Genomic DNA, 144179 nt, shown 5'->3' with positions numbered 1-144179 from the left:
TTGGCTCTGCCCCGGAAACTAACTAGGGGGAATCTACAAACTGGCTCTATCCTCATTTTCCAGATCCCACTGGCGTAAATGAATTCTCTTCTTACCTCTGAATCTCAGATTCATCAGCTTCCATTAAGGATCAACTTGGTTGCCACTTCCTAGGAGAAACTCTTCCAGATCCCCTATATTTAGTCCTCACTTAGAAAAGTATGTTGTATTTGTTTTTTATTGTTGTTATTCAGGCATTTTTCAGTCCTGTTCTACTCTTCATGACACTATTTGAGGTTTTCTTGGCAAAGATACTGTAGTGGTTTGCCAGTTCCTCCTCCATTTCATTTTGCAGCAGATGAAACAGAGGCAAAAAGGCTGAAGTGCCCAGGGCCACACAGCGAATAAGTGTCTGGGAGACTAGATTTGAACTCAGGAAGATTTATCGCACTGACTCCATATTTGGAACCCTATTCACTGGGCCACCCAGTTTTTCCATCTTGTTTTTACTCATGTTATATCCTGTAGTAAAGTCTAAGTTTCTGGAAGGAAGCTTTATATTTATATTTAAATTCCCACCTTTATATTTATATACCCAGCCCAAGCACACAGTAGTTACTTAATAAATGACAGCAATATTTAATTGAAACAAATATTCCTATGTTTTCTCTTTCATTAGATGTACGTGAAAATCGCTAACTGTGAAAGCAATACAGCTTTTAATAACAACTCATAATATGCCCAAGGCATCTTAGCTATAAACATTCCAGCTTCTTTACAATCTTGCAATACATACACTATGCAGGCTTTGTCAGCAAGACTCTATTCTCATTGTAGCATTTAAATGTAAAGAGTCCCAGTAGTTAACATAAATAGAAAAACAGCAACAAAGGAAACTCCATGTAATCTTTGATCCTAATATCACCTAGGAGGAAATATCCACAGAGAACTGTCAAGATGGGAGTATCTATTTACTACAGTTGCAATATACATTTTTTTGCTTGATCTACAATTCACAAACTTGGTACTAAAACTTTATTTGATAATAAGAAAATTCTTATTTTTTATGTTTTAATTTTAGGATTTAAAAAAAATAAGAATGAAATCAAAAAATTAAACATCTGGGAATATGTGAATTACAGTGTTGTTTTTTGTCCCCTCCTTTGAGATATTTTCATACAAAATCATATATATCCAGAATCACACAATGAGAATTAAAAGGAGCCTAGACATCAGACGAGTAATCAAAAATTTGACTAGAGCCCAGTTGTGGATGTAAAATGAGTTTACTCACTGGAGATGCTCAAGTGCTCATCAGATGCCTACCTGTCCAGGATGTCCTAAAAGGGATTCACTATTCATTTCTGGTTAGACTAGACCAGGGCCACAACTAGGGATTTTTACAGCTGGGGCAAGCATTTGAAGCCAAGGCCTCAAGGCAAACAGCATCAAAGGCAGCACTCTTCTAGGGAGAGACAGAGCCTCAGTATACCACAAGGCCAATTTGGTAGCTTCCTAAATAAAATAATTCCACTTAATTGCTATATGCTGAGGTCAGTTATTTCTCAATAAATGGCATCAAAGAAGCTAGCTAAATAGTAAATAGAAATGTTTCTGAGGAAGAACTTTAAACAGGGTTACAGACAAGTCCTGTTCTTCTCAAACTCCTAATGTATCTCAGTAGAGTTAGAAGAGATTCTAAGGACCCTCTAGGCTGAAATCTTGTTTTTGTGAGAACTAAAGTCCTAGAGAGTAATGTGACCAAGTTCAAATCTTACTATAAATGAGGATTAGTTGATGTATTATGATCCAATGTGAATCTAAATCTCATAGATTAAGATTGTTGGAGCTAGTGAAGACCCTGAGAGAACACTGCGGGGGCAGCTATGTAGATCAATGGATTGAGAGCCATACCTGGAGACAGGAGTCCAAATCTGACCTCAGACCCTTCCTAACTGTGTGACCATGGGCAACGCACTTAACTCCAATTGCCTAACCCTTACCACTCTTCTGCCTTGAAACCAATATATGGTATTGATTGTTAAACAGAAGGTAAGGGTGGGGGTGGGAGGAAGGGAGAAAGGGAGAATGGGAGAGGGGAAAATAAGGGGGTAGGAGGGGGAGAGAGAGAGAGAGAGAGAGAGAGAGAGAGAGAGAGAGAGAGAGAGAGAGAGAGAGAGAGAGAGAGAGAGAGAATGGAAAGAGGAAAGGAGGGAGAAAAGGAGAGGGAAGGATGGAAGGACAGTGGAAAAGACAGTGGCAGAGGGAGAGAAAGTGAGAGTGAAGAGACACAGAGAGAGGCAGAGAAAAAGAAACTGAGAGGGCAAGAGAGAGGGAAGGAGAAGATACAGAAACAGAATGAGAGAGAAGAGAGAGAGAGAGAGAGAGACAGAGACAGAGAGACAGAGAGACAGAGAGAGAGAGAGACAGAGACAGAGAGAGAGAGAGAGAGAGAGAGAGAGAGAGACAGAGACAGAGAGAGAGAGAGAGAGAGAGAGAGAGACAACAGTGTGTTAACTGTTGTATCCTTTTACATTGGAAAAAAAAAAGAAACCTAAAGTTAGCCCTAAGTTAGCCTCGCAACACAGTATCTTTCATGTGGGCCACTCTCAGAGGCATGGATGGTTCAGAGGTGCACAGAAATCTTCAGTCCTTGTCCTGTGACTCATGGATGAGCAGCAAAGGGTGACTTCAGTACATTCTTATTTATTCTGATTCCCAAATTTATCCACTTCCTCCATCCAGACTCTGGGGAAAATTTAAGCAACATGAGATCCCAAAAGTTTTGAAAGGAAGAAAGAGGCAATAAGGACATTTCTCAATTTCCTCTGCCTGACCTATCTCAAGTGCCACCATCCCCTCCCTCCTCCTAGTGGTAGGAAGTGTGGATGTTTCAGACCATCTAGGCCAATGATAGCAAACCTTTTAGAGACAGAGTGCCAGATCCTGTCCCCACCCCATCCCCTAGATTGAGTACCATGCCCCACCCCTCTCTTATCCCAGACAGGGGAGGGAGGAAGTACTCCCATGGGGCTGCTGGCAAGAGGGGAAGGGGATGTGAAAAAATATTCTCAATCATGGTGAAGAGGAGGAGGGGGGCAGCTCCCCGTGAGTCTCTGCCTTTCTAGTAACAAATTGTGAGGGTAGGTTAGGAGGGTGGCCTGCATGTTCACAGAGCACTCTGTGTGTCATCTTTGGCCCCTGTGCCATAGGTTCACCATACCTAACCTAGGCCAGGGTGGGACATTTCTCCATCCCAAGGTCAGCCTAGTTTCTTGTTTAAGCACCCCTGCTCCCTCTTATCCAGGACCATCACACTTTCCATGTGACCTTCCTTTCTAGCTCTCAGATCTTTGTGGCTCAGAAGGATATGAAAGGCAAGTGGGGACAATGCTTAAGAAAAAGACAATGTTACTAGAATTGAGGAGGCAGAAGAATTCCTGGGAAAGGTCAGTCCTGCAAAGGGGGCAGAAGCACTTAGGGAAGGGCTCTTTCCAGCATGGTCCTCTGTTCACCCCTGACTTCCATCTCTCCTAGGTGGTTAAGTACTTTAAAGAGGTCTTTAAAGAGGTCCTTGGTATACTTCTGGAGGCAATGATAGTCTTTTAGATCAAGGCAAGGCCAAAGCTGATGTCTCCCTTGTTTCAATCTCTCCCTGAGCAAACAAGCAAACAAGACAGACTTTTCCCTCTTCCTCTTTCATCATACTATATAGGACTCTTCTGTAACTCCACCTAAGCATCACTGGACCAACCACAAAATCCATTGCCATCCAGACACACACACACACACACACACTGATCTTCCTTAGTGGCTAAATTCAAACCTGCCACCCTGAAACAAATTTCCTATCCTATCCTTGGTCAATGGTCCATCCATCCTATTCCTACCTTAGTTCAGATCAGAGAACCACTGAGATTCTGTCATACTGAAATTCTGTGATTACATTATCAAATAATTCTATGATCTTATAATTTTGCTATATGAAATACTCCCCCATTTTATAGGTAAGAAAACTAGGTACAAGAGAAGTTAAGTGGCCCAATAATCTCAAATAGGCAGACAGTGGCAAAACCAGGACAATATGATCTCCTAATGCCTAATTCAGTAGGCAGGCAGGTGTCCCAGTTAGACAGAACATTAGATCTAGAATCAGGAAGATATGACTTCAAATCCAGCCAAATACATACTGGCTGTGTGGTTCTGGTCAAGTTACTTTACCTCTCTCTGCCTTGGTTTCCTCCACCATAAAACAGGAATGATAAGAATAACATCCACCTTACAAAACTACATGAGATATTTAAAGCCCTTAGCCCAGTTCCTAACACAGGAGGCACTGAATAAATGTTTGTTCATTGTTTTTTTAAGTACTGCATGACACGTAGTGTTCCTGTGATCCAAATGTCCCCCCAAACCAAAGTAGGAGCAGTCTAATAAAGTGAAAAAGACAAAATGGTACAATAAGGCTTGAATTCAAATCCTATTTCTGTGACCCTGGCCACCCTGCTTTACCTCTCTGGGCTTCTGGCCAAATGAGTTTGTAGTAGGTCCTCATCATTAAATCTACCCTAAATCCTGCAGCACCTAGATTACACATCTAATTAGATGCTCTGTGGGTGATGTATATGTCCAGATAGCTAGAGAGCAGCCTCTCCATTTTCCTGAAGGAATGAAGCTCCTTCCAATCCAATGGTTCTCATGTTAAATCTCCAGTCCTTTAGAGTGGGTCCCCTCATCCCACAGTTTATCTAAATGCCTCTTCTTCATCAGTGTTGCCTCCCCTCCCCCCATGTTTGCTGACATTCCATGTAAATACTGCATTTCCCACTGATTTGTTTGTAGTGTTTTCAAATAATGTCATGTTTATGTGTAAATGCAAGAATATACCCAGGGAAGGGAAAGATACTCTGTTGGATGGGCCTGCATTTCAGTTGCATGATTTCATGTCTGTAAATAATTAATTGCTTTATCTGTAAGAAGGGGGAATAGATCTTATTGGATCTTCTCCATTTGTTAATAAATAATGTAACTTGACGTTAATGAACTACAATTGTGTAGGAGTAAAAAGTGTCTTCTTATTGCCACTGGTTACTTTGGGGAAAGTTAATATCCTGTGAGTTAGGGCCAATAAAGTCATGAATTCTAGCCCCAACTCTGCCACCATGTGACTTTGGGCAGGAGACTTCCTCTCTTGGGCATCAGTAACTCCCTAATTAAAAGGAGGGAGTTGGATTAGACAGTGGCTAAAATCTGTCCAAGTTCTATGTTTCAAGTCCTATTTTCTAGTAGTCCTTGATCCAAGAGGCAGCTAGAGCACTGAACTTGGAGTCAGGACACTCATTTTCCCAAACTCAAATCCGGCCTCAGACACCGGCCATGTGATCCTGGGTGAGTGACTTAGCCCTGCTGCCCCCTTCCCCTCACCCCCCCCCCCACCCTGTTTACTCCTTTGTAAAATGAGCTGGAGAAGGAAGGAGCAAACCACTCTGGTGCATTGGCCAAGAAAACCCCAAATGGGGTCACAGAGTCAGACACAACTGAAACAACTCAACAGTAACCAATATTCTAAGGTCCCCTCAAGCACCAACAGGTCTGTGGTGAAACATGCTTTGTTCCATGGTTCTTTGTATCTCTAAATATTCCAAAAGACGGACAAGGAATTTTTTTTTTTACCTCAATATGGAGTTCCTTCCACCAGGACAGTCATTTCTTTTTTTTCTTTTTCTTTTTTTTTTAAACCCATACCTTCTGCCTTGGAATCAATACGCTTTGTATTGATTCCAAGGCAGAAGAGAAGGCCTAAGCAATGGGGGTTAAGTGACTTGCCCAGAGTCACACAACTAGGACTGTGTCAAAGGTCACATTGGAACCCAGGACCTCCTGTCTTTGAGCCTGACTCTTGTCAACTTGGAAAAACACAGAATCACTAAAGTAGTCAGCAAAACCAAATCTTTAATCAGGAAAGAGATAGGTCCATAATAACCAATCACTACACAGTGTATGGGGTGTATGGGGTGCTCAGAGAGGGGTAGTATCTCTGGTATGGAGGGATTGTCGTGCCCTTCTAGGGCAGCTCTCCAGCCTCTGACCCTCACCTGACACCCAGCTCTCACTTGAGGCTCCCAGTAGCTGCTAGCATGGGGCAGCGGTCACACCCCGGGCAACACCTTCGACAGGCTAAACCTTGTGAGGGTAGCCATCGGGTCGACGTCGACCCCTGGTGAACTAGGGCTTTGCTCACCCAGCATGTGAAGACTGCTTTGGAGGAACAGGCGGAAGAAACCAACAAGAAGGTTCAACGGCTGAGATGGCGACGCAGCAAGGCACTGTGGAGTGCTTAGGGCGTGATGGAGCACAAAGAACAACACGGCCATCCAATGCAGCTGAGGAAGTCTCCAGGTGTAACGACTTTTCGTGCCACTGGACCCAGGCTTCCAATGCCGAGAGAGTGGGACTGTCTCTGTGCATCGACTTTTCCACTTAAATCTTCAGGCACAGGTGTCTTTGTGCACAAAAACACACAGAGACAATCGTCATCCTCGGTTTGAGAGACAACCACCAACAACAACACAGTGTCTAAACCCTGGGGCTCTGGGGACAATATCTCTGAGAGGATCACTGTGCTCGATGACTCTCCAAAGAGTAATAGCACATAGGGATCTCATATACATTTTGGGGAAGTAAGCACAGCAAACCTACTTTGACAGGTTGTAAGCAGGCTTGGGAAAGAGGCTGTAGGCAGAGACTAGAGCATCACAGTGTGGTCTACTACAATGGATAGGAAAGAAAAGAGTCCAGCCATGGGCTGGGCTTCCTGGGAAAGGACTCTGGTACAATGAGAGAAGCTTCTAAGACATAAAGGGCACTTAACATTTAATTCTATCTACTAGTCCCATCTAAACTGGGATACTTAAATCCTTGAAGGTCTATTATTCAGTCTGAAATGGGTCAGTCTGGGAATTCCCTCTCAGGTGAGTTCAGGGAGGGGGGAAGGGAAGAAAGAGGGGGACAGAGGCAAACTTGGGATTTCCCAAAACCCAGTTGACACTCAATCCACTGAGCCACCCAGCTGCCCCAAGAACAGTCATTTCTTAGAACCCAGCCACATCTAAGAAGAAGCTTTAATGAGCTCTTGTTACCACAAAAAAGTTCCTTTCATGTTGACCCAGCTCTTTTTACTCACTGAGCCTGGTCTTTGGACAAAAAGCAAATGAATGATGTGTGGCTGGACCTATGCTTCCTAACTGCTTAAAAACTTTCAGGGATTATGATCTAATTAAATGGACTTCATGAAGCTGGCATCAAAAAAAAAAAAAGATTTTTAAAGCAGTTTAGTCTACATATTGCAACAGAGAAGGCATATCCACTGGAGAGGAAGGACTACTGATGCTTTAGGGTTATTTTAATATTTGTTATGGTTCAGTTGTTCTCAGTTGTGTCTGATTCTCCATGACCCCATGCAGGGTTTTCTTGGCAAAAATATCAGTACGGTTTGCTATTCTTCTCCAGATCACTTTACAGAAGAGGAAGGGAGACAAACAAGGTTACTTGCTCAGGGTCACACTGCTAGTAAGTATCTGAGGCCAGAATTGAACTTGTAAAGAGAAGTCTTCCTGCTTCCAAGCTCAATGTTTATATGCTGTGCCACCTAGCTGCCCATTTTAATGTTAACTTATCTAATTCCACAATTATTTATGGAACGCACAAAAGCTCTGTAGTCCTCTGTACTAAGAGTGATAGAGGTATAAATAAAATATGATTGCTGGCCTCTAAATGTTTATGGAAAAGATAGCACACATACACATAATTACAATATAGTAAATGCTTAGGAGAAGTAGAAAGTGTTCAAGAGATCCAAGATGAACTCAGGCAAGCACACAATAAAGCCGCTTCTTTCCTCCCATTGGCATGGCTAGTTGATTAAAAAAAAAAAAAGACTATTTCTTATGTCTTCTGTGGCTCCAATTCTACATTTTTTGATCAAAATTAAAGAGATGGACATGCTCCATTTCCCACCTCCATGCCATGCATTGGCCCTCTTCTATTCCTAAAATGTACTCCCTCTTTAATAACCCTAAAGAAAGTCTCTGTCTTTCTTAAAGTTTAAAACTTAAACTTTCTTAAAGTTGTTTCTCAAAAAACAAAGCCTTCTGTTATCATCTAAATGGCTGGTGCTCTCCCTCTCAAACAAGCTTGGGTTTTATCAATTTGCACTTATTTTGTAATTATTCTCTTTCTATTCATTCTGTATATATTAGTATATGTTCTTTTCTTCCCTTTTAGAATGTACGCCCCCCCCCAACCCCCCCACCCAGCAGATTCTCCATTCATGCCATTTTCATCTGCATGGTGCCTGGCACATAGTAGGGTAAATATTGTTTGGAGACTGGTATATTTCAGCATTGTGGGAGAAATTTTCTTTGATATTCTCTTAAATGATTACTGTTTGTATGCATACACTATGAGTCATCCTTTCTAAAATTGACCAAATTGGTATCCCCAGAATTCCCAATAGAGGATACATAGTCAACTAGGTTACAAAAGAATGGCATCACCACACAATGCAGAATTTCTAGGGGGCTTAGATGTCATCCAATTCAACTGACAACTCACTGAGAATCGCCTCTACAGCATGACCCAAACAAGATCTTTCCACAAAGATGTGAAGGAACTCGATAACCTCCTGAACTGACATACTGTCAGGAAGCTTTTCCTTTTTTCAGGCATTTCTCTTTGTGATCTCCTTGGAATTTGGGGGGGAAAGATATCAAGAGTGGTTGGCTATTTCCTTCTCCAGTTCATTTTATATATAAGGAAATTCTGGAAAATAAGACTAAGTGACTTGCCCAGGTTCCCACAGGTAATAAGTATCTGAAGTCAGATTTGAACTCAGGAAGAGTCATCTTCCTCACTCCAGGCCAGGTGCTCTATCCCCTATGCCACCTAGCCACCCATTTTTTTTCCCCCTATGAATCCTAAATATGTCTGTCTGTCTCTGTCTCACTCATTACTCCTAGTTCTGTCCTTTGGGGTAAAGAAAAATCTATCTAATTCTTCTCTCTGGTGATAAACCTTGAAGTAAATAAAAACAAAGACCACTGCCATCTTCCTAGCCGCATATCTTCAACCTGTATTCTCTCTGCCAATGAGTTCAGCGAATTCTCACAAGCTCCTCACCTTCCTGTTCATGTTCCTTTAGATGCACCAAGATGGTCAGCACCCCTTGAAAAATGTGGTACCCAAAATTGAATACACTATTCCAGTTGCTGTCTGAACAGGGCAAAGAGCAGTCAGTGGGATTAACACATTCCTCATTCCAGACAATATTCTTATCTTAATGGAGTCCAAGATCAAATTAGCTTATTCACTCACTCTATAAAGCTGCTAATTCTTGTTGACACTTTGTCTAACTTCCCTCTATCCATTCATGTATCAATGTCCTCTTATCAGCTCTCAGTACTACCCTCAGCCTGGCCAACAGGACAATCACTACCAAACCAGTCTGGCCATACAGATGTAACATATGATTAATTAACTGAGATTTAGATGGCATTTTACAGCTACAAGTACAGATTTACATAAAAATTTTCTTACAATAAGAGCTGTCCAAAAGTGGAGTGAGTTGTCTTAAGTCTTAGTGAGTCACTGAGGATAAAGGGAACATAGGATCTTCGAATCACTGGGTATAGAGTTGCAAGGAGGAACAAAAATCACCTAGTTTTAAACCCACTTACTTTGCAGAGGAGGAAGCTATTTTCAAGCAAAGGTGGGATGACTTTGGACTCCAAATCATTTTTTTGTTTGTTTTCTCTGCCCCATATTGCCTCAGAATTGCTAACACTATAAATTGAATGGATAAAATCAGTATCAGGAAAATCCAGGCTGCTTTAAGCCCCCCCAGCTCCCCCACACACACACACACACAAAAAGACATAGGATTTGAATGATCAAACTGACTACACTGTACTTGGAACTTGAAGCGATAATTTATTCTGTTCCTAAACTTTGGTCATAAACTGTTAGAATTAAAATTCTCTGGAGCCTATATATTAATTTATAATTATTTATTAGATAGTAAAATTTGGAGTTGGAGAGAAAGATGAACATATACAACCATGGCTAGCTAATCTGAATTTGCAGCTCACCTCCAATTTCCACTCACTAGCCAAGAGAGGCTGGGCCAGGAAACATCAAAAGGACCAGGCACTGCTTCCTAGCCAAAGCTGGTGCCTGAGCTGCCCTTCCAGGCAAGTCTCCAGAGCAAGAGTCACTGCTTCCTCGAGCCCCTTCCTTATGACCCCACTGAGTTACTTCTTGTTCTCTCTTTGGTTGGACAAACAACCTCAGTCTGGATCACAGATCAGTCCTCCAGCCACCAGGTGTCAGAACATCTACCAGTGTCTCTGGTGTCCTCCCTTAGTATACATGTGCTGAGAATGACCAAAATGGGTTTTCCCAACTTTCCTTTCTAAAAGGAAAAAAGGACTGTAACTTATATTGAATTCATACAAAGCACAGACTAAAGATTCATAAATTCTCTTTTCCTTTGGATGTACATGCTTCCATGATCACTGCATTGGAATCTTTAGGACATCCATAGTTTATTCACATCTCATATCGAACCAGACTGGGAATCAGTACTGAGAGGTTCTAGTCTCCCTTCTACTCCTGACTTGGCTGAGTGATTCTGAATAAGTCTCTCTACTTCCTTTCGCTTTGATATTTAAAAACTGAAGACGATGTGTTAGTTAGTACCTTTTAGCTATCACACTCCATGAATCAATGATTCTATGCCATTGGCAATATTATCCCAACTATACCTGTATAGCAAATCCAAATAGGCATTATATTCAACATATTTTAGTAAGTTGGTCTTTAGTAGAAGGTCCACATAATCAGTAGATCCAAATTCTAGGATTGGTTCTGATATTAACCCATTTGGAACCTTGGATACAATATGGCCTAGTGGAAAGTTAGAAAAACCATGTTTGATTCATATCTCAAGTTTTTAAAAATGTTTACATAATCATAGTCATGTTCCTTTACATCTCTTGGCATAAATTTCCCATCTATATAATGGAAATAACAATATTTGCAGTTTAAGGGTTGCTGGGAAGAAGGTATCTTTTCAACTATTAAACACACTGGAAATCAAAGCTATATTATTACGTTGTTTCTCTTTTCTAGTCCTAATTTTACTCCTTTGCAAGATGAAAGAAAGAGTTGGACTAGGATGAGTTCACAGTCTCCTCTGGCTATAAATTTGTATGTCTCCATGCCCCTAGAAGACCATCAATTAGAAGAGTATGAGGTAGGTCATACTAGCTAGCTAGCTAAAATTTTTTCATTCCTTTTAATAAAGAAGGCAAATACATAAAACATGCTCAAAGACAGGCTTTTAGTCCAGTGGAAATGAAGAGATGATCACTTCCAACCAGCCACATAGTGAAAATAAACTTATATTGACTTTTTGCTACCTTTCCTCTCATATTCTTGAAGCCAGATCATCTTTAAAATTTGGATTGCAGTCCTGAAGAAACATGACTAACTCTGCACTCACAAATCAAATACATAGAAAGATCAATTCATTTAACACCAAAAATTGTATAAACAAGTAATCTTAATAGCATTTTCCGTGCAAACTTACTATCAACATATTGTGAGCTGAAATGAAAATGGATTACAGTATCTCAAAAATTAAAAATGGATCTGTATACATATTTCCCAAGATATTCTCCTGCCAGAGAGTATTTAATCAATCCTCACCCTTCTTTTATTACTATTGATGGAACAGAAAATTATCTAGAAATAACTGATCAATATAGAATTCGTCTGCAATGTGTGACCCCTACCATGGCAACCACTGGCATTTGGAATCCCTTATCTCAGGTGGGTTTTGTTTATCATTACATTTTCCTGATGATTTGGCACTTTTAAAATTAATAATGCATATTTCAGGAGAAAACTGCATTCCCATTATTGCTCCTTGAAATACATCATCCATCAGATTCTCTGGCACCAGAAATGCTTTTGTATCTATTTGCTGTGGTCCCATGTTTATGGAGTGGGATTCCCCAAGCCTTCAGGAACTTTTTATCTTGTGCCTCACATCTCAGTGGATGTAATTAAAAGCACTCCATTACTGACCTGAAGAATGTGTCTGAAGGACTCCTTGGAACACAGCCCATTTATCATGCAGGGTATAAATGCATTTTGCTGGGGCAAAGTCATTCTGGAAATTTTTTTCCAAATGGGCAAGAAAGAGATACCTTGATAACCTCAGAAGCCACAGTGGGCTTCCTTACCTATTTCATTGTGGAAGTTCCCCTTTTTGGGTCTGGAGACATAGCTGACATCTCTGACAACTCATCAACCCACTGAATAGCTCATATTGAAACTAACAGGAGGGCATTGAGGAATACCATTAGTGTTGTGGCCCATTTGCAAAAGCTAATCCATATGCAGATACATTTAGAGATGTTTCTCTACATTTGGGAGGGCTGAAAAAAAATTATCTCTCATAAGCCTTAGAAACAGAAACTAGACAATTTCAAGCATTGCTTTTAAATGATAATTTAACCAAAATAATAATATCTAGTACCCAAATGAGGAGGAACAAAAAATGGGCTATTCTATAGCCAGTAAGAGTTATTGTTATTACTATTATTATAATAACTAGCATTTGCTTAATGATTCAATGTTTCCAAAGTGCTTTATACAGATATAAATAATATTCCTCTTGAGGTTGGTGCCCTTATTAACCCTATTTTATAGATGAGTAAACTGAGGCTGAGAATGATGTCACATGACACCCCCAGAATAGCACAACTATTAAGTTTTTAAGATAAAATATGAATTCAGTTCTTCTTGATTCCAGGATCAGACCTCTGATCTATTGTGCCATCTAACTGCCATACTAGTGAAGATTCTATCTCCTCTGTGACTCTTCTGTCTGCACTTCAGCAAGTCCTTTAAGCAGGATGCTCAGATTCAGAGGCTTTGCTCCAGATCTTTGGATATCTGGTAGGTGCCAGTACTGCACCTTCGCTGTCTTTGTGGCTCTTGCTATACAGATGGATTACTTTCATTTCTGGGTCTATGTGGCTTTGATGATATCTTTTTGTACCACTTTTCATAACCAACTCATATGCTGAAGCTTATTTATATCCTCCAACCTTTCCTCTGTTGTGCTTTGGGTCTCTTGTCATTTTGATTCTTCTGAGATTTTGTCATGCCATGACTCAGAACAAATATGGAATCTGGGGGACAATCCTGGCATAAAAAGAAAAGGCAGTCTATGATCATGGAAAAGGCTTCTCAAACACCATCCAGCCCATCAGCTTATCGCTGGTCAAATCTTATCCTAGCTCACTGCCCATAGACAATGTTTGCCTATTATGTACGTACCAAGGAACTTACTCAATAGACTGACTGACCATTAAACAGCATGTCATGATCTGGGAAACATGCATTCTTTACCCACCTGTTGTTTTTTTCCCCATACAGATTGCTGTGCTGATCTTTCTTTAAGTGTCATGGACATCAGTGAAGAGACCCTGTAGTATTCTGGAGCCTGATATCATCAACCCACTGTTATCCACAAACAGGAGCATTTAGGTCTGCCAAATCTAATATAAATGGCATTCTCTCCCTATGACCACTGAGCCAGAATGTTGCCATACTGACTCTGGCAGCCCACAAACTTTTACTGCTTTTTAAAGTACATCAACATACAGAAACTGAAACTGGCAAAAAACAGTGGGGAAACTGATGTTTCCAATTCAAAACCATTCATTCATTTGGGATTTCCAGGCTCTATTTCAAACATATTTCCCCTTAAGTCTCTTTACTCTAATGAAGGAAATAAAAGAAAATTATAGGAAAAATTAGCTTTTTAGTCTAAATTGGCAAAAACATTCATTTCCCTTTTTTCTTTCTTGCTTTCTTTTTCTTTTTTTTCTTTTCAAATTCTTTCTTCCTTTTTTCCTTTCTTTTTCTCATCTTTCTTCTTTTCAAATTCTCCCTCCCTCCCTTTCTTTTTCCTTCTCTCTTTCCAGGAAGATTTTATGGATAATTAGAAAACTTCTTTCTCACTTTGCCTGGAAATATAAAGAATATACTCTGCGTAAAGCATAGACAATAAAGATACACCTACCTAACCCATTCAGTAATGCACATTAAAATAAATTTAGAATGGGCAGGTCACTTAGAGGTCATTATTTTATCAATGAGGGAAATAAAGATTCTGAGAGTTTGAGACTAACTCAAGGTCACATGAGTAGTTAAGTGGATTTTCAAGTATAGTCCTTTTGTTGCTCTGGAAATAAGCTAATTTTAGCACATAGTTGTCTCTCAGTTTATTAAGTAAATGCATTCCAATAAATCCTATAGAAAATTTTGCCAAATAAATTCTATTCTCACCCTACTTTCCACTATAAAATTAGAAATGCAGTACTACATCTTCCTGAGGGCAGGTGAAAGGATATGGGGTGGCAGAATAGTCAGTAGTCTAAGGCATTATATACACCAGAGAATCAATAGCTACAATTTTTGTTATTACAAAGAATTAGAAACAAAGTAAAGGTTCAATGATTAGGGAAAGGATAAATAAATTGGAGTATATCAGTAAAATGGAACATGACTACACTGAGAGAAATGATCATTTCAAGAGATCAGAGAAGTATCCAGGAAAATGATATACACAATGATTACAACAATGTAAAAGAAAAGATTAAAAAAATTAAAAGATTGATCTTTAATTATAATGACCAAATGGACCTGCAATAGACAGAAATGAGGAACACAAGTACTCAGCCCAGGGCCTGGCAGATAATAAGCCCTATATAATGTTAGCTATTGTGTGAAAATTTATATAAATTGTACCCTTCTTTTCTCTCTTAAAAGGAATGTTTTGAAAACCCATTTTGTCAGGCATTGGCCCAGCCCTTTGATTGGATGGGTACCACAGGAGGATGCCCCCCTGGCTCTGTGGATGATGTTTGTGCTTCTTGTCCCCTGTGACTCCTGGAGTCAGGAAAATAGGCCTTTGACCCGGCCTGAAGTCAAGTCGATCCGAACAGAGACTGGGAAGGAGTGACATCACTGGAGGTTTTAAGATAAGGATTTAAGGAAGGAGAATTCCCTTAGTCTGGAGACTTTTCCTGGCACAGAAGTTTTAGGCTAGCAAATGGAGATGAGAGCAGCAAATTTAGGTTAGTGCATCCAGGTGATTATGTGATAACATTTCTCTTTCTTACCCCAACTTTTACTATCTAATAAATAATTATAAATGCATATACAGTCTCCAGAGAATTTTAATCATAACTATTATTATGGGTATAGAACACTACACATACTATAACACATATAGTTTCTAGGATAGGTTTGTTTAATGGACTGTTTTTATTTTTCTTTATTTTTTAATCTTGGCTATAATGGATGGCTCCCTGGGAATAAAAGGGAAGCATAGATTCAGGAAATTAAGGTGTTGTCCAAACAAAAGATAATGATAAAAGAAAATAAAAGGTGCTGGATTTGGAATCAGGAGATTTTGTTTTGAGTCCGGATTCAATTAAAAACCATATGACTTTGGGCAAGTCACTTCCCAGGTGCAAAATAAAGATAACAATACTTCTGATATCCCAAAGGCCTAGTGAGAAGAAAGGACTTTATAAACCTTAAAATGTCTTCAAAATGTGAGGTTGTCGTGGATTAAGTCCTTTGGCCAGCCTCCATCCACTTTTTCTCGTATATGTCTTTTTGCACACAATTTAGGTGTTGAAAAATGTCTTATTAATGGACATAATCCCAAACTGCCTTGTTCATAAAGATCTCTGCCTCCCTCCACCAAAGCCCACCTGCTTGGTGAGGGCCATCAGTAATTTTCTTATTAATGCTTTTATGAGATTGGCGCTTGGAGCAGGGTGGAGTACAACAATATGCTCATCACCTCTACAGAATCCCTGCAGGATAAAGTTTCAGGCAAAGGAGAAATGAACGTGTCCTGTAAGAGGACAAAGGCAGTAGCTTTCTGTCATTAATAGCATTTGATCCCTCATCCAAAAATTGACTCTTCCCTTCGAAAGGGAAAGCATCACCAGACAAGGAATACAGACACAATTTAGTCTTCACTTTCTAGAAGCAGTGAAACCTGCTAAAAACCCAAGCAAGAAGATAAAAGATAATTACACACGGCCTAATTAGACACAAATTCTTCCAAGAATTTCTTTTTCCCTCAGCTCTCCCTTATTCTTTGGCAAGCAGAGCAGTAGCTGAGGGCAGAATGAGTTCTTCCTTAGAACCTTTTTGTTTGTTCTTTTTTGGTGGGACACAGAGCAGGCAATGGCTGTTTTCCCCTCCCCATCTGCTCCTTTATGGAAAATGACAGTGTCCCTGGCCTTTTTTCTGTTAAGTCTCGAGCGGGGTAGCTTATATCACCCTCACATCCAGACTCTCAGCTCTGTCTGCCTAGGGAGATGCTCTTGTCGTTCAGTCGTTTCCAGTAGCATCCCACTCTTTGTGACCCCATTTGGAATCTTCTTGACAAAGAAACTGGAGTGATTTTCTATTTTCTTCTCCAGCTCATTTTACAGATGAGGAAACTAAGGCAAATAGGGATTAAATGACTTGGCTAAGGTCACCTAGCTACTAAATGTTTGAGGCTGGGATGTCCTCCTGACTCCAGAGCTGGCTAGAACTCTAACCACCATGACTTATTTACAGGAATGCTTGGATTTCTGTCTTTTAAGAACTGTGCTCTAGACATACATATAGGGTGTTCCTGCAATGGATCTGCTAGCTTTTACTGAGCCTGAAATTCCCTCAGTCTTTATTAAATATTTCTCTCCCACTTCCTATAACAAAACACTCTCTGTTGATTGATTGTTCACCATCCTGTTGGCTTATCGTCTATTTGCTTGTGGCAAGGCGATTATAGTGAGACGAACTCTGAACTCGACTTCAGTAAACTCAGCTTCAAATCCCCCATCCTTTATTTCCTGCTCATATGGTTGTGGACAAGTCTCTGAGACTCAGTTTCCTAATCTGAAAAATAAGGGGTTTGGACTAAGTGGTCTATTGCTCCTCTAAACCATCCCTGGTTCCAGGAAAACAGGAATTAAGGTTTTTTTTTGTTTTTTCCAGCCAGTTCCCTAATTTGAGAAAAGACAAAATAAACTAAATACTATCCTACCCTTGCCAGCATGATATAGTGAAAACAAGAGGGTAGGTAGGTGTCATAGTGGACTGAATGTTGGGCTTAAAGTCAGGAAGACCCAGGTTCAAATCTGGCCTCAAACACTTACTAGTTCTGTGACCCTAGGCAAACTACTTTACCTTTCAGTCTCAGTTTCCTCATTTATAAAATGTGTATAATGAGAGCACTTGTCAGAATAAAAGAATATTTATAAAGTACTTTGCAAATCTAAAAGTCTTTTGTAAATACCAATCATTTTGTTATTTTTATTTTGCTAAAAGAAACTCTAGATTAAAGTCATAGGTCTGCCATGAGCTTGCCGTATGACCTTGGGCAAGTCCCTTGCCCTTTCTTGCCATCTCAGTTTCTTTAAATTGAGGAGGCTAGACTGGAGGATCTGCAAGTTTCCTGCTGGCTGTAAAATTCTATGATTAATGTGCTGCATTATTCTAATAGGATTGAAGATAATATAGAGCCTACAGCAATTTAAGCTGATTCTATCAATCTCTTATAGGAGGCCATTATAAGGAAAAGGGACTTTGACACTTTCCTGATTTGTGCAGAGGATGCTTCCTTTGGGTTTCTCAGGTGTCCAAATTAGATTAATTATCCCCCATCTTCCCCTATTTTCCCACCTGGCATCCCCCCAGCTCTGAAGAGCTAACCCCCTGCTTAGTGCATTAGTATTCTAAGATCTTACAGACAAAACTGTAGATAAAGTTTTTAACCTCACTCATGACACCAGGAATACAATCATAGTATTATGAGTATGATAGCCTCTGTGCCTCCGGGAGAAAATACAATTTCTGCCTCATCAAGTTTTATTGATAAAACACAGATGTAGTTATATTATTCAGATGACTTTCTGAATCTGTTTCTTGCCTTTTCCACCATTTTTACATAATCTTTATGTTCTTCTTATTGGATAAGTAATCATTTGAGATATGTTAAAAGGATCTAAGATTAGAATTTTTTTTCATTTGTCCACACCTGTGACTTGCAAACACACACACACACACACACACACACACGTGCGTGTGCGTGCACAAATGGACATCCATGGATCTTAAAATCTCACATTATTTTGGTTTTAGTAACCAATGTGTCACCACCTTCATTTAAGCAGTGACTTGGAAACTCCTGTAAGAAATCCTTTCCATCTTGCTTCCCTACATAGCAATGAGGTAAAAGATGGTTCACATAACTACATTTTTGTAGCTGACTGTTTTGTATAATTTTAATAAAACACATGTAGGAGGAATAAAATTAGCATTTTCTCCCTTCTCTCTCTTGCCATTTCTACCATCCTAGTCTAGGCCCTCATTACAACCCACTTAACTCTTCTTGTCTCTTAACTAGCTTTTCCTTGTCTAGTCTCTCCCCCGTCCAACCCACCCTTCACACAGCTTCCAAATGAATTTTCCATATGTACAGATCTGATCATTTCATTTCTATGCTCAAAAGTTTTAATGGTTCCCTTATATTGTTCTCTTGGATTTTCATCCCTAGCTTTTAGGTTAGTTGCTGGTAAATAGCAAGTCCTTGATAAATGCTCTCTTTGGGGCAACTAGGTGGCTCAGTGGACAGAGCTAGGTCTGGAGATGGGAGATCCTGAGTTCAAATGTAGCTTCAGACTCTTCCTAGGTGTGTGACTCTAAGCAAGTCACTTAGTTCCCATTGCCTAGCCTTTATCACTCTTCTGCCTTGGACCCAATACTTAGAATCAATTCTAAGACAGAATGATAAGGGTTTAAACAAACAAAAGGACAAATTCTCTAACTCTCTGTCTGCCTAGCTTTTCACTGCCTATTAAAAAATTCTAAATTCCTTAATTCAGCATTTGAGGCCCTCCAAAAGTCTGGACCATTGTAGTTTTCTTACTGTATCCCCCACTTAACCTATTCGATATTGGAAGTTAACTCTCAATATCTCCTATGTGAATCCTGTACATTTCAACCTGTATTTCCTTTTCCCAGGCCTTGTAGTCAGAATGTAGTCTTCTCCCTTAGCCTCCATTAGTAAAATATACTCTACTTTTCATATAAATATCAAAAATAACCCTCTCAATGAAGTGCTCTGTGAATCCATCCCTCCCTAAAAATAATCTTTGTCATGTTTAGTTGTCCTAGTAGATTTATTTGATCTCTGGATTCACTTAGTATAATTAGCATAATATATGTAGCTGATAAAATTAATAATCATTTGAAAAGAGGAGAATTCTTGAAATTAAGTCCATGTACAGATATTATACGATAAGGTGAGTAAAGTCAAAAGGGATATGAGCAGACCATTTGCAATTGCAGAATTGTAAAAGAACCTGGCTACTTAGTCTAAATCAAACCTTTTTCAATAATCTCCAGTGGAGGGAGTTGGAAAAATTGGGACACTAATACATTGTTAGTGGAGCTGTAAAATGACATAATCATGGTAATGTTGTGGAAAGGAAACTAGAACAAGTTCTGGAACTTTCTGCCACTGTGTTGGAACAAACAACAGTGGGAATATTAGAGAGAGAGGAAATTGCCAAGATTGACAGTTGGTGGGGGAAGGGGCAATTGGGAGTGGCAGTGGTTCTTGTGAGGAGCCCTCCCTTCCTGGTGTGGGAAGTGGGAAGAGTCTCTGGAGAGTGATGCCTCTATTTTTGTGTCCTATGATAGCTTTACATCACATGAGCATGCCAGTGTGGGTCAGGACAGTGACTCAGGCACATTGACCTAGAAAGGAAAGGTTATGGATCTGGGGTCAAAGGAAAAGACATAAAAGAAGGGGTCCAGGAAGTGAGGGGTACTCTCTTCCCTTGGACATGGCAATAAAAGGATGGTGACCAAGATAAAGAGCCATGAGGTAGAGACACATGGTGAGATTAGAATAGACTTAAATAGCTCTATATCTATCTGCTTTTTTTTAGTCAAGCAAATATTAATAAACTCTATGGGAACTAAGAACCAGTGTTAATTTAATTTAGCTTCTATTGTAGAGAACAGGAATGTTGCCCAAAGGGCCATCAAACTGACCCAGCAACACCACTATTAGTTTTTAATCACAGAATAATTAAATATAGGGGGAAAAGGACCTATATGTACAAAAATATTTATAGAAGATCTTTTTGTGGTGGCAAAGAACTGGAACCTGAAGGCATATCTGTCCTTTGGGGAATGGCTGAACAGTCTGGAATGGAGTTCTGTCATGTCCTAAGAAAAGGACCATCACAAACAAGACCAGGAAAGACTTCTATGAAGTGATGAAAAGTGAATTGAGCAGAACCGAACAAAGGCTGGACACAGTAACAGCCATGCTATCCAAGGACCAGCTGTGAATGACTTCGCTGTTATCAGCAATGCAGGGATCCAGGATGAAAGGAGACATCTACCAGCCCAGGAGGAACAGATGGAGTCTGAATGCAGACTGTATCTTGAGTGTAAGTGCTTTGTGTTGTTAAATTTTTATGGTTGGACTCCAAATATTTAATTGGTGGTCACCAGGGATTTAATTTCTAAATCCCAAAATGAATTATTCAAGTAAATGGAATTTAGTAATAGTTTATTTTACAATAGAGGAAGATATTAAGAAAGAGAGAAAAAGGGAGAGATAGAGGCAGGGCTCCAGCTTCCTCTGAGCCAGGTAGAAATTAAATACTCAGGCCCCAGCCAGGGGAAAGGAGTCTCAGGACTATGGGCCTTTCTTAGAGGTTCACACCTCCAGAAAGGGCAGGGAAGTAAGTCAGCCTTTCACTCACCACTGTGACCATCTAAAAGGAAAGCAGTCTGAGGTCTCCTACATGAGCTCTTCCAGGGGTCCAGTTCCACAGCCAAATGTCTTCACTCCAAGTCCGAGTGTCTACCTTCCAGTCTCTTCTCAAGTGTCTCTCTTCACTCTAACACCGATTGATCTTTCTTCCAGTCCAACTCCAAGTGACTGAATGATCTTGATCCTCTGATCGTGCCTCTGTTTCCTCTATTTAAAGACCTTTTTCTCTTGTGTCACCTCCCCAGAAATTTTATGTCTACCAATCACAGCAGATGTTCCTCTCCAGGACTGCCCACTCAATTTATGAAATGGGTGTTCACACCTTTTTTTAGTTAGTTATACCTTCTGTGGTTAGTTAACACCTTTTTTGGTTAGTTCACCTTTTGTAGTTAGTTAACACCTTTTTGTAGTTAAAATGGGTAGATCTACTTTAAATACTGAGTTAACATTTTGGGGATTACAATTTTTTCTTCACTATCAAGGAAGAGCTAAGTACCTTCATTGTTACAATGAGGAGATAGCCAAATCCAATCTTCACAGTGTCTTCATTCACAATATCACAAACATGGAAATAGATACTGCACAATAACACACATATAGCCTGCCATCTTGGGAAATGGAAAGGAGGAAGAGAACACAGATCTCAAAATATTTATGATCATTATAGAAGAAAATGATTACTCTAATTATATCTATTTGAAATCTGTTTAAAAAAACAAACAGTAGAACCCCCAGTACAATGTAGTATCCCAGAATGCCATGGAGCATCGTAGCCACTGCCTCTTACCCAGTATCTCTTCTGTAAATTATCTAACATTTGGACATCAAACCTTTTTCTGAAGGCTTCCAGGGAGAAGCAATGTACTATCTGCCTCCCAAAATAGCTCTATTCCATTGTGAGGCAAGGGGAACAGTGACCAAGTTTCTTAAGTCAAGGGGAACTCTCCCTTTTAAGCAACTTTCTCACTCAATTGCTCTAGTTTTTCCAAATGGGAGCAAGACCGACAAGGCTACCGAGCAAGAGGGTTTCTGCACAATAACAGCCTTTCAAATCCTGAGAGCATCTCAGTCCCATCAGGTCTTCCCTTCTCCACCCTAGACATTCCTGGTCTTCAAACAGCTCCCCAAATGGTCTGATTTGGGGTCCCTTTTTCCATTCTCCTAGTGGATTCTCTTTAGTGCTAAACATTCTCCTAAAAGATGGGGATGAGTGGCTAGGTGGTACAATGGATAGCACAGGGCCAAAAGTCAGGAACACTCATCCTTCTGAGTTCAAATCCAGTCCCAGATACTTATGAACTATCTGATACCAGAATAGGCAGATGAAAACAATGTGTTCCATGAGCCCTGAAGGTGGCTAAGGTGGGCACTGGGGTGCAAAGTGGAGTGACAATCTGGAGAAGCAGGGAAAGAAACATTTATGAAGCATGCCATATGTGCCAGGCTCATATGGCATACAAAGAATACCTCATTTGATCTTCATAACAACCTGAGAAGAAGATATTATTATTATCTTCATTTTGCAATTAGGTAAACTGAGGCAGACGAGGGAAGTGACTTTACCAGGATCACACACCTAGTTTCTATGGCCAGCTCCAAAGTCAGATATTCCTAACTCCAACTTCCCACTCCACATCCCAGGGAGGTTGGCAGTGAAAGCAGTGTCATTCCCACTCAGAAAGGTTAAATTATAGCCACAAAGCTAGTAAATGGGAAAGAGGGAATAGAATTCAGGCCATTAAGCTCATCTCCCATCTTTCATTTTTCCAAAGAGGAAAGCAAGGGCAAGGAAAAACAAGTGAATTACCTGATGTGACACATACAATAAACCCTGGAGGTAGATTGGAAGCCAGGTCCTCAAGGTACAGAATTAGTGCATTTCTATTGTCATCTGCCCATCATTTTCTAAAAGGGCAAATGACCATGATGGGTGAGGTCTCAACTTTAGGGCTGATGCTGGGCTTCAGTGGCTGGGATTTAAAGAGGTAGAGATGTCCTCATCAACCTCACTCTCCCACGCACAGAAGCCCAGCGGCAGAACACGAGGGATAACCCTGGCCCTTTCCACTTTGCACCCCAGTGCCCACCTCAGCCACCTTCAGGGCCCATGGAACACATTGTTCTCATCTGCCCATTCTTTTTTTTTTTAACCCTTACCTTCCATCTTAGAAATCAATACTGTGTGTTGGTTCCAAGTCAGAAGAGTAGTAAGAGCTAGGCAATGAGGGTAAAGTGACTTGGCCAGGGTCACATGGCTGGGAAGTGTCTGAGGCCAAATTTGAACCCAGGACCTCCTGTCTCTGGGCCTGGTTCTCACTGAGCTACCCAGGTGCCCCTTCATCTGCCCATTCTGCAGGGGAAAGTCCTCAGGGCTTGGAGTGGCCATCCCCAAACCCACCAGTGGACATGTGGCCCAGGGTCAGCCTGGTTTGGCCCCTCTGCCACAGGGTGGCTGCTGAGCAGGTGACAGCTGCTCGGAGCCTGGGGGAGAGCTGAGTGAAAGGCAGGCACCAAAGGAAGAAAAGTGTTCCAAAAGTCCCCACATCAGCTTTGTGCCTTCCCCCAAGCTCTCACAGGTTACAGAGGAGTCCACCAAGGGCCACAGAGAACGACATCTGCAAGGAATCCCAGGGCTTTGTCCTGAACTCAAGTCTCTGCTCCCGGGCCAGGGATCTTTCCACTCATACCTCAGTCTGGTCGCTTTAACATTTCCAGCAATTAAAAAAAAATAAAAGCCCATTCACAGACAGTTAGAATGGCAGGAGCCTTAGAGATCACAAAGCCCAGAGGGGAAGGGACTTGGCCAAGATCACCAGACAGGGTGCATGAGAGGTAGTGCTGAGACTTGATTGAAGGGGTCATCACCCTCAATCAATACTGTCTGTGCTTTTTTACCTCATGATGTTGCAGATGGTTAACTTTAGGAAAAGGCTCCTTTTAAGTGTGTAATCTTGTTACCTTGGAAAGGGGTATCTTTCCAGCCTCCTTCCACTTAGTCCTGCTCTGTGGGTCTGAAGACACAGTGGGAGACGTTGCTTTTAATGATAATAACTTTGGAAATGGAAGAAGGGATGATTTTCCCAATTCCCTTGTTGCTGCTGCATTTGAATATGATGAATGCAAGAAGAGCTTTTTCTCTGGAACCCAAGAAGATTTCAGCGGGCTACCCACCGCGCCTAAGCACTCCGTCAATATCTTCCCCACTTTGTTCTTCAGAATGTCAAGTGGAACACAGGAATTTGATTTTAAGATAATTCAAATGTTCCAAGAGTGAATGATTTGATATTTTGACAAACTTTCCTAACCAGTCAGCCTGATAGTTTTTTCACATTTCCAACAGAACTTTTTTTTTTCCAGAAGGGAAATAAATACAAAACTCATTTAAAAAAACACAAATATAAGATTGTAAGATGAAATTTACATTCTTTAGTGCTTTAAGGTTCCCACACTATTATCTATAGATCATCTCCTTTGATTCTCACAATGACTTGGGAGGTAGATGCTGTTATTATCCTCAATTTTGTAAATAATGAAATTGAGGAAGGAAGATAAGTGACTTACTCAACATCACACAGCAAATAAGTGACTGAAGCAGGATTTGAATTCAATGACTCTTAACAAACAGCAGCACTCTCCAACTACCTAGCACCCTTGCATGTGAGGATAGACACATCTGTGTATATCTGTAGATTCCATGTATGTGGATATATATAAATTTATGCATGTATTCCTTTTTCCACAAAAGCCCTATTCTAAAAGTCCCACCATGATGCGATCCTGGTTCTCTGACACCAACCGATCTGGTAAAGCTCTACCAAGCTAGAAGAGCTTCAGTCCAGAGACAGTATAGACTTATGGTTCAAAGATTCATGTGATATGCAGCGTTCGGACATGAAGTTGGTGTGACCAATAGCTCTTTAGAGACTACTTTAAGTCTGAGCCCACATTCCCAAGAGGCAGGCTGTATAGGGGAGGGGAATGCCTGAGGTGTTAGGGAAAACAATTTTTACTCAGGTTCTTTCTAGAGCTTTCAAGTAATTACCCTTTTGTTAAGGTTAATTAATGTTAATTGGTTCAATGGAACTGGGATGCTCATCACTAGAGGCTGAAGGGAAATAAACTGGAATTAGCCAAAAGCATTAGATCTCCCCAACCACTCAAGAGACCCCCAGAACACTAAGAAAGAGATGTAGCCCAGCTCACTTTGGGAGAGAGAGGTGGAACGAAGCAACATTATCAATTATCAAAAAGCAACATTATCATTAAAGACCTTTAGAGCTCCAAATCCCAAATGAGGGTTACTTTTCATGAAAAAAACACCCATTTTCCTAAAATGGATTTTGCTTTGACACACCGACCTTTTTTACAATAGCATTCCTTCATCATCCCTCACTGTGCCATACCGCAAGATTCCAGACACCCTGCTAGCAGAATACCAGCTCTTACAAATTCTACCATGCTGAGAAGACGGAAGCCTGAGAAGAAGAAAGGGCTCCATGATGGACTGTGTGTCTATCATCTAAGAACCAGTCATGGTTCTTAAAAGAAATGGAGCAGAGGAGGTCATCACCAGGATGCTGGTGGCCACCAGTGGGTGCATATTTTCAGCTACAGCCAATAGAGAGGATCTATTACCTAAGGTATGAAGGGGTCCTGCTCAGGACATGTCCACATTAACAGAACCGTTGCTCCTTTAAATTATAAGTACTGAATTGTATAAATAAGATTTTCAATAATAAAGAAAAAACTTGAGGCTCCATAGCAAGTCCTTCTCCTCCTCTATCATTCATAAAACCAAAGGGTAGGAAAAGAGATGCCAGTAGAGCCCTAAGAACTGGGGATTCACATTACTTACAGTTGTGCCTATGGGCAATGAACAATTTCTCTAAACCTATATTTCTTCATCTCTTAAACATATTAGAGGGGAGGAGGGGAGATTGGAGATGGGGAACATCTGTAAGAATCCATCCAGCTAAAACTAATATTCTAGGACAGAACAGTTAGAATTCTTATTCGTAGAACTTGAGGTCAAATCTTAGTTTTTAACTGATTAGTTATCGGCCTTGAGGAAGTCAACTTTCCTCTCTGGGTCTCAATTTGCTCATTTGTAAAATAAGAGGATCCAGGGGACCATTCAGATGCCATTTAGTCCAATTCCTTCATTTAACAAGTCAGGAAACTGAGGCCGGTTGGAGAGAGGGAGAGATGGAGAGACAGAGGCAGAGGAGATCAAACAGAATGATGAGCATGCTTGGAATAGTATCATGTGAGAACAGTTTAAAAGAACTGGGGATTTTCAGTCCAAGCAATAAATTACTTGGATGGGACATAATTTCTGTCTTCAAATATCTGAATGGCTGTCATAAGGCAGATGGATTAGACTTAGAGTAAGTACTCTTGCTATGACCTAGAGGGCAGAACCAGAACCAAGTAAAGGGAGTTATAGGAATGCAGATTTCAGCTCCACAGGAAGATGTATCCTTCCAATTTAGAAGGGAAAGGATACATACCTCTGAAGGCAGGAAGTTTGCTATTCCAGGACAATACTACAAAAAAGGATTTTGTGCCTGATTACCTCTTAGGTCTTTCCCAACTCTGTGTTCCAAAACCCTCCAACTAGATGACTGTGAAAAGCCCTCCCACCCTTCTCATTGTGTGTCCAAAGGTCCCTTCCAGCTCTAACATTCTATGGCTCTGAGAACTGCTTTGATATTTCCCCAAAATTAATTTCCTGTTTCCCTGTTCCTTGTTTACATGGCCAAATAACACAAAGCAAAGGCAGGTGTCAAAGAGAGATAGATATGTGTATTTGGCTTTATGGGAAAATCAGTTTTATCAAATCCATTAGCAATAATGACACCTCAGATAAATGGCTTTCAAACCTTGGAGAAGAGATGATGAGTCACATCTTCTATTTCTATATGGTTTAAAGGTTAAAAAGCACTTTTTTATAGCAACCCCAGAGGCAGAACCATGTGTTACTGTCCTCATTTTAAAGAGGAGGAAGCCAAAGCAGAAGTGAGGTGGTGTGCTCAATCACACACCCAGAAGCTGTCAGAGCCAGGGTTCAAACTCTGTTCTCACTCCCACGTTCAATGCTCTCTTTCATACCCCACACAGACCGAGTACTAACTAACTCAAGGATTCACCTAGGAGACTGGCATGTGGCAACTGGAGTACACTGGGAAGGGGGAGCTCAATCCAGCCCAGTAAGGCCTGGCATATACTAGCTGTGTGACCCTGGGCAAATCACTTAACCTCTGTCTGCCTCAGTTTTTTAATCTGTAAAATGGAAATAATAATAGCACTCAACTCCCAAGTATATTGTGAGGATCAGATGTAACATTTGTAATAGCATTTTGCAAACTTTAGAGCACTGTGATAAATACTAGTTATTATTATAACTTGTTATATGTGTATATATAATACATGTATGTTATATAATTACATATAACTTATAATAATATAATAAAATTATACAATATATTTAACTTCCTCTCCCTCCCACTCATCTCATAGTCATTATTATTCTGATCATCATTACAGTATTTATCCTACCACTCAACTTGTAGGCCTCTGCCAGGCTCCCTGGGGAAAAAGGAGCCTCTCCATACCCCAGGTATACCTCCCTGGGACTCTTATTCTACTTTGGAACAGTTAATTGCAAGAAATTAGATTAAGACTAAATCTGTCTCTTTCAGCTCTATCCATTGCTAGTGGGTTGCTCTCTGAGACCACTCTGAAGATGGTTATATTATCCTTTAAACCATCCACACACCTGTCCAATGATGACTCCAAAACACCCACATTTTACTTCTTCATAGGATGTTAGATCTAGAGCTGGAAGGGACTTCAGAGACTATTCAGTTGTCCCCAACCTCATTTTACAGATGAACAATCTGAGGCCAAAGATTATTTAAGTGACGTGTCCAATACCACACAGGCAGTCATTATGACAGATGAGACTGAACCTATGTTTTCTGACTTGAATCCATATTCCTTCTACTATTTTAGATGGCAGTAGGGACCTAGAGTTCCCTAAGTTGGTGCTTGAATATTATTAATAACTAACAGATATCAACTCGAAATTTTTCAAATACAACCTTGTATGTGTGTGTGTGTGTGTGTGTGTGTGAGAGAGAGAGAGAGAGAGAGAGAGAGAGAGAGAGAGAGAGAGAGAGAGAGAGAGAGAGAGAAGAGAGAGACAGAGAGAGAGAGAGAGAGAGAGACAGAGAGAGAGAGAGAGAAAGAGAGAGACAGAGAGAGAGAGAGAGAATCAGAGACAGAGAGAGAGTATGGGTATGGTTTTGAAAACCATTCAAATTAACGAAATCATAATTTTCTTGAAGTATGTAACCTCTGAATATTTCACAGAAAAGCGACCTCAAGTTTAAAAGAGGCTTCTGTGGTCACCTCATCCAACCCAAAACAGAACAGCAATTTTCTCTACAACAGCCTCAGTGGATGGTTACATAGCTTCCAGGAGACTATTTCCATTGACAAGGACCTCACTACCTCCCAAAACACCCCATTTGTGATTCTTTAGGGCAACTCTAATTGTTAAAAGTGTTGCCCTTGTTGTTTCCCCTTATATCCAGAAGAAATGTGTTTCTCTGTAACTTCTATTCATTGGCAGCACAGTTAGGAGAGACCCTAGGGGGCATCTGGTTCAAGCTGGTCTACACAAGAATTCACTCTGATGCATCTCCAACAAGGGTGTCCTCCAGGCTTTCTTTCCATGAACACTTCAACTCAGCAGGAACTCATTGCCTCCCTGGGATTCTTATTCTACTTCTGAACAGTTAATTGCAAGGAATTATATTAAGACTAAATCTGTCTCTTTCAGCTCTATCCATTGCTAGTGGGTTGCTCTCTGAAACCACTCAGAAATGTAGAATTTGCTTTCTATACAAGAGTCCTCCAAATACTAGAAGAGAGCTATTCAGTTCCCAACTAAATCTGTCATGTCCCCGCCAGGTTAAATATCTCCATGGTTCTTTCTAGAGATTCTCATATAATATGGTCTTGAACCATCTCACCAACCTGAATACTATCAGTCCAACACTGAATTGCTTCCCTTTCCCCACAAATGCTGCTCTTTTCCTATCTTTTCTGTTAATACGGAGGGTACCACCACTCTCTCCATCCTCCAGGCTCACAGCCTGGGGGTCATCCTCAATTCCTCACTCCTCCTCACCCCATAAAACCGCTCCCTTCTCTTCTTTGACACTGTAAATGCCATGTTGCAGGCTCTTATCCCCTCCTGCTTGCCCTACTGCAATAGCTTGTTGGTTGGTCTCCTGATCTCTCCTTCATTCCACCCCTAAAGTAGTCCAGCTTCCATTCAGCTCCCAAACTGATTTTTCTAAGGTAAAGGTCTGATCATTCTGATCATATCACCACCCTCCATTCAGTAAAGTCTATGGTTCTGTTATCTCCAGAATCAAATGACTCTTCCTGACTTCCAAGTCCTTTATACTCTAACCTCATATTACATCTCCAATCTTCTTACAGCTTACTCCTCTCTATAGAGGGAGAAACCTCCTCACCCCACCACCCTACTCAGGGATACTGGCATCCTTATTCTTCCTTGCATCAGACCCTCTACCTTCCATCTAAGCATTTTCACTGGCTCACCTCCATCTTGGAACACCTCCTAGCTTACTTGTCTCCCAACAAATCAGCTGAAATCCTACCTTGTACAGGTAGTCTTTCCTGGTCCTCCTTATTTCTAGTGAGGGGACCAGAGCAGAGTACAGAGTGCTATTACCCTCTCTGTATCTAGTAATACAGCCCAGCATCTAATTATTTTAGAAGCTGTCATATTTAGTTTATTGTCCACAATTACTCTTTCAGTTCTTTTTTTCCCCACATTAATTCTTATAGAGTTTCATCCAGAAATGTCATCTTCATGATCAAGTGTTCATAACCTGAGAGGGCTTTACAAATATGATCTAATGACTATCTGTATAAAGGTGTTATCTATTATTGGTGAGGCAAATTAGAAGCCAAGTGATTTACTCTTCTGAACTTTAGTTGAATGGGAGAGCTATGGGGAGCCTTGCTGCGCCCAAAAGCTCTGCAACAGATGCTCTTGGACCTTCATTCTTACCAACTCTACCTCCATCTTTAAAATTCTCGCTGTGAATGACAGGATTCTTTGGCAGTTCCCTCTTTTCCATGTTCTACTGAGGTTTTAGGTAGAAAAATGCTGATAGTGAAGGAAGAAGGACTAGAATGATTATAACTTCCCCACTGATTTTCAAAAACAGGAAACAAAACAAGTCTAAAGAGATAACCAGCTTTGTTTTTAAAAGTCATGGAGGGGGCAGGTAGTTGGCTCTGTGGCCTAGAGATGGAAGTCCTGTGTTCAAATCTGTACTCAAACAACTCCTAGCTGTGTCACCCTGGGCAAGTCACTTAAACACAATTGCCAAGCCCTTACCACTCTTCTGCATTGGAACTAACACACCATATTGATTCTAAGAGGTAAAGTAAGGGTTTTTTAAAATTTTAAATAAAATAAAGGCTATGGAATCAATTTCTAGATGATGGCATGAGGTCCAGGGCTAAATCAAGGGAATGGTAAACTGAATGCTATCTCTAGTGGGTAAAAGCTAGACCTGGGTTGGTGAGTCCAGTGGTATCTTAAGTGGTTATGGGGTCCAGCCCTATCTCTATGGGATATTTGGGGCCAAAAGGCTTTGCAATCTAAAGTCTCCCTAAGGCAGATCTCCTTAAACTAGGGTCTATCACTATATCTACCATTGTAATATTATATATATATATATATGTATATATATAATTGTGATAACTGAATTTCAATATAAATTGTTTCCTTTTTAAACCTACATATTTTATTTCATGCATTTAAAAATATTATTGAGAAATATTCTGTAGGTTTCACTAGCCAGGCAAAGGGGTCTTTGACATGTAAAAATGTTAAGAACCTGTGCCCTAAGGGTATAGGGCTTGGAATAATTAAGGCTCTTGGAAAAAAAAATTAATAATCATAGTGTGTGCTTCCCCAAGCAGAAGCTGAATGCTATAGACAGAGAATAAAAAGATACACAGAAGCCGTTGAACTAAATGACCCTGAGGTCCCTGAGAGTCTGCTATTCTATGAAATTATAGAACAGGAATATAGTCAGCCTTTACAGTAAATCGTTTCCTCAGTGCTAACTTATTTTAAAAGAAGATGAAATCTGCAAGGTGAATGGAATTGTCAGTATCATTCACAGCCAAGTACTCTATTTCCTCAAGGGGGGAGGGAGGAAGGGGAAGGAAAGAATACAGTATACAAATTAAAAAAAAAGAAGAAATAAAGAAAACAACTCTTTAGTAAGCCTGGAATTAAGAATCTGATACTTATTCCAACTGCTGCCCTTCATCTCCAACAACGTAATGGACCTTAATTCCCTCCAGGCAGAAATATCCATGATAATTTAATGCTGAAACTTCCAAAGGAGATTTAAATTGAAAACTTAAATTGGGTAGAATCTGCTAAGGACATCTGGTTTCTCAAAGCCATGATTTTATGATCAGAATATTCATGGAAATTGTCAGAGTCCAATGTAGGGGCCTCTGCCAAAGAGGATATGGATGTGTACAGCAAAAATACAAAGATTTGCACCCACCTACATTCCTCGTTTTCTTGCATCTCTGCTATCTGACATTCAAAACTAAAGCTTGGTCTCCTGAAACCTGAACCCATGCACATTTCCTCCAAGTAATTCTTCCATTTCTCATGACCGTTGCAACCCTCGACTTTAGCTGTCACTTCCAAAGTGGGGACTAGCAAGAACAAAGGTTGGGATGAAGCTCCGTAGTTCTTAAAAGCATTCTAACCCACTGGCACAGGCATTTTTCCCATTCTGGGGAGGTGAGGGGGGAGGACAGCACCGGGGCCAGATTTACAGTGGAAACTGTCAGTTTATCAGGCTAGAGCAGGTGTCAGGGGCTGTAAGAAATCAACTTCAGAAGGAGTAAAAGCAAAAGGCGAGAAGAGAGTAAACATGGTAAGTAATGGCTGGGACTAAGGGTCCTCAGAGAATACTGAGCAAAATAGCACCATGAAGATGCAATCCAGACCCTGTCTGGGAGAAAGGGCATAAATATCTCCAGCTTGACCGCAGCTTTGGTATTGATATAAAAATGGAAATTGATTTTCAAAAACAGGCAGTATCTCCAGGTTCTGTAAATGAGGCAGCTAGACATTCTTGTAAATAACCTTTAGAGGACTTGAGCAAAGCATCTCAGACAGATTATTGTTTATCTTATAAATGATGATAACCAAGCCTTAAGATTGCAGGGCCTCTATAGGGAATTTGGCCCAATATAAAAATCATGGAAATCTCAAAGCCGAAGGGGACTTGAGAAACCTTTTGCCTCCAACCCCCACTTTATAAATGAGAAAAGTCACACTCCAGAGAAGGTACATGAATTTCTCAATACTTAGTACACTGTCTGGCACAGAGTGGGTTCTTTTTTAATTTAATTTTTGTTTTTAATTTTAATTTTTAAATTTAATTTAGCTTATTTTTTATTTAAAAAATAAATTATTTACATTGATATTTGTTGGTCCATTGACTCACTTGACCACTGTCAAAGAGTTGGCAAGGAGTCAAACAGTGACCAGGATACAGTTTTCCTAGTTTTCTAGATTTTTAATGTAGTGGTTTAGACTTTGCAGAAACAGGAGAGAAAGGGCCAGAATACAGATCCTGGAGTCATTAAGATTTATGTATGCATCCAGCCTCAGATACCTAACTAGCTATATAATAATTAAAATCATGGTTGAATGACCTCCTACTAATTGACAGCTCAGTCAGCCAATAAGCACCTGATCTTCTTCCCTTCATTTTGATGTTAATGTTATAGTCCCATTAGTGGAAGGGCCCTTGGAGACCATCTAGTCCAATATTTTATTTTACAAATGAAGAAATAGAAACCCAGAGAGAAACAGGTGACTTTTCCAAGGTCATACAGCTTGGAAGCAGCAGAGCTATTTCTATTCAGAATAGAAACAAGAGGAATACAATGTAAAATGTTGGAATGGAGGACACTAGCACCTGGCCAGGCAGTGAGATTTCAATGGTGCAGGGACAAGTATCTAGCTAAAATTTCTTCCAGAAACCTTGGGGGGGGGGGGTTTGGGGGGGGGGTTGGGGGAGAAAGGGGGCTTCTATTTTCTAAAGGTAAAAGTCCACACTAATAATTAAGTAAAGGGTCTGAAGCTAATTCTGCATCAGACTTGTGACTTAAATGGCAGACAGAATACACAATAAAAAAATTAAATGTCTCTCCTGGTGCACATTAGTCCCATGGTTCCCAATCTTGGACAGTTGCCCAGGGTGACAGAGCCAGGACATTTCTAAAGGAGGGAATGAAGCCCACACTGAAGCAATGTCAATAACTAGTTCTCTGGTTTATAAAGCACTTTTTACCTAGTGCTTATCCTTATCCAATTTGATCCTTATGGAAATAAAGTATGAGGTTCTGCAAAAATGAGAAGGCAATAAGGCCTTCTAAGATAAAGAGATAGAAACTGAACCTCTCTGTTTGGGAAATTACCCTTACACGTTAATTTGCAACCTGAATCCAGATCTTCCTGACCCCTAGACCAGCTCTCCAAACACTAACCCATAATGTCTCTTTTAGACCTAGAAAAAATCAATCAGTCATGTTTTAAGCGTCTGCTGTGTGGCAAAGCACTATGGATAGAAGTGTAAAGAATGAAAAAAAAAGTAATCTAGAGATCCAGATCCATCATCTATGAATGACCCAACCCACAAGATTACAGCTATTTAGAACTAAAAGGGCATTTAGGAGTCATCTAGTCTGGCCCCATATTTTACTGTCCAGGAAAACTGGGGCCCGAAAAAGTTAACTTATTTGCCCAAGTTCTAAGGGATCCGCGCTTAAGTCCTCTGACGCCAGAGTCAACTTAGACTCTTCACTATGTCCACAAGAGATGCATCCAAAAGCCAGAAATAGCAACCCTGCAGGAGAGGCTTAGAGGTCACTACGCCATGTGGAAACAACTTGCTCCAGTAAGAAATTACCCACATCCCCAGATTCAAAACTCAAATACTTACAAGGTGGATGAGGAGACCCAAAGAGTGTGTGGCTGCCCTCTCTCGGACATGCTCTCAACTTGCACCGGAAGTGGAAATGGAGGAGCCAGTGGCAGGAAGAGGGAAGTGCACATTGTCCCGCCTCTCTTTGTCAGTGGCTAGATGTGTTGTCAAATACTATCAAACTAGCCAGTCACTGCATAATAACCCAGATATAGTAGTAACCTATGACTGGATGGCCTAATGCTATCTGATAGCACTAATCAGACAATAAACAAGGGATCGCCTCTCCTCCATTTTAACATCTGGAGAGCCCAAAGGGGCTTTAGAGCCAGCCAATTAAGTTTAATTGTGCAGTTAAGGAAACTGAAACTGAGAGGTTACTGATTTTCCCAAGGTTATGCAGTTAATAAATATCAGAGCTGGGATTCCAACTCAGGCCCTAGAACAGTGATCCCATTAAACCACAGCACTCCCATAATGCATCTCTTCGCTTATTGTTCAATTGTACCTTACTCTTCCTGACTCCATTTGAGGTTTTCTTATCAAAGATGCTGGAGTAGTTTGCCATTTTGCAAATGAGAAAACTGAGGCAAACAGGGTTAAGTGGCAAGTCCAGGGTCATACAGCTAGTAAGTGACTAAAGACAAATTCAAACTTGGAATGATTAGTCTTCCTCATTCCAGGCACAGCACTCTACAGCCATTGCAACCAACTAGCTGCCTATCGACTATTTCTGTTCCAAAATGCTGATAGATTAGATAGATAGATAGATAGATAGATAGATAGATAGATAGATAGATAGATAGATATTGGGGTGAGGGTGGAGAGTAATAGAGATAGGAAGGGAGAGAGGGAGACATGTTTAACACATACATACTAGACTGTCATTTCTCAACAGCATTGAATCTGTATTCCTGCTTAATTTGGATGTTTAAGATATTTTTTAATCAGTGGAAACTGCAGCACTTTTAGAAGATTGAAAATCTTTTTAAAAGAACAACATGCTTTTAAAAAATAAGTTAATTGAATTTGGAAGGAAATAAGAAAAACAAACTTGAGTTCTTCCATAGGAATTCCAATGTGAATTTGGAATGAAATCCATTGACAATGTTACATATGATTGATAATGTTCATTGTGGATTGTCATACACTTAATTTCTAAAATCTGAAAATGGAACTAGAAAGCTAAAGGCTTCACCCTGCTGAGCATATTGGTTTCAGGGATTGAGGGGTTTTGAATCTATGGATTAGTCCAGCAAAATCTCTTCTCCAGCAGTACCTCCCAAATGTGCTCCCAGTTCATTACATTCCCTTAGATTTGTGTGGAAAAGAGAAATCAAATTGCAAGCATATTTCAGGAACTTTCTGGACTCTCTTAGCTATTCCTCTTGTCCCTTACATTTGCAAGTGAATCTTCAGTAAATCATTGGTTAAAAAAAAAAAGAAAGAAAGATAGGTTAGCTAATTGGTTAAATGATAGTTTACATAGACTTTCTGATCAATCCTCTAAAATATATTTGATGACTTTTCATAAGCTATATGGTCAGTCAATTCCCTAGAATGCAATCACAAATTCATTATATTTTAAGTCACAGTTTATTGTCAGTACCAAAAATTTATATGAGCATATTGGAATGAGAAACATCACAGAAGGAATAGTTTCAAGAATTCTTTTTATAAAAAATTGTGCCATGCTATTTTCCTGAGACCCTAAATTTCAGAATCTCAGAGATGAAAGGAACATCCGAGGTCATCCCATTAGATAGGCGCATCCTTCATTCCATCCCTCACCAACAAATTGGTCTGCTTGAGGATGTTCAGCGAGTGAGAACCTTGCTACCTTTCAAAGCAGTCCATTTCATTGTTAAACAACTCTAATTGTTATGACATTTTTCATTTTCTGGAGCTAAAATGTGCTTCACTATAGCTTCCATTCATTACTCCTGGTTTTGTCCTCTGGGGCTGTAATAGTCCAGAAAATGTCTGCTTTGGAGAGGAGTTTTTGACCTCTCCAAAATCTATAAGGCTCAAGTAAGCTTCTTTTATTCTTGACATGCCCCCTCCTTCTGTAGAATGCCCTCTATTTTTACTTTTTCCATTAATTTCCTTTTTCTGTTTGAGTCACCAGCCCATCCTTAGTATCTCTTTGCTGTGATATCAGAGAATGAGACACAAGCAAATTCATCTGAATAAGATGAGTCCCCTTCATTCAAAACCCATGACCTTCAGTCTTCCCCAGTTGTCCTGTGGAGTTGATTAAGGACCCATCAGCCTCATAAATTGACTAGGAGAGGCAGGGAACCTAGTGAAACCTGGATGTGTCCAGTCCAAGAGCAGCGGCTCCAAAGGACCTTTACTGACTCCCATCATTCTTTCTGTCATATTCCAAACATCTCTGTATGCCAGAATTCCTGTGGCCTCCATGATTGTCTTCTTTCCTTCCCAGAAACTCAATATGGCAAATAAAGCATGCTGGGACTTGAGTCAGGGAACATGGATTAAAATCTCACCTCTGACATTTATTAGATGTTACCACAGACATGTCACCTAGCTTCTCCCGAATCCCAATTTACTCAGATAAAATGAAAATTAAAAAATCAGTTCTTCCAAGTTTTCATTTTGGACATCAGGACTTCAACCATGTGAGTTAAAAAATATAATAATAATAAAAAAGCCTTTCTGACTTTTCTAAAAACCTTTGTTAAGTCCTCAGCTTTTAGGGACAGACTGGGACAGAATTCAGAGAAGAAGAAGACGAATTATTTTTCCATACAACACTTTTTCAAATACTTGAAGATATAACATCTCACTTAAAGCCTTCTTTTCTTGAAGCTCAACATCCCCAGTTATTTTATTCAACCTCTATATGGCAATCCTTTCTCTATCCTAGTTGCCATTTTCTGAATATATTCTAGTTTAGCAATGTCATCCTAAAAATGTTGACCCCATAACGGGAAACAATGCCTCAGATGGGGGCTGACAAAAGCAGTGGAAAGGGCGGTAATGCTGTCAACTATCTTGAAAATATAGTATTTGGAAAGTACTTAGTACAATTCTAGACACCTAGTAAGTGCTTAATAAATGCCTATTTCCCCCCTCTCTCTCAAGCCCTTCCTCTAAATATTATTATGCCTCTAATAATTTAGCCTAAGATAACAGAAAATAAATTAGAATATTTATTTATTTTGGGGGGGGGGATAAGATCCCATTACACAATCCTTTTCAATGATAAACCTAGAATATTGTAACAAGGAAAGTGTGGCCCTTTAAAATATAATTTGTAATAATAATCCTAGAATTGAGCTATACCTACAAAAGTATAAAAGGTCATTCACACAGGTGGTTTTTCAAATATTATATACGATATATTTAACAAGCTAACAGATGGCAGTACATAGGTGGCATCATCACTGAAATCCACTTTTGTCTATTGCTGAAGAAAGACCCCTGAAATGGGAGCAAAAATGACCATATATATTGTGTGGATGCTAGACCAGGGGTACTTTGTGACGTCTCACATTGGAAAATAAACTCCATGTTTTAGCAACATTACAATGACAATATCACATTACATTTTCTTCATACTTTAAGATTTATAATGCATTTTTCTCATGACAATTCTATGAGCTGAGTAGTAGAGCAAGAATTATTATCTCGATTTTACATTGAGGAAGCTAAGGTTCAGAAAGGTTGAACACCTTGCCTTTGGCTTCATAGATAGGAGGGCCTGGAACAGGGAAATAAAAACAGACCTTTCGAGTTTAACTCCAGCACTTATTTCAATATACAGATTGAATCAACTGTCACTGATAGAGGTGGCAATGATTTGCATTTTGGCAGATTTTTCTAGTAATAAATACACTAATCTGATTTCTTAACACCCAAGAATGAAGAAATATATGATGATACAGTGCCAAAAGATAAAAAGAATGGAAGACTCATCAATAGCCATCAAGTCCAATATATAACTGACCAAGAATTCCTTCTACAACATCCCAATTTGGTATTTTTTTAATCTCTGCAACAGCTTCCGTACAAGTCACCCCCTTTCACATTTGTATATTTCTAATTAGATAGCATGTTAAATAGAGCATTTAACCTGGAGTCAAGAAGATATGAGTTCAAATCTAGACTCAGATGCTTCTTTATTGTATGACCATGAGCAAAGCATTGCTCTGTCTGTCTCAGTTATTTCAGCCTCAAAATGGAGATAATTATAATTTAGGAACGCCTTCAATCACTTTTAATAGTGTAAAAAGAACCTGAGACAAAAAAGCTTGGGAATCATTGTCTATACTGTCAAGATTTTTTATCTTTGCTCTGTTAACTATTCTTGCAAATTTCATGTAAATTATAAATTTGACAAACATTCCTTTGGAGTCTTCATCCAAGTTGCTGAAAATAATATTTAAGAGCATAGGGCCAAATATAGATCCCTGAGGAATTACAATAAAGACTAGTAACTCCATTGTCACTGAACTGTTAATGACTACTCTGATGGTCCAGTTATTCAACCAGATCTTAATCAACCCCAACTATGCTATCATGAAGAAAGCAACTGTCCGTCTTGTCCACAGGGTTCATATGAAAGACATTCTGAAACCCTTTGTTGAAATCTAAGTCTACTTTGCCTTCAGGATTCCACTTCTGTAGTAATCTAATGACCCTGTCAAAAAAGAAATGAGGTTTGTCTGGCATGACCTGTTCTTGACAATGCCATCCTGGTTTTTAATAGCCACTGCTTCACTTCCTTTTATAAATGCTCAAGACCCGGCACTTTCATAATGCTCTCTAAAATTCTGATAGAAAGAGAAGTCAATCTCCCTTTTTGAAAACTGAAACTTTTTTCTAGTCCTACCGGACTTCTGAAATTCTCCAAAAGCTTTTAAAGATCATTAGCAGTGGCTTAGCAATCATTCAGTCAGTCAATAGGCATTTATAAAGCATTGAGTGTCAGGTACATATTAAGTGCTAGAAATATAATGAAAGGCAATCATAACTGCCATTTCTTTCTTTAAATAAAGCTTATGGGTTAGATAATACAAAAATTACTATTCCCAATTCATAGATAGGAATTCTGAGGAATGGAGATGAAAGGATTATTCCCTAATTATTCTCCTGGTACACATAAAAGACCCCTAGTGAGAATGGGCTCAAACACAAAGTATATAGGTAGTGATACATATATGAAGGGAATTTTTTCTAATTTCTCATTTTCTCAGTCATGTCCAATTCTTCATGACCCCATTTAGGGTTTTCTTGGCGAAGAAAAAATAAACTGGACAAGGCAATAAAAAAACCACTCTACTATCTTTGCCAAGAAAACCTGAACTGGGGACATGAAGATATTCCTGAGCTTGAACTCCTCTCTCTCTTGCTTGACTGCTTCACAACTAAACTGCTCTTTGACTCCTCCAGAAGTATGGCTAACCTGTCAATTCTTTATACTCTTTTACCTTTAAGAGAAATTCACAGTGTTTGACATATCATGTTTAATCACCTTCATTCTGTAATAACTAAAAATATAATAATATTAATAATTCTTTCTTCCCAGAGATATATATTTTATAAAGTTTATTAGGAAGGGTAGACAATCATTCCTAAGTAACCTGACCACATCCTCCCTAGCCTGCCAGTTTCTTCCTCATTCCCTCTCACCTGCCTGCTCTCTCTCTTCTCCTCAGTCTCTCTCCCTGATCTCTCCCCAAACCTTAACTTTTATTCATGTACAGAACGAATACCAAGGCAACCCTGGCACAACTGTGGTATGTCAGGGATGTTTGATAGACAGGTAAAGTGATTCAGGAAGGGGAAGGGGATGAGCTTCCTTGACACAATACTGACATTACACTAATGTGGAGGTATAAGATACAGTCCCCCTTTACATTTAGCTATATTTGGGGAAAGAGTCATATCAGAGAAGAAATATACATTTTTGCTCTTGGTGGACAAGATAATGGTAACTGGATTCCAGAACATGAATTCATTTTACCCTTCCTGTTTTATCTGCTCAGGAGAAGGATCTTTGATGGTGAAGAGGGTGTCTACCATAATAAAGGGGTGTATAGGGTGCTCAGGGAGGAGTAATATCTTTGGTATGGAAGGCTTGTCGTGCCCTCCTAGGGCAGCTCTCCAGCCTCTGACCCTCACCTGACACCCAGCTCTCACTTGTGGCTCCCAGTAGCTGTTAGCATGTGGCAGCGGCCACACCCTGGGCAACAGCTTAGACAGGCTAAACCTTGTGAGGGTAGCCATCGGGTCGTCGACCCCTGGTGAACCAGGGCTTTGCTCACCCAGCATGTGAAGACTGCATCGGCGGAACAGGCGGAAGAAACCAATAAGAAGGTTCAACGGCTGAGAGGGCGACACAGCAAAGCACTGTGAAGTGTTTAGGGCGTGTTGGAGCATAAAAGACAACACGGCCATCCAATGCAGCTGAGGAAGTCTCCAGATGTAACGACTTTTCGTGCCAATGGACCCAGGCTTCCAATGCCGAAAGAGTGGGACTGTCTCTGTGCATCGACTTTTCCACTTAAATCTTCATGCACAAGTGTCTTTGTGCACAAAAACACACAAAGACAATCGTCATCCTCGATTACCAAGAGACTACTACCACTACTACCATAATAAATGAGATAGTTAGAGAATACCTACTTGCTCTTTGTGAGTTCAAATCACCTAAGTCAGATTAATTTACACTGGAAGGTCCTGAAAGAATTGTTAGATACAAAATTACTGAAAATGAAAAATTAGCCAAAGAAAAAGTAACCCAAGTATTGTTATTATTATTATTATTATTATTATTATTATTATTATTTTAAATCCCAACTTTCAATCAAAACTATATATTGTTTCCAAGGCAAAGAACTAAGCAATGAGGAGTAAGTAACTTTCTCAGGGTCACACAGCTAGTCACATTATTTAATAGAGGATGGAAGGAAGAATGAAATTTTCAGAATATAATCCAGCAAATTTGACTTTGAGTTCTAGAATAATTATAAAATTTTATAAGCTGCAAAATTCTAAAAGTGTTTTTTTTTCCTTAAAAATTATCCTCGCAAAGCAAAAACGTTTTTATCACTATTTAACTAAAGAAGCTATTAGTAGGGCTTTTTTTTAACTCTAGAGAATGGTCTTATTAAATAAGGTAGTTAGTAAATCATTAAAAACAAACACTGATCACAAAGATTCACCAGGGTGGCCCTCTCTTCATACAGGGCTATCAATTGATTGAAAGGGAAGTATTGGGGAAATTAGTATTCTAACCTTGTGTCTGGAGTTCTTTGGCTTCTAGACTTTTAAATTCTGTTACTAATAATCCCCATGCATCCATGCATGCTGACAGATATGCCACAATACTTTAATCGCCATTGGCCATGGTCCTAATAAAGGCCAATAATAAAATAAGATGCTGCAGGGGCTCCATTTTTTTACAAGCAATATCAAGCCCTATGAACTTTAATGCCCACTGTCTATTTAGATAGTCATGGCTCAGAGATGGTATTAGGAAAAACTAGAAATGCTTGTTCTGAAGTGTTTGAAAAATATTGCAAATTACACTGTGGTGCTGGCTTAGTTCAAACTAATCCTGTGTAGCACTGACCTTTGCAAAAATCTGTTCTATTTTCCTTGGTAGCTTCATTTCCTTCAACTCTTTTCTTTTGTCTTATTTCTCTGTTGTTCACCATTTTTTCATTTCTTCTTTCTTCTTTTTCTTTATTTTTATTTTATTAAGTCAATTTAGAACATTATTCCTTGGTTACAAGAATCATATTCTTTCCCTCCCTCCCTTTCTCTAACCCTCCCCATAGCTGATGTGCAATTCCACTGAGTATTACATGTGTCCTTGATCAGAACCTATTTCCATGCTGTTGATGTGTTCACCATTTTTTAAAAAGAGTTGTTGAGCTCAGTGAGTCAACAGTGTGATAAGACAGCCAAAAACAAGCTACTGTGGTCTTAGGCTACATTAGTAAAAACACAAAGTCCAGAAACACCTTCAGGGGGTGTCAGTCCACCCCCCTGCACTGGACAGACCATTTCTGGAGAATTTTGCGCAGTTCCTTGGTTTGCATTTTAGGAGGACAGGGACAAGCTGGAGTTTGTCCAGACGGAAAAGGGGCAACCAGGATGTTAAGAAGATCAGAGACCATATTTTGTGAAGATTATTTGAGGAGAGAAGACTTAGAGGCAATATAATTACTGTCTTCAAGTGTTTTCAGGGATGCCATGTTAAAAGGGAGTTTGGATTTATTTTGCTTAGCCACTGGAGGGGAAAAAACCTTAAACAATGGGTATAAAGGAAAGACACAAATTTCTCTTGATAAGGGAGAATGTCCTGCAATTAGACCTCTCCAAAAATGGAATGGAGAGCTCTGGGAGGTCATTAGTTTGTTAATGCTAAAAATCTTCAGGGAGAAATGAAATAATCATTTATACCAGATGTTGGTAAGGTAAATTCCTGTTCATATGTGTTGAGAATATAGGATCACAGGATCATAGGTTTAGTGCAAGAAGGGACCTTAGGGGCAATTGAATTCAATCCCCTCCATTCATAAATGAGGAAACTGAGGGAGCATGGTCTAGTGGATAGAGTGCAGGACTTGGAGATCCTAGACTGTGATTCTGTCCTGTATTTTTAACTATAGGGCCTTGGAACTGTAATTTAGCCTCTCTAAGTTTCCTCATTTGTTTAATGAAGTCTAGAAGACCTCTAAAGTCCCTTCCAGTTCTAAATTTATAATCCTATAAGGACCAGGACAGTAACGTGACTTGCCCCAAATCACACAGATTGGAATTATCAAAGTCAGGATCGTTGCCTTGAGTACCACTGCTCTAGCCATTATGCTTCTCTCTGAGATCCCTTCCGGATCTGAAATACTGAGAGTCTGGGTCAGGGTTATGGAAGTTGTAGCAATTGAGGCAAGCAGCTGATAGGTTTGCAGTGTTTGCCCAGAAGCAAAACCTATTTCTCATTCAATTTCCCTCACAGCCTCAGTTTCATCTTAGCCTTGTATTCCTCAGGCACCACCAAATGCCTTTCCTTTGAAAGACAATGAATGTGTTTACTCTTGGCTCTACTTTTCTAGCACTGGGTAGCAAGCTGTGGGGTTTCTTTTCCCTTACACATTAAACACAAAGAAAACCCTACACGCCCATTATTCAGGATCATGAAACAACAGCAAAATTAATCATGGGAGGGGAAAAATGTGACATCTGGAACATATTCACAAAGGCACCGTTAGCCATCTCTTATTGATGCTTACTAACTGGGGAAGACAGGTCCAGAGTCAAATGATATGGCAGAATAGAGAGAGAGGAGGTATAACTAAAGAGAATTGCGTCCCTTTAAACAGTGAAGTGTTTTCTGACCTTTAGATTTCAGAAAGCTTAAACAAGCTCTCTCCTGTGTCCCTATGTGCAGAGAAGGCACTAATCTCAGATCTGTTTCACACAAAATATTTGATCAAATTTTATTAGAATCTTCCTGGAGTAACACTCAAACTGCCAGAGAACCCAGATGGAGCATGGAGAACTGGGCAAATACCAGCATGGCTTCAAGTGATTAGCTCCAAGTTAAAAAGAGAATACAATTTTTCAACCTTCATTAACACCACTATATATTTCTAGAGGACTGGAGTCATTTATTCATGGCTAGGAAAATGTCATGTTAGAGTCGTCAAGCTGCGGGACTGTGGTACACACATGTGAAACACTCATTCTGGGCTTATTCCCTCAAGCTGCACTTGCATTTGGGGGTTGGTTCCTCAAAGGATGACTTAGAGTTCTAGATGTAATCTGTGTTTCTGTAGCTGTGTTTCTAACAACGCTGCTCCCCTCAGCTTTCCGTTATTGGGGGATAATCTTGTGTGACAATGCTGCTTGCACTGCAGCTCTTGGACCCCACTGGCGTGTCTCCCATTCAAATTCAGCCAGTAGACTCAACTGGGTTTTAGCAAAGGCATTTACTAAGATAACAGAGTAATGAAAGTGGACACAAAAACTTCCCCTAAACAAACACACACACAGTCTAGGCAGCACTGTCCCACAAAAATACTGTAATCCATGAGACAAGTGGGTGCTGTGACTAGGATGGGAGTGAGGCACCCAGGCAGAGAACATCTGTGAAAAGGCAGTAGCTCACAATTCCTGACACTCAAAGAACTGCCTCTTTTTAGAATGTTCATGGAACTCCCCATGGTACATAATGGGAGGACTCCAGGAATGCTTCCTTTCTTGAACTTGTCACTTCTCTCTGCCTACAAGGTTTGTATTTCCCAGTTAAAGTGACTCTCACCCCCAGATGTTTGTTCTCAGTGTGTCTCTCTGCTCCTGAATGGATGCCTGGGCTATCACTGATTTATTATCTATAGTGGCATGATCAACGAACGGAATAGGGAGTGTAATACTTGCTCTTGGCTCATTTGTTTCCTCTTTCTGCCCTGTGCTAGAAACATAAGCATGTGGCTTATTGTAATCAGAGCAGTATTGACCAAGGGTTGGTTCTCCTCAAGCATCCCTGCCCTTGCCACTTGATTTAGACTTTAAAAAGTGATAAAGTCAGAATTGGGGGGGGGGGTGAATGGGTGTGAGGAAAGCTCCAGATGTGCCTCCCTTGACAATTATTCCTGGTGTCTTCTGACTATATGGACATGCCTTCCTATTCCTCTAGGAGCATAAAAAAAGCTACCCAAAGGGAGACAGTGCCCTTCCTATTTAGTAGACAATACATAAAATAGAAATGTAAATCTTGGAGAGGAGATATTCATCATCTAGGTGGCAACATGACATCAAAGTCTAAAGAGTCAGAAGAAGAGCTGAAAGGGAACTGAGGAAAGAGAGCTAAGACATCTCCTCAAAATGAAGACCCCAGAAGAAACTCCCCAATGGGAGAAAAAGGGATCAATCAATATGTCAGAAGAATATTCCAGGTTGAGAAGACCCCAGTCTCTGAGGGTCTGAGGAAAGTTCCAAAGTGAAAAGGTAGTTGAGGCAAAATCTAGAGCTTTCTAGTATGTAGAATAGTTGACTCCACCAATGTGTTTTCTTTTATTAGTAACTCATAATTCACAGTTAATTAAAAGCAAAGGAATTTAATGAAGTAATAGAGGTATAAGAGTAGCAGTGGAATGCCTCCCCAACCCCCAATAACCCTAGGGTTTATTCTTCCTTACATAGATACTCTATCTGTGAAAAGAGCACACACACACACACTTAAGGAAAATACAGAAAAGAAACATGAGGGAGAGGCAATAGCCTATAGTGTGAGAAAAGCATGGCTTTTAGTGCTAGAGGACCTGGGTTAAAATTCTATCTCTGCTCCTTATAACAATTGTAACATTGGATAAATCCCTGAAATTCTCTGGGTCTCATTTTCTTCAAGGATCTTTCTAATCTACATCTCTGAAACTATATGTGACTAGGGAATACACATATAAGGATATGCATTTAAAGAACACTTGGGGTCAGAGTCTATGCAGGGAAAACATACTCAAGACAGAGGTCTCAGGAAAAGGGGAGATTCATACCTCTAATGCCTTTGGATACAGGATAAAAAATAAAAAAAAAACAAATCTAAACTTTTTGTCTCTCAAGGGAGAATTGGTAAACCATTCTTCCATACAGCTACAATTCCTTTCTGTTTTCGGGGTCTATATATCCGGAGAGTAACATCATCCAATTCCTTTATGTCTATTTGTCATTAGACAAGCATCATATATCTGGTATTCCAAGAGTCAAGTTCCTTTTTATAAAAAAAAAAAAATTCATGTAAGTCAGAGCATCTGAGCTACTCCCTTTTACACATTCTGGCACATTCATTGCTTAAATAAAATGGATCTGCACAGAACTGAGAACCATTTTGCAATTTTCTTTATTTCGTATGTTGACGTAGTCAAAAGAATTCAAATGCTAGGCTCATTTCACATGTATCTCACTGTTCCTAACTAAACTGGTCCCTGGAAAGTAGACAGTCTATTCTTGGAACCTGGAACTTTTCCAGCAGGGTAAAATGTGCTAGGGCTTTTACTCCATAAACAGAGCTTTAAAAAACCCAATTACCTCCATGCTATTAAGAAATTTCAGAATAAGAATTTGTGCTAGTTAAATATGTATATGAATATTGTATGTGTGTGTGTGTGTTCTGTTATTTTGTTAGTTTCCATTTTGAGGCAGCTAGATGGTTCAGTGGACTTGAGGTCCAGAAGGTCTGAGTTCAAATTTGCCCTCCAATGCTTACTAGCAGTGTGAACTTGTACAAGTCACTAAACGCTTTTATGCCTGTTTGTTCATCTGTAAAATGAGGATAATAATAGTACCTCCCTTCCAGACTTGTTGTGAGATAAAAGAAGTAAATTACAAGCCTTAAAGTCTTGTATAAATTCTAGATATCCTCATTATATTTTTTCTAATGCAATTTTGTTTAGAATCACTGACTCTATAAGATATGAATGCAGTAATTATAATCATATTTAAAAGTATAGGGAACTGTGTCAACTCCCACTGTATCCAGGCCCACTCTGCTTTCTTCAAGGCAATATCCTTCTTGTCTCACAAATATTAACTGGAAAACCTATTCCAACAATCAACATAGAGATCATCAGTGTTGCTTTTGCCTCTGGAATCCTTCTTGAACTTCAAACAAAATGGAATACCTATTATATTCCAACTGGAGGGGAAGAAACATTGATTGTCAAGACCATTACTGACACCAAGGAGAAGCAAGGAAGCTGGAGAGTCTATCAATGTTCTTTGGAGGATACCTTCAAAAATAATGAGAGAAATATCATTTCAATGTGAAGGGATGCATCCCTTCCATTTCGGATTGTAAAAAGTTTCATCAGAAAACTTTTCTTAAATGGTGATTTTAATTTACTCCTCTTTATTTGGGGATGGAGATTCAACAGAATTTTCTAAAGTACAGAATGTAGGGGCCTTCAAATAGACTAGTGAGCACTTGTGATCTCTAAAGTGTCATATACAGGGAATACTGTCCACTTCCAGAGAAAGAATTGTTGAAGTCGTCTTTCATATCAGTGTATCTTTCATCTTATTTTTTTTGGGGGGGGTTGGTAATGTATGAGTGTGCTATTACAACAATGACCAATATGGATGTGTATTTTGCATGACAATGAAAAAAATTTCAAAATTAAAAAAAAATTCCCCCCAAAAGTGTTATATATCTTTTGTAAGAATTGGGAACTTTTTAAAAGTAACTACTAAAATGAATTAAAAAGTCTACATATAAACCTAAAAAATAAAAAAAAGACCAAGACCAATCCATACCTGAAGAAGAATTTGTTCTATAATAACCATCAAAAGGTCACTCATACTGTACTTGGAAGTCTCTGGAGATAAGGAACTCATTTCATTAAAATAGTTCTTTTTCTCTTTCCTTCCTTTTTTAGAAATATCCTTTTCCTTTTTTTTTCTGCTGGTCTCTTTCCCCTATTATTCCAAACTAAGGAAGGGTCAAAGTTAAGGAAAGGAGAAAACCAAATTTTCTCCAAAGATCTAGACATTTTCTCTTTCTCTCTCCAAAGAAGAAGAGATAAGACAATGGGTTAATAGACTAGCATTTTGGCAAACAGTGAAAAACAGACCAGTTTCTCCAAAACTGGACAAAGCAATATGAGTCATCTTGGTCTGATTACTTACAGTCTAGCATTTCCATGATATTAGATTGTGCCTGGAAAGCAAAGATCTCCCCCCAAATTTTTCCTCATATAGAACTGAATTGCTAGCTTGAGACTATGAGAAATGATAAATATTCATAAAAATGAAATCTGGTAAGAAATTTAGGAATGAATAAATAATTCTGAAAAAATGCAGGACAACTAGAAAATGATTGTGAAGTAATAAAATATAATGAGGAGTGATGAGTGGAAGCATGTATTTAGGTGACTTCCATTGGCACATTCTCTGGATCACACTGCAAAGTATTTATAACTAGAAGCTCCTGGTTGGCTCTTTGGCTTCTATACCAGAAGGGAAGAGGAGGGGTTGTGTGCCAAAAAGAATGCCAAGAAGAAATGTCCACTCAATAGTCAGTAAAAGGCAAAAATTTCAATGTCTATATATTTCCTTCTTTTTTTTTTCTTGATCATGTTGTCTGAGACTCAATTAGGACTTCTTCAGACTTCTAGCTTAGGAATTCTGGAGCCCTCCCTTTCCATCATCTTCTTTGAGACAACTAGAATAGCCACATGTGTATTGAAGATAGAGCAGGTGGTTGTGTAAGTGAGCCTGAGATTAGTTCATAAGTTACTAGCTGCATCTTCTGCATTTTTTTCTTTCTCTGAATAGAGGTAATTAAATAGCAATGCTGAGATAGATGTTTCTAGTGAAGGTAGTACCATCAGTGGGAGGCTTGGTTGCTAGCAGAACAGGACTTCTACAACTTTACTACTTACTGGGTGGAAAGCTGACCACAAAAAGGAGGATGCATCATTCATGCTAGACTGGTCAGAAGATTTGTACCTTGGATACATTGCTCACATGGTACACGATTCAAGGCAAAGATGAAATGCTTGTTCAGCAATCCCATAAATCTCTTTTGCATAGGATAGTTCAATAGGATTTATGGATTGTTGTTTCATGTTTTATGTATTGGTCAGTTTTTTTTTGCTTATAATTCTTTTATAGTTTAAACATTTCTTTTGTGGTGGAAAAATCAATAGTTGTTATACACTTAGTGTCATAGGATCATAGATATTAAACTGGATATCAACTCATGAGCCATTTAGTTCACCCTCCTCATTTTATAGATGAAAATCAGAAAGGTTAAGTGACTTGTCCAAAGTCACACACAGCTAGAATTTAAACTCAGCTCCTTTGACTCAAAATTCAACATATATTGTACTTTATCATCTATTATTTTGTACATTCTTCCTGAACTCTGGTAATCCCTTCTTAGTGGGGCAGAATTCAGACATGACCAAAATCTAAGTTTTATTAGAAGAGATAGTAACAACTCTAAATTGGACCATAATGAGCCAGGAAATTTGAAAGAGAAAAAAAAATGGAATCCCCTCTCCTTAGTGACTAGATTTACCTAGGACTAAACTTGTGTCTGAATTGGGCCCTTTTTAGAGGGGGTACCACCTGGGCCATGGGTATAGCTCTGGGTACTCAATGGAAAGCCAAGTTTTTGGAGGAAAAAAAAACTGTATCTTCCCTTGAGTTTTATAGGGAAAACCTTATGGATTTCTTTGGTGTTCTTCTCTGTTATCAATTACCTTTCCAGTGTATGCTCACTAAAATCAATTTCCAGTTCCATTTAATATCTCTTCAATATCACTGATATAATTATTAAATGCTCCCAATATAATTGGATTTATTAGTATCAATTACCACTTACAATGAATAAGAACAAAAGTTAGAAATCACACCACAGCCAAAGATGAGTACATCATCTGCCATGCCTCCTTGATCTCTAGGGAGAATGGGTACAAACTGAGCATAGTTTCTACAACCAATCACCCCATTAAATTCACTTCTGGGTGTAGCATAGCTATTGGATAGATCATTACCCCATCTATAAACATATCTATTCTTCTTGTCTTCACTAGTTCCTCCCTAGACTTTGTTGACTGGAAACACTGGTACTGATTCGAGTTCCCAGATCTCTAGCAGATCACTCTTAATTTTTTTTTAATACACAGAATATAATTTTAACCTTAAAATTCGTACTATTTAAAAAGTTAGAAGAGAAGTATATCACATGCCTATCGAAGCTATTGGGAAGAGATATATTCCTTTCATTTAAAAAAATTTTAACATATTGAAACAATTTTAATAAGAATTACACTCTTGAAGAATGTCTCTGGTGGCCACCAGGCTTGGCTGCCAGCAAAGTGTAGTATTGACTTTAAAATTTTCAAAGATAAAAAGGGGACCATCATCTCCAATACTCCTTCATCTAAGAGCAGGAAAGAATAGACACGACAGACAGAAGCAACAACAGAATCATGGTTCACATTGACCAAACTAAACATTAGGCACTTCTAATCCAGGATCTTAAAGCAATTAACGTCTCCTTGCTAGAAGGCTGACAGAAAAGAACAGAGAGCAAGACTAAGTCTATTGGAACTCTTTGCTAGCAAAAATTCCTGACCAGTAATCAAACAAAAACCCCAATTAGATCCATAATAAATCAACAGGAAATAGGTATAGAATACTTGTGCATGCTTCATTAAATATGACTGAAATTAGACTCCCCCAAAATCTATGTAATCTTATTGTCCAGGTCTCTGTTACATGGGTAACAATTTTAATACTTAGACCCATGTTAACATGTTAGATAAATTTGAAGCTACAGTAAACAATACAAAACAATGTTAAGAATGACATCTAAAACATCCATTTTTATGGTATTTTCACATGCCATAAAATTGTAGTCACCTTCCTAATGCACAAATATGATCATGTCCCTCTTCTCATTAAAGGATTTCAAGCATAGAAATATTTCTAGATTTAAGGACAAAAATCTTTGGTTTAAATGCCATTCAAATGCTATATTGATATTCAAAGGGTTTTGAAATCTCAATTATGTAGTTACTTTTCCTTTCTGGCCCAATTGTATGCTAGTTCTCTTTATATAATTTACTCTTAGGCCAAATCAGACCAAAAGATATTCCCTACTCTTGTAAAGTTTTCATTCTCTTCTGTGTCTTCACCCAGGTCAGATTCAAAACAAACTCTCCCATCCAGTTCTACTTAGCAACATCCTTCTCCATCAAGTCCAGTCTAGCTCTCTCTTCCTCATGAAGCTTTCCCTTATTCTCCCCCCACATAAGTGATTCCACTGTCTTTCCTTTGCCATTCAATTCAAAAATGCATTTAAGTACTTTTTCTCATTAAAATATTAGGCTCAGTGCTGAGGATACAGAAATACAAATTAAAAAAACAAAAACAATTCTTACCTTCAAGGAGCTAACAGTCTACTGGGAGATACAGCAGGCAAATTGAGAAATAAATAAATGCCACATAATTTGAGGTCATGAGAGAATATTAACACAAGGTAATATTTAAAGACTTCCCACAGGAAGTAGGATGTGAGTTAAATTTTGAAGAAAGCTAAAGATTCTCCAAGGCAGAGGTGTGGATGAGTGCATAATAGGCATTAGGGGAAGCAGAAAGATAGGAAATGGAATGTAGATTTTTCATGACACAGTATGGAAATGTTGATGAAACATACAATATGTGATAGGGAACAATGTGAAGGTATGTGAAGTTAATTTGGAGCCAAACACTTACTAGCTGGGTGGCCCTGGGCAAGTCACTTAACCCAGTTTGCTTCAGTTTCCTCATCTTTAAAAGGTAAAGAAGGAAATGGCAAACCACTCCACTATATTTGCCAAGAAACCCCCAAATAGGGCCACAAAGAGTTGGACATGACTAAAATAACTAAGCAAGAAGGTCCAAGAGAGTCTTTGGGAAATGAATAGTTGGGAGGCAGAAAAGGGTGATGACCCTATAAAAATATATTGAGATTGGAAAGTTAGAGATGCAAGAGAAGATCCAGAAAATAATAGTGGCACATATTTGGTCCATCCAGTGGACACAATAGAGGCACAGTAGCCAAGGGATTAGAGAATATCTAAGAAAGAGAATCACCATGGATTTCTAACAAGTAAAGAGAGGTTAATAAAAATGAAAACTGAAAAAAGACCAGCAGTTCAGAGATCAGTGGTACAGTGATCTCTCACCTATCACAGGAGTTAAGTTCAAAATTATATATATATATATTTATAATATATAATAATATATTATTAAAGCACAATAATATAGATTATGTGATTATATAATAAATATTATATATACATATATAAATCAAATAATACATAATATAATAATATATAATAATAAAATATTTATATATATTTTTGAAACCCATGATACAGTGAAGGAGCAATAAATGAATTGTGATATAGTGAGGGACAACTGTAGTTGTGCAGTGGAAAATCAGAAGCTAGACTACAAAAGTTTGAGTAGTCAGTGAGCTGAGCTGATCAGTGAGTCACTTGATATTATTAATTGAATACCTGCTATATGCCAGGTATTTTGCAAAGTACTAAATATACAAAGAAAGGCAGATTTTATATATCACACACATATATGTATATATACATATATAAATTCATTTTTGCAAGGGTATCACAGACTATTTATAGACAATATACAAGCAACTATGTACAAAAAAAGAGACATACAGAAAAATGGAGGAGAGACTCAGAGGGAATACATTAAGATTAAAGAGGTAAGGGAAAGGCTTAAATGAAGCTTGAAGGAAGCCAGCAAAATGGTGGTGGGGAAGGGAAGGATCCTCAAATTTATAATGAGAGAATCTCAAAAGTCTTTTAGTCTAAAGCTCTCTCTTTACAGATGATGAATGGAAGATCACAGAGTGTCTATAAGTACCAGAGATAGGACTTGAACACAAGTCTTCTGACTCCAGAGCCAGTGATCTTTCCATTCCACCATACCACCTGCCTCCATCTAGAATACTTCCTAATAATAATGTGCTCATATTCACAAAGCTCTCTAAAGTTTACATGGAACTTTCTTAAATCCACCCTATATGGTGGGTAGGGCTAATATTATTAATCCCTTTTTACAGATGGGAAAATGGAGGTTCTAAAATAGGAAAAGACTTACCCCAGGGGCACAAAGCTAAGAAGTATCAGCACTGGGCCTAAACTCAAGTCTTTTTTTTTTATTCTAAGTCTAATGGTTTTGGTTTTTGTTGTGTTGTGTTTCCCCACCATAACATGTCTGTTTCTAAACTATTCTTATTCCACTCTCTGGACCATTCTCTCCTCCCATAAAAAACAATAAATATCTATATCTATATATGCATATATATTATGTATTACATAGAAATATAATGTGGAGCCAGGTGAAAGGTCCTGATTTCTCCATTTTCATCCTGAGTAAATCATTCCTGTTCTGCCCCCAGGAGGTTTAAGAACAGAGAGTATGGGGGAAGGGGGTGGTCTGATTCAGGGATTTCAGGTTACTTGCTAATGTAGTCTTTTACCTCGGGGCATCTTCCACAGAAGATTTCCTACAGAGTGTGTTAAATATAGTCACTCTACTTAAGTTTAATTATAACTGTTTTCTCATGTTCCTGTAAGAAACATTTTAGAAGGAGAAAATCTGGTGCATATGGAAATAGGAACTTCATAGGAATTTCTGAGTACCTCATTGCAAAGGAATAAACTGAAGCCATTTCAGACTGAATGCCCAGTTTGTTCCGGCTGACCTGGAGCCAGCTTTCTCCTAGCCCATGAGAGGGGCTCACTGTGGCAAAAAGCACACAGACCTGCCGTTGAGGTCCAAGTTCTATGATTAAATATTACAGACCAGTAAGATGGAAGGAACCTTAGAAGTTAGAAAAGAAGAGACTCAAAATGGGTAATGACTTGCCCAAATACACACAGGTTTTAGTCTTGATCACTCTGATAGTGCCCCCTCCTCTTATTAGTTCTCCCTGCTTTCAGTCGGTCCCTTCTCTATCACATATTTGTGAGCTAATAAATATGCCATACTGACCATGCTACCCCATCAATAATCAATAGATATTTATTAAGCACCTAATATGTTCAAGACACTGTGCTAAAACACTGTATACAAAAAGAAGAGTTTATAATCAAATAAGCTCATACATCTCTATGGCTCCTTCTTGGCTCTAGGACAAAATAGAAATTTCTCAGCTTGACATTTAAGGCTCTTCACAATCTGGTTCCAGTCTGCCTTGACAGATCTTTTTCATATTACTCCTTTTTTTTACCTGCTCCATTCTCAAAAGTACTACTTGCCAATTCCCAAAGTGTGTGTCCTACCCCCTACCTTTACACAGATGGGCTTCCATAAACCAGCACTCCAAAAGCCGTAGCCAAATCATTTATGTTGTGAGGAGGCCTCCATACCAAAAACTAATCAAAGTTTTTTTTTTCTTTCCCTCTTAAAAAGGTGCCAATGGGTATATTTATACTACAAAGGGAGAGGAATTAATTCATCAAATGATGAACTGTATATTTGGAATGTTCTCCATCTTCATTTTAATTTTTTTAAAATCCTTAGCTTCCTTCTGAATCAGTTCAGTAGATCAAAGAGAGTAGAAAAAGATCTATATGTACATAATTATCTATAGTAGTGCTTTTTGCAGTAACAAAGAACTGGAAATTAGAAGAGTGGCCATCAACTGGGGAATGGTTCAGTAAACTGTCTTGTATAAAAAACAATGATGAAAAGATCAGTTTCAGAGAATCTTGGAAAGACCTATAAGGACTGATGCAAATTGCAGTAAGCAGAACCAAGAGGGAAAAAATCACACAATAACAGCATTATAATGAAAAATAATTTTGAAAGACTTGAGAACTGATCTATAAAATGACTGATGATTCTAGAGGATGGATGACAGAATGTGCTACTTGTCTCTTAACAAAGAGGCACTAGATTCAAGATACAGAATAAGACATATAATTTTGAAAACAAATAATGTGGGAATTTGTTTTACTTGATTATATTTGTTATCAAGGTTTTTTTTTCTCCAAGTAGTATTGGATGGGTGGGTAAGAGGAAATATGAAGGGGTTTGTGTGTGTGTGTGTGTGTGTGTGAATGCATGAATGGGGGAGATAGAGTGAACAAGAACAAGAAGGAAGAAGAGGAGGAAGGAAGGAAGGAAGGAAGGAAGGAAGGAAGGAAGGAAGAAAGAAAGAAAGAAAGAAAGAAAGAAAGAAAGAAAGAAAGAAAGAAAGAAAGAAAGAAAGAAAGAAAGAAAGAAAGAAAGAAAGAAAGAAAGAAAGAAAGAAAGAAAGAAAGAAAGAAAGAAAGAAAGAAAGAAAGAAAGAAAGAAAGAAAGAAAGAAAGAAAGAAAGAAAGAAAGAAAGAAAGAAAGAAAGAAAGAAAGAAAGAAAGAAAGAAAGAAAGAAAGAAAGAAAGAAAGAAAGAAAGAAAGAAAGAAAGAAAGAAAGAAAGAAAGAAAGAAAGAAAGAAAGAAAGAAAGAAAGAAGAAAGAAAGAAGAAAGAAAGAAAGAAAGAAAGAAAGAAAGAAGGAAAGAAAGAAGGAAGGAAGGAACATAAAAGAAAAGAGGGAAAGAGGGAAAGAAAGAAAAGAAAGAAAGAAAGAAAGAAAGAAAGAAAGAAAGAAAGAAAGAAAGAAAGAAAGAAAGAAAGAGAAAGGGAATGAGGAAGAGGGAGAGAAATAAAGAGGGAGACAAAGAAACAAAGAAAAGAGGAGGGGAGAGAGACACAGAGAGAGAGAGAGAGAAAGAAGAAGAAGAAGAAGAAGAAGAAGAAGAAGAAGAAGAAGAAGAAGAAGAAGAAGAAGAAGAAGAAGAAGAAGAAGAAGAAGAAGAAGAAGAAGAAGAAGAAGAAGAAGAAGAAGAAGAAGAAGAAGAAGAGAGAAAGTAAGCTTTGAAAGTTTCAGACTGAATTTAAAAAGAAATCAAACAGAAATCCTCAGGTTCATGTACAATCTTCATTTTTTGTTCTACTATGTACATAGAGAAGCCCCCTTATGTTTGTTAAATTCAGCATAAAAATAATTTTTTTTAAAAGATGCAGTCTTTTTTGTGGCCACAGACTGTTTGTTCATTTTTGGTGTCTGTATCCTCAGAATCTAAAACAGAGATTTACATGTCATAAATTTTTTTTTTAGTTTTTTTAAAGTTTTTGTTGAATTCATTTAAAAATATCATTAACTATGGGACCTTTGATAAAAACAGCAGTTCATTTCTGTAATATTTTAAAGTTTACACAGAAGGTGCTTCCCATAGAACATGTGAGGAAGGTAATGCAAATGTTGCTATCACCATTTTATAAATAAGGAAACTGAGGCTAAGACATGTAAAATGACTTATCAAAACTAGCACAACTGGGAAATGTCAGTCAAGATCCCAACTTCACTAAAAGTTACTTCTTTCTGGCCCTATTTCCTTTTTGTGAAATAAAGAAGGTGTATCATATAGAACTCAAAGGTCCATTCAAACCAGAAATGTTTTAGAGCCATTTCAAATAAGTTTCTGAAAGTTTATTGCTAAAGTTTCAGTGTGAACATCTAAACCTCAGTTATCAGTAAATTTTGCAAATTGGGACTCATTTTATTTTTCATTTGATTGTAAAGACAAGAAAACAATGGAACAAATATTAAGAACACAGATTAAATTTAGAAGTACATCCAGTCTACTTGGCTAATAAATATTTACCAGCACAGCTCTGCCTTCACTACTAAAGGTCTATGATACTATGAGAAATTGAAGATAACTAAATTCTCTAAGCTGGAGACAATTGAAATAGAGAAAGAAGCAGCCATAGAGAAAAAGGAGGGTCCCTGTTGCCTTTCCATTCTAGAAAACTAAACAGCTTTTGGGCTTTTAAAGCATGGTTTGCAAAAACTGAAACTCAGCCAGCTTTAACTGACTCATCCACTCAGTCCTGCTGACAATTTCAGAATCTCACTTCCATCATTGAGGGGGTTACTCTGTTACACACTTAAGAGCACCCCATCACTCAAAGATGGCAAATACACAAACAGTAGTTTTTATTGCTGCTTGCTGTGACCATCATATTATTTTTGTCTCAAAGAACAAAATCCCATTCTTTGAAATTGCAGTATTAACAGCCCAGTGAACTGGTTTTCTCTCTATCTTCTTCACTCCATGGAATTGTAGAATCCTCTTAGTAATAATAATAATGATAACGATAACTCACATTTTATAGTTTTATGAGGTTTACAAAACACTTTCCCTTCAAGCACCCTGTGAGGTACTCGATTATTATTAATCTCTTTCTAAAATTGAGGAAAATCAGGCTGAGCGGAGGGGAATGGCTTTATGTTGGCCATGTAGCTGATGAGTATTGGAAATAGACTTTGAATTCAGTTTTCTTAATTGCAAATCATTAGACTTGGAGAGTATGGAAGGCTGGATTTCAAATCCTGCCCCAGGGACTTACCAATTATGGAATTATGGGCAAGCCATCCAGCATCTTTTAGCCTCAGTTTTCTTCAAAATGGGCTTAATGATAGGACTCAACCTCATGGTTGTTATGATGATCAAATGAGATAATACATGTAAATTGCTTGGCAAACCTTAAAACACTTCTTAAAAAGAGTTATTTTTACTATACCAGGTGGGCTGATTTTGAAAATAACCCTGAGTAGTTAGGGTGGACTCCTTGGAAAGTGGGTTGGACAGCTGGTATAGAGATTTAGGTTGGTAGCCAGCATTTATGTATAGTGGTTTAAGCTTTGCAGAATGCTTTACACATATAAGTTTATTTGTTCCTCACAACAACCTGGGGGATTTGTTCTATTATGTTTCCCATTTTACAGATGAGGAAACTGAGATTTGGAGAGGTCCAATGATTTGCTTCTCATTGCACATCTAGTAAACATCTGAGTCAAAATTTGAACTCAGCTCTTCCTGACTTGAATTTTAGCACTCTATATGTATCTGCCATATGAGCATCTAAGTTACTGTGGTTGAGCTTACTATTGGGCATTTCTTGACACCTGATCAAATGAAAGAAAATCAGGAAACTCTGAGGAAGGGGCAGACAAAATGAACTTAAGCTAATTGGATATATTGTACTCATTGGCATGATCCAATGAAGTTGAAAAATCAAATTTCCATACAGCAAAAATGACAAAAGTGAAAACTGGGAGCTTAAAGGAGTCTGGATCGGAATCATCAATCCAATTCAATATACATTTATTAAGCACCTACTATGTGCTAGGTAATATACTAAGCCCAGGGCTTATAATTAAAAAGAAAGACAGTCTTTATCCTCAAAGAGCTCTCATGGGAGACAGCCCACAACCCAAAGTTAGAGGGGAATTCTGAAAGTGGGCAATGACCAAGACTAATTGTCTAAAGGGGACAGCTAGGTGGTACAGAGGATAGAGGGAAGAGCCTAGAGTCAGGAAGACTCATCTTCCTGAGTTCTAATCTGCCATCAGCCACTTACTAACTGGGACTTCACCCTGTTTAGCTCTTTCCTCATCTGTAAAATGAGTTGGAGAAGGAAATGGCAAACCATTCCAGGATCTTTGCCATGAAAACCTCAAATAAGATCATAAGACTCAGACATGACTGAAGATAATTGAACAACCACATATTGTCTAAAGCCATGTGTAGAACAGGATCCCTTTGAGGAAAAAAAAAAAACAAACTAGTCTTCTCCAAACACTGCAGATTCTACTCTCTTAAATAAATGAATCAGAGGTTAACAAGCCCTTATCTGGAAGTATTTCCTCATTGTTTCTAGTGTTTCAGTCTCATCCTTATTAAGGACATATCTGACCATATCACTCCTCTATACAATCTCCTGGGCCTCCCTATCACATTTAAAATAAAAAAGAGCTCTATTTGGTATTTAAAATCCTCCAAAATTTGACCTCAACCTACCTTGACAGTTGTATTATCCTTTACTCCCCGGTAGTCCATTCAAACTTGTCTTCTTGTTCACCATGCATTATGTTTCATCTCCAACTCTACTGACTATCCCTTATATCTGGTCCATATTCATATTTTTTAGAATGCCTCACTTCCTTCAGAACTCAGTTCAAGAGTCATCTTCTACATGAGGCTTTTCCTGATTCATCTTCCCCCAAAGAGAGATCTTCTCCAGATACTTTGTATTTAAGGACTGTTTTTTTTCCCCTAAACTTGTTTTAAATGTATTTATTCTGTATCCATAGACATAGTATACATGTTGTCTACCCTAGGAGCAAATTCCTGGAGAGTAGAATATGTGCCAAGCATGCTTGGCACATAGTAGGATTATTGATTGACTGTCTTCCCAGGAAGGGAATAAATTATTTGATGATACATATTATGACTTATCCTTGCCACTCATCCTCCATGTTATATACTGCAGTATTGATTGATGCATTAAATTCCAAATTCCACAAAAAGGTTTATTTCAATAAATATAGTGTTCTGATGACTCAGAGCTGAAGGGGACTTAAGTAGTCACCTAGCAGAGTATTGTTGTCTTCATTGTAAAGGTCAATAAACTGAGTACAAGAGAGACTAAATAACTCTGTTTTAAAGAATGGGTCAGATTTCAAAAAGATGATTTGAATAGAAATGTGGGATATTCCAGGAGACAAGCAACACATGTATCAGACTATTATTTCATGTCAAACTGACTTCAAAAAACCAAACTTCACTAGAAAAAGTTATTTTTGACGTCCCACAAATCCTTAGCCTTTCCGTATTGTTTATGAAAAATTCTGAGAGAACAAGGAATAAGAAAAGAGAATACTGAACTTATTTTGCATTTGAATTTAGGTTCAACCTTTTCTAGCTGAGTGTCTTTGGACAAGTCATTTTTATTTCTGTGGACCTCAGTTTCTTTATCTGAAAATGAGGAAATGAATGCCTATTCTGTCCATCTAACAGGATTGATGTGAAAAAAAATATTTTGTTACCTTTCAAGTGCTATTGAAATGTCATTTGTTACAATGAAATATTTAAAGCCATTCTCAGTCCTGGGAATTTTTTTCCATATTCCCCTATCACAGGTTTCATTGTCATTGAGAAAAATAGAGGAAATAACCAAGACATGCTTTGTGGTCAGATTTTTTTTCAATCCTACTATATTATAATTCCATGGTCTCCCTGATTATGAAGACAGGGATTCATTTGCCTAGACTGAAGGCTCATTCTCCAATAAAGTACATTTCAGATGCTTTATCATAGTCTCTACAAATCTGGATTGTTTAAAGCCGTCATTTGAACATAAACTCCACAGATCCTATCAAATAGAGACTCACTGGCAGACTATACATTTTCTGTCCAAGGACCAGCCTAGCATGGAGTTGAGAGGCAAATTACCAAATCGCTGACTACCGGGATATTTTTTTCAGCTCCCAAAGCCACAATCATTTTCTGGTATGCTAAAAGGGGTTACCATTCACTGATGAATCAATTAGCTCTATCAATGGAGATTTTTGAAAAGTTAAAAGTATGAATAATTGACATAAAGTGCTTTGAAATTTAGGGGGGGAATGAAAGGACAAAAAAATATTGTTCCTATTTTACAGTTAGGAAATCAAATTTCAATTTGGGTAAAATAATTTGCTTATTAAGAACTAAGAGTAAAGCCCAATTTGCTTGTTTTTGGTGGGGGTGAAGGGGTGCCAATTCTGGAATTTTTTCCAGTCAATTAATAAGTATTTATTAAATGTCTATTATGAGTAAGGGTACCCAGGGTGTTCATCAGGTAGAGCACCAGGTCTGGAGGCAGGAAGATCTGAGTTGAAATCTAGCTTCAGACATTTACTAGCTGTGTGACCCTGGGCAAGTCATTTAATCCTATTGGACTTTTTATTTGTTTTATATATATATATATTTATATATATGTATATATATATACATATATATATATAAATATATGTACATATATATATATAATATGCCATTATATTCCTATTTGCCATCTGTAAAATGAGCTGGAGAAGGAAATGGCAGACCACTCCAGTATATTTGCCAAGAAAACCCCAAATGAGGTAAAAAAGATTTGGAGATGATTGATTGAACACACATTATGGGTCAGGAACCGTGTTATATATTGGAGATACAGAGAGGTCAAAGGATAGTCCCATGGATAGGATGGTGGAAAAGACCTCCTCCAGAAAGTGGGATTTTAAAAAAAGATACTATCTTCCAGGAGGCCATGAAAGGTAGGAGGTAATGGAGAGAAAGGAAAGCATTCCAAAATAGAGGTCAATCAGTGAAAATGAAGTTATTTTGGAGATAAATTGTGATCAGTGAGGAGTACAGAAGCTCATATAGCTGCATCATAGCGTGCATGGACAGGACTGGAAAGGTTGGAAAGTGCCAGTTATGAAGACCTTTAAGAGGCAAACAGAGCATTTTATATTTGATCCTAAAGAAAAGAGGGAGCCACTGGAGTTTACTGAGTTGTGTGTGTGTGTGTGTGTGTGTGTGTGTGTGTGTGTGCATGTGATTTTGAGAAAAAGAGGTAGAGGGAAGAGGGAGAAAGTGGTATTGAAAGAAAGTTGAAAGAAAGGAAGAGAGAAAGACTGATAAAGAAAGGGAGACAGAGATAGATAGAGACAAAGAAAGAGACCAGAGTTGCAAGAGTTGAAACTGTGGGGGCGAATCAGAAAAAGGAATCTGCGATGACTCTAAGGGATCAAGCCTGAGTTACAGAGATGATGTTAATCCCTTGACAGTGATAGAGATGTTTGGGGAAATGGATGGTTTGGGGGGGGAGGGGAAGATAATGAATTCTGTTTTGGACATGTTGAGTTTGAGATACTTATTTAAGCAGTTGATATTCTGTGGGATTCTCTTTTTCTATTAAATATGCTTCTGAGTCTAACAATATTGATTTATTTCTTCAAGGCCTTGTGATTAAGAAGTTAATTAACCGTCTATTTTGGGGGGCCTCAGAAATTTGTGATGGCTTTTGATGAACCATGGTGAGAGTTATATTTCCATTTTTTTTTACCTCCCTTCAATCTAAAGTAGCATGGCAATATAGTGCAATGGTTAGTCAGCTGGCCTAAGAGTCAGGAGGACCTCTCTCTGTTCAACTTCTGATGCTGCCCCATATTGGCTATTTGAACATGACTCTGAACAAGCCTCTCAGTGGTCCTGTCAATTTTCTAAGACTAAGTTGAGCAAACAAGTGCTCATTTGCTTTGAGATGAGTTCCCTTATTGGCACTTCCATGTACCAATAAAATCACATGACATATCATAAACAATACCCTTCCAAGTGTCCATTACTTATTATTCTATTCTGCAACAGGAATAAAAATTGATAACAAAATGATTGCTACAGTGCATTCCAATTCTAACAACTATGAATCTATGAATCGATTCTCAACTCTACTTATAAAATAAATGAAAAGAGGGTTAGATGGATTTTTATCAAATTTGAGTAGGAAATCCTGTGCCATATAAGTGTTCTGTCATGTCTGGAATACTCCTTGAAAATTAAATATGATTGGACACTACTCCTAGAATCAACACTGAATAAATTTATTAATGCCTTAGAAATTGTAACTTGAAGATGCTGGCAGCAATTCTTTCCATGACAGAAGACTGAAAAAAAAAATTATGAAATATTCAGAAGAATGTGATCAGGATAGTGAAGGGTCTGGAAACTATTTAACTCAAGAAAGAGTTGAGAAACTGGGAATGATGAGTACAGAGACTCAGAGGATACAAGTTAGCAGGCTTAAAAGGTTAATAGAGAGAAGAGAAAGAAACTTGGTGTGTTTTTTTAATTAGAAGTTTAGAGATAAAACAGGATGCTAAGTGGCACTATAGGTAGATACTGAACCTGGAATTAGGAACTTGAGTTCAAATCTAGCCTCAGATGCTTTCTAGCTGTGTGATGTTAGGCCAATCAGTTGACCATTATTTGGCTACATTTTTACATCTTTAAATGGAGATAATAATAGAATCTTTATCCTACAGTTTCTGTGAATATTAAGTAAGACAGTATTTGTAAAGTCTTTTGAAAACCTGAAAACACTTTATAAATGCTGTTTTCTATATATAAGGGTAGAATAAGATAGAAAAAGATGATTTAGGCTCAATAGAAGAAAGAAATTCATAACTGTGATCTAAACAACAATAAGATAGACTGTCTCAGGGGATACTGAGATCCCTTTCACTGAAAACATTCAAGGAATAATTGGATATCCATGTTTCAAGAAATTGTTGAGCCTTTTGTACTGGTGATCAGGTAGATAAGTTTCATGTTATCTTTTACCTTTGAGGTCATATGATTTTTATCTCAACTTATTGAACTTGATCTCACTCCCTATCATAAGAATATTCAACATTCCCTTATTTGTCAAAGCCTACATCTCCAACTGTACATATATATTTCTCAGTGAGGTATAAAAATTATAAAAATTTCCATACAATAAAATTTATTTTTTTGCCTTCCTCCCAAATTTGGTTAGGCAATATTAATGTTTCTGGACTTCAAGACAAATCTTTTGTAAAGAATATTATATATTAACATATCTGAAAGAAAGTCACAAAACACTCTCTCCTAAGAATAAATCAAGGCAATTAATATTGAGTAAAAGGCCTTACTGGAAGAAATCATTGAGTTCTACATTTAGAACTGTGAGGGAGCTTTAGTCCAGTTGTGTCTTACTTTGTGACCCCAAGTGGGGGTTTTATGGCAAGTATACTGAAGTAGTTTGCCATTTCCTTCCCCAGCTCATTTTACAGATGAGGAAACTGAGGTAAACACAGTGAAGTGACTTGCCTAGAGTCAAATAGCTAGTAAATGGACGAGTCTTGATTTGAATCCAGCTCTTCCCAATTCCAGACCTAGTGCTGTATCCAATGAACTAACTAGCTACCTGTTAGGGATCTTAGAGGTCATCTAATCCAATCTCTTTTTAAATATTAGGTAAAGAAAGTAAGAATTAGAAAAGACAAATGACTTATTCAAGGAAACACAAACAGTAATCAGTGGAGCTATAATTTGAACCTAGGTCCCTTGTCTCTAAGTCCATCAGTCTTTCAACATTCATTGCCTTTTCGATCACCTGTTCCCTGAGAAGATTCTAACATAAATAGAATGACAGAAATACAAAAAACATAAATAGATATGACAGAAACATAATATAATGAAATTTATTATTTTTCTTAGAAATAAATAATGGCATGCCTCTTGGAAAGATATCTATGATGCTTAGGATCTAGGAACCTTCTTTTCAGATTCTTGATCTGCCAATTCTACTTGAGGCAAGTTTATTTTCTAATCTGTGAGTCTCAGTTTCTTCATGTTAAAATGAGGATTAGAATGCTTGCAGTGCCCACTTTATAGGATTATTGTTAGAAAACACTTAAAATATTAAACTCTATTAAAGGGGAACTAATATGATTAATAAAAATGTTATACTTCCATATTTCAAGTTCTCTCCCCTAAAATTCTTTCTATGAAAAAGGGTGGAATAGAAGTTTATAAGAATCTGAGGAGCCTTTATTTTATTTTAGAGGTTTTTCTTACTCCACTGAGAAGATCCCCAAAGAACTGTTTGACAAGTTCATTCACTCATTGATCACTTCAAATACCTAGCAGGAAGAATAATCAGTCAATACCAAGATGACGTTTCTCAGTCTGCTCTAAACAGCCCAGGGTCTTAGAGTCAGTGTATTTTACAGATAAGCTTAAAAAGGCAAGAGGAAAAACACACTTGTAATCATGTCAGCCTGTCACAGTTCTTGATTCCAGTAAGAACAAGAACCAAGGTGGTAGGAGATGATTGACCCAGAACTCTTTCATTAACATTGCCAAGGTATGGCATTTAGTGCTATAGATGAAGAATTTTGCTGATAGAATGACACTGAATAACTGAACCACAGAATCTCATTTTGAAAGGACTCATCAACCATTGAATTCAACCCTTACATAAAAGAAATTCTCACTTCAACATACCCAACAAGTGGTTGCCTAGACTCTGAGTCAAGATTTCTAAAGCTGGCGTAGGGACCCATTACCTCTTGGAGCAACATATTCCAGTTTTGGACAACTCTAATTATTAGTGGATTTTCCTGGCATACAGCATAAATATCCTTTTTTTTTGTAACTTCTACCTATTGCTTATGGCCTCTCAAGGTCCAAACAGAATAATTCTAATCCTCCTTTTACTAGGTAGCACTTCAGTATTTGAAGAGAACATGGGTACAAAGAACTGGAAAGACTTGTATGAAGTGGTGCAAAGTGAAGTGTATGATAATCAACTGAGAATGATTTAACTATTATCAACAATGCAAGAGTCTAGGACAACTCCAAGCAGCTCATGACAAAAAAAAAAAAAGAATATCCATGGCCACAGAAGGAACTTCTCTGTGTTCAGACTATGAAGGCTATTTGAAACATAACTGTTCTTGTTTTTTATTTCCTCAATGGTTTTTCTCTAGAGCTAGCAAGATGTTTCATAACCTGACAAATGTGGAAATATATATTAGATGATAATATGTGTACAACCTCAAACAAAAACAACCTCTTTTTTAATCTGTCCATCCAAATAATTCTGAATAAATCTAATTGTATTATCATCTAGTTTTTGAAACAAAAATACTATGAGATATTTTATCAAAGGGTTACTTAAAATCTAATCAAAATATAGCTATAGAGTTATTCTATTATTTATTAACTTAGGATGTCAACAAGCATTGATTAAGTGTTAATGACATACTAGACACTGTGCTAAATGTTCAGGGCAAGAAAAAGGCAAAAGCAAAGTCCCTTCCCTCTAAGTACTTGCACTCTAATGAGAAAGATAACATGAAAATAAGTATATACATAGCAGAAATATAAAATATAAAGGGAAGTCTGATTCTGAGGGAAAATACTGGTAGTGGTAGGGATGGGGACAGAGTGGAGGAAGAACCTGGTCAGAAAGGACTTTTTCAGAATGTTGAGATTTGAATTTGATGAAGATAGGAAAGCCAAGAAATAGAAGTGAAGATGAAGACTATTCCAACATTGGGAATAGCCAGTGAAAAGGCATAGAGGTGGGAGATACAAAGTAGAGTGCATGGAATAGCAATTGGCCATTGAAGGATTTTAGAAGGAGTAAATTATAAGAAGACTGGAAAGGTAGGAAGGGAGACCAAGATGTGAAAAACTTAATATATCAAACAGATATAATCTTGGAAGTCAAAGGAAGCCATTGTTTCTTTTTGAGTAGGGAGTGTGACACATTCAAAGCTAAACTTCAGGAAAATCAGTTTGGCCATTGAATGGAGGATGGATTGGAGTTAGGAGAAAACTGAAAAAGGTAAATGAGCCATGTTACTGTAATAGTTTAGGTGTGAGGTTATGAGGGCACATTACAGAACAATATTAGAGAACAAAGCTTGTAAATGGATTGGATATATGTGATGGGTGTGAGTGAAGAGTTCAGAATAGACAAGTATTGGAAGAAGCCTGGATACCCGAGAAAATTGTGATACTCTCAACTATTAAAAGGGAAGTTAGGAAGAGAAGAGGGTTTGAGTGGAAAAATAATGAGTTTGGCTTCAAAAGCTTTGAATTTGAGATGTTTCTGGGATATCCAAGGTGAGATGTAGGAAAGGCAATTCATGATGTGGATCTGGAACTCAGAAGTGAGATTAGGACTGGATATATAGATGTGGGAATCATCTATAGATGATAATTGAAGCCATGGGAAGTAACAAAATTAAGTGAGATAGTTTAGTGGGAGAAGAGGCAAAGGTCTAGGGCAGACCCTTATGGGATACTCATGCTCTGGATGAGCTATGCTCTTGATAAGCATCAAAAGAGACTGAGAAAGAGTGGTCAGACAGGTAGTTTAGTAATCCTGCAAAAAGGAATTGAGGTTAGTCTGAGATGAATTGTTCTTGATGAAGGCTACTCTTTAAAATTATGGCTTGCCTTTGAGGGTATTCACCAACCATCCCTTTAATGATCAGTCCTACAATTTTTCTGGGAATCAAAGTTAAGCTCACTGTGTATAGATTCAATTCTCTTCTTATTTTTGAAAACTGGGACATTTGTCCATCTCTGATCTTATGGTCATATTCCTAGCTTCTCTGAGCTTTCAAATATCACTGAATCACCTAGAGTGGTTCAGCAATCACATCTGTCAGTTCTTTCAGGACCCAAAGATATAGTTGATGTGGGTCGGGTGACTTGAATGAATCTAGGGCAATGAAGTGCTTTTTTCCTATCATAAGTATCAATTCCCTGTTACTCATTTTTGTTCTGTCATTTCTAATGCAGACTTGTTTGCCTTAATTAAGGAAATAAGATAAAAACAAAAATTGCCTTCTCTAGGTTATCAACTATTTTCCCTTGTACCCCAAGCAAAGACCTTATCCCTGTTTTGATACTCTGTTTTTTCCCCTCCTAGGATATCTGTACATTCCCTTTCTGTTTTTTCTTAGTTTCCCTAAGTAGTCTCAGTTCATCCTCAGCCACAGCATGTCTGACAGCATTTTTTAAAAACTCTTACCTTCCATCTTGGAGCCAATACTGTGTATTGGCTCCAAGGCAGAAGAGTAGTAAGGCCTAGGCAATGGGGGTCAAGTGACTTGCCCAGGGTCACACAACTGGGAAGTGTCTGAGGCCAGATTTGAACCTAGGACCTCCCATCTCTAGGCCTGACTCTCAATCCACTGAGCTACCCAGATGCCCCCAGAATTTTTTTTCAGGTCCACCATGGGATAAATCAGAAGAGAAGCATCTAGCATTGGTATACTTATTTTCATCTTTATCCTTATTCACCATGTAGCTTTAAGTTATATCCTCAAGCATAGGTTGGACTATATTGCCCCATTATTCAAGAATTTCCAGTGGCTCTCCATGACCTCTAAGATCAAATAAACTAAATTCCTGTTTGTCATTTAAAGTCTTTTGCAACTTGGCACCTTTCCTACATCTCTAGTTGTAAGGAATATGTGTATGTTTGTGGTTGTTGCCTCTGTAAGTTATATGTATATTCACATGGGTTTCTCCAATTGCATTTCACAAGGAAGGTAGATATTTTGTAGAATCTTACCTACCTCTCCTTTCTCAATGGGAGATTGTTATTCCTTCCAGAAGGAAAAAATAAAAGGATGAAGGACTAATATACTATTCTTAAGACTAGACTAGAATTATATCTATCTGCCCCATTAAATATTATTAGTCTAGGAAAAGTGTTTTTTTTAGGTTTTAGTCATTCTCTTGATTACTGTTCCTTAAAAGGGAAAAGAGACTCAAATAATATTTAACTCCTTTACTTCTAAAAGCCAGATCACATAATGAATAGAAAATAAACTCATTCATCTAAACTAATAGCAAATAAAAGTCCAGAGAGAAAATATACCAATTAGGATGTACCAGTTCTCCCACTGGGGGTAAGATATCTCAAATCAACAAAGAGAGAGACAGAGACAGAGACAGAGACAGAAGGACAGAGGCAGAGAGACAAAGAAAGAGACAGTGACAGAGGTAGAGATAAAAAGAGAGAAATGAGTGCGAGTGAGGAATTTAGAATGACAAGTTTTGGAAGAACCCTAGATACCTGAGAAAGTGGTGATACTCTACATATTAAAAGGAAAGTTAAATTAAGGAGAAGGGAGGGTTTGAGTGGAAAAATAATGAGGTTTTCTTCAAACACTTAGAGTTTGAAATACCTCTGCCACATCCAGTGTGAGTTGGAGAAAGGGTAATTCATAATGTGAGACTGGAACTCAGAAGTGAGATTGGGACTGGATATATATACATACATACATATATATATATATATATATATATATATATATATATATGGAGTGAGAGAGAGAGAGAGAGAGAGAGAGAGATCAGGGAATTATCTCTGCACAGATGATAATTGAAGCTATGATGAGTAATGAAATCAAATAAGGTAGTATAGAGGGAATAATTATTCTTTCCACTAATGTGGATTCTTGGATGCAAAATGCCCAAATTTGAACTCTTGGTTGCACATCCTTCTTATACATTATTTCCCCATCCTGCGTTCTGAAATCGAGTCATATTGGCTTACAAATTACTTGTTTACCCTCTTATAGTTAGCTTTCTGTCTCTCATATCTTGAATGCTCTCCTTCCTCAAGGCTGCCTCGTAGAGTCTCAGGTTTCTTGGGAAATGCAGTCTTTTAACTGAGGTCCCTCTTATTTACTCAGCCAGCTGCTAGTATTTTCCCATCCCAGAGTACCACAGGTCTGTTTGGTATATACTTATATTGTCACCCCTAATATATCCTTGTCTTCTGACTCAAAAATCTGTACTTTTGCAAATACATAATAAAAATTTTCAGGGCCTACAGAGAGCCCACATGTGTGATCCTGATACCTCCCTTATTGGGAAATTGTCACCCTGTACAAAAGTTATATTAAAATTTCATTGGTTGAAATTAAGTCTAGGATAAAGACAGTGGTAAGAGAGCAAGTTTGCAAGTGACCCCATATTGCCAGTCATTTGTCTCATGTAAACTCCAGGAAGGTTATTGAAAATTCCGTGCTTCACCTCAGATTTCTACTTAATAACTTATGCAAGGTATGCACTTTTACGTTTTTCAGATAATCCTTTCTTCCTCACATTATGGGCTGCAGACTAATTATTATTCAGGTTTATCACATGCTTAAATAGCATCAGTGGTAGAAACTCATAAAATATTAATAAATGTAAAGTATTCAAGACCTTAAATATTGGCTGTGTGCATTTATTTTAAAGCAACAGTATATTTATGGGCACTTTCTGGCCAGGATTTTAGCAAATTGTGTCTCTGTTGCCTTGAAGGAAATCCTCTTGGCAGAAATTTTATTTTTAAAAATCATTTAAACTAATATTTGATATTTTATGACATCTTCAAAATCCCATTACATTTTGTGTGCTTTAAACATTTTACTGCATACACTCTATTCTCATTATTGGACTCTTTGTTATGGCACCATCCTCTTTCTGGAATTTAGAAATGCACAGCAATAAAGTTCCCAGAGATTATCTATAACAAATATTTCTTATTTTATTAAGTAAAAATATTGACATGTTTATGGAATTTCTGGGTAATCTTGAAATGAGGAGATGACTCTGAAAGTGACTTTTTGCTTATTTTTCAGGGATTTAATCTACTGACCAAAAAAATATAGAATCTCAGAAGTTAGAAGGTACCTCAGCCTTAACAAAGAGAAGGCTACCCATTCCTCTCTAAATTCTCCCTCACAGTAAAGGAACTTATACATCCCTTTGACTAATCTTTATATGACATGATCTCTAATCCTCTCCCCATCCTGGTCACCCTTTTCTAAAAATACTGCAGATTGTTTATATTCAATATTTCAATCAGTCAGCAAATAAGCCACAAGTACAATTCCCAGTTTTAGGTGTGGGGATTTTATAAAAGTAAAGATGACACGATTCCTGACCTCAAAGTACTTACAGCCTAGACAAGGGAGATGGCAAATATATATGGTTATTTTAGTGAGAAGGCTAGCAGCTGGGCATTTCAGAAAAGGACAGTTTTAAAACAGCTGTTCCCCTTGCTTGGAACTTTCTCCTCTACCTCATCCCCATCTCCTGGCCTCCTGGGCTTCCTTCAAGTCAATATAAATGTACTAAGTACCTATTATGTGTCAAGCACTGTGCTAAGTCTTGGTGATACAAATACAAAAAAAAAAAAAGAAGATAGTTCCTTTCCTGGAAGAGCTTACACTCTAATGGACTAAAACACCACAGAAGAAAGCTGAAAAGGAAGGAAAAACATAAGCCAGATGGAAAACTAAGAGACATCTCAGGAATGGATCTTGTACCATTTCTTCAAATGGAGATTATGGCTCTACCCTCCAATCAGATGGGCAGAAGATACTGATACAGCAGAGTTGACTGCATTTTGGAAGATAATGAGATTTCCAAATCATGTATTTTGTGGAGGTATAGTTGAGAAACCAAAGAAGTCCAAAAATTAGTGCAGCTATGTGGGAAAGGAGGCAATTCCTATTCTGTCCCCTCTAAAATCCCACCATCTTTAAGAAGCTTTACCAGTACTTCTTAACCTTAACATTTTCCTTTTGGAATGATGTCCAATTTATTCTATGTATATTTTGTTTGTTCCTAGTTTTTTCTATGTTGTCTCTTGCATTTCATTGGGCTTTCCTTGAGAATAAGGATTTTTCCCCTCCTTTCTCTGTGTCTCCAGATTTTACCCCAATGCCTGACAAATGTGAACTTGGAAATTACTCCACCCTATACAGTTTTGGCATTTACACAAATATTAGGTGCTTAATAAACACTAGGTGGGAAACTGATATGACAAGGCACAAGGGAGCAAAGTAAATGAAAATATAAAGTCAAAATGATTATCTAAAATATCAGCAGCAGAAGGCAGCAAAATGAAACCAGGATAGGAATTTAACCTGGGAAGTTACTAAGGAGTAGTGGCATTAGAGGTCACTCTCTGTGAAGATAAAAATGGGTTTAAGAGGAATAAGACATGGGGGGAAAGGTAGAATAATAGGAGGTTATGATTTGCTATAAGAATTGTACAATAACTATAATGCAGAGTTTCTTCTCTGTAGAACTTCTCTTGGGCTGAGAAATATCTTATTAGATCATTATCATTTTAGGAGTTGCTGGGGCTATTCAAGGCTAAATGTGTCCATCATGGTTCACACACACAAACACACACACACACACACACACACACACACACACACAGAGTTGGATGTAGAAATCTGTCTTACCCAACAGGTAAGTAAGAGTGGAAGGAGATAAGAGAAAGATGTGTGTGTGTGTGTGTGTGTGTGTGTGTGTGTGTGTGTGTGTGTGTGTGTATGTTGTGGGGATGGGGGAAAGAGATGATCAGATAGAAAGCAGAGTAGGGGAGGCAGAAATCAAAAGCAAAACAGATTTTGAGGAGTAAAGTAATAAGAGAGAGAAACAGATGGGTAAACAGAAGAAAATGGGATTGAAAAAATACATGATTAGGCAACATAACTGTGAATGTGAATAGGATAAACTTACCTATGAAATGGACAACAGAATGGATTAGAAACCAAAATTCAACAATATGTTGTTTACAAGAAATATTTTTGGAACAGAGAGGCATTTGAAGAGTTAAAATAAGGGGCTAAAGCAGAATCTATTGTGCTTTGGCTGATGCAAAAGGACAGAGGTAGCAATCAGGATGTTAGACAATGCAAAGCAAAAATAGACCTAATTAAAAGAGATAATCAGGGAAACTACATTTTGCTAAAAGACACCAGAGACAATGAAGATTATCAAAAGTTTTTATGGCAAGTTTTTTTTTTTTTGATAAAAGTCTCATTTCTCAACTATATACTGAGTATAAAACTGTGTCAAGTTTGTCAAAATAAGAGCCATTCCCCAATTGTTAAATGTCAAAGGATATGAAAAGGCAATTTTCAGAAGAAGAAATCAAAGTTATATATAATTATATAAAAAATTATCTAAATCACTATTTATAGGAGAAATGCAAATTTTAAAAAACTGAGTTGCCACTTCATTTCTATCAGATTGGTTAACATGATATAAGAGAAAAATCACAAATTCTGGAGAGGATATGAAAAAAAGAGAATGAACTTAATGAACTGTTGGTATACTTGTAAACTGGTCCAACCATTTTAAAGAAAAATCTGGAACTTTTCCCAAAGGGTATAAAACTGTGCATATTCTTTCACCCAGCAATACTACTTCTAGGTCTGTATTACAAAGAGATAAAAAAAAGGAAATATTTAAATGTACCAACTTATTGTTAGCAGCTCTTTTTGTGGTGACAAAGAATTGGACATTGAGGGTATTCCTATTAATTGGGGAATGGCTAAACAAGCTGTGGTATATGATTATAGTGAAATACTATTGTGGTATAAGAAATGATGAACAAAATGGTTTTAGAAAAACCTAGGAAGAATCATATTAATTGATTCAGAGTGAAGAGGGGTTTATAATTAGGAAGAAAAAGAATCAATGCTGGTAGAAAAGATATAATTTGGTGGACATAGCCTTACTAACTCTATAAAAATATTATTATCAGTATTTTTCCATGAGTATGTTCTTTAAGTTTAATACCTCCTTTAAGGAAGACTTCATGATGCCTTCAGAACCATCAGATCTAATCTTATAACAATGGTCCATGCATAGATTCCATAAGCTATAACTTCTCTTAAGGGTCAAGACTACCATATCTAATCTTAAAACAGTTGTCAATGTACCTGGGTTGTCATGAAGGCTGGACTTCCATTCAGGGGCTACAAGTTTGGACTTTGTAGGGCTTCTTCTCAGTGTTGACCTGGTTACTCTGTGAATTCGCTCATTGTTTATTGAGGTCTAGTTGTTACTCCTAAAATGTGTAGGGCTCAAAAAAAGAAAACTGGATGTCTTAGGTGTGATCTGATTAAAGCCAAAGCTCTTTAAGGGCTATAACTTCCATCATTCTAGACCCTCTGTCTCTATCTATATAGACAAAGTTAATATTAGTTTGTGTGACTGCCATATCCCAGGAAAAACAAACTGTTTCTCCATGTCTCCCCATTGTGTATTTGAGGATTTGACTAGTTAATCACCAATTGAGAAATGTACAACTTGCTTTTAAAAATGTCATTATGCCAATTATATGACACAGTAAAGATTGGAGTATCTATAGTTATACACATATGCATTTATTACATAAGTTCACACACAGATAAATATAATTTACATCTGCTTTCTGAACTGGTTTCAAATCCACGAAACAAAATGACATCTAGTGTCTCTTCCTTCCTCTCCTCCCCCTTTTCCTGCCTTCTTATACATTTTGTTGCCTCTTTTAGATTTTAAGCTCCTTGAGGCTAGGAATATATTTTTATTAAATTTATTCCAAGAGTTGAGCATAGTGCTTGGCAAGTAGAAGGTATATAAGAAATGTTAATTAGATTGGATTAAATGAAGGGGTTGGATCTAGGTGACTTCTGAGGTACATTTAAATTCTCAATCTCTGCTATTATGATAACATCACTGAAGGGAACTCCCTCTTACCAATGCTAATTTTAAATAATTAATAACAATAAATCAAATAAATAAGAAATGGAAATAGGCATAAATCAAAGCTACATATAACTATATAAATGCTCTAAATCATTACTGATGAAAGAAATGCAAATCAAAATCATTGAGATATCATCTCACTCCTATCAAATTGGATAAAATGATGAAAGGGCAAAATGTCCAATGTTGCAAGAGATATGGAAAAATGGGGATATTAATACATAGTTTGTGGATATGTGAACTGATTTTGGGAAGCAATCTGGAATTCTACTCAAAGAGTTATAAAACTATGCATACCCTTTGACCCAGTACCACCACTATTTATTTCTTAAGTGATCAAGGAAAAAGGAAAAGAAATGTGTTCTAAAATATTTATAGCAGTTCTTTTTGTAGTGGCAAAGAACTAGAAATAGAGAGGATGTATCAAAAAGGGAATAGCTAAGTAAGTTGTTATATATGATTGTAATGGAATCCTGTTGTTCAATAAGAAATGACAAATAAGATGATTTTTAAAAAACCTAGGAAGACCTTTATGAAGTATACAAAGTGAAGATTGCAGAGATGAGAACATTGTACACAGTGAAAACAATAGTGTGTGATAATCAACTGTAAATGACAATTATTACCAACAAGGCAAGGATCCAGGACAACTCTAAGAAACTCCTGACAAAAAAGGATATCCACAGCCATAGAAGGAACAGATGGAGTCCTAATGCAGATTGAAACACACCATTCTTCACTTTATTTCCTCATTGAATTTTTCTCTAGTCTAAACAATATGCTTCTTGTTTCGCAACACAACGAACAAGGAAATATGTGTTATATGATAATATATGTACAACTTTAATTATATTACCTGCTTTCTTGATGAGGTAGGGAGGAGTGCAAGAGAAGGGGAAATAAAAAGAATGAGACAAAGGTTTTCGTAGGTAACTAATGTGAGGATTTATTAGTCTTGGATAAACATTTATTATAAATTGTTAAATATTTATAATAAACCATATGCACTGTAATATAGGTAGATTACATATTATATTGTTATATATAAAGAAATAAAAATAAATGGTAACTCAAAAAAATAAGTTTGTAAATATTGTACTTTATAATTAACAAGGAACTTGCTTCACAATACTGCATTTGTCAGTCAGTGAGAGTTAGTGATATCCTGACATATGTAAAGATTAAAAATTTAGGGAAGACTGAGGCAGGTAGAAATTAGTTTCTCTCTGCAAGGAGTATTATATTTTTAGAGGTTTATTAAGGATTAAGGATTAAAGAATATACAAGTAAGAAACATGTGCCTAGGCCAGAGGCCTAGACAAAATAACCTCACATCAGGGTCTGCTCCAAAACAGAAGTCCAAAAGAGACCCAAAAACCTTTGCCACCAGCTTAAATCCTTCCTCGATCACGGCCCACCTCAGAATTCCCATGAGATTACAAAGCATTTTGGGGAAGTGGAGCAAAGGTTTGTGGGGATTGTAGTCCTGTATTCAAGTCTATTTTTTACACATAGCAGATGAGGAAGCCAAGACTTAAAAGTGCAAAAATGAATTCTCCAAGGGAAGTTAGGCAACACAGTGGATAGAGCGCCATATCTGGAGTCCAGAGAACCTGGATTCAAATGTAGCCTTGGACACTACCTAGTTGTATGACCCTGGGCAAGTCACTTAACCCCCATTGCCAAGACCCACCCTTAAAACAGAAAAGGTTTAAATAAAATTAAATGACTTTTCATGTGTTGTACAGTTTTTCTAATTATAGCTGGAACTTGAAAGTCAAGTCAGAAGACCCAATGGTCCACTATACCAAGAAAATTAAATTCATTCATTTTTTGACTTCCATTGTATACCATACAGATTCTGAAGTTTGCTGTGAGAAGTTTGAGGTTCCTGCAGCAAGCCACGTGGAAATTCCCCAGAGCTACTAAGTGTTAGGGCTGGAATCACACAGAGTTCCTTCTTTGTAGGACCACTCTTAGACTGAGAAATGCCTCTTACAAGTTAACCAATATTTTAGGAGTTGCTGGGGTTATCCAAGGCAAACTGCCTGTATCATGGGCAAGAGCTGATGAAAATATGATGATGATTCTATTAATAATAATAGCTTATATTTGTATAACACATTATGGGAGTGTTATGCAAATAGAAGATAGTTCTCTGTAATAAAAAGAGTTCTGGATTTATTGCTAAAAGGACATCAGTTGCAATCATATCCTGACCATATATATGACCTTGAGTTTAATGAGATCCTTTCTGGATCTGAGTTTCTTTATCTAGAAAATGAGGATGTTGGATCAAATGACTACTTAGGTTCCTCTCAGCATTAAATCTCTGATTCTATAAAAGTTAGGAGAGTATTTTCTTCCCAACAACCCTTCAGGGAAGAAAATATAATTATGATTATCCCTATTTATAAATAACCTCAGTAAGCTACTGTTTGATAAATCCAGATCCCAGCTTTTGGGACAAGAATTCACTATTTACAGAAACTGCTTTGAAATTGGAAAACAGAATGGGAAAAATCATTTCTAGATCAGTATCTCATACCCTATATCAAAATAAATTCAGAATGGGTAAATGATTTAAATATAAAGAATGAAATCATGAATAAATTAAGTGAACATAGAATAGTATACCTGTCAGATCTGTAGGAAAAGGAAGGAATTTAAAGACCAAGAAAAAGATAGAGAATATTACAAAATTTAAAATGAATAATTTTGATTGCTTCAAATAAAAAAGGTTTTGTACAAACAAAGCCAATGCAACCAAAATTAGAAGGGAAGCAACAAATTAGGGGAAAAATCTTTATAGCAAAAACCTCTGACAAAGGTCTAATTATTCAAATTTATAAGGATCTAAATCAATTGTACAAAAAAAAAGTCATTCCCCAATTAATAAATGGGCAAGGGACATGAATGGGTACTTTTCAGATAAAGAAATCAAAACTATCAATAAGAACATGACAAATTGTTCTAAATCTCTTATAATTAGATAAATGCTAATCAAAACAACTCTGAGGTACCACCTCACATCTAACAGATTAGCTACTATAACAGCAAAGGAAAGTAATCAGTTTTGGAGGGGATGTGGCAAAATTGGGACACTAATGCATTTCTGGTGGAGTTGTAAATAGATCCAATCATTCTGAATGGTAATTTGGAACTATACCATACGGGCTTTAAAAGACAGCCTGCCCTTTGATCCAGCCATACCTCTACTGGGTTTGAGATAATAAGGAAAAATACTTGTACAAAAATATTTATAGCTATGTTCTTTGTGGTGGGAAAAAACCTGGAAAATGAGAGAATACCCTTTGGTTAGGGAATGGCTGAATAAATTGTGGTATCTGTTGGTGATGGAATAATATTATGCTAAAAGGAATAATGAACTGGAGGAATTCCATGTGAACTGGAACAATCTCTAGGAAGTGATACAGCATGAAAGGAGCAGAGCCAGGAGAACATTAGACACAGAGACTGATATAGTGTGGCACAATCAAATGTGATGGACTTCTCTACTAGCAACAATGAAATGATTTAGGACAGTCATGGGAAAACTTTTGAGCCTGGTGTGTCAAAATTCGCCAAAAAATGAAGCATAACTCGGGTGATATGTCACTTTGAGAAAAACAACAACCATAATTCCACAATATTTATGGTTTAAATAATAAAAATGTATAATTGTAATATATAACTGTATTTAATAAACCAAAAACTAATTATTTAACTTACCTGCTTAGTGACTTCTTTGTTCATCTGTCAGTCAGTTTCTTTTATTTGTCTTGATATTATTTAACTTGTGTGGGGTTCTGTGAACTAAGACAAGTAAGGGGGAAGGGGAAATCTTTAACTAATCTGCCTATTAGTGACTTTTTTGTTGCTGAATTTCATTGGCTGAATATTCCATTGAAGGTTGGTATTTTATATACTTCAAGCCTTCATCTGTCAATCTATTTCTTTTGTTGGTTTTGATATTGTTTAATGTTGAGAATAAGGTCTCACAAAAGTAGGTAGAGGGAAAAATTATGAGTAAAGCCAATGCTATGCTTTTCAGGGTGCTAAAAGTATCTGGTAATTGGTTCTAGGCATTCCTCTATTCAATACACATGGGCCAAAACCCTTCCCAGTCTTCCACCAGCCTGGCCCTCACCGCCCCTCCCCAGCTGGCTGGCCCAGGGCACTACAAGAGCAGTAGCTGCCACCCACCAGTCTGCCTGCCCATGCACTCCTCCTCCCTTCCCCCACAGGAGCCCCAATCTACTGGCTCATGCCACCCACTGTTTGCCCCTCACCCTATGGTCAGCATGTGGAACAGCCACACACATAACCCCTACAGACCTGGGCATGGCCACATCCACTGCTGCAGGTGCTCAGCTCTCCAGGCAGCTCTTGCTCACCAAGGTGTACTGAGCCTACATGAGGCTGTGAGTCATCAAAAATGGCTACATGAGGGGTAGCTGGGTAGCTCAGTGGATTGAGAACCAAGCCTAGAGATGGGAGGTCCTGAGTTCAAATTTGACTTCAGACACTTCCCAGCTGTGTGACCCTGGGCAAGTCACTTAACCTCTATTGCCTAGTCCTTACCACTCTTCTGCCTTGGAACGAATACACAATATTGATTCCAAGACGGAAGGTAAGGGTTTAAAAAAAATGGCTACATATGTTGGTGCTGAGACGTGTGTCATAGGTTCACCATCACGGATCCAGGACAATTCTAAGGGACTTATAAAAAAAACACTATCCACATTCAGAGAAAAAACGGTAGAAGTACAAACATAGAAGAAAAACAACTGCGTGATCACATGGGCCAATAGGAATATGATTGGGGATGTAGACTCTAAATAATCACTCCATTACAAATATTAATAATATGGAAATAGGTCTTGATCAATGATACATGTGAAACTCAGTAGAATTACTCATTGGCTATGGGAAGAGAGTAGGAGAATCAGAGGAAAAGAACATGAATCATGTAACCATGGGAAAAATATTCTAAATTAATTAAATAAATAAATTTAATTTTTTTAAAAGACTGCCTGCCCATTGATCCAGCCATACCACTGCAGGGTTTGTACCCCAAAGAGGTAATAAGGAAAAAGACATGTACAGAAATATTCATAGTTGCACTCTCTGTGGTGGCAAAAAATTGGAAAATGAGGGGATGCCCTTCAATTGGGGAATGGCTGAATAAATTGTGGTATCTGTTGGTGGTGGAATACTATTGTGCTCAAAGGAATAATGAACTGGAGGAATTCCTTGTGAACTGGAATGACCTCCAGGAGTTAATGCAGAGTGAAAGGAGTCAAACCAGAAGAGCATTGTACACAGAGACTGATACACTGTGGTACAGTTGAATGTAATAGACTTCCCTACTAGCAGCAACACATTGACCTGGGACAATCCTGAGGGACTTATGAGAAAGAACGCTATCCACATCCAGAGAGAAAACTGTGAGTAAAAACTCAGAAGAAAAACATATGATTGATCATGTGGTTTGATAGGGATATGATTATGGTTTAGATGTTAAAAGATCACTCTATTGCAATTATGAATAACATAGAAACAGGTTTTGAACAATGATACATGTATAACCCAATGGAATTGCTTGTCAGCTCTGGGAGGGGGCAGGGAAGAAGGGAGGGAAAGAACATGAATCATGTAACCATGAAAAATATTCTAAATGAATACATAAATTTAAAAAATGATTATCCCTATCTTGTAGATGAAGAAATTGAAACTCAGTATTTGACTTTTTCCTAGGTCATAATGCTAGTAAATGCACACAGGTTCCCTGACTGCTTTTCCTGACTGTGCTCCTCCATTCTTTCTCCTTTATTCAGCCTCTGTGTTGACTCTTCCTAGGTTGTGGGCATAATTCCATGAGTATCTAGTTTGAGGAAGGTCATGGAGTTTGTTCCCTTATTGCCAAGAGCTGGCATTCTGGAATCTAGGACAGTTATTTTCTCTTCATTGGACTCTACAACTCCAGGAGTTACTACTCAGGTCTGAGCACCATATTTTGTCTACTCTTTGAAAGTCTGCCACGTGGAAGTATATTACCTTTGTTCAATATGGTTGAGTAGGATAGAACTTTAGTCAATAAAAAAAAGTCCAGAAAAGAAGATTTCAGGTCAACATACTACCCTTCTCCCCAACTAGAGTAAGTGTCTTAAGGTCAGGGACTATAGGTATACCACATTGAAACTTTCCCAGTTTCAATCTATTATGGGCTGGCATAAGGAATTAAGTTGACATTTTGGGGGAGTTTTGCAGAAGCCATAGATGAAATGGGAAAAAAAATTACAAACTCAGAAATGCACAAAATATATGTATAGCATTGTATGACATGAACACTTTGCCTTTTATACCATAAATATACTAAATGACTTTTTTAAAGTTAAAATTTAAAAAAAAAACACACAAAAATTTGCAAAAAGGACATGAAAGAAAGCAGGACACACAAAGGCTAGAAATGTAGAGAAATCTTAACATTGACCTACTCATAGTCTATGATCAAATACTTAACCCGTATTTTTAACAAGATACTATAAACACTCCATAAAGAAAAAGAAAAAAAAAGTCTTCTCTGTTATGAAAGGAGTGCTGAAAACTTTTATGGGGATTTTCCAGATGGCCCAGGATGTTACACCCTTAACCTCCATAATGTGGAAGGGATATCTATACTTTGTTTTTGTTTTCATACTCTGAGTACCAACCAGAATCAGTTAGTCAATTAACATTTGCACTCATTGTCTTAAGTACTGTGTTAAGTGCTAGAGATACAAAAGCAAAAACATATCTGTCATCAAAGAGCTCACATTTCAATAGAAGAGACAACATGAAGACAACTATGTACATAGCAGTCTTTGTTCTTGTTGTTCAGTTTTTTTTCAGTCATTTCTGACCCTTTGTGAAGCCATCTGGGATTTTCTTGGCAAAGATAATGGAATAGTTTACCATTTCCTTCTCCAGCTTATTTTACAGGTGAGGAAACTGAGGTCAACAGGACTAAATGACTTGCCCAGGGTTTCATACCTAATAAGTGTCTGAGACCAGATTTATACTCAGGAAGATGAGTCTTCTTCATTCCAGCCTGAGTAGCCTGCACCACTTAGCTGAAACTGGGAAGTAGGAATTATTATTATTCCTTAATATTCCTTTTAATAAATGAGGAAACTGAGGCAAGTAGAATTCCCAGGTTCACATAGACTCTGAGGCCAAATTTGAACTAAGGTCTACCTAATTCTAGGTCTACTGCTCTATCTTCTCTGCCACCTGCCTATCCTAGTGGAAATGGAAGACAATATTACTGGGAAGGCACTAGTAGTGGAGAAAACTGGCTAAGGACTCTTTCAGAAAGTGGAATTTGAAATGATTGTTGAAAAATTCCAGGGAAGTTAGTAATTGAAGATAAGGGAGAGAGCATTAAGCAGTCAGAAAAATTCCTAGAGTCCGGAAAGGTTTCTTATTTGAGAAACAGGGAGAAAACCAGTGTTGCAGGATGATAAGTCTATGGAGGGGAGGAAACAAAGCAAAAGAAGCCTTGAAATAAAGGAGAGAGCTAGGTGACAAAGGCATTAAAAGCCAAATAGAAGATTGTATATTTGATCCTGGAAGGAATAGGAAGTCACTAGAGTTTATGTCTAGGTCAGTAGAACAACCAACCCTGCAATTCAAGAAAATCACTTGACAGTTTAGTGGAGGCTATATTAGAGTAGGGAGAGACTTGGACCAGGGAGACCAACAAGAAGACTACTGAAACAGTAGAGCATGAGCTGATGAAAGAAAAGGTGTAAGAGGGCAATGACAGTGTGCCTGAAGAGGAAATTTAAAAAAATTAAAAACAAAACAAAACATTGCACCAGATCAGCTATGTGGCTTCCATAGTTCCTTGAACATTGTAGGTACTTAAAAAATGCTTGTCCAATTGGATTTAAATGCATAGAAAGGAGAACATTTAAAGCTCGTCTTAAAATAGAATAGAAAGCCCAAGTAGGTTATGAGCTCCCCATCAGAGGAAGTATTCAAACGTGTCAAAGCAGTCTGATAGGAAGAATTTGTCATTTGAATAGTGGTTGGGCTTGGTGGTTTCAGTTCTGAGATTCTATATTTGTATTTCTATGCAAAATGGGGCTATTAACATCAAAAATGAACCAGAAACTTGGGCACTAAAAGAGCTATAGCTTACAAACATACCTAACCTGCTGCAGATCACTCTAAGCTTAAGCTTTGGGGGGGGGGGGAGGAGGGGGGGGTAACGGTATGGTATTTCATAATGAAATAAGACTCATGATGTAATAGCTGCATTATTGGTTTTGTATTTTTTCAACATTAGTTGAGAAATTTTAAAAAATGTGTTTGGGTTCAATACAACCTATTTTGCTCCTGAGGAAATCATTCATAGCCATACCTATTTACTTCCACCTAGAAAAGTGAGCAATCCTTTCTGTTTGTTATTGTTTTGTTTGTTTGGAATAAAAGGCGTCTCCTCAAAACCATGAGCCTGGAAAAACAGAGTAATAAGACAAAAAGGGCATCAGACCTGGAATCTTCATCTTTGTCCCCATCACCATCATCATTACCACAAACACAGGAAGGATGTATTTAGCACTTTAACATTGTAAATTTTAACATCCTCAGACGGCACTTCAAGGTTGGTATTATTATAATCAAAACCTCTGAGGTTGAGTGGTGGCTCTGATGTTTAATTACCTGTGTGACGAGGGTAAATCACTGTACCTTTCTGAACCCATCCCCCTCTTATAAAATGGGCACAACCATACTTCTGTTGCTTGTCCCCAAGAAGTTGTTGTGAATTACATGCTTTTAAAACTCCATATTTCACTATTTTGGAAGATCTGTGACATCACTGATTTGGATGGTCCCTCCACTATGGTATATCATAGTTTCTCCATGCTTCTGGTTATGTCATCTTTGTGAATTTCTACACTCAAAAAATGTTATCACCTATTGGACAACCTCATGGAAATACTTCAATTACTGCCCTTAATAAAGCTTGTCTTTAGACACAAAGTGAACACTGGTCTACCTTCAGAGTTTCTCTGTCATCTATTTTTTAGAACCTTTACCTATTTATCAATACTAAGTATTAGTTCCAAGGCAGAAGAGTGGTAAGGAAGGGCTAGGTAATTGGAGTTAAGTGACTTGTCTAGGGTCACACAGCTAGGAAGTGTCTGAGGCCACATTTGAACTCGGGACCTCCTGTCTCTAGTCATCTAGTTCCTTTGAATTTCTGTAGCTTAACAGGGTTCAACAAAGTTTATGTAGATAGCATGACTTTTGATAGTCCAAGTGCACTTCCAGGGCAGTAGATTATACATTCTGAGTCAGAAAAGACCAATTTGTGAGAAGGCAACACCAAAGCCCGTGGAATTTAAATGACAAACTCATACATGTAGTGAGTATTAGAACCTAGATTTAAACCCAAGCTGCCAGTTGGTTCAGTGGATTGAGTGATGGATATGGAGACAGGAAAACTAGAGTTCAAATCCTAAATCATATTTATTACCTCTATGACTCTGGGCACAACATTGAAATTCTTTATGCCTAAATTTTTTCTTCTGGAAAATGGGAATGATTAATTTGCAATGGATTTGCAAATCCATCTGCAGCCCTTGGAGTGCTATATAAATGTTATTTATTATTATCAATATCTTGAGATTATCTGACTCCCAAACTAGCTTTCTTTCCACTTATATCAGTTTCCAAGTCATGTGGAAGCATGGAAGAAGGAATACTTTTCATATAAAACATGACAAGAATATAGGCTACCATCATTTTTGTTTCTCTCAAATGGGTACAAAATATTAGAGAAAGAAGAAAAGCATTTTCTTTTGTGACAGTGTGAGAACTAGAGAAGCCCAGAAGGGGCAAGGGCTGCACTTCTTCCTCCCTGGAGAGCCTTTCCCACCAGCTGGAGGCCCCTTGATCAGGAATCATGCAGAAGAGATACTGTTCAGGTGCTGGTTGAACCAAATAACCTCTTAGGGCCCTTTCCACTCTGACAATCTGGGTTTTTGTGACCTTCAGTCAAGAAGAAATGGCACAAATTTATCTAATGCGTTGAGATGTTCAAATTGCTTTCTTCACTGTCATTCTCTGAACTAGAACAAGAATTATTGGCCCAATTTCATGAATGGAGCCATTTAAGCTGAGAGTCTAAGTGCCTTGCCCAGTGTCATACCTATGAAGCAAGGACCAGAACCCAAATTTCTCTGTGATTCCCAGTCTAGTGTCCTTGCTATTATAGGATACTTCCTTCATTTAATGAGATAAAAATAAAAACAAACAAACAAACAAAAAAAACCCAACAGGGGTAATTCTGGACCTGGAGTTAAGAAGTTGTTGTTCAGTCATTTTCAGTTGTGTCTGATGTGTCATGACTCCATTTGGGGTTTTCTTGGCAAAGACACTAGAGAAACTTGCCATTTATTTCTTCAGCTCATTTTACAGATAAAGAAACTGAGGCAAACAGGGTTAAGTGACTTACCCAAGATTATATAGTTGGTATGTGTTTGAAGCCAAGATTGAACTCAGGAAAAAAAGTTTATCCATTCTATCCACAATGCCACAAAAGGAAACTGAGTCAAAATTCAAATTGAGAAAAGGCTTCTTTTAGATGCCTAGAACAGTCATGACCTTGAAAGAGAGCCTAAAATATGAAAGTTTTGAAGAAGTGAATCTCAGGAATGTCAGATAGTCATTGAAAAAATGTGAATTGTAGCCTCTGTAGAGCTGGTCTCTACAGAGAAGAAAGATAAAGTTTTTATGCAAGTCCTATTGAGACTTGAGAAGTAACTGGTGACTCAACAGAAAGAGCTCAGGTCTTTGAGTTAGGAAGTTTGTTCAATTGCTTCAGCACATCCAGCTCTTTGTGACCCCATTTGGGGTTTTCTTGAAGATACTGGATTGGTTAGCCATTTCCTTCTGCAGCTCATTTTACAGATATGGAAACGGAGGCAAAGAGGGTTAAGTGACTTGTCCAGAGTCACACAGCTAGTAAGTGTCTCAGACTGGATCACAACTAATGAAAATTAGTTTTCCTGATTCCAGATCCAGTGCTTTATCCACTATGTCACCTACTTTAAATCTGGTCTCAAACACTTGTCTCTGGAATCTCATACAAGTTACTGAATTTTCACTTAATCTGTCTTCCTCAGTTTCCACACCTGTGAAGTGGAAATTATAATAGAGCCCACATCTCAGGATTGTTGCGGCAATCAAATGAGATATTTGTAAAAAAATGTTTAGCACATTGCCAGATACAGAATAGGTGCTTTCTAAATGTCTCATGATGCTGAAAAGGTAAACTGGGGCCAGCACTGTGATGAGCTTTACAAGCCAAACAGAGTGTTTTTTCTTGATCCTTGTGGCAATTTGGAATAACAAGGAATCACATGTTGAGTAGAAAAGTGACTTGATCATACTGAGCTTTAAGAAAAAAAATAGATTGTAAGCTAAGTGAAGGATGAATTAGAGTTAGATGAGATTTTAGGCAGGGACACCAAGATAGCCTTCATGCAAAAGCCCTGGTAACCCTTGGTGAGGACCAGAGCCAAGGTGACAACAGGATGAATATGAGAGAGATTTTGTGGCACTGTAATAAATAGACTGAAGGATGAGGGAGAGTGAGGAATGGGGCATATGTCAAGGTTTTGAGCCAATGGATCCTTGGAGAATAGTAGTGATATTGACAGAAATGAGGTTAGAATTTAGGAGAGAAGTAGATTTAGAGTAATATTAATATTGGCTGCTGTTTTGGACATTTGGAATATGATATATCTAAGATACACAATGCAAAATGACCACATGTGTGGTGTGAAAGTAGAGCATGATAGAGTGACAGGCTGGATATATGAATCTTTGAGAGCTCAGTACAGAAATGATGAATACACAGCATCTGATGAAGTCACCAAGTGAAAGAATATAGAGAGAAGAAAAGGGCTCAGGAGGGAGACTTGAGGAATGTGCCATACTTAAGCACAAAGTAAGTCAATGAAGAGACAGAGAAGGAAAGGTTTAAGATAGGAGAAGAGCCAGGAGAAAAATGTAATGAAAAATGATAGAGTTCCCAGGAAGAGAGGATAATGGATCTGGGCATCTTGTCTAAGAACCAGCCTCACTGAGTCAGACCAGGTTGCTCTCCATAGCAACTCTCAAAGCCCTTCTTTTTAAGGTAGAAAGGATGTGTGATCTTTACAAAGGAAGGGAATATGCACACTGACATTATTATAGATTCTTTAAGAAAATGGAATATGAAGGACTCTCTTTTAAGTATTTTTAAAGAAGCATCAAGAGTTCTACCAAAGCAAGAATCCATTGCTTCATCTTTTACTGTTGAGGTTAATGTAACCCATAAGCCCAGAAGTTCTCAATTATTCAAAGTTTCAGAAACACGGGCTTTCCAAATAATAGAGGTCCCCCCCCCAACAATCTATTTCTGTTGCCTGTATCTATATTATTCTGAAATATTTAATCCAATAATGTAATGATTTATTAAGGACTTTCGTACAATGATCTAACAAGATAGGTGCACCTAGATGAAAGTAAAACAAAACAGTACAAAAAAGAAATTAAACAAAACAAAACAAACAAAAAGCAGTTCTTCAAAGAGCTTACAATCTACTAAGTTGCTGGATGGGGTTTATAGTTCTACTTTTCCTCCAAGTTCTTGTCTCTCAACCTCTCTGTCTTGAAATCTGAACATGTAAAGTCATCTAGCCACAAAAGGTTTCTGACCTACTGCTGTATATCCTGGCACTGACTGCAGTACCAAGGGGATCTGAAAGAGTCTTTTCAGTCACCTCACAACCACAAATGTTGAGCTTCTTAATACACTTTTATCCCTTCAGCCATCAATAACTTGAGATTACTTGTGCCCATGCATGACTTAGCTTCAGCAACAGTAAGACACTTAGTTGAGCTAAGGAATAGATGATTTGAAAAAAAAGAAAAAGCCTCTCTACCCCCACCTCTAACTCTCTTTCTTTCTTCTCTCTATTTATTTCTGTCTCTTTCTCTTTCCCTCTCCTTTCTCAACCTCTCCTTTTTTCTTTTTCTCACCCTCTTCTTTCCTATACTCCCTTCCTTTTCCTATTTCCCTTTTCAATTTCTTTCTTCTCCTTCCCACTCCCTCTTTTCATCCTTCCTCCCTCTCTCTCTTTTCTGTTCCTCCTCTTTTCCCCTCTCAACTTTTCCATTTTTCTTTCTCCTTCTCTTCTTCCCTACCATTCATTCATTTTCTTGCTCCCCTCTCTTCTCTCCCCACATCCTCTAAATCATTCAAGTTTAAGCAGTCCTCAACTCTTCACTCTGTCATTCTCACAAGTACTGAATTATTTGCCTAATCTCAAAGCTTCTGTGGCCAAAACCTTTTTTTCACATATGTTCCTTTCCTTAAGTGGTTGCCCACCTAGTTCAGGGTTTGCTATCATCACCTCTTCCCTGTACTATTTATTTCTGGATTTTCATATCAGGTCTGACCACATGATTCTCTAGCTCAAGAAGCTTCAGCAACTCCTGTTTTGTTTTGTTTTTTTTCTTGAAGAAAATATAAATGCCTCTGTTCATCATTTAAAGACCTTCAGGATCTGATTCCAACTTGCTCCCAACATATGGCATACTATATCTTACCTCCATGCCTTCAGCAAGTACCCCATTCCAACCTCACCTGTTTCTCCTAGAATCTCCATCTTTCTTCATGACCCATCTTCCCTGCAGTTGTTACAAAAGTACTTTCCCAGACAGTGGTGAGTGAATCCCTCAAGTCCATTCCCTAAATTCCCTGATGTTTCTTTCATATCTAGTTTGTATTTACTTCTCTGTGTACATGCGGTTTCCTCTTTCAAAGAACAGAAGCTTCATTATTGCAGAGATTGTTTCTATTTTCATATTTGTACCCCAGTCTCTAGTTATTAATAGTTCCATGTGTAGTGTGGTGCTTAATAAAAATTTGAATTGCATTGAACAAATTGCAACATTCCACTTTTTAGTCTCCTTACTAAGCTGAAATATCCCCAACTTCTCTTGTATTGAGCTTGGAAAAAAAACTTGTTTTCCTCTCCTCTGACCCTCAACTTCATACTCTTAGAAGTGATGACTTTGACTTTAGTCCTGGAACAAGACACTCCATTCCCAACTCCATGCATTTTCACTGACTCTCCTCCATGCTGGGAATATTCTTCCTCCATGTCTCTGCCTCTTAGCTTCTCTGGCACCCTTCATGTCCCAACTAAAATATTACATTCTGCAGGAAGCCCTTCCTGATCCATCTTGAGTCTATTATCTTCCCTCTGTTACTTATCTCCCATTTATCCTGTTTATAGCTTGTCTGTACATAGTGGTAGGCATGTTCTCTCCCACCTTAGACCATGAGCTCTGTGAGAACAGAGACTGTCTCTTGACTTAGCACAGCATCTGTCACATAGTTGATACTGACCAAATATTTATTTATTGACAAAAGCCAACCTTAACATCAACTTTCTACACAAAGCCCACATGGAAGATCTTTTATGTCATGATGTGCTGGACTTGGAGTCAGAGCACCTGGGCTTAAAGACAGCTGGTTGCCCTTTGCTTCCTATATAAATTTGAGCAATTCACTTCATTTCTCTGGGTCTCAGTTTCTCCATTTGTAAGATAAAGGGGTTTGATGACCTGACTTCTAAGGTCCTTTTTTTAAAATTAAAACCCTTACCTTATGTCTTGGAATCAATACTGGGTATTGGTTCCAGGGCAGAAGAGTGGTAAGGGGGAGGCAATGGGGTTTGAGAGATAGCTAGGAAGTGGCTGAGGCCAGATTTGAACCCAGGTCCTCCTGTCTCTAGGCCTGGCTCTCAATCCACTGAACCACCCAAATGCCCCCTAAGGTCCCTTTTGCTCTAATTCTATGGCATTACTCAGAGTTCTCTTCTCTTCTTCCTCTATATCATTTGATGACATCATTTGGTGATGTCATCAGCTCCTAAGGATTAATTATCATCTCTGTTCTGACTGGGAGCAGGTAGGTAGCATAGGGAATAGAGTGTCAGATCTAAAGTCAAGATTCATTTTCCTGAGTTCAAAACTGTTTTCAAATGTTTACTAGCTGTATGAACCTGGGCAAGTCACCATGCCCTGTTTGCCTCAGTTTCCTCATTTTTAAAATTAGCTGGAGAAGGAAATGGCAAACCATTACAGTATATTTGCCAAGAAAACCCCAAATGGGCCTCTTATGATTGGGACAAAACTGAAAAGAATGAACAGTAGCTATGTTGATGATTCTTAGATTTGCCCATCCTTCCCTAAAATGTTGACCTCATCTTTCATCTTCAACTGCTTTTCAGACATTTCAAGTCAGATATCAAGTAGACATCTTAAACTCAAAATGCCCCAAATAAAACTCATTATCTTTCTCACTAAACTCTTCCTCACTCTTGCCCTCCCCTTTATTGAATTAGGATAACAACATCCTCCCAGTCCCTAAGGCTCACACAACCTAGGAGTCATTCCGGACCCCTCACTGTCTCGTACCCCTGTAGCAAAGGAAAATAAAACTTGGGCAAGGAATGATTGATAGGGCATGAGACTCAGAATATTCCTGAGCCTGGTTGAGTCAGAACTCCTATGGATAGTTGATTAACTGTCACTCTGGTCCTGAGAGAAGAAGGAGGCAGATGTATTTGTGAATCATCTTGAACCCATCCATCAAACAACTGGCCTTGAGGGTTTTCTAGCTGTGGTGAAAGAATAAATCCAGTCTTCCTGGTGGACAGCCAGACTAGGGAAAAGATCACTACCCAGCTGGGTCATCTGAGGATATCAGGTGGATTCCTATTTCTGACTCATCAAGGACTCCTTGTGAGATATTGACCCTGTTGATTTGCTTTTAGATGACTTGGGGTTTAGTCTAGTGTAAGTCAGATATTGATTATTTAGTGGGTAAAAAGCAGTCAGATTTTGCCTTTTCCCATTTCCCTTTCCTTCATCCCTTCTATGTTAAAATAAATTTGATATTTATATGTTTATCCCTCTGCATTACTTTCCTTCCCCCTATCCACATTATAGATTATTTTAACATCCCCCCCCAAATCCAATTTGCTGCCAAAACCTATTGTTTTCACCTTTGCAATATCTCTTGAATATGCCATCCCTATTTGTTTTCCCCAACACAGCTACTTCCTTATAACTTATTCTACCATCACTCCTGGGCAACTGTAATAGTATACTGGTGTTTCTCTCAACCCCAAGTATCTCTCCACTCCAGTCCATGCTCCATTAAGCAACTGAAGTTATTTGCTTAAAGCACAGGTCTGATCTTGTCACCTCTGTGCCAACCACTTCTCACCCATTCAATGAAACTCCAGAGGCTTTCTATTGCCTCTGAGATCGTATACAAAATGCTCTATTTGGCACTCAAAGTCTTTAATAACCTAACACCTTCCAATTTTCTTAAATCTTTCTTTTTTTCCAATGCAATGTCCATTCAGTGACACTAGTCCCCCATCTATTCCATGAATAAAATGTTTTATTTTGAATATTGGCATTTTTCCCTGGCTTTCCCATTTGCCTAGACTACTCTTCTACCTCTGCTTCCTTTAAGTACCAATTAAAAATATTACCTTCACCAAGAACCTTCCCCAAACCCTCTTTATTCCAGTGTCTTCTCTCTGTATTTATTTCTGATTTATCTTGTACATCATTTACTTTATATATATATATATATACATATATATATATATATTCTTTTATATATTATCTCCACCATTAGACTTTAAGCTCCTTGAGGGCAATGATTGTCTTTTGCTCCTTTTCGAATCCTCAATACTTGGCACAGTCCTGAGCACTAAACATTTAGTAGGGGCTTAATAAATGTTTACCGATTAAAACCATGGTCTCCTATTCAGTGATAGTCTCTTCTTTCAGACCCCATATTTTTGTCATAACTTTCTAATTCATTTATTTAGAAGATTATATATTATATTTACTTGGGAATGTGTCCTACATCCAACTGGGCTATAAGCTACCAGGAATCATACCTGGTCTTATACCAACTTCTGAGAGTTGTGACCAATATTTGCAGATTATGTGCTCTTATTATTGGCACTAGTGTTGTTGGTATATTAACTTTCAATTTCCCTCATGCATAGAGAAAAAGAAAACATTCTTAGAATAACAGTTCCTAATAAACATTTATTAAACTTAACTTGATTATTTTGCTACTTAAGGTAACTCTGAAGTCAATCGATAGCATATAGCTACATACATACACATACACATATACCTACCCATACACACTATGGCAGTCTGGTAAATATTTAGCAATTGTTACTGATAATTTTTCAGTTGCATTTAACTCTTTGTGCCCCTATTTGGTGTTTTCTTGGCAAAGATTCTGGGGTGGTTTGCCAAAAAATATATACATACAAGATATATTTTTAAAGCTTAATTGTCATTATTATTAGCAATTTATCTTTTACTTTCCAAAATCTAGACAATCAATGAGAAAAAAATCAAGTCCTGATTTCTAGTCCTTGCTTTTTTTCCATGGTATAAATCCTTATAACACAAATTTAACAACTGGCTCTCTAAGTCAGTTCAAGCTGGTTCCAAAACACCCCCACATACATACACACATACATTCAAGTTCATATACATACTCTTTTACAAACACATACCATATCATGTACAAAAGTAATTCATCATATCAGCTTTCATTTTTCTTTATTATTATATTTTCGTAAGATGGGACCACTGTTGTCCCCAAGGATAATTAATAAAGTTATGTCCAAAACATTGGAAGTAAGTGGATTTTTATTGCCTTTAATTATAGTATAATATTCTCCTACCTCCCAAAACTGCATTTGCCAAATGATAGCATTCCCTCACATAACCTCCTCCCTAGGGAAAAAGAGTTAAAGTGGTGAATCTGGAATCTACCTAAAAATGTGTGCATATATATATATGTATATATATATATATATACATATATTACATATATGCATATAAACAATTCCTTTATACATGATCTCCTCTGTAATTCCATTTATTTATTTTATGTGTGAATATATATTATTTTGAGAAAGGGTCTGGCCACCAGCTTTATTGGACTTCCGAAGAGACCTCTGACACACACATAAAAGGCCAGGATCTCCCACTCAAAGGAATTTTGCCTCCTTTCCAGAGTCAACTGCATTTCAGGGGTAACTAATGGTTGCATCATAAAATGTCCATCAAATGTTCGTAGGTCCTTCAGACTTAAAACAAAAAAAATCTCAACAACAACAACACTGAAGTAGACCTCGTTAGAGTACCCCAAAGTTGCCCTGCATTTCTCATAGCTCTCATGATTCAGGAAAGTTTGCATATTAGGCTGTTCAGGCTGATGGCCAGAATATGGCTGAAGTGCTGGCACTGAGAATGCATGCTTGTACTTAGCCCCCTCCATCAGCTTCCTTAGGGGAGCTGTGCATTTTCCTTGCCATAATGAAGCCCATAAATAAGAAAAATGATGTGGCTGCGTATGGATAGGTACCTGTATTACAGTAACTTTTCATCAGAATTAGAGTAGTTAGAGACTACTATATTTTAGCAGTGGCTGGGAACATGGCTACAGCAAGGAGCCAGCTGTCAGGACTTCTATTAGTGGGGCCATTTTTCAGGGGTTTATAACTCTGCAGGAGAGATTCACTTAGGGCAAAAACTTGGTTTACAAGGTCTACACTTAGAAAGCAATTTAAAAAAGAAAAAAATAAAATAAAAGATTTGAACAGAGTGTATAGGGAGCAACATCCAAGGTCTGAACCCAGAGGGAAATTATTATGGACTCCTCTATTTCTTCTCCCCTGCTCAACTCTGGTACCTCAATAGGAAAGGCAGGGAGGGTTAGGGATAAAAAGGCAGCAGCTGCTGCCAATAGTCTTGTTCAGGGCACGTATGAGTGTCTCTCACACATCAGGGCTTCCTGCAATCAGTACATAAAAGTAGGGAAAGATCAGGGCCATTTTTGCTGATATTTAAAGCTAGTTCATAAAACTTAGGTTTCAAAGATTTGTTCTTGAACAGAGCAGTAACTGGGAATGCATGAATGTGGTGGGTGGGAAAAAGGCATCTCATTCGTGAAGATGGAGTTACAGTAGTAGTGTAGTAGTACAGAGGATGGAGCATCTAAGCAAGGGAGCTCATAATGGTCAAGAATCCAATCTGACTCCAAAGGGAGAGGGAATGGCTTGACCTCAGTTAGCTTCACTCCCAGGCCATGGGAGAGGGTCACCTCAGTGATGGAACTCTGGATGGGGCACCTTAAAAAGGTTCTGGTTAGTGGAGAACCATGAGATGTAGTAGAAGACCATAGTCAACTTATCTGGAAGAAGTATTTGCTTCTCCCAGAAAAACAAAACAAAACAAAAACAAAAACAAAAACAGAACATATTCTCTCCTCCAACCCTAGATGCTGGTACCCTGAACAACACCCTATTTACTTCCTCTAAATAACAGCTCTATTCTTGAAGAAGGGGTGAAGTAAAAGAGATAGAAGGGATTTCTTGCTTGGTGGAACAAAGATAACTTAGGGAGTCAGTTGTTTTCCCTACATGCCTGCATTTATTGTATCTGGAAGCTAGTGGAATAAGGGCAAATGGTACAGTAGAGAGGGGGAAGATGTTTCCTTGTTTGCACCACTGTATAATTCTTTGAGATACCAAGGCCCTTTGGAACAGCAAACATGGAAGGTTTTGAGCAGTGATGAATCCATACTGCAAAATCAGCAACATCTGTTGTTTTTAAAGTATGCAGAGTGATTGGACTATAGGTAATAAGTTCTCAATAGCTATGTTATATTTACAGATATCTTGAGAAATTGATTTTAGGTGAGAATATTGATTTATTGATTATATCAATTTATTGATTAGGCCAGCATTCTGAAAGATAAAGAGAAATAGATCTCCATGGTTGTCTCTAATGATCAAAACTGGAAGCCAGGTCAGGAAGCTTAATAGAGTTTTAGAAGATCATTATTGACCTCTCTCTTGAACATCCCAAAGACATCTTTAATTGGCAATTTTCTCATTAAGAGATGGTCTATCAAACCATCTACCCCTCCCCATACTGACATCCTGGGAAACACATATGTAGGAACATAATGTTTGTTCCCTTTCTTTATTAACAAAATTCTGTTAAAAAGGAAGACACTTCTTGGGATTCCTAAGGGCAAAGAAAATGTAAAAGGCAGTAGACTGGATAGAATCTCTGACCCAGACCACAGAAATAGAAATACACAGTAATTCTTTCTAATAGACAAGAATTGAGTTAGGACCTTTCTACTCTAGAGCCCTGGATAATATGAGAATTAATACAGTATATGAAAAATAAATTCTCACAGTTACTAATAATGCCTAATTTATTAAATCTAACGGTCCATTCTCATTCTTCTTCTTGACTTGTCTCTAGTTTTTGATATTGTCAACCATCCAATCTTCTTGACTTTAAAGACTGCTCTATCCTTATTTTCACCACCTTTCTGACCACTCTATCTCTATTTCCTCTATTGATTCACCATCTTTCTCTAACTCCTTAAGTATAAATGCCAATTAAAGTTTTAGCATCACCCCTTCCTCTCAGTCCCCTTTCTCTCAGGTCTTCTACTTCATTCTCTCTCTACACAATCTCATTTGTCCCCATAGTTTAAATTTTTAACTCTACATTGATGCTCCCTGATTCTATGTTGATCCATATGTATTTATAATTTGTTTCCTGAATTCAAATACTGTACCTTCAGCTTTCTGCTGGGCATCTCCATTTGGATCTCCTATCAACATTGCACATTCATTTTGCTCCAAAACAAATTCATTAACTTTCTTCCTAAAGGTCTTTAGTACTTTTGAGGGCAACTAAATTCTCATCTCTCCTAGGTTTGCAACCTTGGGGTCTTTTCATATTATTATCTTTCCATCATCCTCTAGATCTTATCAGATACAAAGCTTTGCTTAATCTACCTCCCGAAATGAGAGATAAGAGCATTAGATAACTTCTGGGATTTCTGTCAACTATGAGATTTTATGATTCTGTGGGTGAATAAATGAATACATGAAGTAGTGAATGAAAACTAAAATTGTAGAGCTCCTTATATTTTGAAGGATTCTATTATTTTATACCAGGCTCAACATTTACTGCATTTAATACATTAAATGTTTATGAAACAATATTATAAATACATATATTTAATATATGAAATGCTATTAAAGTAATGTGTATAATTCAAGATCATTAGAGCTAAAAGGGACCTTTGAGACTGTTTAAATTAATCTTTTCCTTCTACAGATAAAGAAAACTGAGGCCAAGGAGCAGCAATGATTTACTCAAGGTAATAATAAGGAATTAGAGGCAGAGACAAAGCAAAAAAAAAAAAAAAACTTATGACTCACTTAAACACCTATAAAGTAGGGAGTATCAGTTTTATTATCTCTATTTTATACATGAAGCAAACAAGCTAAAGAAAGCTTAAATGACTTTGCCCTAGATGACATAGCTAGTGAATTTCAGAGCACGGCTTTAAATCTGTGTCTCCTATCTCTTAGGAGAATATCTGTTTCACTATATCATACATCATGGATATACCATTTTACAGGCAATGTGGACAATACGATCTAGAGATGGGAAGTGGCTTATGCAAGTTTGAACAGTTTGTGTCAGAACTTGCAGCAGAATCCTAGACTCAACTTCTAGGTCAATTATTTTTTCCATAATGCTATTATAAAGATCGGGGTTCATGTAGACTTAACAATTGAATGAATCAGATGTATATATTAAGTGTAACCAAGGCCTAGACATCTCTGTTAAATAAATTAAGCAATCTCAGGCATTTGAGCCAGATATAATAGGAAATGTCTTGAAATTGGATGGAGAAACTTGATTATGCCTCAGGTTTTTCTAGAAAATAATTAAACAGTTCTGAGCCTTAATTTTAGGTATCTGGAAGCTTAGGGGACAGAACAGTTCTAGCTGAGCTCCAGATTGGAAATAATGGGGAGCTAAAAGGGGTTGTGGGGCTAAGCTTCTGCCTCCTGTGCTTCCTTGCCATGACCATGTGAACTTGGGAAGGTTGAGGGACTTAGAATTCTCATTGCCATCCTAACTTCTACCTGGGATTGCAGTGATTGGAACCAATTTTTCATTAGGAATCAGTGACAGACTAAATGTACTGAGGAAAGGCATCTTCAAGACTCTACAAGGAGCAAGGAATGAAACAAAGCATCTTGAGAACTCTGGTCAAAAAACTTCAAGGAATTGAGTTTCCCCCTCTTGCCATGAACCAGTGACCAAAGAACACTACGCTTGAGCCCGTTTCTCCTTGAACTCCATATGATATGTGTTTGTTGGAAAAGATAATCCAGATTTGGAGGGGTTTTAGAAGGTAGAAGATGGGGAAAAGAATATTTCACATCAACTCTTCATACTATAAGATTTAGTTTTTAATTTATTATTATATAAATATATATTTATAAATTATATATAATATATATTATATACAAATATAAGTATTTTATATATTAACATATATAAAATACTTATATTTATATATAAGTATATAAATATAATTAAATAACTATAAGAAATAGTTTTTAATTGCTGTTTAAGTCTGGATGGATAATTGATTTCAACTGGTAATTATGAGAAGTACACTACTGGGGATTAGTGAGCTATAGAAATTCTTCAACCATTCCGGGTTACCCTTTTAACCTGGAAAAGGGAAAAATAGCTAGCCAAGTTCTGGGAACCAAGCTAGTTAATACAAGTGTCAGTTAATAGCTGCACAGTGCATGAAATACCATTATATTGTGAAAAACAATTAATTATAATTTTAACATTTCTTTAACTGGAATGGCCCAAATCTGGGATTTATGACAAATCTTTTCCCACAGAACAATTGGGTCACCAGCAAAGAAGCAGAGCTTCAAGGGAAACTGAAAAGGAATTACTCTCCCAAGTTTATAGTTATAAAAAACTCACATTTTTAGAACATTTTGTATTTTACAAAGCACTTTTTTTGTAACATCCAAATAAATTCGGTTGGATCAGTATTCTTGTTCCCATTTTACCAAGAGATAAACTGAGCCTCTGAAGCAGTAAAGAATGATGTTAACAGCCAAGTTGCTTAATGTAGCAATGCCCAGTTTTGAACCCAGGAGTTTTTGACACCAAATTCTATATTGTAGTGGCTCTCCTCTGTAAACATACAAGCTTGTCTTCTTAAAATTTGGTGCTTAGAAATACAGTATTTCAGATGTGGTATGATTGGGGAAGTATACAGAAGGGATTATCATCTTAGTCATTTTCTGGACATTCTGCCATCTTTAAATGCAGCCAAAGAATACTTTTTTTGGGGGGGGGGCTCCATATTATAGATTGACATTGAACTTCTATTTCTTTAAACTTTTATCACAAGAACTTTTCTTGCCACACCTATCAAATCTTGCACTTTTAGAATTACTTTTCTTACTAAAGTTTGACTTTATGTTGATCCTTTAAATTTCATTTTATTATATTGGTCCCATCCTTCTAGCCTATTGAGATAATTATGCCAGTTGACTCTTTATCTATCCTCCATCATTTTAACAATATCTCCTAGTTTTTTGTTTTATTTTCATTACCTGAAAATTTGGTGAGTCTGCTTTTTATGTATTTATTTCAGTTCACTAGAGAGAATTTAAAATGGCACAAGGCCAAGATCAGACCTTCAGAACACATTCTCCATTTTGCATTAATCGATTCATTTCAATCATTCAACTAGTTCTGAATTTACCTAACTATACTATTATCTAGCCAGGGCAATGATTGAACTAGCTCATATTGGCTGTCAAGAGTCGATAATTGAATTTTCAATGTGAATGATACCTCTGAAATACTAAAATATCATAAATCATGTCTTGACTTATCATTTTGTTGATTACCTAAATTTAAGAAAATGATGAAAAATATTGATAATAAAGCTTTATACTTAAAGGTATGCCTTGCACAAATTTCTTCTCCCCAAGAAGGCTAGTTGTTAAGTATTTCCCAGCACACCACTGAATCTAGCCTACATCTTTTCATTTTTGTTCTCAAGATGAGATGATGAAGTTTAGAAAAATAAAGTTGTCATTTTACTGATATACTAGTATAATAATAGTTAGCTTGACATGATCCATTATGATAAAGTCATGCTGGGTTTTAGTCATTATTGCTTCTGGTTTTTTAGTAGTTCATAAAACCACTTTAACATTATTTCACTACTTTCTTCCATCATAAGGGATCTATAACTTAATCAATGTGGTCATTCTCAACTCCAGTGCAGACTATGATCAATTCACTTTATTTTATACTATACTTTCTTTATCTTTTTTTTTGTCTTTCTGTCTCTCTCTCTCTCTCTCTCTCAAAAATCTTCCACAGACATCCCTGCAATTTTTCATATGTATATAAATATTTCACTAGTGCCAGATGTGACCTGGACCAACTTGCTTTGACTCTTTGATTAACTGAATTAATTACATCCTCGATACCACTTCTTGTGCATAGGTCATTATTGGAAATTGGGTGCAGCTTCCTTTCATCCATTATGGAATCTTTCAGAAATGGCAAAGATGTTGAGGATATAGAATCAACAAGACTAGGGAGAGAAATAGAAATTTATTAGTGGCCCTGGTTAGCTAGAGGTTTAGGTATAAGTGAGCTACAGTTATTTCTGCTATACTGTAATTGAAAAAGAATGATATTTATTGACTCTAGAGTATTTAGTAAAGCTTATTTTTAATTTTTTAAAAGTCAGTGAACTTTGAGTTTTTGACAAATCTAATCATGAGAATTGTTCTTAGATAATCCAAGGTTTATATGTGACACTTCATATGTTTATAACATTTTATTTTTCTTCCAGCAATCTTCTGAAATAGATAGTTCAAGCACCATTTTCCTGATTTTATAGATGACAAAACTGAGAAGCAAGGTTAACTGATTGCCCAGATCTCAGCCCTTAAAAGTGGAAGATCTAGGACAAGAACATAATCTCCTCTCTCTGTATTAAAATTATTTTCCACCACCCTAAAGTTTCTGGCTGAAGAAGTGTTTCCCACTTCTTCACAACCATCAGAAAACAACTTTTTCCTTGAAATAACAGAATCACAGACTATTAGAATCAGAATAGAACACAATGGCCATTTATTCCATACCATACTTGAAAGTGAATCCCCAATACATTTATTTCAGAAAAGATATGATTTGGTGACTCTTTGAAGATCTCCACTGAGGAGAACCCATTAAATCCATTCACTTTATCAATGAATAATCATTTATTAAGTGCCTATTATGTGCCAGTACTGTGCTAAATTTGCTGTGAATACAAAAAGAGGAAAAAAGACAGTCTCTTCCCTCAAGCAGTTTACCTTCTTATTGCTAGAAAATATTCCTTACTTCAGATCTAAATTTTAATTTTTACCATATTAACCCACTGTTTTACATTAAATCCTCTGGAGCCAAACAGAACAATTTAATCCTTTTTCCATATGACAGTCTTGCAAAAATATGACAATAGCTTTCATGGATCAATCAGCAGACTAATAAGTACTTATTTAGCAGAAACTACATAGCAAATACAATTTTGGTCTCTAGAGATATATGGGGTATTTGGAGAAAATTAAGACTTGTGATATGAGGGCTTCCCAAACCATTTTCAGGGCTGTGATCCTCCTTTGGTACTCACTTGCCATCCAGCTCTTTACCTGTGCCTCCAAGAAGCTGGAGCATACTCAGTGATCACACCTCACTAAACCAGATTTAGGATAACTGATGGGCATCAAACCTATTGATGAGTTAAGGGAGTGTCTACTCAGGCACGTGGAGATTTCCTCCAGCAGAAGGGGCAGATGGAAACAATTTGTTCCAATGTCCATAAAGGCAGCTGAAGCAGGGACTTTTGGAGTGCTTAGTTGGGCATTAAAGAATTCAAGATCATCCACTACATCCTGAGCCATCAGCAAAGATAGATAGGAATTGGAGGAGGACCTGAGGTAGAGAGGTCACTTACAAGAACAGAATGAGAAGCATTTCATACTTCACTATTCCAGGCTAAGAGAAATCTTTTGTTGTGCTCTTAATTTGTTAGTCCATGTGATTTTAACATCTGCCTGACTTGGTTTCCTCACATACAAAATTATGATAATATTAACACTTAGTTCCTTGGCTTGTTGTAAGAATTAAATGAGATAACTTTTGTAAAGAGCTTTGCACACTTTAAAATGTTTATTAATTATAATAGCTAGCATTTAAAGCATTTTGAATTGTGCAAAACACTTCAAATATTATCTTATTCAATCTCACAAAAATTCATTGAGTTGGGTGTTATTATTAACTTCATTTTACAGATGAGGAAACTGAGGCAAGTAAGGATCAAATGCCTTGCCTTGGGTCATGAAATTAGTAATGTTTTTAGGTCAAATTTGCAACCATGTTTTTCTGACTCCAGGTCTAGTACTCTATCTACTCTAGCTGCTATATAAAAGCTATTATTATTGTTTTTTCCTATTATTATTATTTTGTGTCATGGACTTTGTCAGTCCTGTATATCATTCCTCATGATAATACTTCTAAATATATAAATATATAAAAACACAAAGGATTCCATAGAAAACTAATTTAAATGAAATATAGTGATCACAATTAAAGAAGTTAAATTAATTTTAAAAATTAAATTTAAAAATTTAAATTTAATGTTCATGCATCCCAGATTTTTTAAAAAAGGAAATAAAATGGCATAACAGAAAGGAAAAAAAAAAACTGATCTTGGATTCCAAGACCTTCATTCAAATAGAAACTAAATAGCTATGTGACCCTAGGCAAATCATTTTATCAGTTTGTATCTTATTTCTTATCTATAAATGTGGTTGATTAAAATTGTTTTACCTGACTCACAGGACTGCTGTAAGGAAAGAGCTCTGTAGATCTCGAGTTCTGATATGAATTAAGTTATTTTTATTAATATAGAATTTCAGAGTTCAAAGTGATTTCAGAAGTCATATGGTCCTCCAAATCATATCCACATATTTGATTACCATTTTTGAGCAGGGGAATCCAGCCTCTGTTCAATCAGCTCTAGGAATGGGCAATCAACTATCTCCTGAGCAAACCCTTCCTCCTTTTGGGTAGCTCTAATTGTTAAGAAACATTTTCCTTCCATCAGTTTCCCAATTCTGGATTCTGGAGCCAAGTAAAATGAGTCTAATCCCTCATTGTTTCCTGTGTTCAGAGATGAAGGAAATCACAGAACGAAAGGGCTGAAATGAGTTTTATTTTCCTATTTCTGTGACTCATGAATGGGATAATGTTATCAGCTGAGATAATAACACCTTTAAACGGCTTGGAATTTATTTGGTTCACAAAATCCAAGAGAAGATTGACAGCGCCTTAAACAGCGGCAGTCAGGGAGGCGCTGGCAGTCGTATTGACAGCAGTGATTTTGTGAGTAATGAAGGAGGTTATATGATTAAGTTTCCTGAAGCATACAGTGCCTGCCGTGTACACTTACTGTATATTGCCACCCTTCTGCGTGGTGGAATGGCTCCACTGCTTTTCAGTCCAGGATCAATAGGATTAGAGGATTTGCACTGAAAGCTGGCCTGTGGCTTCTTGTTAAGCAGGTAGGGTGCTTGCCTGCTCTCCTTGCTGGCTTTTTTGCACCAGTCCCTGTATTAATCACATAAAAAGCCATCCCTTGGTTCTATTTTTTGACTGTTATTTTTTCTCACTCACGCCTTTTAAAGCTCAGTTTTGGAATTTATAAAAAGCACGGATGGATGAACAGGCTCATGCTTGGGACAGTATCCCAGATGGACATTTCCAGAGCACAGGTTTGGAGGGTGCTGGGGGAAATTGCTGTTTAGCTATTGCTAAAGAACCTTAGCAAAACTGAGGTCAGTCTCCTGACTTCTATTACTGGCTTCTCATCAGAAGGACTCCCCTCGTTAACTCTTAGAAGAGTTAGAGAACCCTAACTCTACTCACCTTTCCCTACCTTGGGGTCATGGCAGCATTCTCTCTCCAGTCTCTTCCTAGTCAATGCATCCCACTGAGACCCTCTGAAACTGGAAATAAACATTTGTAGCCCTTTCCAAATGTCCTATTTGGAGACTAGAGAGCCAGGGAAATGGGAAGCTAGCTTTCTACCACTTCATTTTCTTCATTTATCAAATGAGAGGCCTCAAAAATATGACTTTGGAGGTCCCTTTTCATTTCTTCACATTCTAGCTCCTAGGTTCTAATATCTTACTTTCTAAAGTCCCTCCTGGGTTTGATATTCTAGGTTCTAAAATACTTTTCAAACAGGATATCCTATTTTCTAAAGTTAGATTATATTGTAGGTCTCTTCCATGTCTACAAAACTCTGTTCTAAGGCTAGCTATCTGGAGCATCAATGACTACTTATTACATGGCACATGTTCTGCTAAGAGCTGGAAATGCAAATAAAAGCCTATTAGATAGTCTCTGGCCTTGAAGAACTATTCTAATGGGGGAGCTAGCAAGGGGTAGCATAAACAGTAGAGAGTGCTATGGAAGTCTGGGACAGAGCAAGATTAGGACAAAACTGACCCATCAAAGAAAAGCTTGAGAGATTGCAGAATTAATCCAATTTTTCAGCTGATATGGAAGTGGAGGTGATGGTGTGAGGATTCTACATCGTAATACTGTTCTAGGTATCTGTGATGGATCTGCCACTCAACTTTGGAATCCCTTTGGTATTTGTATTCAACAAAGAATTAATATTTGGCTCATACCTCCATCTAGTGCATTCTGTGCCAGAAGAACAGACAGGAACTGTTGTTCAAATAGTAAAGTAATTATCTGAGACTGAAAAAAATAGTAAATTATCTGGGACTGAATATCAAAACAAAAGGCAGAGGGAAATCAAGCAATGAAATCATTCTAATTCTCTATACACACATAGGTACAATTGCTTACAGATGCACACTGGTTTGGAAAAGTATGTTATGAAAAAAAAAAAAACTTGAGTTCTAAGTTGGGGAGGATTTGTGCCTCTGACCTGCATGGCTTGCTTTGAGACCAAAATATCTTTTCTTGCCTCAGTCTTGTATAGACTTACCTCTCAAGGTCTTTGGAATGGTCCAGATCTTCCACAACTTCTCAGCTCCAACATATATTTGCTTCTGTCTGAGAAGATAGAATAAAATAAGGCCAGAAGCTTGTAGCTCTGCTGTTTTTTCCTTTACCATAGATGCCATGTGCTAAAAATATGCTTCTTCTGGTACTCTCCATCCTTCCCTTTGGCTGTTTTCAGACTTTTTACCAGCCATTCATTAAGGATCTGTCCTGTTTCTTCTTCCTCCTGCTTCTGTAGCCTTTGGCAAGTATCCTTTTTCTAAAGTAAACCCACCAGAGCCAAGTGCCTTGAGCTAATCAATACATCTTCACCTCTGTTCATAAATATAACCACAGTTTCTATTCAGCTGGTGTATAAAAGGGCTATTGAGGCAATCACAGTCTTAGATTATTGGCACCTTTCATCAGAAAGACTCCTCTCTTTTACTCTTAGAAGAATCAGAGATGCCTAACTCTATTCACCTTTTCCCCACCTTGGGGTCATGGCAGCATTCTCTCCCTAAACCCTTCCTAGTCAACGCCTCCTCCTGAGACCCTCTGAAACTGGAAAAAAAATTTGTACACTTTTCCGAATGTCCTTTTAATTGTGATCATTTCTCTAGTCTCCAGCTTAGTCTTTTGAATGACCCTGCAGTCCTGCTAAGCCATCCACAATGAATTAGAATTCCTAAAAGAGAAGTGTGAACCTCTGTAGATATCAGTGACTCTATGGCAATGCTTTCCTGTCTTCTTTTTCTTTTTATAGTATTATTATCTGTTTTAAGTTCTCTTTTAGTACTAGCATTCTATCTTATAAGGTCCCTTCACACTCTGATATTTTAAATTCTACAGTTCCTTCCAGCTGTGAAATTCTATATTCTCATATTCTTTCTAGCCTTTATATTTTGTCTCAGAATAATGCTCTCAGGTCCCTTCAAAACCTAACATCCTAGGTTCTAGGTTCTTGCAGGCTCTATTTTAATGGCCCTTCCAACTCCTTCTATATAGTCACTCTCAACTCCACCATTCTGTGATGGTGTTAATTCAATTAAAGATAAAAAATTGATGACAAAAATAAAATGGGTCAACTCTAAATTCTCTCTGGATGAGGTTTCAGTCTTGTCTTATGCAATTAATCTGGGTTACAGGATCTCTCCTTTTTTATGCTTCTTAAATTCTATGGTTGATATCTTCATGCCATTTCTTGTCACATCAACTGCTTCAGTGTATTTAGGGAACAACTCAGAACAAATTAACTCCAAAGAGAAGCTTGCCATTGTCAAAGCACTTTTAGCTTTATTAATTGATATCTACCCACTCAATGAGGTCATCTGGAATACTGAGGAATTGTACTTCAAATGGTCAGTGCTAGAGGTTCAGTCATTGGTGAATCTGTGTCATATGAAAATAATTGGTAGTAATCTGCAATAGCAATGGCAGTAGCTGAGGAACACCACAAACACAAAAGATTGATTTGGGCAGGGCAATGACACTTGGTTTTTTGAGAGGCAATGTGAAGTAGAGGAAAGAGCAGTGGTCTCAAAATCAGGTCCAAAAATCTAACCTCATCATTTCACCAAAATTGCTTTTTCCAAGTTTAAATTGTCAAGCCAATGGCTGTTCCTTTACCATAACTCTTCTGCATCCTATGATGTTATTGATCACCTTCTTTTCTTTGTTTCTCTTGTCTCTAAAGGTTTTCAGAATGCCATTCTCCTGGTTTTCCTCCTCTATAGCTCTTGCTCCTTCTCAATTCCTTTGGTGGACTGTCATCCAGATTATGACCTCTAAATATAGATGTTCCTCAGAGAACTCTAATAGTGATTTTATTATTTCCTGTGGATTTAATTACTATCTCTGTGCTGATGATTCTCAAATCTACTGATCCTGCCCAAACCTCTAGGCTGAAATCCAATTTTGCATGTCTATGTACCTTTCAATATCTAGAACTGGATGTCCAGTAGACATCATGAACTCATTCTTATAACAATTTATTATCTTTTCCCCCTAAACTATCCCTCCACTCTTAATTTACTTATTACTGAGGAGGACAGAACAAACCTCCCAAATCCTCACATTCCCAACCCAAGTGTCATCCTTGATGCCCAGACCTACCACTTTCACCTTCACAACATATCTCCAATATAACTCCTCTCCCCATACAGTCCCTGTGCAGGCTTTCATGACCCTTACATCTAAACTACTGCAATCGCCTCATATCTACCCATTCCAAATCTTTCCTCATTCAGTTATCAAGCTTATTTTCCTAAGAGTAAATCCAACCATGCCACCTCCTTATCAATAAACTCTAGTAGTTCCCTACAACCCATAAAATCAAATACCAAATACTATGGTTGGCATTCAAAGCCTCTCATAACTTAGTCCATTCTAAGTTTCTTGTTTTCTAATACCGTATACTTCATTACATACTCTTTGACCTAATTACTTTGATTTCTTTGCTGTTCCATAAACATCCATCTCTCAACTCTTGGCATTTTTTTTTTCTAGATATCCTCCATACCTAGAATTTATTCTGTCCTCATCTCTACTTTCTATTGATTTCCCAATTAAAATATTTTCTTCTACAAGAATCTTTTCTGAACTGCTCTTAATTGTAGTGCCTTCTTTATTTTAATTTCCCCCCTATTTGTCCTATTATTGATATTTGTTTCCTTGTTGTCTTTTCCCATTAGACAGTGAGTTTCTTAGGGAAGGGACTGTCTTACACTTTTTTGTGTGTCTCCACCACTTATCATGGTGCTTGGTACATGCTAGAAGCTTAATAAATGTTTGTCGACTTACTGGCAGATCTATTTGAACCTTACTTTGACCAATTATTGTATAGCCTTAAAGAATTAACTTCATGCAGAGAATTTCAGATTTTGAAGGCACTTCAGACTCCACTTAAGTTCAAATTATACTGGAATAAAATGTGTGTCTGCAGCATTATTACATTCTTGACAAATGGTCATCCAATATCATCTTTAATATCATTAATGAAGATGAAACTATTTCCTTTCAGAGAGGGCCATCCCACTGTAAGAGAAGGTTTGAGATCTTGGAAGGAAAATGAACTTGAAAGAGCTGAAGGATTCTACAGCAGTGGGAGATGGAGAAAAAAAAAGGAACACAGGACATTGGGTGGGGGGGAGGATGAGCTGATCCAGGAGTTGGAAAATGGACTTCTGTCTGGAAACACACACCAGAGAGGTTGGCTCTGGAAAATTCTCTGATCCAGTGATCTCTTTCCTTGTGATTCCTGACCCCAGATCCTCACAAGAAGACAAACCAATTGGACAGGACTTTGAAACACAAGCTGTCCAATAAGAAAGATTTCCATCAACCTCCTTGAACCTTGAATTTGGGTACACTCACTGTGCAGCCAAGAACCAGTTTCTTTACTCTGACCCCAAGGGGGTCAGGTGAACAAATATTTAATCTGCCTGACTTTGGGGGGAAGGGTAATAGTTAGATATGAACCCCTTCTCTCTCCTTCCTTCTTGAACCTCAATTTCCTACCCTCCATCTGCCCTGTTCCTTTTCTGTTTCTTTCAAATAAATCAGTTAATAATACTCAGAAATTGATTCAAACCTTTTCTAGAGGGAAGCTTGAGATTGAGGGGGAGAGAAGTGATATTTCTCTCCCCAGAAAGAAAATGGCTCATCACTATAAGCCTCTTCAATGAGATCCTTCAGAGAACCCAGCAGTTAAGAGTTGAAGGCAGCCATACTGTGTGTGTGTGGGTTGTCAGAGAGTGCTGAGGGGGAAAAGACAAACCCATCTTCCTCCTCTTCCTTAGCTTTTCAACATCACCTCCTCACTCTTCCCCTGCCTTAGAGGAAGGAGATTCCATTCTCTTTTCACCTTTCTTCTTTTGTCATACATTTCTCCCCTTTTATCCCCTCTATTATACCACTTTTGGATAAATTTTGTGAATGGTGGGAATTTTATTTTGTTTATTTTGTTCCTTTCACACCTTTCCTGCCTCCATGCCCACATCAAACCTAAAATGACTGTTGGCACTTACATCCATTGTCCCTATTTCTGCTTCTTGGATACTGTATTTGGATACAGTACGAACTTGGCAACTTTTTGAATACTTAGATGCTACTATCATTTCCTTACCCACAACTCTTCTCCTTTCCTTTTCACTGAAATTGAATTTCCTGGTTAATAAACTGGAAACAATCACACTTTTAATACCTTCATCACAGAATTATGAAGATTAAAATGAGACCATGTATATATATATATATATAGTTCTTAGTAATTGGAGATGACCATAGGAATATGAACTACTATTATTATTGTGGAGTGACATTTCAAAGTAACTAGTTTTCAAATTTAGAAAAACAGAGAACACAATCCTCTTGTAAGCCAAAGCAAGTCAGTAAGCATTTAAAAAGCCTACTATGCACCAGGTACAATGGGATAAGCACTCTGGATACAAAAAAAAAGACAGAAAGCCCAATTCTTAAAGGTTTGACATTCTACTGTGGGACATAAAACATGCAAACAACTACATATAAGATAAATTGGAGAAAATTATGGGGGGGGGAGATATGAACATTAAGATAGCACAGTAAAGACTTCACCAAAGGTAGGATTTTAGCTGAAAATTGAAGGAAGCCAAGAAAAATATGGGAAAATCATTGTATTCTGGGAAGTAGAATGTCAGAATCTTAGAACGAAAAGGAACCTTGAACATTACCTAGACTAAGCTGCATCTGAATAGGAATACCCCCAATAATGTTCCAGATATGGGGTCATTTGGGTTCCATTTGAAGTCTCCCAATAATGTGGAAAACTATTAGACCTCCTGGCAGCATATTCAATTTCAGAATATCCCAATTGTCAAGAAGTTGTTTTTTTTTTTTCATGTTGAGCTGATTATTTACCTTCTTCCATCCTTAATGCAGATGGATATAAAAAGAACAACAAAAGTACTGTATCCACCTGTGATTACCTGCTAGGTATTTTCTGTGTTATAAGTGGGCCCAGTGAGCTTCAGAAGTAAGTGGAGGCAGGTGTATTGTCCCTTCTGAGGCAGCATATAAGACAGAAAAGATGGTGAAATCACCTTGTGGGACTAGGTGTGCTATATACATCTACTCCTTCCACATGATAGTCCTTGAAACAGTCAAAGATGGTGACATTTTCCATTACATCTTCTCTCCTGAAGACTGAATGGTTTCTTTTCCCAGTCCTCACATGGAATAAGTCAGGGTGGAATAATGGAAAGAGCCCTGAGTTTGGTCTCAGAGGACCTCAGTTCATATCCTAGATCTATCCTTCTGCCTGCCTGTGACCCTGGGCAAGTCCTTTAACCTTTTGTGGCAATCTTTCTTCTTCCACAAAATGAAGGAATTGGGACGAACTGTCCCCTAAGGTACTTTATAGCTCTGCATCTATGATGTTCTGACTCCCAGGAGAAGGATACAAGATGCATTGCAGACAGAAGATATTCTGGAATGAGGTAGAAAATATGCACAATCCCCTTTTTGGGACAGTTAGGCTGCTTTTGTCTGCTAACTTTGTTTGATTTTTTAAAATCAAATCCAATTAATCCTCATCTTCTCATCTCTGATGGACAATCCTTTTCCTCCTTGGGGTTCCAAATGCCCATGGAGTCAGGTATTTTCCAAAAGGAATGAAATAATTTCTTCTTCTATAGTTTTGAGCAGTCCCTATTAATAATCTTGCCAACTTCTGGAGCGAGGGCTGATTACTCATTTTACCACAATGTAGTCTCATCTGCTGCCCCTGAAGTGACAATCCACCTGCCTCCACTTACTTCTGAAGCTTGCTGGGCCCACTTGCAACTTGGAAAATGCCCAGCAGGCAATCACAGGTGGATAGGATACTTTTGTTGTTGTTTTTAAACACATACACCTGAGTTAAATAGTCTTGAAATTTGGCTGCATGCTCAGAAGACAAGTAATTTTGAATTCCTATAACCCTGCATGGGTATGCATATATGTATTCATACATACACTTACAGATGCACACATATAAGCAGCCCAACACAAATATTAATAAGTTCTGACTTTGCTACAAGAGACAAATAATAGATGGGAATAATGACAGAGAAAGAAGAGGGGAAATGAGAGGAAAAGAGAGGAAGGTAGAGGCTGGGAGGTGAACAGAAAAGGAAGGCTTCAGGGAACCATCTTTAAAGAACACAGAAGAAAGTCAAAGATTCAGAATGATACAGAAAAGCAGGATAGTTTTGGAATCACTTTGTTCAATTTGTTATATACCTTATTCCCCCCAAATCTGTATGTGATAGAGAATTTTAATTTAATATACAATCATCCTTCTTTGTTTTTCTGTTTATACAGAGATGACCATTGTTGTATGTCAAGTTCAGAATAATAAAAAAGGGAAACAATGGCTCATAACTAGTCCCTGGAAATTAAAGTTTACCCATATGACTTTGACCAATAAAGAGAGAGACAGAAAGAGGAGACAGAAGAATCAATTAAGGAATAAAAATGTGCAAATACTACTAAGGAAATTTAATGAATTTAGAAAGTTAATTTCCTTTATTACTACTCTGTATGTCAGTATTTAAAACATATCAAATTTATAACTAAACTTCATTTTTTATATTATATTGTTTTCATAAAACAGAGCTTACCACTTCTCTGATCATTCTATAATGATCAAATTAGCATGCAAGTACTGACTGACTTTTCTATTATCAGGTTATATTCTCAAGTCTGTCTTGAGGCAGCATTGGGTTTGGAAGGCAGCTAAATCTGATGGAAATGGCATTAAGCTTGAATTAGAAAACCTGGGTCTAAATCCCTATCACTTCATGACTTTAGGCAAAGCCTCAGTTTCCTTCTCTCTAAAATGAGGGTCGTGGTAGCTGAATTTCCTACAGCATATGATTAAGGAGAGTTAAGTGGCTTATAGTGCTATTAAAAAGGAAGTTATCTCTAAAAATAGAGGTATGCCTCTATTCCAGTTTGGCTCACAAAATGCCTAAGCAGTCTCCTGTCCTTGATTTGCTAGTTGTTTTCCTAAGTTTGTCACCAATACTATATTTGCTGTTTTTAGTACCAAAATTCCTTTCATGGCTCCTGGGAACTCTATTAAAATAATAATGATAATATTTCTTATTTTAATACTTTAAGGATGTGCCGTTGTGCTGATGTGGCTAACCCTTCATCAACACTATCAGATTCCTCAGAATATACTGGTCGGTTTCATTCTATTAAATGTGATCCATCCCTCTGACTTATTACGATAATTTGGATTATATATTTCATTAAACTCCCAATTATTTCATTGAACATGTGAGCCTTCCCTTTCAGCTCCATATTACTTGTAGAGGCATCCAGGTAGCACAGTAGGTAGAATGCTCTGCAAAACTGTCTTTAGTAATCTGCAATTCAATTAAATAAACATTTGTTAAAGGGCTTCATTAAGTACCTACTGCAAACATGGTCCAATCCTGTGTGTTAGGGATAAAAAGACAGCAAGACTATCCTTTCTCTAGAGGAGTTTTGATTCTCTGAAGGATATAATGTGTTTTCAGATAAGTGAATATATTTGATAATAGAAAAGTGAGGTCACACTCTGGATAAAGTTTCAGGTTTAGAATCAATAAAATTTAAGTTCAGATACTGCCTTAGATGTGTACAAGCTGTGTGACTCTGAGCAAGTCACTTAACCTGCTTGCCTCAGTTTCTTCATCTGTAAAATAAGGATGACAATAATACCTACCTCCTAGGTTTGTTGTGAGGATCAAAGGGAGTAACTGTAAAGTGCTTAACACAGTGCTTTGCATATTATAGTAGTCACTATATAAATGTTAATTATTGTTGGTGGTGGTGGTGGTGGTAGTAGTAGTAGTATTTGTAGTAGAAGTAGTAATAGTAGTAGTTACAGGAATAGTTGTCATAGTAGTAATTTTAGGAGGGACAGAGAACTAACAACTAGGAGGATCAAGAAATTATTCCTGTGCTAAACCTTGAAACCAGCTAAAAGTTCTTAGAGTTTGAGTTAGCATGGGTTATATTCTAGGGGTAGGAGAGAACTTAAGCAAATCCACAGAAACAGTAACTATACTGTTGAATTCTCTGAACAGCTTGTAGTATAATTTGAAAGGAAAGCAAAACAAACAAAGGGCATTAATATGAAATCAAGTTTAAAAATTTGGTTGGAGTCAGGATGTGAATTGTCTTAAATTTCAGAAAGAGTAATATGTTTCTGAGCTCTTTTCCAAATTGGGTTCTTTGGGATTTTGCAAGTTGAAACACCCAACTAAGTAAGGAGATCATAAAAGAATACTAAACTTTCCTTCTAAAATCAGGTTTCTAACATTTGATAAACTACATACAGTCAGACCTCAACATTCACCCATTAACTTTCATGTCTTCAAACTTTCACGATTTTATTAGTAACCTCATTTTCACTTTTGTGTTGGCAACCCTGTGCATTTAGGGCTATTCACAGGAGAGAAAAAATGACAGCTGCAATGAACAAGTTTTATATCCACAAAAAGGAGGAAAGTATTTGTAAAAGTGCAGCTCTTTTTGAGGTGACAAAGAACTGGAAACTGAAGGGATGTCCATCAATTGGGGAATGGCTGAACAAGTTGTGGTATATGATTGTAATGGAATAATATTGTGCCATAAGAAATGATGAACAGGATGATTATCCCCCCAAAAAAATCTGAAAAGGCATATGAAATGATGAAAAGTAAAGTGAGCAGAACTAGAAGAAAGTTGTACACAGCAATAATATACGATGATCAACTGTGAATGCCTTAACTGTATTCAGCAATTCAGGGATCCGGGACAGCTCCAAGAGGTTCATGACAAAAAAGGCTATTCATCACAGAGGGAACAGACAGAATCTGAATGCAGATTGAAACATACCATTCTTCTTTTTTATTTCCCCTATGAATTCTTCTCTAGTGTAAGTAGTATGTGTCTTGTTTAACAACATGATAAACAGGGAAACATGTATTATGTGATAATACATGTACAGCCTATATACAAGCCTGCCTTCTTGGGGAGGGGAAGAAGTGGAACAGAAGGAAATTTTAAAAGAAATGTTAGTTTCTTTCTGAATAGGAAGGTTTTGAAAAGAAGAAGGGTTAATGATAATATAACAAAAAAAAGAAAGAAAAAAACATTAGTGAATCATTTAAAAATACAAATAAGAGAGAAAAAGAAAATATTGAATGGTACCCAGACATGCAATGCTGCATTGGAACTATCATTGTCAATTTAAAAAAATATATTTTAAAAGCTGTATGTCATGGGGACTCACAGTTTCATATGTCATACTCTTTTTATTCTGTTCTTTGAATGTGGACATATTCACATTTGTTAATGTTTATCAAGTTCATAATGATAAAAGAAAATTAAACACACACACACACATAAAACTTCATGAATTCTCTACAAAAAGTGCTAAAATAACCTCACAAGTATTGATTAGGGAATTGAAAAAAAGTGGAAAAGTGGTTAGTTTGAGAATAAATGAGATGGTGGTTACCCCTGACTCCAGCATCCTACCTCGCTGCCCCCCACCTTGTAGGTAGGTGCCTCCAGGCTCCCAAGCATCCCTGATGGAGGAATTTTCTTCAGAGAGCCTGGTGGATCCCAGTAGGAGTTCTTTCCCAGGATAGAGGCTCATTCCAAAGCATGTGCTTCTCATGGGGAATAGTCTAATCACAGAATTGAAAGAGAGATTAGAGATGGGAGGAAATGCCCTTTCCCCCTTTTTACCTCTAGTTTTTCTGACATTGATGCCCCTGCCCTGACCCACTCTTCTTGTGTTGCCTCTCCACTTTCCTGCATTTTAGGGGTTATTCCATTGTTACTATGTTAGAAAAATGCATTTTATCAAAATTAATGTTTTGTTATAAAGAATTATATATCAAAAAGTATTCTCAGAAATATCTAGCAAAATACTATAGTTTTGGTGGTTGTGGGAACTTAACCCTATATTTCCCATAGGTTAAATGTATCAATATTCTCATTTTTTACTCGTGTTACCATTTTCTGGGAAAGTTGAGGATTGACTGTACTGAGGTGGTGCTGAGAGAACAGGTGGATGTAATTGCTAAGGCACTATCAGTGATCTCTACAGGATCATAAAGAAGGGTTGAAGTGCCTCAGGATTGAGGAAAGGTAAACCTTCTCCAATTTTCAATATAGGGAAGAAGAAGGATACTGCAAGCATGGCCAATGAGCATGACTGAAACACTAGAATGTATTATTAAAGGAGCAGTTTATGAACATCTAAAAATAGAAGCAGTGATCACTAAAGATCAGCATAGTTTCAAAAACATACCATGATAAATAAAATTTCTTTTCTTTTTTGCCAGAGGGATTAGACTTGTAGGAAAAAGTAATACTATGTAGGTGGTTTACACAGATTTCTTTTAAACTTATTTGCAGAAGTTTTATTCATTTAGGAGCACTGAGAACTATTTGAGTGATTAAGCTGAAAGAGATGATATAAACAGCTTTATACAAACTTGCAAGGTCTTTTGTGGAGAACTTTAGGGTTCTACCCTGAGCTCTATTCTAGTCTTGTTCAATAATTTTTTAAGGAGATAACAATATGCAAAACAAATTATAGATGCCATATTGCTAAGAGATACAGCTATTCATTAGGAAGAAAAAGGCAGATTCCAACATGAATTCAACTAGTAAACTAATGGGCTGATTTGAAATAGATGTAATCCAGATAAATTTAAAGTTTCAGACTTTGAGAGTTGGGAGGGTCTTTAGTGACCATTTAGACTGCTCCATATTAATAATAATAATAATAATAATAATATGTTAGATAAATAGATTGATAGATGAATAGATAACACTTATATAGCTCTTTACTATTTGAAAAATATTTTACAAATATTTCATTTTTTCTCACACCAAATGTGGGGAGGTGCTATGAACTTGATTTTACAGATGAAAAGACTGAATCAACAAGGGGCTAAATATCAGTAAAGGAATCTCCACTGTAACACACACAGAAATAGTCATTTAGTCTTTCTCTGAAGATTTCCATGGAAGGATAAAGTGCCACCTCTGAAGATAGACTAAATTATTTTTGAGCATCTCTAATTGTTGTCGTTTTTCCCCCTGACATCAAATGTAAATTTCCTTCTTTGCAACTTCTATCCATTGCTCCTGGTTTTCCCTTCTGAGATCAAACAAATCTATCTCCTCCTCCCCACAGATCTGGCTATTCTTCAAATGCTAGAAAACAGCTTTCATATCCCCCCCCCCATGTCTTCTCTTCTCAAGGCTAAACATTCCCATTTCCTTCAACTAATTAACACAACATGAAATCAAGTGCTTCACCATTCTGACTGCTTTCCTCTGAGAATTCTTGATTTTATTTCAAGAATTAAAGTCTATGATCACAAGACAGGAGAAAGAGGGTGAGATAGATATCTATAGGGATTTTTGTGAATGGTAGGCTGTGTCAGGAATGATGTACAATGGCCTAACATAGCAAGATATCCTTTGCTGGAATGAGAAACACAGTGTCCAGAATGAGAGAGGTGATCATCTTGTTTTCTGTTGCCTTGGTCAAATCATATCTGAAATCCCATGTTTAGTTTAGTTCTGAATGTGACATTGTAAGGCAGATAGTGATAGTCTTTAGATCATACAGATGGCAGGTGGTACTGGGTCTGAAAGCAGGAAGACTCATCTTTCTGAGTATGAATCTGGATTCAGACACTTACTAGTTGTGTAACTGATCACATCACTTAATCCTGTTTGCTTTAGTTCCTAACTTGTAAAATGACCTGGAGTAGAAAATGGTAAATGACTCTTTGCCAAGAAAATTACAAATGAAGTCACAAAGACTTGGGCATGATTAAAAAAAGACTGACCATACGAAACTTAGTTTCTTAATTTATTTGCCTTCCAGTGCCAGTCCATTGCTGTTAGCACAGAGGGAGTAAAAGACTATAAATGCTGAGATTTGATTTCAAGTCTTGGCTCTGCTTCTAACCAGCTTCCTGAACCTGAATTAGCTGCCACCAATTTTAGAATCTTTGGGACCTTTCAAAGTCTCTCTCTCTCTCTCTCTCTCTCTCTCTCTCTCTCTCTCTCTCTCTCTCTCTCTCTCTCTCTCTCTGTCCTTTACACACACACACACACACACACACACACACACACACACACACACACACACACACCCTCCAGATTCCAGATGAAACACTAGACTAAATGATTATTTTGATTCCCTATAAATTGATTGTGTATCAGGATCCCTTCCCTTATTCTAAAAGAATAGACTATTTCAATAGCATATTCCCCAACTAGCTGTGGTTGGGCCACACCTGTTTATCCATTAAGAAATATACCATCTACAGTCATCAAAATCTGACTGCTTTATTCTGAAACACTTTTTTTCTTTTGGCTCACAGGGAGACATAAGCTAAGTGAGCTAAATAATATAAATACAGCTTCTAGCTACATCGGTTGGTCTACAACATTAAAATGCACCTAATCTATTTTAGCTTTTAAAAGCATCCAGTTTTTTTTTTGGGGGGGGGATGTTGTTCTTCTAATCGTTCTTTTACTTGTGTGTTGTGGCTGTTGCAGCAAGTTAGAAAACAGATTCCTGTAAGCATTATGCATTATTTAGTATGAATTTACATACTCTTAGGTTGTGAGTGCTTTGCAAATGTCCTATAAATATATGAAATTATTTTTCTGTCTAGCCAAGACAGGACAACCCAGTTGTATTATAGAATTTGTAAGACATTGTACTCTAGTGGTCAGGCAGGTCCCAGTGAGGAAAATGTCACAATCAACTCTTGATTCAATTCAATTAATGGAGTATTTATTAAGTGCATGCTGGGTATGAGATTGTGGTAGGTGCTGGGGGTACAAATGCAAAACAAAAAATAGTTCCTATCCTCAATGAACTGGTAGCCTATAGGAACATGGGGGAGGCAGAAATACAATATTTGCACAGATAAGTAAATATGAGATAATTGGAGAAGGAAGAGTACTCTAAACCCTAGATGGATCAGGAAAATTTTTCATATGGGATATGATATGGTGAATTAACTGAACTATGAATGAAGCAAAGAAATCTACTAATTGGAAATCAGGGAAGAGAGAATTCTAGGAATAGAGGACAATCTATATAAAGGGATGAAGTAGGAATCGGGATGTTAGTTTGGGGGAATAACAAACTGGGTATTTTTTTTTCTGAAAAGGAAAGAAAGAACATTGTGTGTGTGTGTGTGTGTGTGTGTGTGTGTGTGTGTGTGTGTGTGTGTGTGTGTGTGTAGAGGGATAAAGAAATGTGAAACAAATCTGGTAAGGCAGGTTGGATCCGTATGGTGAAGAATTTTAAATGCCATACTGAAGAATTAGTATTTTATCCAGATGCAGAGGCAATAGGGAACAAATTGTTATAGTTTAAGTGAGAAATTATGTGTCTAAGCTAAGGTGGGAGCCCTGTGAGCATCTATAGATGATGGATAGTTATGATGAAAACCTATTGTTTGGAGAGGGAGATTGAAGAAGAATGATGAGTGGAGAATCACTCTGAGGTTTGAGACCTGGGTGACTGGAAGGATAGAGAGCCTTCAAAAGAAATTTGGTGGAGGAAATGTTGAGGAGAGGAGTAATAATGGATTTTTCTTTTGGATATGTTAAAGCTAAGATGCCCATGAGACATCCTAGTGGAAATGTCTAATAGATAATTATTAATGTGGTATTACTGCTCAGGAGAGAAATGAAACTAAGACATATAGATTTTTGGAAGCAGTTCATATGGTCAATAAATATGTTTTAAGCTCTTACTATATGTCATTCATTGTGCTAAGAGGTGAAGATACAGAGAAAATCAGTAGATGACTCCTGCTCTCAAGGAGCTCACAATCTAGGCACCTGAATATAAATGGCAAGTAAGACCATATTAGATGGAGAGATTGCCAAGAAGGAAAGAGTTAGAAGTTTCAGAGAAGTTAAGAAGGATGAGGACTGATGAAAGGCAATCAGATTTAGTAATGAAGTGTGTTGGTAACCTTAAAGAGAGGATTTCTAGAAAAGTAGTGTAATTAGAAGCCAGATCTCAAGGCACTGAGAAAAAAGGGTGTGTGTGGAAATGAAGATGAGTATGTATCACTTTTTCTAGAGTTTGGCTGTGAAAGGGACAAACATTTGTGAGCATAGGATGATTAGCTGAAGTTTCTTAAGGATGTATATATTCAGGCAATGCTTGTAAGAAGCCAGCAAGGATGCAATAGAAAAGGATGGAATAAAAATGAGAGATAAAAATAATATAAAAAAGAATTGTGGGCCTCAACGGTATGAAAAGGATTGGGTAAAGGACAGAAATAGAAATATTAATTTTTATAAGGAGAAGGGAGACCTCTTCATCAGAGACTGTAGTGAAAGAGGAGAATATGGAGAATGCTGTAGAGTGGTGTTGAGATGTGTATGGGAAAGAAGAAAGAACATAAAATGATCTCTATTTCCTTAGTGAAGTAGGTGGTCATGTCCTCTCAAAAGAGGCAGTAGAGAGGAAGTGGTGAAGGAAGCTTGAGGATTTATGGAATTGCTCTTTTCAAAGGAAAAATGAAAAAGTCAATATGAAAAGAATAAAATGCTTGAAATTGAATAACAAAGACCCAATTGAGATTAGATAACAGAATTTTGTAAAGTACAGGGTCAGAACAATTGGGTGACTTTCTCTAGCAGCATTTAACAATTATGAGTAAGAGGATTATAGGAAGAAGGGTGAAGGAAGCCCAGATTTGGAGTTTAGCATTAGCAGGGCTAATTAGCAGGGCAGTGGAAAAAATAATTTTCAGATAATGTCAAGATGGAGAATGAAGCAAAAATGAAACCAGTGAAAGGGTAATGGATTGGGTAAGTGAAAGAGTGGAGTGACTGGAGGGTGTCTGAGGATAAAAAAATATACATATATATATTTAGAAGGAATGAAGAAGAGGGAGAAATAACAGGATAGAGAGTTATGGTAAAGGAGAATAAGATCCAGTAGGATCCAAGAGGTCTAACAGGCTGAACCATGATAGGACAGAATTTAGCCCCTACTGAGTGAAACCATAATCTCCCATCCCTCTTTTCTGGATGTACATATAAGCCATCTCACAGGGTAGCCACTATCTGTACCAGCCCAAGGGTAGGAAAGGGAGCCACATGGTGCTTTAATCCCTTTTTTAGACATCAGCATCTACTTGGACTGCAAATTCTTCTCTATAATAACACTAGCCAAATCTTGTCTTTTGTATTACTTGCTAGCCAGCAAGGAGCAATCCATGCCCCCTTATTGATAATCTCATTTCCCTATGATGTGGCTATGGAGAAGGAACTGGGACACAATGGCCTATCTCCTTTTGCAGACATGAAGCTATCAGAATTGTCTGGCTCTATTAAAAGTTGTCCTTAAAAAAAGTGGTCAGGTTTGAATCCCCACAGCTGCTACCTCATGGATAGTTCACCAATGCAGCGTTCCTGCCATTAGTATTTATTTTTCAATAAACTCCTTTTAATTTGTCTTCCTAAATTTTCTTCATTATTGAGGGCAAAGGTCCAAACAAAAATTTTCCTTTAAGATCTGCCCCCTACATGGGCAAAAATCACAGACTGAGGTCCCTTGACTCTTCCATATATACTTACATGTCTTCTTTTTCATAACTTGTAATAAAAATACTTTGTAAATGCCAAAGTTCTATGTAAATGGTGTATAACAAATTGCTTTCTTTTTATTATAGAGACTTTTGTGTTAGGCATTATAGAGGATTCAGTATCAATATGAAATAGCTTCAGTCCTCAAAGAGCTTATAATCTGTTAGAGAACATTAGATATGCACCAAAGAAAGTGTCACCATTATGGGCAATGGAGAAAGTTCCCTAAGAGAGGTCCAAGAAGAGTGTTTGGGTGGGGGAGAGAGAGACAGAGAGAGAGACAGAGAGAGACAGACAGACAGACAGACAGAAGCAGAGACAGAGACAGAGAGAAGCAGAAGCAGACAGACAGAAACAAAGAGACAGAAATAGACAGAGACACACACAGAGACAGAGAGATGACAGAGAGACAGAGAGAAGCAGAGACAAAGAGAGACAGAACCAGAGAGACAGAAATAGAGACAGATAGACAGACACACACACATACACACACAGACCAAGAAAGACAGAGAGAGACAGAGAGACACACACGCGCGCGCGCGCGCGCGCGCACACACACACACACACACACACACACACACACACACAGAGAGAGAGACAGAGACAGAGACAGAGACAGAGACAGAGACAGAAACAGAGACAGAGACAGAGACAGAAATCTCATTGAAAGGCATCAGGAAGCCTTCATGGAGGAGCTGGTCCTTGAAATAAAAGTATTTCAAGGAAAGTATGAGCAGATCAATCAAAATGGGAAGCTGGGGACCAGGTTCTGGAAACAGGGAATACATTTGTCTTAAGTACAGTCCATATAAAGGGGAAATAACAGAGACAACAAAATAGTATACAGTGTTTGGCCAGCTTGTAGAGGGCTTTGAATTTGTCTAAGGAGTTGATAGAAAAAGAAGGGGCACTGAAAGAGGGAAATGAAGGAGGAGAAGAAACACCATGCTAAAATGGAAAGGAATTTCAAATTGGATTCAGATCCTAAGTTGAATCTTAGCTCTGATCCTTTTATTTTTTTTTTCATATGATTTCATTGTAGCCTTACAATAAGCCCTAGAGTTTAGTGTTAGGAGATCTTGACTGTTCCTATATCTTCATCAGTATAAGGATTTGTTTTGGGAGTATTGCAGTGAATAATCTCCTTTAGTGAATGTGTTGGTGTCTTAAAGGAGAGTTGAATTCTGAAGGGTTCAGTGATTTGCCCAACATCAGGACTTGAACCCATGTTTTCCTGGCATCCTGACCAACTCTCTATCTATGCTAATGTCCTGTGTGTAATACAGAAATTATCATCTCATGGAACATAGTAACACTAAAAGTATTATTGATCTTCCTTAATTCTAGTGACTGTCCTCTGAGATTTTCTCCAGTTTATTCTCCATATACATTATTTGTACAAACTTGTTTACATGTCTCACTTAAAAGATTTTGAGCTCCTTGAGAGTAAATACTCTTGACTTTCTTTGTATCCCCATAACTCATCACATTTCTTGGCACATAGTCAGGCTTTAATAGATGTTTAATGACTGAGATATAACAGAAACTGAGGCTCAGAGGAGTTAATTGCCTGGGCCATATAGGCAATATCAGAGGTAAGATTTGAATCTAACCACAGGTCTAATACATTGCCTATCATGCCAAGTCTCCTTTCTAAGAGTGTATTCAGGGTATTCAGAGAAGATTAACACATCTATAGAGTCTGAGAGGGTTCCAACATTTTTTCAGGGTTGCTTTCTTCCTTTGGTATACACCTACTACTGTAAAAGTTAAAATTAAATCTCAATAACAATATTATATTTTAAGAGATGTATTAATGATCATTAGAAATCAAGGAATAAAGAAGATACAAAATAAAGACCACATGCCCATGGCTGGTTAGCATTTTTTAGGAAACCCCACTCACCACCATCAATGCTGATTCTATATCAGAGAGAAGGAGCCTCCAAATCCCATGCCCTTTATCCTCTGTCTACAGGAAGTATGTAATGACAGGAAGTTGTTGGGCTCTTGGGATATGTAGTTCTTATTTAGGGTAAAAGATTTTCAATCATACACTACCTAGCTCTCACCTGTGGCTCTAAGAAGCCTTAGAAGGCACAGTGGCCATACCTTGGTAAACTGTCTAGGCAGACTGTATAAACTGGGTTGAGGATAACTGACAGATCTCAAACCTTTTAGTAAATTAGGAGGGATGTCTATCCCAGGCATATGATGACTTCCCCAGGAAGAATGGGTTGATGGAAACAATGTGTTCCAATGGCCATGAAGGTGGGTGAAACAGGTTCTATGGAGCAGTTAGAGCTTAGTTAGACATAAAAGAAGCCAAAGTCATCCACTGCAGCCCAAATCATTATCAGTCATCTTGACTTCAGTTTTGTCATTGAACTTCAATGATTGGAAGAAAAAATGAGACTAAGGGATTTTCAGTTGAGTCCAAAGACATCACCCATAATGGTGTCAATTCTTGACCTCTTCAAGTAAGAAGGACATCAACCAACCAACCTTTCCAAGAGTTGTGGCCATGTGTAAAACATTTCAATTCTTTGAGCTTCAATGCCCTCAATTGCAATGAGGAGATTGTATTAGATGATGATTAATTTTACTTTCTTATGTAAATTCTGTGATTGTGAATTATAGTCCTAAATGGAAAGCAAGTGACCCATCCCAATGTCTCTTTAATACCAGAACAAATTTTGTCAGTCTTCTCTCTGTGTCAGTACGCAATGCTATTCCAGAACATTTTTTCCCCCACAAGAGCCAAGAAAGCTATCTTCATCATTTCAGAAGATCTATGATCTCATTATTGCAGACACATCCACTGTTAATTTTGTTCTTACTTCTCTCCTTGCCCCTGAGTCTTAGTAGAAAGATCTGCAGGAGTCACAAGGATAATAACAATAATGAGGATAATGAATAAGACTAGGACAACAATGGGAATAAGCCTTACCTGATGGCCTACTCTCTGGGGATAGACATCTAGCCTCTTCATATGTCCAGACTAGTCTCCTACCAGAAAGCCTTTCTGACTTGGTAGGAAGTTGCTGAATGTTGTGCTCTGTTGATGTAGTGGAGAGGACACAATATCACCACCTATTCTTAATGCTGTCATGGTTATGCTCATCGACATTGCCCTCAGTATACTAATATTGTGCTTTTAGACCCACAAAGTAATTTAGATGTGTTACATCATTTAGTCCTTACAGTAATGCTCTACATTAGATATTACTATTATCTTTTTTTTTAAACAGAAAGGAAAATTGAAGTTTCCAAAGGTTAAATGCTTTGCCCAGGGTCAAATATCTTAAGAATGTAGGGAAGAATTTGAACTCGGGTCTTTCTGATTCCAATTCCAATATTCTTTCTACTATACCACCTTCATGCCCATAAGTGAAAGGATGATTGCCATAAATGTGTCATTCAATTGTTCCTATAGCATGACAATACTGCCCATAAGGTTTTCTTGACAATGGTACTAGAATTGTTTGCCATTTCCTTCTCCAGTGGCAGGTAAACAGAAGTGAAATGAGCTGCCCAGAGTTAACTTGGAAATAACAGGGAACTTCTAAAGTAATCAGAAAAAAAATAAGTCTTTAATCAGGAAAGAGATAGGTCCAATAATCAATTGCTATCATAGAACCAAGTTCCACAAACTACATAGAGTCAACACCCTGGGACTCTGGGGATGGTATCTCTGGGAGAATGCACCATGAAATGATTCTCTAAAGAGCAATAGAATTTTGGGAACTTATATACCATTTGGGGAATCAAGGACCGGGAGGTATGATTGATTAACATTACTATGGCTACAAGGAAATGAGAGGTCCAACCCACACTGACAGGATGCAAACAGGCTTGGGAAAGAAAGCTTAACCAGAGGCTGGGGTATCAAGAAGTAGTCTACTTACAAGGTATATTAAAAGGACAGTCCCTGCACAGGTGTGGGGCTTATTGGGAACAAATCTCTGATACAATAGGGGAAATTTTCAAGACTAAAAGGGTACTTAGTAGATTCAGATCTACTAGTTCCACCCAATAGCACCATTAAGTACCTTAATTCAGTACCTATAATTCAATCTGAAATGTATGAGTCTGGGACTTCCTTCAGGGTGAGTTCTCAGGGGACTGGGACAAACTTGGGGTTTCCAGATTTCAAGTTGACACCAGAGTCATGCAGATTGCAAGTGTTTGATTCCAAATTTGAACTCAGATCTTTCTGACTCCACTGAGTCATCTAACTGCCTGCAACAAGGGAAATATACAAATAGTTGCAAAGGGACTGAATAAAAAAGGAAATATGTTAGATTTGTCAAATTTCAATAGGAAAAGGATGTCTTCTGTGTAAGCAGTGTATGTTTGTTGTGGGGTAGAAAGGGGGACAAATGAGGCAAAAGGAGTTCTCTCTTAGGAAAAGCTAAAATCGTATGACCTCCCTAAAACAAAAGAAAACAAGCAAACAAACAAAAAATTTGCCATCTTATTTTATTCCTCACCATTTCAAGAGGACTATGTAAGGGTCTAAAGAAAAGAGACAGGAGTGTCTCCAAAGTATGTAAGTGGTATTACCTGTGTAAAAATTTACATAGCAATAAAGATAGTTTAAGAGGCCCCTAAGAAATATGCTGCTTTTGTTTAAAGCCCTTAGAGCTTTTAAGTGAATAGATTTGTTTGGGTAATTGTAAGTGAGGATGTTCGTGTAAACACTGGGGACTATTGAGTTTAATTCAGTTACAGCTGGTGCCGATTTGGGGTTTCCATAATATTTTGTTTTGGTATGGAGCATGATGACTGATGGGAACTTGTGATGAAGAATTCATCAGAGCTCTTCTTTTTCCATTATTCCTGCTTTGCTCCATTGTCATTCCAAGAGAGTATCACCTGAATTGTGATAATAGCCTCTTAGCTTGTTTTTCTGACTCCTGCCTCTTCTCCCCAGCCATACTTCACACAGCTTCAAAAATGATCTTTCTTAATTCACAGACTTCACTATGTAGTTGTCCTCTCAAAAACCAGCATTGTCTCACTATTGCCTATAATATGAAAATAGAAACCCTTTACCTGGCATTTAGGAGGGCTATACACATCAGCTCAAATCTACCTTTTCAGTTTTTTTTTCCTTCTTCTTTCTTTCACACTCCAAACAAGCTGGAATATCATTTGTTCTGAGATCTTAATACAGGCTTCCCCCACCTACATGCATTTGTACCAGAAGAATAATTCTCAAAAGTTTTTTTTTTGATTTCAGAACCCCTTTATATTCTTAAAAAGTATTGAGGATGACCCGATGGACTTTTGTTTATGTGGATTACACCTAGCAATATTATCATGTTAGCATTAAAGAATCATTATGAAAATAGTTTGTCCTCATGAATGCCTTGAAGTTCCCAGATAGCACTTTGAGAGTTACTGGCTTGGAAACAGCTAGAAAACAGTTCTCTCAATGGAGAGAACACTAGGACTGGAGTCAGGAGAACTTGGGTTTAAATCTGATTGACATTTTCTAGCTGTGTGACTCTGGGCAAATCATTTAACCCCGTTTTCCTAGCCCTTGCCCTTCTGTCTTAGGATTATTACTAAAGCAGAAAGTAAGGGTTTAAAAAAAAGAACTAATGGCAAAGATAATTCTCTGTCTGGACATATTCTTTTTATGTCTCCACTTATTGACAGTCTCCTCTTCCTCCTGTGAAACATACAGTTCAGCATCTATCCCTTTCCTCCCATGGAAATGATTTTTCCTGCCTCAAATATTTTTTAGTACTTCGTTTAGAGGACTTTGTCTTTATTACATGCTTCATTGTATTATGTTTCATAGAATTCTGGAATCTGACAGTTGAAAATGGTCATTAATCAACTTAAAATGTGAAAGGAAACCCTGTTATTAGATAAGAATAATAATTTACATTAACATAGTATTTACTATGTGCCTGGCTCTGGGCTAAGCCCTTAACAATTATGATCTCATTTGATTCTCACAATAACCTTGTAAGGTAGAGGTTTTTGTTATCCTCATTTAACAGATGAGGAAACTAAGGCAGACAGGGGTTAAGTGACTTGCTCAATAATCTAGTAAATGTCTGAAGCCAAATTTGAACCTCTGAGTTCTGGACTTACATCACTTAGCTTCCTGACACACAATATGCAGCAAATAATCATCCAACCTCTCCTTGAAGACTTCCAATGAATATAGGTTTTGAACAATAATACATGTATAACCTAGTGGAATTGCTCATCAGCTCTGGGAGCAGGGAGGAAAGAGGGAAGGGAAAGAACAGAAATTATGTAATGATGGAAAATATTCTAAGTAAATAAATTAATAAAATTAAATTAAAAAAAACACAAAAATAGTTCTTAGAGGATGAGTACCAATCACTTCAGTCAGATTATTTTCTCATATTAATATGTAAAGGCAGAGAAAATATTGGAAGACTGATAGAAAGAAATTATCCAAGAAGACAAACTTGTTCTAGAATGAAACCTTTGCTGGTATGAGTGACTGAGTGTCCTGGATAGAGTTATCATTTGATCTGGTTCAATAATTCTCCCATTGGTTTTTCACTAACTGTGAATATCAGGAATCTGTAGGTTTTTAATATGAAGTCAGCTTGAAATAAAAAATCACACGTCAAAAAAAAATGAAGACTTCTAATGAGGGGAAACACATCACATCTAGAGGAAAATAATTCTTTTGAGAAGGTCTAATCTTTAGGAAGTTTTTCTTGGCATTGAACCTAAAATGACCTCTTTGCAACTCCCACCCATTGTTCTGAGTTCTGTCCTCTGAGGTTAGGCAGAATGAGTCTAATCACTTTTTCACATGACAGCCCTTCAAATACTTGATCACAGCTGCCATTTTCCCCTGAGTCTTCTCTTTTCCAGCTAAATATGACCAATTCCTTCAACCTCCAACATATGTTTTTACATATGCCCGTATATTTACCCTAGAGAGAAGGGATTTCATGTGATAGACTCATTGAAGCAAAGGACTCTTATTTTTCTTATTTATATTCCTAGATCCTAGAATGGCACCTGGTCCAAGCGGGCTGCCAAAGATCAGAATATGATTAGAACTTTTTTTTTGGTAAATGGTCTTCAAAATTAGTTTATCAATTATAACTATGAAGCCTTTAGAATATGAATAAGCAGATTTGGGTTTAAATCCTAGCTCTCCCACTTCCTACCTGTGTGATCTTGGGAAATTCACAACTTCACTGAGTCTCTGGTTTTTCTTACCATGAAGTAAGTGAGTTGTGAACAGATGACATCTTCGTTCCTCTTTAGTTCCCAATCCATGACTCTTTAAAAGAGGTAGAGTCAATGTCCTTAATGTACTTGAAGAGCCTGGGTACCACAACCATTGACCATTACTTTGTAGTGAGGGAAAATAGTGCAAGGATTATGGGAAATGCACTGACCTTAGAAACAAAGGTTCATATTCGGTTTTCACAATATGCAAGCTTAGGAAAGTTCAGAGACTAAAGACCCAGTAAAGGGAAACAGAGCTCACCACAAGGATAAAAAAAAGAGCAAACACACTCAAAATGAAAGGCTGAGAAAATGATGGAAGCAAGTCTTCTTGGTACCTCAGGGGAACTGGATACCCTTGGGAAAAGTGAAATATCCTACAGTTCGAGAGGGAATAAGGCATACCTTCCCCCAAACCAGGAAAGTATGATACGTGTTTACAAAGTTCTTTAGAAGATAAGAATTTTAGCTGGGAATATGTTTATATGGAACATTTAGTAGCTGGTACCCAAGAACCCCCCTTCCCCAAAAGGGTAACCCTCTAGCTTCCCTTATAAATTTCAGGCTCACAAACTTTCAAAAAATAAAAAAATTGACTTCAAATTAAAGGGAGCCTCTATTGAAGGAGAAAACACTGTTTAAGATGCTTACACTAATTTTTAAAACATAACCCTTAAAAATAAATCTTACATTTCTATAGTGTTCTTCAGTTTATAAGATACTTCTTAACAAATATCATCACCTCCATTTTACAGGTTAGAAAATGGAGATAAAAATGTTCTGTGACTTGATCATGGTTACTCATCTGACACACAGAATTAGAACCTAGTTCTTCCAACTTTAAACCCTCAACTTTTTCTGCTATATCTACCCATTATACTTTACTATACTATAACATAGAGCTAACAAGGCTTAAAGATATTTTCAGTCTGTAATCAATCTGAGCATTATTTTTTACTTTCTTTTTATTCCTCAGTACTTGGCACACAGTAAGCACTTAATAAATATAGTTTTTTGTCAGTTTGTTTTCTTTATTCATGTTGATTATTTCCTCTATATAACCAGATGGTGAGTTTAGGACCCAAATTTCCATGTGACCTGGAACTGTGAGAAACTGAATATTATAGATCATAATGTGGTCTGCAATATAAAACCATGCAATCACAGGCCTGAGATACTGGAAAACCACAGGATTCAGATCTGCACATCTCAAATGGTCCTCTGCATACTCTAAACAGAGAAATGGTTTGACATAGAAGAAAAATATGCAAGAATAAAGTCAGGATACAAAGGTTGGATCTTGTTACAGTTGTTTTCTATCACTGTAAACATGGGCAAGAATTCAAGCAACATGGGCTAATAATTAAAGAGTCAAACTTGAACCCAGGTCTCCAAACTGCAGTCCAACACTATAAAACTTAAAGTAGGGGCATGAAATAATCTTCAAATATTTAGTGGACTGTTAGATTAAAAAGAGATTTTTAGATTCAGAGCATAGAGCTAGGAAAAGTGGATGGGATTTAGAAAGAGAAACAAATATATGCAAAACAGAAAGGTAAATTTCCTAATATTAGAGATACTAAAAAATACCTTTATTGTTGAGGTCAAAAAAGAAGATGGATATGTCTTCTCAAAGATGTTACAGGGAAGTCTTCTGTTCAAACAAGGGTTGAAATCAGAGCTTCTTTAACTTTGAGCCTTGGAACTTAAAACTTTTTTTTTTTAATAACTGCATTTCAATATAATAGATTTTTTGTAATTTCTTAAATTTTATTTTATAGATTTTAAAACACTATTCCAAAAAAAAAAAAAAAGAGGTCCTCAGGCTTTACCAGAGTAAAGTTCCTTGACATAGTTCCATGACTCAACAAAAGAAAAAAATAGTAATATATAGACCAACAACTCCTTTCTATTTTAGAGAGTCAGTGGTTCTGTACCATCTTCTCTCTTTTTCTTTGTTGATAATTCTGTAATTCCATATTTCAAAGGCCAGACATTCAAGCATGCCAAACATTAAAGAAAACACTTTTCAAAAGACTAATATTTTCTGATAGTTATAAAACATTTAAGCAAATCTGTGTGCGTAAGTTTCCTCTGTTGAATAATCCACCTGTGAACTATTCATGCTAATTAGGCTTCATTTGTGGTGATTGCTTATGGGCAGAGGTTGAATTACCTGCTTGATTGGATAAATTTATAAGGATTAAAAATATTTTTTTCCTTTTTTGGTGTTCTCTGTTTTTTGTTGTTTATTTTTTGTGGAAGCTGATAATGGAAATTATATTTCTCTATCAAAACTGCAGTGAAGATGGCATCAGTTAAAATCCTTTTTGCAATATGGCATTAGTAATGGAGCAATGAACATGAGAAAATGGCATGCTGTCTTGGAAAGATGACTAGAGTGACATCAGATGACTGGTAATAATATCCTAGCTTTGCCAGTTTCTGATTGACCATGGGAAATTTGCTTTGCCTCTTTGGACCTCAGTTCTGTTGCTCATATTCCATCCTTTAATACTCTGTGTTCCAAGGTGAGTGCTCCAACTATACATGACCTATGTTTTAACACTCTATGTTTTACTATAATTTTGATTCTCACTACTTCATTCAGTGATTCTGAATTCTAGATCTCATACTTTTTCTCTTCAGTGTACAGTCTTTTACTTTCTGTTTTACCCATGTCTGCCTCTTCTCTTCTGTGATCCATATATTTTCAAATCCCTCACCCAAGGACCAGAGAGATCCATGTGTTTAGGACAGGAGGTGAGGAGGAGGCGAAGGGGGAATGGGAATGCAAGACTGAGTTGGAGAGCACAAGGGAATTGAAGAATGGGAAAATAGAAGAGAGCAGCCGGGAGCGGTGGGACGAGGCATTCTGTGAGTTGAGACATGTAACATTTATAGCCCAACCTTATGTCTTCTGGACCACTTTTGGCTCCGAGTTCTCCTTTGCCATGCTATGCGTGACATTTTATAGTTATGCCAGGCCCAGAACTGCAGCATGAGTGTCCCATAATTTTGTGGTTCTCAGGGAATTTATGACAGTGTTTAATGATGTGTTCTGCAATCGTTTACCACTCAGTTGATATAATACCTTGCACTTGTTCAAAGCTTTTAACTTTTTCAAAATTCTTTCCCATGTGTTAACTCACTTAGTTTCACATTCTCACAGCATTTTATCCTGTGAGATGGGCAGAGCAGGCATTATGATCCAATTTCACAAAAAGAAAATGGAGATATAGCTTTGAGCAAATGTTTCAATGCATAGAAATATAGCATCTTAAAGGTAGATGGGACCTTAGAACATGAATTGTTAGAAGTGTTGATTCAATTCTAAATCTACCCTTTGATTAATCCTTTTTGATGACTAATTTTATCTCTAAAACCTTCAGAGGAGGCAGCTCGTTGGCACAGAAGATCTTAGTACAAATCTGGCCTCAGAGATGTACTCATTGTTTGATTCTCTGTGCCTCAATGTCCTTATCTATAAAACGGGAATAATAATAACACCTACATCCTACTCTTTTCGTGAAGATAAAATTTGAAATTTTAATTGTTTTATATACCATAAAGTTCTAAGTGCTATCGATAATAGCAGCAGCACCAACAGTATAATTGTCATCATTTAAGTTTTCTTAAAACTTTACATTCTTTTCCTCTCTTATCTTCTACAGTTTTTGATCACTGTTTACTATCTCCATTTCTCCCCTTTCCTTTTGCCAGGAATAGCTCTGGTCACAGATTTGTCTCAAAACAGAGGATTTTATCTTTTATGAGTGTGATGAGAAAGCTGCTGCCTGTTGCTATCTGCATCTAGGTCTACTCTCCTTCATAATTTCCTCTCATCTCTATCTCAGTACCCTCAATGTGGGGCTCCATCTCTATACTTTTTTAAAAATACAAGGGACCTTCCTAATACTTCATTCACCCTCTACTCAATGATAAATATTCTCATATCTTGTCATACCTTTTGCATCCCCTTGATTCCAAACTCCTAGATAATATCATCCAAATCCCATTTCCTACCTTGCCATCACTTGATTCCATGTTCCCATCCCCCTGAACTTTCTCACCCCCAAATTCAACCATACTTCATTTAGCCCTTCCATTGTGCCTTCCAGAATTCATCTTCCATATGCAATAAGCTCTCCTTTGTCTTGAATCTTTTCCTTTCACTTAGGCTCATTAGTCAAGGCAAAGAAATAAGAATAATCCAAGCTCCCAGTTGCCACTTCCAGGATCTCCTCCTAACTCAGACACTCAATAACCTCTCTGATTCTTTGTGGTTCATATAATCCACATCTTCTACCCAATCAAAATCCTGAGAGCTGTTTGTTGGTTTGTTGGTTTGTTTTTGCACTCTTCCCTTCCTTCTTCAATAAATTCTAAACTTGAATCACAATCTTTCTCTTCTTCTCAAATACTACCTTTTTTTTACTAGTGGACTTGAACATACATACTGATTCATTGTTGTTGTTCAATTGTTTCAGTAATGTCCAACTCTTTGTGACCCCATCTGAGGTTTGCTTGGCAGAGATATTGGGTGTTTTGCCATTTCCTCATTCAGATTATTATATTGATAAGGAAACTGAGATAAACAGGGCTAAATGACTTATCCAGGATCATATAGCTAGTAAGTGTCTGAGACTAGATTTGAACTCAGGAAGAAAAGTCTTTTTGATCACAGGTTCAGCACTGTATCCACTATATCACCCTGCTACCCCAGTACATATTCATTCTCCTTCAAATATCCTCAATGTTTAAGTCTTCAACCTATTCACTTCCTACAATCTACTCCTCAGCCTTACCTAAGCCACAGATAAAAATGGTCAAACTCTTGATCTTTCCAGAAACCACAAATAGACAATCCAAGTTCAAAAACTTTGAAACCTCATTATCGAACTGTAAACTGTTGGTTTCTGCCTTCTCATACCAGGGTTGAAGAACCTTATTTCTAGATCCTCTCTGTGACCTCCAGTCCTTCAGTCCCTCAGTTTCTCCATAGGATATTTACCCTACATCAGCCACATTGTATTTTTCTTATTATTTTGACTCTCTGGTGAACTATTTTAACCTTATGTGATTCTCTTCTCCAAATTCCTTGGGACCCTTGTTATATGATTATATATGCCTTCTCAAAGCTCTGCCTTGGATGACCCCCAACATACTTTGCCTCTTTAAATGTGCTTTTGAGGAAAAGTGAAGAAAATCATGCAACAATTATGAATGGATCTACTACAAATTTGTTATAAAACTTCAACTGTGCTTTTACTACTGTTAGGTAATCCTACTACACTTTCCTGATCAACTCACTATCCCATTCTGCATTGCAGCTCTTTCAAATCCTTTCAGCTCTCCTCAAACTTCCATGCCACCCCCTAATCACTCTCCCTGCTGAAGACCTTGTATCATATTGTTTTGAAAAAATTGGAGCAATTTGCCACGAGCTCCTTTTTCTCTCCTCTACCTCACCATTTGTCACTTAGATGCTTTCTGTCATCTCCTCCTTCACTCCTGTGGCACTGGCACATGAAGAGGTGATCCTACTCCTTTCCAAGACAAAACTCTATCTACACAAGGGATTCCATTCCATCTGGTCTCTTCAACAGATTACTTTCTCTATTACCCTGACTTTCTCACTTATCTAAATCTCTCTCCTTCTGTTGGCTTTTTCCCTTCTGTATACAGACATGTAGATGTTCCCCCCATTTAAAAAAAAATCCATCTCACTTGATCCATCCTTCCCCATCATCATCATTCACTTCTTCTTCCCGTTATAGCTACACTTCTTAAAAAGGTCATCTACAATAAGTTTATCCACATTCTCTCTTCCCACTTTCTTCTTACCCTTTTTGAATCCAGGTTCTGACTTTAACAATCACAGAAACCAAATGATCTCTTAGTTGCTAAATTTTTTCAATCTCCATTCTTCTTGATTTTTCTGCAATCTCTGAAGCTGTTGATCCCCTTCTTCTCCTTGATACTCTTTCTAGGTTTTCAAAACATTCCTCTCCTCTGGATCTCCTCCTCCCTATCAGATTATTCCTTCTTAGTCTCCTTTGCTGGACCTTCATCCAGGCCATATCCACTAAAGTAGGTTCTATCCTGTGTTGTTTTTCTGCATTTGGTAATTTCATCAGCTTCTTTTGGATTTAATTTTTATCTTTATGTTAATAATTGTCAGATCTCCATATGCAACTCTAATTGCTCTACTGACTTCCAGTCATGCTTCCCTAACTGCCTTTCAGACATCTTGAATTATATGTCCAGGAGACAACTTAAGTTCACTATATCCCAAACTGAACTCATTATGTTTCTTCCATACCTTCCATTCTATCCCCTTCCCTATTCTGGTTAAGGACAATAATATCATCTCTATCTCTCAGGCTCACATCTTAGTAGTCATCTTAGACTCCTCACTGTCTGTCACCCCAGGGAGGTGGTTTCTCATATCTCTGGATCTCTTAAGCAAAGACTGAACAGACAGTTTTGGGGGATGTATTGAAGGGATTTTTTGGTCCAGGAAAGTCAGGTCTAGTTCTTGCATTTTTGCTACACTAAGTGCATGACAAGGTTTCCTTAAAATTGTACTCTTTCCACTTTCTTACTTGATGACTCCATTACTTTTCATATGTATTATCTCAATACATATAGATGACTAGCTGATCTTTTTATACACGTCTAGTCTATCTCTTTAGCTCCACTTTGACATCATGAACCTGGATGTCCTGTAGGTATTCAAACTCAACATGTCTAAAATAAAATTTATCTTTCCTTATAAATCTCCTCTTTGAAACTTCCTTTGAGGGTAACATTATTCTTCTAATTATCCAGATGAACAGCGTTGGATCGATCTGCCCAACAGAGCCTTTGTATCTTGAGGAGAGCAGAATGAATAAGCATCCTGTCTTACCCAGTTTCTCAGAAGTGGAACCGGACAAGGAACCAGCCCAGCTAAACAACAGAATTTCTCACAATGAATTTAGATACACTTCAGACTTCTTCCATACCCCAGCTTTGCCTGATTCTAGTGCTGGAACCCACACATTTAAAGCAATATCTACCTGTATAGATTCTCCCTCTGAGTTCTTCTATATTAAAAGGGCAGATAGTTTGGTTATATCTCATTCCTCTCTAGACTTCACTCTGGACTTTCTTCACCAGGACTCTCAGTTTGGGTACTTTTGTCTACCTCTTTCCACCCCACCTTCTTCAACTTCCTCTTATATGCTATTTTCCCCCATTAGAAAGTAAGCTCCTTGAGGGCAAAAAGTATCTTCCTACTTGTATTTGTATTTTCCATGATAACTGCTTAACAAATTCAAGTGCACTGACTAGATTCCCTCATTCATGATGCTATCATTTATTCTTCAATGTTACCCTACATAGCCAATCAGTTGTCAAATTTTATTGTTTTTGAAAAAATCTTCTCTCTTAGCTTTCCATTTCTCTCCGCTCACAGGGCTTCACCCTCCTAATTCAGGACCTCGTGCCTAAACTGTTGCAACTCTTTCCTCTTAGATATCCCTCTCTATCTCAGTTTCAAAAGAGTAAAAGAACTTGTTCAATGTTAAAGAAGGGATTGATAGTAGAGCTTGTATGGTTTGCAAAGGAATTTACAAATATCCCATTTCAACCTCACAAAAATCCTGCGAGTCGGGGTCAGTGCTATCATTACGTCCATTTTATAGGTGAAGAAACTGAGGCAGACAGTGGGAAAATGACTTTTCTAGGTCACATAGCTAATAAGTATCTGATACAAGATTTGAACTCAGTTCTTCCTAATCTATCTACTGTGTCATCTAACAGCCAGAAGTAAGAACAAAGAGAAAATGTATTGAAACAACTCTTGACCCATAGGCATATCCCATGACTTCAAGATATAATCAAGGGAAAAGCAAAAGGAAGATTTGAAAAACAGTTTATATCCATGTGATGTCATATGCTTTACAACATCCCTAGGAAGAAAGTAACACAATTTTTACTTTTCTCATTTTGCTGATAGAGAATTTGAGGCTCAGAGAGTTCCAAGGCAGTAAGTTAGAATGTGAAAAGCAGTGGGTTTGAGATCAGAAGCCTTGGGTTCGAAATCCTGCTGTTCTACTTACTGGTTATATAATCTTGGGAAAGATACTTAACCCCTCGGTAACATAATTTCCTCATCCTTAACAGGAGGTATTAGACTTGGTAATCTCTAAGGGTCTTTCCATCTCTGAAGACCTATGTATAATTTTATCACTTTCCTGCTGTCACCTGGCTAGTAAATGACAGTGATTTGACTAAAACCCTAATCTTCTGTCACCAAGTTTGAGATTCATTCCTAAGGGTCTGTCCTGAAGGAGGGTGATGGAGATGCCCTGCCAGGCTGCAGATTTAAAATATCTACCTCCACAGCAGGCAGGAATGAGTGGAAACATTTAGCCAAAGAATAGAGAAACACCTGGGAAGTACTGATCTAATTATGGACAGTTAGGCATGATTTCTCTTTTGTAAATTTATGCTAACAATGCTTTCTGAATTTTTCAAAGAAGTAACAGAAAGAGCTGAGTAGAGGAAGTGTGGACATAATTTCTCAGGAAATTTCAAAAAGCATTTGATATATAGTAGAACTGTACAAAGGACTAATCAGCACATGGGGGTGCAAATGATGAGCTCCTCAAGGGATAAAGCCTGATTTGGATATCAATGACAAGAGCCAGCCACAGCAGTGTCTGGCAAGGGTTCACAATGGAAGGAAATGGGGTAGGTCTGCTAGCCAGAATCCACAGAAAGATAGAAATGTCCAGCTTTCACACAATAAACTGTGTGAGACAGTTTATATAATATAAGACAATATAAAGGTGAACACATTGTGATAATGCAAAGCTAGAGAAAAACAGACAGTTTAAAAGAGGGTGAAGAGAAGCCAAGTTTGAATATGCAAATAGGAAACCAGAGTTAGCTGCTGAAAAAGAAAAATGGAAATACAACCATTAGGTGGTACAGTGAATAGAGCTCAGACCCAGGAGTCAGGAAGATCTGAGTTCAAGTCCAATATCAGATGCTTACTAGCTATGTGACCTAGGAGAAATCATTCATATGTATTTCCCTCAGTTTCCTAATCTAAAAAATGAACTGGAGAAGGAAATGGTAAATCATTAGAGAATCTATGGCAAAAAACCCCAACAAACAAAAAACTGAGGTCACAAGTTAGACACAGCTGAACAATAAAGACAACAAAATCTCAAGCTTGGGTTTCAACATAATCTAAAGATTTTGGCTACCCATCTTAGGGTCATCATAGAGCTAGATCTATTAGGGTATCCAGTCAAATGCTTTCTTTTTTTTCAGATGAGGAAATTGTTGCCTATAGATGCCTTACCCAAAATTGTGCACTTTATTTTTGTTCATTCTCTAAACTGCTGTATAAATAACAGCTATTATTATTGGTCTTTTTAAGCTTCCATACTTCAGGGACCTGTGATTACATTGTCAAGGAGTCCATCTGGTAGACAAAATTTGAGAGTTACAATGGTCAAAAGTCTGGAATATTATTGTGCCATAAGAAATGACAAATAAGATGATCACAAAAAAAACCTAGAAAGACTTCTATCAAGTGATGCAAAGTGAAATGAACAGAACAAGAAGAATGTTGTTCACAGTAAGAACAAAAATGTGTAATCACCACCTGTGAATGACAACTATTATCAAAAAAAAGGCAAGGATCTGGGACAATTCCAAGTGATTCATGACAAAAAATGATATCTATCACCATAGAAGTAGCAGACGGAGTCTCAATTACAGATGGAAACATATCATTCTTTATTTCATGAATTTTTCTCTATTATAAATAATATGTATTTTTCACAACTTAATGAGCAGGGAAATATATATTACATGAAAATATATGTATTACCTGTATCCTATTAACTACATCTTTGCAGAGGGAACTGGGTTAGAAGGAGGGAAAAAAACATGTGCTAACAAATGTCCGTAAATGAACATTAAATTATTATATCAACTTGTAATGTGGAAAAATAAAAATAAGAAAAGAAAGGGGTGGAGAAATCATGAATATAGAGAGGGTAAGAGAGACTATTGAATATCTATGAATACAGGTTCTCATTGTCAAAGAATTCTATCGATGGCAGAACTAGAATACAAACCCTGGAGCATTAGATTTGGGACCATAAAATCTGGGTCTGAGAGTTAGTCTCCCTCATTATATGTATGACCACAGACACGTTGCCTAAATGGCGCTCAGTTTCCTCATCCCTAAAATGAGGATGATAAAGTGCTATGGGTATGATTAATACCTAAAAGAGAACTTAAATCATCTAGTAGAACTCACTTAAATTCTGGATGAGGAAGATAAGGCCAAGAAATGACTTGCCCAAGCAAGTAGAAGATAAAAGAATTCAGATCTGGGTCCTCATATCCCAATCCAGAATCCTTTCAACTGCTCGAATTAGTTCACAGAGCTCTTATTAGTACTATATACACTGTAAAAAACATACAAATGTGAGATATTACTACACTATTTTAAAGTGGCAGAGGGAGATGTATGTAGAAAACAGGGCTATTAGAAGTTGTTCAGGAGAGATCCCATTTCATGGTGAATAAACAAAGGCAAGCATTTAATTGTGGGGAAGACACTATATAAAACTATGAAGCACTATTAAGAACATGAGCTCTTACCATTTGAGTTATTTTCTTTGCCATTGTTCCTCCTGTAAACTGCTGTATAAATGTCAGCTATTATTATTGCTGTTATTATGCTTCCATACTTCAGGGACCTGTGATTTCATTGGCGGGGACTCCATCTGGTAGACAGTATTTGAGAGTTACAGTGGCCAATAGTGCAGGGCAGTTTGATTAGCTCTTGCAGAAAGGAAGAAGCATGGGAATCATGCATAGAGAGAGAGCTAGAGTGACTACTGGATATCCATGAATACATGTTCTCATTTCAAGAATTCTACCAATACTGTTGTTTTGCCTTTTCTGATTTACTTGAGATTGGTACATTTGTCAAAGCCTCTAGTTCCCTTTGTGTTTCTCAGAATAAAATATGATCACATATAGATATGTATCATCCATTTTATTCTTGTTTGGCTAGAGCCCACTTTATGGAATCAGTTTACCTCTGCAGCCTTATGTCCCTGGCTCCAACCAAGGATGGTGAAGTGAAGCAGATTCAAAATGCAAACAAGTCTTCTTCTCCAACCTTCTGGTATGAGTAAGAATGCCCATGTGTTTTGTGTAGTGCTCTAAATGCTGTAATTAGAGTTACCTGGTGGAAGGCTTTGTCTATGTTCCTTAAAATCCTGCAAATGACTAGCAAAGTCTGAAAATTTTATTATCCTTAGGGTCAACCTTGTGATTTGAGCATCACTATTTAGCTAGTCTGGTACTAGATGCAGAATCAGTGTCTTGGCCCATACTGTAAGTTTTCCCAGTTAAGATAGAATTGATGGGGGGGGGGGGCAGCTGGGTAGCTCAGTGGATTGAGAGCCAAGCCTAGAGACAGGAGGTCCTAGGTTCAAATCTGGCCTCAGACACCTCCCAGCTGTGTGACCCTGGGCAAGTCACTTGACCCCCATTGCCTAGCCCTTACCACTCTTCTGCCTTGGAGTCTTAGTATTGTCTTGGAGTCATAGTATTGACTCCAAGACAGAAGGTAAGGGTTTTAAAAAATAAAGATAGAATTGATGATGCACTGGCATAATCTTTGAGAATCTACCATTACTTTGCTACTATAAAATATCAAAGGAACACTTTGAAAGTGAACTTAGCTTTATTATTACTATTAGTAGTAGTAATGCTACTGGTAGTAATAGTAATAATAGAATAGTATCATTTTCTTTTGAACTTGATACACTTCTCTTTAAAGAGGGAAGGAAATAAAAGAGTAGTCTTAGAGGTATATTTTTTGTTCTGAGTATTAAAGAACAGAACTAGCAGACCATCTGGTGCCGATTCTATTCCAGCAGATTTACATTGCAGGGGGTCAACTGCTAATATAAAAGGTGACTGAAATCTTTTGGGTTAAATAAGAAGAGAAGCTTATCCCACAGGAGATCAGGGATGCCTCCATTCTCCATCTCTATAAAGGAAAAGGAAGTAGGTTGTCCCGTGACAATCACAGGGAGGGAGAGGGGTGGTTCTCTTAGTTATTACTGGCAAGACTTTTTTCCAGAGTCCTCCTTAATAGGCTTATACTTCACCTGCAAGATGGTCAACTGCCCAAGAGCTAATGTAGCTTCAGAAAGGTTTAAGGAATGGTGAATGTAGTGTTTGCTACCTGACAGCAGAAATGCCAGGAGCAGATCACAATGTATACAACATTTGTCAATCTGAGCAAGTTCTTTGATACTGTCAGTTATGTAGACTTGTGGAAGATCATGACAAAATTGGGTTGACTAGAGAAGTTCATCAGGATTTATATGCCAAATCCATGACACCAGGCTTCTCCAGTTTCTGGAGAATAGACAATGCTCTTGCAATTTTCCAAGCACCAGTGGAGTAAAACAGGACTGTGTGCTTGCTCCCATGCTTTTTAGTATGATGTTTTCACCAAAGTTGTTGGTCACCTTCAAGGAAAATATTAATGGCATCAAGGTCAGCTCTTGCATTAATGGTAAATTACTTAACTTGAAAAGGCTGCTAGTTAAGGCTAAAGTGCAGGGATGCTGGTGCATGATTTTCTGTTCACAGATGATTATACACCCAGTGCAGCCTCTGAGACTGAGTATGGATTGATTCTTTACCACTTATGCTAATTTTAGCCTGACAATTAACATCAAGAAAACAGAAGTTCTCTGCCAGCCAGCACTGTACCATCCATATGTAGAACAATTGGTTACAGTAAATGGAGAAATTTTGAATTCTATGGATAAGTTCACTTACCTTGGCAGTATACTTTCCAATCATTTACACAGAGATGATGAGGTTGGCATGCTCATTGCCAGAGCTAGCTCAGTAGTTTGGTGGCTCCAAAGGAAAATGTGGGAGACAAGCAGTATTAGACTGCCTACCAAATTGAAGGACACTGAGGTTCTTTCTTCAGCTGAATTGTCAAGCTTTCAGACTCTACTAGAGAGAGAACAATTCCAGTGGGCTGGCTGCCACATTGTTTGAATGCCCCAAACACATTTTCTTTAAAGATTTTTGTACAGAAAACTCACACAAGGCAAACGGTCACATGGAGGCCAGAAGAGGTAATATAAGGATATTCTTGAAGTCTCTCTGAAGAACTTTGGTATCCATTATAAGATGTGAGAGACACATACACAGGACTATCCAGCATGTTGTGTCTACACCAAAGAAGGTACTATACTCTATGAGGAAAGCAGAATTGAGTAGCTCAAAAGAAATGTGAGATGCTCAGATTTAGAGATATTGCCAGTATAAATGTTCATACAGGTTATTTGGGTCTCAATTGTGATAGAGCCTTCCAAAATTGTATTGGTTTGATCAGTCAAAGTGGGATACACTGTACATTGTCCTCAATATAGTGATCATTTTGGTTCTCTTCAAGTTCAAAGGACAACAACCAATCATAATCCAGCAGTTATTCATTTTTTTTCCTGTGTGTGGAGTTTTTCTGAACCTTCTTATCCACTTACTAATTCCATTTAGAAAACTGTATTGTTCAAGGGAATGATGCCATCAATGTGATGTCTTCCAGAAATATGAGAATCTCAAAGATTTCAGGATCAAAAGAACATCTCTTAGAATTGAATTCTTCAGTCCAATAGAAGATAATGGACTTGTATCTCTGTTGAATCTCTCGTCATATTCAGTTGGAGATTAGTTGAATAGATACCTCTGTGGTTATATCTATCATTTTATATTGTTTGTTTTCATGTATGTTCTTTATTAAATCACTCAATTTGTTCCTCAATAAATTATATCCTAAGCAACATAGGAACTGAATCCACCGACTAAATCTGACTTCTATTTGCCAATGTGAATTGAGTTTATTAAGGAGAGGGAGAGAGGCAATGTTGCACTGTGGCTAGAAAGCTGACTTTAGCTAGGAAGATTTGGCTCCAAATATTACTTCTGACACTTGTCAGTTATGTGACCCTAGGCAAGTCATTAAACTTCTTATTGCTCTTGGTCCTCTGTAGACAATATAGCCACTACTCTACTCTAGTAATGTGAGATAGCAGGATGGTGGAATAGGAAAAGCAGAACAAAACAAAACAGAGGAACTTACTCTGACATTTACTAACTATGTGACCCTGGATAAGTCACTTAGCCAGTCTGAGCTCAAGTTTCTTCAGCTATAAAATTAGAGTAATAAACATTGCATTATCTGACTTGCAGTTAATAAAGAATTTTGTAAATCTTCAAGTACCATACATATCAGTCATTCAACATTGATTCATCATTTAGCTATATTCCAGGTATTGTGGAAAACACTGAAAACATAAATGAAGGCAAAAAACAGTCCCTATCTACAAGAAGCTTATGTAATATTGAAAGAGACATGTGAATAGAAATAGGCACATAAAGCATACAGAGTAGATGGTAGGTAGCCTTAAGGAGAAGATTCTAGCAACTATAGGTACCAGGGAATGACTTCTATAGGAAATGATAGTTGAGCTATGTCTTAAAGGAAAGTGACAATTTTAAGAGGTGAAAGTAAGGAGAGAGAACATTCCAAACATAGAAGAGCCATTAGTATAAAGACATAGATAGGGGAGATAGAATATTGTGTGGGAGGAACAACGGATAGGCTAGTATTCCTAGATAATAAGTTATCTCTTTTAGGGGTGTGTGTCTTGGAGAGAGAGAGAGAGACAGAGAGAGACAGAGACAGAGAGAGACAGAGACAGAGAGACGGACAGAAAGAGAGAGACAGAGAGAGAGACAGAGAAAGACAGAGAGAGAGAGAGACAGAGAGAGACAAAGACAGACAGAGACAGACAGAGAGAGACAGAGAGACAGAGAGAGAGAGAGAGAGAGAGAGAGACAGAGAGAGAGAGAGACAGAGAGAGACAGAGAGAGAGAGAGAGAGACAGAGAGACAGAGAGAGAGAGAGAGAGAGAGAGACAGAGAGACAGAGACAGAGACAGAGAGAGACAGAGAGAGAGAGAGAGAGACAGAGACAGAGACAGAGAGAGACAGAGAGAGAGAGAGAGAGAGAGAGAGAGAGAGAGAGAGAGAACTGTTTCCTGTTCCAGCTGGATATTATCTTGGAAGATTTATACCAGTAATTTATTCTCTTTTTTTCCCATAGGCTTATTGTACTTAACCAGAATAACCCTTCTACTAGACCCAACCCTCTTTCCCCCATCCCCTCCACAACTCCCAAACTGAGTCCCTTATTATTCCACATTGTCACTTAGATAGCATTAGACAACAAGGATAGATAAATAAATATTTAATATATCAAAGCACATCAACATTATGAATAATTATTAATTAAAATGGAATGTCTAATAAATATTATGTAACTATGTTATAATAAATATATATTTGTGGTAAATATGTCTATAACTATTTTATATAAATACTTCTATCTACATAGTTGCAAATATATATCTGCATTTTTCTATTTTATTTTAATCTATCTGAGAATTAGGGCAATGATTGATCCAGGGCTAACAGATGATCAAATTCCAATGTCCTGCTAAGTATTCAGACATCATTGGGGTGAGCAACATGTTATGTAGAAAAGAGAGAGTGATCTGAGAGCTATTATAATAAACGAATGAGGAGAATGTGCCCACGGACCATTTTTGTGCCTAATTATGCCAGTATACAAATCAGTCAAAGCAGCTGTTTGGGGGACTGCATTTCATTGACTCCAGATTAGGAGAGCTTTCCAAAGGTATTCATCAACTGTGACACTGCGCCTGTCTTTTTCATCCTTCAGAGCCCGCTCTGTAAGGTGCTGTTATGATTCACACGTCATTCACACTGGAATATCAGTAACAAAGCAGGGTTTCAAACAGGAGAAGATCTAATTAGAAGTATAATATTTGCTTTTTGTCAGTGCCTAATTAGCTTCACCATATTCACATTTATGAAGGTGGCTTGGTTATAATCACAGTTCAGTGAGGAAGAGTTATGTAATATATTCTATTGTGGAAGAATATGGCTAAGATCCCTGGAGGTCTTCCCCTTCTTCCTGTCCACACACCAACACACATAGCATAGAGATATCAAATAGTCACATTTCACTCTCCTCACTATTTCCTTCACAGTGTGACAGACACATTAATCAGTAGAGGGGAAAAATGTATTATTATTTTACCATCCACTAAATCTCATTCCAAGAGCTCATAGGCTTGTGAATTTTTCAATCATTAAAGGTTCACAGTATTTCCTTTATTTTGGGGGAAGTCTTTTTGTCAAGTAGGGCAGAATGAGGTGTGCCTGACAGGAAGCTATATGTTAGTAAAATTCTGCAAAAAAAAAAAAGGGGATACTATAATTAGATTTATAGAAGATTTAGAATGGATGACACCCAGAATACATGTTAGAAGACAGAATAGTCAGAAGGGACTTTAAAATGTGGACTATCTCAGTGTTAGAGCTGGAATGAACCTCAGAACTTAGAAAGGGATGTTGGAGATAATTCAGTCTAAATTCCTCATTTTACAGATAGGAACACTGAGGCCCAGAGGCAGGGATTTGTTGATTTGTCCAGGATCAATTAGTGGAAAAATAGGAAGAAAATTCAGAGTCTTCTCTCTTCTAGACTATTGCCCTCAAGATAAATGGAAGTGGATGCAAAAACCTTGATAGTAACAAATGATCTCAAACAAAAGGATCTTTTCCTAAAAACTGGCATTCCCTTAAAGATGGCAAGTTTGACACGGTCATTTCTTTGGATAATTCTTTAAAGGAATTCTGTGAATAGATATGCAGTTTCATTTGTATCAAGAGGGAAGTAGTTCCATATAATTATATTAAGAAAAAATTAGAAGACAATAGATATATGTTAGAAAGAAGTATCAGAAGCTAGCTCCCCTCTATTGCCTTCCCTTTTAAAACTTTAAAAAATGTTTTTTTCAAGATTACATGTAGATATAATTTAATAATCATTTTCTGATATTTCACAATTCATGTTCTCTCCCTCCCAACTCTTCCCCCTTCCCAAAACAGCAGGTAAGAGGTTGTCCATGCTTATTATGTAATACACATTTCCATGTTCATCATCTCATGAAAGAAGACACATTTTGCTAATACTAGAGAAAAATTTGTGATGGTAATAAAGTGAAAAATGGTATGTTTCCATCTACATTCAGACTCTATCAGTTCCTTCTATGGCAATTGATAGCCCTTTTCATCAGGAGTCCCTTGGAGTTGTCTTGGATCCTTGCATTGCTGCTAATAGTTGTCATTCACAGTTGATCACTTGTAGCAGTCCACCCCTAGCAATGGGCAAGGGAAACAGTTAGTTTGTACAGAGTGGCTTAGAAAAGAGCATACTCAGTCTTGAGCATGGCTGAGAAAGCCTCTGACCCTTGACCCCAGCTTCCCCCAGGTTAGGTGGGAAAACAGGTTTCTTTGTGTTCACCTGGCTAAGAGAAACCACACCTATACCTTTCATCCCTATGTATTGTGTATATTTGCATATCAAAGAGATTAAATACTGGGCCACAACAAGCTCCACCCTCTCTTCCTCTTTTGGATCTCAGCTCTCACTGATGTCTGTCCTTGCTGGAGCTTGGCCAACCTCCATCTTTAATTCCTTTCCTTATCTACCTCTCCCACCTGGGACCTGGCTTTTTGGCCAGGCACTCTCTTTTCTCTATCATGTCTCCGACCTGTGTGGTATTAAATTGAGATCTTTGGAAGGGAACAAGCCTTCTGAGTAGTCCACTGATTAGAGTTTTGCTGTGGCTCCATGATAATTAATAAGGCCTGGATTTCTGACTCATTCATGCCACCTCATATCTCTAACTTGGCTCTGCCATCCCCCTCGCGGCATCAAGAACTTCTATCCTTCCTCTATCTTCCTACCTTGAGGCTTCTTGCTGGATTGGGAAGCTTCATTGCTGTACATTATTACTGTTACTGTGCATAATTCTTCTAGTTCTGCTCACTTTGAATCACTTCACATAAGTCTTTCTGGGTATTTTTGTGGTTGTTTTGTTTATCATTTCATCTGACACAAGAGTACTTCATCATAATCATATATACAATTTCAGCCATTCCCCAATTGATGAATATCCCTTCCATTTCCATTTTTTTGCCACCACAAAAAGAGCTGCTTTATATATTTTTGTGCAAGTAGGTCCTTTTCCCTTATCTTTGATCTCAGACTTTATAAAGATAAAGTTGGATCAAAGAGTATACACTGTTTCATGGTCCTTTGAACATGGTTACAGGTTGTTCTCCAGAATGATTGTACAACTCACAGCTCCACCCAAAGTGTATTAATGTCCCAATTTTCCCGCATCACTTCCTTAACTGTCCCATGCTGTTAAATCATTCTTTACTTCCTTTAATAACTATCTTTAACTTTTTCCTTTAACCATTCCTGATCTAAAATAGGAATTAGTCAGATTAATGTAATTTACACCATGCTTTCAATCTGATAAGGTTAACTTGAACTCGAAATATTCTCAGGTTGAAAGGGGAGCTAAATTACAGGGGGAAAAAACAAGAGAATGTCTAGGGGAGACAGTCT

Source organism: Monodelphis domestica, chromosome 1 (assembly GCF_027887165.1).
Source record: "Monodelphis domestica isolate mMonDom1 chromosome 1, mMonDom1.pri, whole genome shotgun sequence".
NCBI lineage: Eukaryota > Metazoa > Chordata > Mammalia > Didelphimorphia > Didelphidae > Monodelphis > Monodelphis domestica.
Note: the sequence above shows the minus strand (reverse complement) of the source record.